This window comes from Temnothorax nylanderi, unplaced genomic scaffold (assembly GCF_030848795.1).
Source record: "Temnothorax nylanderi isolate EJ_2023f unplaced genomic scaffold, tnyl_v1.0 TNYL_tig0031_pilon, whole genome shotgun sequence".
NCBI classification, from domain to species: Eukaryota; Metazoa; Arthropoda; class Insecta; order Hymenoptera; family Formicidae; genus Temnothorax; species Temnothorax nylanderi.
The window spans coordinates 950,590-1,069,319 of NW_027249093.1; the positions used below are offsets into that span (position 1 = coordinate 950,590).

Below are 118,730 nucleotides of genomic sequence, written 5' to 3' on the forward strand. Positions count from 1 at the left end.
TATGCTTTATAAACAACAGTGGAGGGACATTTGCGTGACAAACGCAACTTAAACAATTACATAATTAAATCCTAGGAAACTTTCTCGCGGGGAGCAAAGGGCGATGCAGTTTTAAAATCGCGCAGCCGGAAGATGAATGCGACATGGAGTGCTCTTCACCCGCGCGGTTCTTTATCCGTTAATCCCTCGACAGTTCGCGGATTGGCGCGAGTAGTTGTAAAAACAGCGGGACACCGGCGTGGAAAAATGTTGTAAGCGAGATTAAGCGAGAAGATTCCGAGAGAGTTGTGCACTTCCGCCGCGAGTCGCGATCGCGCGTGTCGCGGATGTGTCTCGCAAAATTAATATTTTCCTACCCTCGCGCGGCTCATAATGCAGCGCGCAAATATTGTTCCTACGCCCCGCGCGCGCACGGGATATCCCGCGCACCCTCGCGCGCGCGCGCGCGCGTCCTCAAAGGATGCCGAATTTCAAAGGACGAGAGGGGAAAAGGGCGACGGAGACCGGGCCCGTGTCTTAATCTATCCGACCGAGTCCGGCGCGTTGTTCACGTGAGTTCCACAAAGGATTAGCGAGTAGTCGATTACGGTTCCCCGTAAATATTTGCCCGTTCCCGGATTCGGGCGAGAGCCCGACGATTTTTACGCTCCCTCTTTCACCCTTTGTAAAAAGGCCCTCGGCCCTTCCTTCGTGAGGTCCGGTAAGAACCGGTGCCACTCCGCGCGATCATTTTATAGCTGCGACTCGAGCGTTCGAGGAACGTAATCGCAACTTGTAATTACGATCTAAGGGCAAATCGCGCGAGGATTAGCACTAGGCTAATTTGTAACCTTCGGAATGACAGAATTTTTGTTCACGAAGAATTTTACGAAGAATTTCGACGCGCCTAAGCAGTCTGCGGCTTTCCGGCCGCGGAAAGATGATTTCCGCTGAGCGCGGAGAAATATTGTGCAAATTCTCTGTGCGCACGTACGAAACAACGTCCCTAATTACGTGGGATTCTGCTAGTTATTATCGAGAACGCGGACTCGAGATCGCTGCGCGATGCGTAGCGTACGTATGTACGCGCGGATACACGCGTATCTTATATACGCGCCTCATGTGCGTGATACGCGCGAGATGTATATATAGATACGCGACGAATAATTGTCCGCGCTCGTACACGCGACGATGCGCAACGATCTCAAATTTATTGGCATGCACGTTAATTACTTTAATTATTACACCGCTGTCAAAGGCTGATCGGAATACAAAGGAAGTTTATTCGACGCTGAACTATGTTCGCATCGCCCCGAGTCACCAATCGCCAATTAATTTTCCATAATTGGACGGACACGCTGCCGGAGCACGTACTCTATACTCCTTGACGCTCGTTACACGCGTGTGTATATATATTTTATATATACATATTATGTATATGTGTACATATACAATATACATGTATACGTATATATATGTATATATAAATATATATGTGTGCATGTGCGGGTGTACGCGCGTATGTGCGTACATACACCCCGGTGGACCTGGCGTCCCACGCACACGTCTCTGCTTAAAATGCGTCGCAACCAGCCGCCGGCCACACCGCCGTATTTTCAGCAGGGAACCAATTAACAGTTTTCACCTATTCCTTTTCAGGTGAAAGAGCGTACCCAACAAAAAATCGAAATAAACGCCGGGACGAGGCGGGGGGGGGGGAGAGGGACGTCGGGTGAAGGGGTGGTAGGGGGAGCGGGTGAAAAAAATAGCGCGCGGGTGGGCGGCCTGGCCGGAAAAATCAACTTCGGTTCTCGCCGAGTGCACATTTTTCGATGTCGATGCCATTAAAATTGGACTCGATACACGACACTGACAAATAGTGCGTTTTCTGACAAGCGGCGAGCGTAATTAGTCGTCGCCGTAAGGTATGTGGCTGAATTCGAAAAAAAGGGGAAAAAATGAAAAAAAAAACGCACTCGTGTAATTTCATTGGCGACATGCTGGAAAATAAACGCCGGATACAACGGGTAGATCGTAACGAAAAGTCTTATCTTTCAACATTTTTTTCTCTCTAATTAAGAGGATTCTGATTTGACACGGTTGAGTGTTCTTTTTTTTTGTGCAAAATTATGAAGATACGCGGAAGAACCGACGAGAAACGTCGCTTCGTCCGTAAAACGCGCATTATTATCGAGCTACGCGAATTACAGGGGGTACTACGGCGAGAACCAGTTCGGTCCCGTTAATGGTCGTACGGGGCTATCGGGCTAAATAAATCAGCAAGCAAACAAATAAATAAATAGGAGTGCCCGAACGTACGTGAGGCTGCCACTCGCAGCCGGGGTGGCGGAGGAGATGGGTGGGCCCTTTAAAGCCGTTTCCTGACGGATACGGATTTCGCTAAGTGATACCAATAACTCGGTGGGCTAACAACGGGCCGCACTTCTCGCGCGGGATTCGACGGGAGGATATAGACGGAGGACCGCGTGGCAATCCCGTGGGATGTTATCTAATCCCGCTGGATTTGTTGATTCTGCGTCTTGCGCCCGGCAAAGCCCGATGAGGTTTTCGTGTAGCGCGGGATTACCCCTATTTTCCGCGACCTAAACTCACCGTGCCCCTCCGCCTCCCTTTCTCGGCCCCGTCGCCCTCTCGAACGAATGCGCCACTCGCCGCGTAGCGGAAACACGACGCGTCTCGTCGGGGGGCACCGTCCCCCTTATTCGTCGCAAAACAAGCCGCGTAAAGTTAACGTAAGAGCGTTAAGACTTTCCATCGACGCGCGCATTAACTTATCACCGTAAACCGTATAATAGCATAATAATATTGTATGGCACATTATACAGCGCACAATACAACGCGATTGTACAGCGGCATAATGATTAAATCCGGAGGTGCGAGTTAATAGCCGGAATGGCTTAATTGCAGGTGATAGCGGTATTAAACGGCCGATAAAGGACAGCCTTTAATATCCTCGCTTCGGAAAATCGTTCCCGACGAGACGCGTGTTACCGTTGACATTCAAAAACATTTGGGCACGAAATTAATATGATCTTATTCGAAATAACCGCTATATGTTGCGAAATTTCATGTCTCTAAACCTTATATAAGGATGGTATTTTATTTGCTGGTTATAATTAATTGCTGCAAATTGATGAAATGTCATTTGGACAAGCTTCGACCTTTATAGGTATATGTATATAGAAATGCTCCTCTACGAAATTGTACATCAGCAATCTATTTAAAATCTATTTGGAAATTGTAAATTAACAACGAGAAATTTAAACCGGTTTTTAACTTAAAGATGAAAATGCTCTTCAAATTTGTCTACAGGCATTATCATCTTCAATTCAATCTGAAAATTGAAAATTTACAAAGAAATCTTAACCGATTTCTCTCTAACTTAAAGATAAAAATACTTTACGTAAATCTAGAGCTAGAGTAAATTAATAACGAAAAATCTGAATAGATTATCGACTTAAAGCATTACTTGCTCTTTATACCTGCTAAAATTCCTTCTCGATACGGCATTTCGTAGTCGAAGGGTTGACGGTGGTAACTATACGGACGGAGTACGGGTGAGCGATGTGGCTGGACGAGGAGAGAAGATAAAAAAGCGCGTTTTATCGCGCGATTATCATTCTTCCGCAAATTCGCGTGACAAGAGATGTTCCGGGCCCGGAAACCGATATAGCGCGCAGTAAACAAAGATGTGCGGCGGAACTTCTGTCTCGCGGCGCACATCGCTCACCCCCACGCCCACCACCCTCTCTCCTCCCAACCTCCCGTGTAACGCGCAGATTATTCTATTACACGTTGCGTAAACACCGAGGGCACAAGCGGACGACGCGGGTACCCCCAGAGCGGCGCGAGAGCTGCCTCCGCGGCCTCCGGTGAGCGATGCTGTTTGCTCTGAAAATGCGTTATTGTTTCACCGCGATAAAAAATTCAACGTTTGGATAATTACATCAGAACTGATCGATCGGCAGAACGGGATAGGTGGGGAACGGGGGGGAGATCGCCCCGGGCGAGTTTCCACTGGGTTACTGACTTACTTAGTCCGCCCATTTCTGCTGAGCGCGCGGTGCAAAAGAAAAAAAAAAGGAGAGAGAAAAAATAGAAGAAAAGAAGGGGCGGATTTTGCGGTTTAACGATCGATCGATCGTTTTGGTGGTGGAGATGTCTCGAACGTTTTCGAGCTATAATTAAACGGCTGAGTTTCGCGGACGTTTTATCGGGCAAGAAGAAACGTGAGTCGGCCTTTTTAGAAGTGAGAGAAGAAGATATTCTTCTTCCAAGGATATATCGAGTCAACATTGCGAAGGGCGTTCGCGATGTACTAATAATTTCTTTGTATCAAAGCTTTACGTTCCTCAAAATTCTCGTTTTTGCTTGAGATTTCATTGAATTTGCTATTTGATGCTTCTAAAAATTATTTATATCATATGTTTACAATATAATGGGATATATTTTCTTTGTTGAAAAAAATAATATCACTTTAATAAAAGAGGAAACGTTATAAAAGAGATAAAAGCACGTGATGTAGAATCTCAAAAATTCATAAGAAGAAAAATCGGGAGTTTTTCCCCGAGTCACTTTTACAAATTCATGTTTTTGAAAACTCGGGACGCTTTTTATATCTTACGAAGCTATAGGGGCGAAAAATAAGCTCGTAGGAGTCGCCATTCGAGAATTTATTCATATTTCTACAGATACGAATTTAAGACGCTTTAGAGGTAAGCTCCCCGATCGACGATCGTTCTCCAAAACGTCTCTCTGTCGCGATTGACGGAAACGTTTGTCCATCCGCTCGCTCTCCGTGTGGCTTCCTCTATCCACGAGAAAAAAAATACGTACCGCTCTATTCCTCGTCTCTATCCGCCCGCGCGGATCAGCGAAAACAGAAATACGATGGGCGAGCGAGAGGAATCGCTACTTTTTTTTCGGTCGGGCCAATCGGTGCGTGGCAGCTGCGATCCTTTCTCGAATCTCTTTCCTTTCGCGTGTGTTCCCTCTTTTCTTCAGACCGACAGGCCCAGGTTTTCCCCGGGTAATCCCTTCGAGGAAGAACGATGGACGAGGGGAGGGAGAGAAAACACAGAAAGAGAAAGAGAGAGAAAGAGAGAGGAGGCAGAGCGGTTCTTGCGCGCGCGGGAGCGGAAGAAACGAGGATGGCCCGCGAGAGAGGACGACCGACGATCCCGCGCTGTTTGCCTTTTATTAAACTCTTGTTAAACGCCGCCTTTCACCGCACACACAATTGAATCGGCAAAACAGCGAAGATAATGCCCCTACCGGCTCGGTATACGCCCGCAGGACCCGGAGGCTGCAACGAAAGAGGGAGAGAGAGCGGATGAGGGAGAGCAAGAGAGAGAAAAAGAGAGAGAGAGAGAGAGAGAAAGAGAGAGAGAGAGAGGGAGGGAAAGAGAAAGAGAGGAAGACTTACCGCAAACACCAGTTCCTTGTACGTCTTGAAATGGACACCGTGTAATCCGCCTCTTTATGCAGCGACTGCGGGAATCGCCCGGGATCCTTTAGCCGAGGATCCCGCTCGCGTAGGGGAGGATCCTCGGCGTGAAAGGTGGCCCTCATCGATTTCTCGTGAAAAGAAACCTCCGCGAAAATGGCGCGGTCCACCCTCCGCAAAACGGGCCCGTCTAATGAAAATATTTGGATGTTTCCAAACTCGAGATCGACACACGGTCGTCGAAAGGGCGGGGGGGGGGGGCGTTTCGGTCTCAAAGGGCTGGAAATCGAGGACCCTTCTTCCACGATTACGCGCGCAACGGAACCCTTCGCTGAAGCTGTACCTTCGCGCACGTCTTAATTCGCATAGCCGCGTGACACGCGAAAAAAGAGGATCACGTTCGTCTCGAGACCACTTTAAACGATCCATAATACAGAATAGAATTCTATTTGTACTTTCGTGTCGTGTAATACGAAAAATATATTTAAAAAGAATCAGGGTACGCAACTATGTAAAATTGTATATTAAAATGCAAAATTTTGATATGTATCAAAATACACAGTATAAAGCACATTTCAAACAATATTTATGATTCGTATAAAAATTCAGATCATAATTCTAAGTTTATGTATTGTATAAAAAATATTTAAGAGAATCAGAATACATAACGACGAGGGATGTTTCTAAAGTTTTGGGAAGCGTGCTCTAAACCTTTTACTCATTCATTCATTTTTATTAACATTGCAGTATAATCTTTCAACGTAGTTTTTATTTAACTAAACATACTTATCCTAGCGCAAAACCATTTTTCTTAAGCTTTTTTAAGGATATCTTTTATCGCGACAGAATTCCCAGAACTTTGGAAACATCTCTTGTATAAAATATATAAAATGCGCACGTATGTCAAAATAGAATTATAATGCAATATAAAATTATGATGTTCCACAATTCTACAATTTTCTCATCGCAGAGAATTCAAAATAGAATTATATGCTTTTATGCTATTTTCTATGTAATATAAAAATACATATAAAAAGAATCAAAATGTATACATTTTGTATATATTTTTTATATTGTATTCACACATACACACACACACACAAAACGTACATTAAAATATTCACCAAAATACATGACATATAAAACTACAAATAAAATTCTATCGTAGAATCTATATTATTTATAGATTATTAAAGCTGACCTTTAATCACTTTAAAACGATTATTCGAACCTTTTATTAAAACAGACGACATTCACGTTACGCTTTATTCGTATAACGTTTTACTAAAAACAATACGTATCTCAATATTATTCGATAGAGAATGGAAAGTATATATATATATATAAATGGATATTAACACTTCGTTCCAGAGCTGCGCTTGGATCGATTAGGAAACAATAAATAAAAAAAATACATAACAAAAATCCACATGTCCCCCCCCCCCGCGACCGTCTACCCGCGACGATTATTATTATCCGCGATCGCGCTCGTAACGGTTCGTTGCGTCACTGCCGCATCGCTCCACTCCATCCCGCTCCGCTTCGCTCTCGGGCACGCATCGGTGACATCGGTTTATAAAAAAAACACTTTTAATCGCTGGCTTGAGATATGTCTCAACATCAGAGGTTACGCCGTGAAAAATAACGGCGATACACAAACGGCGATATCGCGGGCCCCGGCGGTTCTATCGTTATTTATTGCCGGAGCAGAGAAATGAAATTCCTGGAAGGAGAGGGAGGGAAACGGGGCGTTTTTCTCCCGATCAAATCGCACGCAAACACACGATCGCGAATAATACCTCCGGCTGTTTTTACCTCCTGCGAGGGAGAAAAAAATTTTTTCAATTCGTAGCTCGTTACGAGCTCGTTAATCGACAATCGGTTAAGCTTCTCCCGAAAAACAGTCGACGCTCGAGAAAGGCTTAATCTATAAAATAGTATTTATCCACGTTTACCCAGCCCTAGACGATAGATTCGAAAATGCGTTTTGATTATTATCGTTATGAATTAAAGCGAAAATGTGAATAGACGAAATTCAGTTTCGGAAAAATTTAAAGCGAGTATCCAGAAAATTGGACCTTACTTTTCTTAATTCAAATAGTCGCACTTTTATTTTTTTTATTACAACCTTTATAGCTTTAAATTTGCTTCATTTAGAACTGAAATAATGATTTGATTTATTTATATTTTCAACGCTTAAATTTACCTAGTGTGTTCGCTTTTGGAATGTTGAAAGAGCCCACTTTAAATAATCTATAATTCGCATCGGATTTGAAGTAACACTATAATATAATTTTGTAGGTAGTGTATTTGATAATATATATTAATTTTATATACGCGTGTATTCGTATAACATATGTTTCTCGTGTCACAATTAGAAATAAAATTCTCTCTGTCTTGGACTCTCTATTTATAATTTTAAATGCCATATTTTGATATATGTGAGCGCTCTAATATGTATCTTATATATATTTCGATTCTTCAGGCAATTTTCGTGTCATGCGACATGTAAAATTACATAGTAAAAATTGTATTCTGAACTCCGACGACTCCAATCCAGATTGTCGAAAGCGGATCTGGGTACTCTAGGTAGCGTGGCGTGGAAAAAGATAAAGAAGAAGGCGCGGGAGTGATTTATAAACATCGTTTATTTCTGCGCTGTGTATTTCGTATAGTCGGCTCGACAATGACGGGAGCAAAACAGCTTTAATCGTTCACCCGCGCACTATCTCGCGCGATTTATTCTCGTTTCATACACACCTACAGTGGTAACGAGGTAAAAACTAAGTACTCGTACAAAACGTAGAATATCTTGTTCTCTATCTTTTTTTCTTTTCTTTTTTTAAACAAGTCGGGGAGCAGTAGAATTTTGCTTTAAGGGCACGTGTTAGGACTCTGTACGCGTGTACGCGTATATTTATACATATCTTGTTATATATACATACTCCTGGTGAAAAAATGTCAGAATTTTTCATATTATTTCATATTATTTTTCATATCAGAATTTCTATAAAAATTTTCAGATTTTTTTCAAGAATTCTCAGAATTTTTTAGATTTTTTAAATAGAAATTGGAATGTTTCTTTTTTTTTTTAGAAAAATGTAGACAAAATAATAATAAAATATTTCAGATTTTTTCCGCTAACATATCTACAAATTTGAATAAATATGAGGAAATATGTACAATTTATCAGAAAATTTCATACATACGGATATTAAAATATTCGGAAAATTCTCATCCAATTATTTCTGAAAGTATTTTCATAAGTCTCAATTTTTACAAAATTTCTAAGAAAATATAAGAAATTTTTTTACCAGGGACATACTCTTTTTTTCTCTCTCCTACGTATACTTTCAACGGAAATGACGTTATGCGGTATGGTATTTCCGATAGATGTAGACTCGACGTCGTAACAGTAATTTACATTTCGCTTTGTGCTTATATTTTCCTTATTGATTGCCGTTACGTTTCTCGCTTCGTTCTCTTCTCCCTCGTCCACCTAATCGTCAGCCTCTATCGCTCATTATCCGGCGATTATTATAATTGACTAATAAATATACAGCGGCGAAAGTACGAGATTATAGAATCTGGCCTGCGCTCGCGCAATACGCGAAGCCTCCGAGATACCGATAATTGATATTTATTATACATATATGTATATGATATATATTATATACTTAATTGCTAATCGCTCTCATTAGGTGTTACACAACGTTTGATCTTCCGACCGCTAAGCTCTTTTGCTCTATGTGCAGTTAGCGTCAATAATTACATCACTTATTGATGAATAAAACGTATTTTAATTTAGCTTGTAAACGTTCGCTTCCGAGTCGCGTCGCTGGTGGCAGATGAAAAGAACGCGCCGGCCGCTAAGCGGATTAAAGAAGTAAATAAGGGGTAGCTATGTAAGGGAAAGTAATTGCGAAATAAAACGTGACGTTACACTTTAAGAAGACGAATTTTAAAAAAGTCCGTTTTTAGAACAAAACTGCAAGAATAAAATGGCATTAAAATCTAAAATAGCCCCTTCTAAAATGTTCGAGGTAATTTTTATATTTTTAATAAATTATATTATTCGTACAATTTCATACAGTTTCACCTTTCACCCCAGGACGAATCTATCTCTATATTTGCTTATTGTAATCCGTTAAAATCGCTAAATTTCGTCACGTTTTCAAAGACGCCTCTCTATCGTGACAAATTGCGTTTTGTGCAACTAATGACGCTACTTTACTCAATGAGTTACTTTCGGAAAGTTTCTCAGTTCGAAATAAGCTCGCGCGACAAGAGACGGATACGCGTTGCCAGCTTGTACCAGTTTATAGTCAGTATTATCTGGCGGCGCGGAGAAATGCGCAACGACACATGTCTTTTAGATACGTAGGAGGCATAGATCTTAATTTAGCCATTTCTTACTTACTACCATTAATCATTATACGCACAACCAAAGCAACTATACCAGTATAACTACCGGTAACCCTATTTCGTCTCTCTTTTTTTTTACACACATCGCATATTCTTATCCTATTTAAAAAAAAAGTGTAAAATCTATCTTGAACCTCTACTTAGATTTTGCTCTTTTCTCGTTCATTCGTTTCCACAGTTTTACGCGTTCGCTATGGATTTACGTACAGAGCGCAGAATTATCATTTCTTGAAAGTGTGTTAGGGTTCTTTACTATTACGTTGATATCATTTTTGCCGTAAATTGCGTGATACGAAATACAAATTGGCACTCCATTTCTTGATAACTCGATTGCTGGATTATATAAAGAGACAGTCCAATACGGCGAACTAAATTTCTATTCTTAGACATAAACAATGATTCCGATTGCTCCGTTAGGGAGAGTTTTAATATCAAAGGATGATACGAAATTATCCATGTGTCTTTTTCACAAAACAACAATATAATCTAATGTTCTTAGTGTCACGTTTGTCCGAAAGCTAACGATTCATATTTTTAATATTCGTAGTGCAGTTGGTCATTAAAAAAAATGAGGAGGAGAAAGAGGAGAGAGAGAGAGAGAGAAGAAAGACAAATAAATTAATTAGACACTTTCAAAAACAAAACATACTTCGTAAATATTATCCTAAGACAAGTTCTTTCATTTCGTTATATCTATACTATCGATAGAAATCGTTAACGAGGTAAAACACAACTAATAAATGTAATATGCAGAATTCGAATGTTGATTGCCGAGTGTTTATCTTTTCATTGAGCGACGCGGATCTAAAACCCAAGTGTTTAAATGCTATATCTCCATGGAGAAACATGGAGAATACGTATATCATATTTCACATGATACAATTATAAATTCGGTAAGAATACATTTTACATCGAAAATATAGATATATAATATATACATCTTTCTGTTATAGAGTCAAAGTAGAAGTTTTAGTCGCGCGGAAAACATTTATCGCGATATCACGATGTACTACGTACGAGCTCGATATCTTTTTCGGATTAAGGTCTAAATACATCAATTGACATTAAAAGCTGGAGAATCAACGTAACGATTTGATTCCTCGTACCTCTTATCGTTAGTTAAGTCTCCGTGTTAGTGACTCCATTGGTGATACAATATCGTTATCACACGTCTCAGTTAGGAAGAACCGTCTTGTTTCTTTGGACTTTCCGATCGCGACAGTCTCCTCAGCGGCTATACTCGGCTATACTGGAGTTTAGGCATGGGTCTCGTTAACTTATCTTCGACTCTTTTACCTGCTCACAGCGATCCCTTCGTTACCTCTTGCTCCTCCGTCTGTGTTGGTTGACTTTACGAGTACATTATAACCCTATGATAGATATATATCGCGCCGGGTATATACCTGATGTGCTAACGAGGGAACATTTGAGCATCACCTACGATTCGAGGGGTGTTTTTGGCGGTGTGTAAGACATTTCCATCGTGACACCGCCGCTGCCCCGTCGAAACCGCGACGGGATTCCCGGGATGTCGATGCTGTTGCGGGGCTTGCGCCTGCTGAGATGCCTCTCGACCCACTTCAACATCGTCAGAACCGAATCCGTGCTGGGCAAACGTCTCTCCGCGGACGTGCGAATGATGTGCGATGACGCGACGCGGAAAGTAGCGGCCATACCTTTCAATGCCTAGACAGAAATAGATTCAAATTCTTATGATGACCGATACGCTAATGTCGTTTCTGATGGGCTAAAAGATATCCTCGCTCGAACAGGAGCGGCAGAATCGATCAACTTCGTACCTTCATCGCGTCTTCGTCCGTGACATCGTCGCCAGCGTATATAATCCTGATACGCTCGCTCCAATCCAGGCCGAATGCCGTGCGCAGGATGTAGATAGAAGCACGGCCTTTGTTCCATTCGACCGGCGGTCTCGCCTCGATGGCGCAATGAGCGGCACAGGCCTTGAATCCCGCGTTCTCGATAAGTTTTTTAGCTAGATCGACCATCTTGGGGCGACCCTCCATCGGAGTTTCACGATAGTGGAACGTGAGAAGCGCACCTTTATTTTCGACCCAGGCGCCGTCCCTGCAAAGCTTTATCAGCACGGCAGACAGGACACGTAAATACATTGTAGATTTTGTCAGGATAAATATAGAAAACGTGCGATCTGAATCTCTTAATGATTTCGCGTGATAAATATTTAATCCATTTAATATTTATTAAATGGATAGCGCCGTTAACGATTTCATAGTCATTATGGACCATCTATCATCTTCCATCAAACGAGAAGCGTTCAAAGCGATATTATGTATATTTATATCTGTATTTATATTACAAAAATCGATGGGGATCTCGCGTACCTGTTCCTGAAGAGTTTGCATCAGACTGGCAACCTGTTCCTCCAGTTCGGCAGGCATGGGATGGACGAACTTACTGCCGTCCGGGTGCAGGATCTCCAGTCCGTGATTCCCGGCGTACGTGATACCCTCTATCCCGACCATCGATTTCACGTTGTTCACGTTTCTGCCCGATATAATCGCGATGTAAACGTCCGACATGTTCGACAACCTTTGTAGGACATTCTTCGTCTCGAGCGGTAGAATCGCCAGGTCGGGATGCGTGGCGATGGGTGCCAGCGTACCGTCGTAATCCAATAGAAGCGCCAATTTATGATTATTACCGATGTACCTAGGGGACATGTGGTTGTCACTGGATCGTTATCCGGCTTTCGTCATGAGTCAGGTAACATTCGCTCGCGTGGGCCCGCCGTCATCTCGTAAAAGCGTGTTCTTGATTTCTCAATCTCGTGTATCCCGATTTACAGATCGTGGGGATGTTTGGACAGGGTATTTAGGATCAATACATCTCACATAGCAAGAGAATGCATCGTCAATCACCGTCGTTACCGCCATCGGCGACAACGTCATAAGCATAGCCAATCAATTATATAATCACGCTGCGACGTACCCAAACTCATGCTCAGCTTAAGAGTATCAGAAGCGTAGCTGGTTCACTTAATATTATTTTAATAATAATAATTGCGCGATATTCGTTACTTATGTAAATATTTGTGTATTATCACACATCTTATGGTCTATGGATATCTCCCGTTCATGCGCATGCGCTGGTCGGGCCCAGTCATGCACATCTCTTAACAGATATGATACCTACTTGCTCAAGTAATCGTCGAAATCATCCATGGTCACGGGCTGCATCACGGTAGCGCCCACGGAATCGGTCTCCTCGAGGGATCCCATTACCTGAAGGAAGGACTTCATCCAGTAATTAACGTCGTATATCCTTTCGCGCCGACGTAAGTGGTTCATTCTCAACGTGCGTTCGTCCTCGGGCATGGTGAGCGCCCTGTCAAAGCAGATTTAAATCATTTCACTTCGTTCACGGGTATCACAAAGCGCATCTTAATTAAAACTAGATTACAAGGAAAAATAAAACCTCGAATCGACAAATAGTACATAATTTATTCTATTCAGACTAGTTCCGTTATGACAAAAACGGACAGTGTACCTGTGAATCACCTCCGCGGCCTCGTCGATCTCATAAGGATTACAAATCAAGGCTTCGTGCATCATTTCGCCAGCCCCAGCAAATGGCGATACTATCAGCACTCCCGGCGGTGTGTTGATCTGACAGGCAACGAATTCCTTGGCGACCAAATTCATGCCGTCCCGGAGCGGTGTGACGAGAGCGACGGCGGCATCCCTGTAGAACGCCGCGAGCTCGTCCTGGCTCACACAGCCGTAAATGTAACGTATGGGCGACCAGTTGGGCGTTGTAAAGCGACCGTTTATGGAGCCGATCAGTTGTTCCATTTCGAGCTTCAGCTCCTGATACTCGCGAACGTCAGTGCGTGAGGGTACTGCGATTTGAAGCATCGTCACCTAACATACGCCACGTAAACGGGATTTGAATATGACCGTTTCGACAGCTCTGATACCATCGGCAAATCACTTTGCGAGGAAAGAACTCGCAAATAAGTGCATTAGATAATGACCTGTTCGCGATGCTCGGGATGTTTCTCCAACAGCATCTCGAAGGCTTTCAGTCTGTGAACGAGGCCCTTCGTGTAATCGAGCCGATCGACGCCGAGGACGATCTTCTGACTCGACTGCATGACTTTCGGTGCGGTCTCCGCCAACGAGACGAACCTATCGAATGGTATACCGATCGGCAGCGGCCTTACCCGCACTGTTCTACCGCCGTGTTCGACCAGCAAGTTCTTACGGTCCACTCTGCAGCCGAGACACCTCTGGCAGCAATCGACGAAGTTCAGGCAATAATCCTGAATGTGGAAACCCACCATGTCGCACCCTAAACGTTGCCACAAAGAGAGTCACGTTAGAAATTGGTCCAAGAAGAGAAACAATTCGCGCGATATCAGGAAGAACCACTCACCCAGCATACCCTGCAGGATCTCGTCGGCCCATGGGAACAACCTGAAGATGTCCCACGGCGGGAAGGGTATGTGAAGGAAGAAACCTAATTTAAGTCTGAGATTCTTCTCTTCAGCCGCCTGTCTGATCCAATTGGCGGCTAACATAAGATGGTAATCGTGAATCCATACCAACGGCGTGCCGTTCTGCTGTTTCTCCTGTTCGTTGTGGATTTGTTCCAAGGCGCCGACCTACGTCAGACAAATTCATCTGATATTCGGGAGAACTGAGAAATCGCTTAATTACTACGTCAGGAATACTGAATGTGTTTTTATAACATTTAGCTCTTAGTTATTGCAATTTTTTTGCATTATGAGGACAGTAAATATTATTATAACATTATTACGTTTGCATTTTACTGAAACGGAAATATTGAATTAAGGACGAATACGGGAATATTGAATTAAAGGTGAATTACGAGATGACGTTGAAGACGGGAATTAATGAGATCCAGTTGGAATAAAAGATATTCTCAAATAAAAACGCGATCGATAATCATCACAAGCATAAAATCGTACTGTCTTCGCGGCGAACTCTTCATTGACAATGGAATACGCGCGCCAATGATCCGCGATGAAGGTCGCCCGATCCGGCATAGAATGGAAGAGGGGCCAAAACGTTCCATTGCAGCATCCGTTGTAATACGAGTCAAAGACGCCGGGTTCAATGTGCACCGCGACAACCTGAAAATAAAGAAAGGAAAATTAAGATTGAGAGACTGAGGGAAATTCTTCGTCGCGGTTCTTTACGATCATTCGTACTCTTAATGCGCATTTCTGTCACTATTTCAAGAGGATTAATTCGAGTTGGAAGCATATTGCAATGCAATTAGCGTATTAGATAGCATCAGAATATAACGGAGCACCTTGGCAAACCTGCCAGTGAGTGTAATTGTATTTTTAGATGTGCCACATGTGAAATGAGTAATCTCCTACAGCCATGTATGCATATGCAGGCACATAAATATATGAAGTTGTTATTATTAATAATTAATAATAATTATTAATATTATTACATATTAATTATTATTAATTATAATTACTGTTAAATATATAATTATATATTTCATTTAAAATGACAATGTCCAATAACGTCATATATACAGAATTATGATTACGGCGGGCATTTCAAGCGTTTCCCCTCATTTATAATTCGAAAAATAAAGACTAAACGATTTAAGTTTATATATCATTATTTTTATTTTGGACTGTGGACTTATCCAGGGACACATATGTATTGATATACTGACATACAATTAAGAGTTATCTTGTATAGTACTTCGAGTTGAATCGTGTGTGTTATCAGTTATCATTTTTTAATAGACACTATAAAGTGACATAAGGATTAGTTGCATTGTTCTAACAAAAGTTTGCATAAAAGATTTAAAGGGAGTCATATCTGTATAGCAAACAAAAAAAAATTTTTTTTTAGAAGCTTCTAACTGTATAATATGTGTAAGATATGTATCGCGAGTCGAGAATCATTCAACGGAAGCGGCATCGCGAAAAATTGATAATAAGAAATGGGACAGGGGCGATAAGTATCGGATTGTGTGAAAGTGTGTAAAATCTGATTACCGGTACCTCCTCTCAGTATCTCATGCCACTCATTGTTATTTTATCCACGACACTGCCTCCTTTATTTCCAATTGCGACTGTGAAAACAGGCCGCGCGCCAAAGAGGCGCGCGGCTTGCCTGACGCAAGTGAGCAATCGCTGACAGGCGATAACGCGGGGCTTGATACTTCTGCGATAGACACAACCAACCGCGACTGTCGGTTTGTTGTTTCTCTTCGATGCGGATATCGCCGTTTTACGGGCACATTAATTAAGAGAGGTCAGGAAAAGCGACGGCGGGGGCTTCTTTCCCCCGTCGCGTATGTATGTACATGAGTCCGGCCGGATTGGGAGATCGTCATTGTTTTATCTCGAGCGAGAAAGAGAGAGAGGAGAGTCTCGTACGCGTCGGAGTTGCTTAACCGTGGAACGATAAAACGTATCAATTCACCGACGATTTCTTTAATCGTCGAGCGAAATCGGGTGGAAACAAGCGATGACCTCGATCGATTTTAATTTGAGGGATCGCGGGGTCAGAACTGTGTTAAAAGCGCGCTGTCGCTCCGAATTACGAACGTCGGCGTAAAGCATTACAAATTACAAATGCAATTATGGGGCCGTAATAGCGCATTTCACGCGGTCAGCAAGAAGTCCCTCCAATCGAATTTGTTGCACGCACACGTGTCAATTGGTCCCTTCCGATTGGAGAAATTCGCAGCCGAGAGACAGATCGCGATAACGAGTAGCGATAGCGATATTATTATCCGATAATTGCGCGGAAAATTTCAGAAATATTTCGATCGTATTATTTGCAAGGAAAAATATTTTGAAACTAGACAGCAAATAAAAAGTATACCAGTTTCGACTGGTATACCGATTGGCATACCAACGCATATATCAGTTGTGCGGCGTGATTATTTCGGCACGATGATCTCGAATCTCTGTCAGTACAAAGTTATCTTTGTTGTTTAGACGCATAGGCAGATTTTATGAAAACGTGTATCTCGCATCTCCGCTTCGCCCGACGGTCCATTTAGGAAATAATGATTATAAAGAAACCCTTTAATTGCTCGTTATCGCGTGTCTCGCAAGCGTACTCCACGTGACACGACATGATAGTCGGTTTTCCCCCCTTGCAGCATTGTTTTTCATTCTTGCCGTCTTTGTTTCCTACATGCTCGTCGTGTTATGCAAACATATTATTGAAACGTCACGGCCAGCGATAGACGGCAAAATAGAGCGGCTGAGCAAAGAACGATGTATGTGCAGCCACCGAAACGCCGATGATGAAATCGATGTAAGGCGGAAAAGTAAGTTTCAGAAAGAAACAAGAGGAAAGACTTTCATGTCACAGTAAAAATAAAAAATAATTTGTTAGTGTTGAAAGGCCTGGCGGTATCGATGAAAATCGGCAAATATTGCTTTACATTTTCAAAAAGCGAACAAAAAAGGTACGCATGCACCGGCCGATGTAAATAACTCAACATCTCGAGTACTCGCAACTCGTCGCGTCGCGTAAAAGAGTCACGGTACGGTCTCGCTTCGCGTGTACTTGGCGCGAGACACTACCGTGTCTCTTGATTCCGGTATAAATAAGGTGTCTTTCCGAATAGGGTATCTCTCTAAAAAAGGCATTACTCTAGAAAAGGAATAATCTTTTTAAATAATTTTTTAAGTCCTTTCCCTTATATTTTTATCAAGACGTATAAGCTTTTGTTTATCTTTATCATTGTCATTTTGATTAGAAATAATAATTTCTCTTTAATTTTAATTTTTCGAATATTTTGAATTGCTCGAGCGGTATCGGGAGGGTGATTTGTGCAAGAAATTAACACATTCCGGGGTCAGTCCTTTCTTTTTTTCCTTTTAGTAATCCAATGCCTGAGTAAGCCGTTGAAAATTTCCATGTAACGATAATCGTCGTGCCGGTCGCCACGCAGCCTGCGTCCGCGTCGGACTTAATCACCGCTGTTTTGTTTAACGGTGTCGTAGGCTATCGCCTGGACATCATTATCGGCGATCTTGAAAGGCGCTCTTGCGGCGATTCACGTGATCCGCCGCGACGTCCGCGCGTGGGTGTATACATGGTATCCGCTAATCCGCTAATCACCAGCGTAGCCGGTCAGCTAGCCAGAAGTCGTCATTTTACCGATAGGCTTGCAACGCCGTCATGCAGCCGATAACCCACCGATCGACCTCGTGACACGAATATCCGTGACACTGTCAGTTCATTTCGAACTCATTCACGCGCGAAATCGCGTTAGGCGACCGATAATAATAATAATAATAATTAAAATTTAAAAAGTAACAATAATAACGGACGCGCTTGGCATTGTGCTAGTTGTTACGTAATACGCGAGAGAAAATGTACCTTATCCAAGTTTGATCTCGCAGATGAAGAATTAAATCGTAGGTCGAAGATCAGTTAGTCCAGTTCAGATAAACACGGAACGTATGTACAATAATACTATTACGTTATCGACACCGTTTTTCCGAATGCGTTGGCGGTGTCTAAACGACGGAGCTTCAACATTCGTTTCTTCCTACGTCAAGGAAAAAAGGCCACCGAACGTCTCTCCGACAGTTTTCCAATAAGAGCTGTTAAAACGTCATCGTTTCATCGTGTGTTGCTTCAATCTGCGCCAACGGCAAAGTGGTTTATAACGATTATGAATATGAAATGCGCGCATTAATCGCTACAAGAGCTTTTATGCTTTACGTACCGAAAGAGAATAAAATGATCGCTTATCAGAGAGTACAGTCGCGTTGCTCTTGCCGGAAAATACGCGATATCGCCGTGAAAACAGTCTACAAATAAGCTGTTTTGAACTATCGCCGAACTTTCTGGCGCCGAGGGGAACGGCAAAGGGCATCTCCGATCGATCTGCTTCATCAATTTTCTTCCTCGACCGTGGAAGGCGATTTTCGTAACGATGCTGCCACTCGCAAACTCCTCGCAAACTCGTTACTTCGTAAATAAACTATTCTGACAATTAGCAAAATAAAGCATGGCATTATCGATCGAATAGCGCTGGTCCTAGTTGTTATAAAAGAAAGGAAAGCGTTAAATTATTGCCGACGCGCTACTTGTCGCGAAAGGTGACCATTTCGATTTGAAACATTCGACGACGTGGAATATTACAGGTCGATCGAGGTGGGGAACATGGTGACTCTTATCCCTGTCGCGCCGGAGGTTGTCAATACGCACGCTGTCAATGCCAAGGTTAGTACACTCCACGTAATTGAAGCGGTGATAATGATAAAGTGCCGCTTGGCCCACATTATGATTCATTTGAGTTACGGGTAAGTAATCCTTCTTGATTTCGTTTCAGTGAAAGTATCCAAAAGACGTGGATGTCGCAGTCCGGAATGTTTAAACATTTAAAAAAACAATACCCAAGACAATACCACTATACACGGCGATCGAGAACAAAAATCTCAACAACTGCAAGTTTCAATTTTGTAAATTGTTGGCGATTATTTTATCCATCTTGAATGACAATTTAAAAGGCAAAAAGTCGCGAGGCGCTTTAACTTTAAGAGAATGCGAGAAAATTTGATTAAATACGTGAGTCGCGACTGTTTGCTCATGTGATGCAACGATCGCATATTTACAAACGGGAAACCGGCGTTTGCGGCTCTCACGTTGCGGCAGTAAGATACATCATTAAGTACGCGATAGTAACTTATGATTTTCCTAGCGATTTAATCGGCTGTTGTTTTGGAAAATTTGCATACAAAAGAATCAAAGTGGTTTCTAAAGTGATCCGCGGGTTGAGTAATTCCGTTTTTCTTTTTTTACTGCGTATGAACGATCGTTAACGTTACAAATACAAGACCGCGATTACGTAAGACGCCACGAATTGTAGTCGTAACGAAATATCAGCGCTGCGATTGCTATCGTAATTAACGGAGGCTCACCTTTCGTGACAGCAGACCAGCCGTGGGCGTGCGATCGTTGGGATCGGATTCGGGAATCGGCTCGTTCGGGTTTTCCATGTGCATCCCTGGCCATCCGACCCAGATTCCATTTCCGCTTATGACAACGGGTGCTACCGCGGTTACCAGACCACCGGCGCTGTAAAAAGAGATAGAGAGGAGTTAATGAAAAAGTACAGATGAGCGAAAATAAACGTCACGCACGTGAACCAAGATGAGCGAGAATCTCATATTTGAAGAAATATTTTCTGTCAAAATAATTCTTGTAAGATTTTGCGAATTAGGATCAGAGAGAAGAGTGTATACAGGATATTTTATTTAAATAAGTTATGTAATTCTAAAAAAATAATTAAATGCTTTACCTACTATATAACATTATTTATTTAGGTAAAAATGTTTTCCTTTTCCTATCAGACGTAACAGTGTTTTGGAAAACATTATAATAATAAACGTTAGAGCGTTAACGGATACCTATCTGCTTTCAGATGACACAGAGTTCTAATTATATCCGATACTTAATTTGATCGTTCACGTTAATAGAGTGGCAAACAATTTGACAGTCGTGTTATGTACGACAAGCGCATTTATTGGAATTCTGCTTCCCATTTTAATTTGTCGAGCGACAAAAATATCCCGTATACATAAGAGAATATAGAAAAAAATATAAAAGCAACAGATAGAAAATTCTAACATTATTCGTTACCGAGATAGGATGGGAAGAATGGGTATAATAAAAAAGAATGTAAATAACTAGGAAAAACGTCTAAGGTCACTATCGGAACGTGCCTCGACTCTGACGAAGTCGATGGTCGATGGTGTTGCTCGTTTAACACATCCAGCATCCAGTCTCAAACAATTTTATTTTTAACGCAAATACCTCGGAGCGCCGAGAAAGAATCTTGCTGGTGAGAATTGACGTTAAAGGTCGATGTTACGCCTACTGTATTCTCGTCACTTTTACGGCCTAATTACGCTTTTAATTAATCATGTATAAATTAAAGAAACGCATTTCTTACGTGTAAAAGTATTGTGAGAGAGCGAATGCGTTTACGATACATCGTATTGATCGACCTCGAGAGTCGTTTCGCCGGAGAACGCGTTTGTCGTAATTAATTAATTAATTATACATTTAGCGCGGGCACGTTCAAGCGCGACATTGAGTATAATGACCAACTTGTTTACGTAATGCATCGGTCGGTTGTGCTCGCTTTGTCCGTGATCAGCCGAGAGATTTCCTAACGTACGTCGATCGCGCGTAAACGCGTGACGACATCGTAACATTCATTCCGGAAGTCGCACTCCGGTCGTAATTAATTTGGGTATCGCGCTGCTTTTACGATACAATTCGCTAATTAGTCAATGCGTGCCTACTTTCAGACGGATTTTGTTTACTAATATTATGTACAATTTATTTTTCTTTTCGGCGTCAAATTGATCAAAGAATACGCAGATGAAGGGAGACGTTACAGAAATCCGGGACACCCCGTGGACTATGTTGTATTTTACGCGATCACCTGCTGATCGATCTTTAAACGTCAGATAGAAAAAGGAGTCGAGTTTCCTTGTGTTAATATAATTATTAAATAATCGACATCGAGTCGTAAATCCTTCGGCATAAATGGAAACGAACGAATGTTTACGATTTATGTCGCGCTGTTCCCCGTTACGATCAATATCTTTTATCTAACAGTGCTATAATTACTGTTTGTACGACCTTTTATGTGACACTTCTATGACGTTGAAATTAGCGTCGACCTGTGTGCAACCCGTACGATCTATTTTAAAGACATCATGAGACGGAGATTTTGAGAATTATCAAGCCGGACATAACATGTCGCGATAGCGCCGTCTTAAATATGTTATCGTGATTCGCTTTCGTTCGAATTAATCCTCGATGACTTCGCATTAATCCCGCTACATTGTATAGCATTACCGATTCGGCGCAACAATATCGGGTGATGTAACGAAAAAAGGAGATAAATTTATATAAACATTATAACCCGTCACACACGAACGATTCAACGTGCGTGTGCGATAAACAGATCCGGCATTGATACCTTTGGCATTGAAAATTATCGGCCAAGTACCTAACGATAACCAGGAGCGACTGCATTCGCGTTAGTATTTTTCCACGATCCGGCGCGAGTCGCTGATCGCAGGTACCGTCAGGTACGATCGCGAGCTGCAACGGGATCGCGTGGGCGGATGTAAGAGCAAGAGCACGAAACACGCGCGGATGCGACCGGCATAGACACGCGGTAGACACGTGCGACGATATGACTCATGTATCGCAGGTGGCGTATGCGACCGCTTATCGGCCACTTTGAGAAATTTGCGGTAAATGCGCGGTAAATGTGCGGTAATCGCCAATCGGGCGACACGTACGACGATACAGGTGATTCACGCTTCGTTAGCCCGATATACTTTTCCGTGCCAAGAAAACTTCATTATGGTTTCGTAAGACTCGATCGCGTAATTATGTGCTCGCCCTGAAGAATATACCGGAAATAATGACCGACGTGTCATCCGCGAGATAGCCGAGGACTCGTATAAAAACGTGTTTTCTGAATTAAAAAAACTTGAATTATGAACAACGGACGCGGATCGCTAATTAATTGGATGTGTAATATATAAATGTCTCTGGAATAAAAAAAATTTATATATATATATATATATTTTCAAATGAATTAGAAACTTCCCTTCAAGATAAAGAATGCACGACTCAATTGGTTAAATAAGTGGAGCGTACACTCGGATTTATGGAGATCGGTTTCAAAGAATCTTCTTTCACGCACGTCGATTGCATTTGTATCAATTTCGTGACGTCGATGATACGAGTAGAAGACGATCGTAAGAATTCGCACTAATCCAGCTCCATCCGGTACAAAAATTCTGCGTGACATTTTGTAAGAGTGCCACCATTTGTATACTTGCGATTAGATTACGCTCGTCGAAAAAAGTTATTTTGAATGTGATTACAAGAGGACCATGTCGCGCACGCTCACCCCGCCAAGTCGATATATTCTTTTTATTTTATTTACTTCAATTCAATTAATCGCCCCGCGCGTGGGGCGATCTCCAATCGCTCTCGATCGCTGCAAATAGCGTCTACCACGTGCTATAAGATCGTCTTGTCAACATATTTGTCGAGCGAGAAGTCTTGTCGAGCACAGAGATTCTATCGCGTTCTCCAAGTATGAAAGTTTCAAGTTGAACTTTGTTATTCGCATTTTTGTCGCCCCCATCACCGATCTGCTGCTGACTGTATCTATGTACGCCGTATGTTTATTTTCTGATACGACGCGTCTTTTATTGAAATAATCGCTCCTTCTGTTTGTGACATATGCACGTTCGCCACACATATCTCTCCTTCCACCACCAAAATGAAACTTGCACTCAGAAACGCGTGGATTCTTACGATTTTTCACATTTCAACGCGACGTTACCAAGACGGGTTTTTTATTGGTAAATTTTATCGATTACAAATTTTTAATTTAAGATTCGAACTTGATTTCTATATAAATATTATAAAAATTCGTTACGGCTTAAACTCTTTTAATAAACTTCATCTTGGTACATATTTTTACTTTAATAACGTCGGGTTAAGTACAATCTAGAACGAGTCGGTGTATATAATAAGATACGTGCAATCATTGTTTTGCTACAGTAGTATCTCGATAGTCTGTTATAACGCTGTCTGGCAGTATCCTATGTATAGAGATAATGACAGCGGCGAGTGATGTAACTCTGAAGACGACACATAATCGCAAGTAACTTGTCGCATTCGTTATCTCGAGCCACAGTTTTTCAGTTAAGTAAATATGTGAAAAACGGAATACAAGGTGACGTGAGTGTTGAAAGCTTTGAATATTGCAACTGACATTACGATCTTAACCCTTAACCCTCTCTCGTATGAAGTTCTGGGAGGGGTCAAAATTGGTAAAAAAGAATTTGCAGTCCTTATTTATTTAAAAAATGCAATTAGAATGCTACGAAAAATTGCATATTTAAGGGATAAGAAATCGCTCGAGCAATAACTACAACAGTCTATTTGGTTAACATAAAAGAAAATGCGACACATACGGAAACGTGTGAGACACATCCTCCAGAGCTTTGATGTAAATAAAAATATAATAACAGCAGGTAGGTACCGTGCGATTAGCATGCGCGACGCCGCAAAGTTCCAGTCATTTATATATCGAGCGAAATGCAAAAAAGCGAGATGAGATTTGTTTAAAGAACATATTACGCGATCGCCGCATAACGCATGTAATCATGTCGCACTCGGCGCGACAAACGTGAAATGTGGAATGACAGCTGAGATTCTCTCTCTTTCTCTCTCTCCTCGTCGCACGCGACGCTGTCATCCGCACGGTATCCTCCTGTTTTGTTCCTTCGGCAGAAAGAGGAAAGAGAGTGTGACACTCACCTGGCTTTGCGCTCCAACTGGCCGCTCAGCTCGTTCCTCTTCAGCACGAACGGCAACCTGTTGCTCACGACGATCATGCTCCCGTTGGAGGTGAAGCTGCCCGGTTCTGTGGACCACATGATGGCGTAGTCGGTATGGGAACGTGGCAGGTTCACGCGGGAACGTGAAGGTGGGAAGCGCGTGGCGAAATCGCGTTTGGCGGCCGTGGTCTGTCGACACGGTCGTCCTTGCCCACGCGAAATGTCGTGTGTCACGTGCGTTTAACGCGTATACAGCGGCGGAAAAGATACGGCTCTTTTATTCTTTCTCTCTCTCTCTCTCTCTTTTTTTCCTCTGATAGAAATCGGCTCTCGTGCGCGATACGTGTTGCGCGGTTTACTGTCGCTCTTGACTGGGGTCCATGATTCATCGGCGTTCTATCCCTCGCCGGTTTATACAGATCGCGGGCTCGGAAGGAGAAAGAGAGAGAGAAAAGCGAAGGGGGGAAAATTTAGAGAAAAAAAAAATCGAGCGCGAAAGCGGGTAAGGTCGGGTTGCGCCGATGCGTCGCGTTGCGCGGCCGGGACGACACTAAACCGATCTCGACTAACGCCGTCGCGCTTTATCCCTCTTAAGTCGGCGCGACCGTTTGGTCCAAAGTGCGCTCCCTATAACCATATCAATGACGGAGGCCGCGACCTTTCAACCACCACCCGCGCGCGCGACCCTCTCGACCGCCGTCGCCGCCGTTGCCGTCGTCATTGCGCGATCAAACACAATTATACGCTCTCCGCGACCGAGATGCCGTGGCGTTGTGTATGCCGCTTCCATCACCGTCGGATGACATGTAAACACACCGGGGTGACACCCCCCCCCCCCCGGCGCCCCGTTCCGTGATATCGCCGAGATATCGGGGAACGCCCGCTCCGAGTCGCGATTTCGGGGAACCGGTACTCCGGATCTCGGCGACGATCGCACGAAGCGCGCTCCTGGATGCATGATCGATCACTGACCGCGAATAGCTGATCGCCCACGGTCGCGCTCTTCACCTTGCGAACGAACGAGCCTTAATTCTGTTTCGTGCGCGCGACATCCGCGTTGTGACGCAATTTTAGCGGATCGTCGACGATTCGTTCTACCGCGATTAGCTTGACTCGTGACCGGTAAGGGCGCTATTTTCCGACACGGAACTGGCGAAGCAAACAAGTATTTTTCCGTTTAGCGTGCAAACAATTGTGCTTATAAATTACCGCCGATTGTTCGATGTTCTTTATACAACATAAGATAAGATAGTCATATTTCTCTCTTTTCGTTGAACCTAGATAAGTGACTAGCGTCTTATCGATAACCGCCTCGAAAAGATCGCGAAGCGTAAGCGCCGCAATAGTGTCGACTGTCGTTCCATTAGTTAAGGATTAACATCTCAGGATGGATGAAAACGACTCTTCGAATAGCCTTCGAAGATTTCAGGATTATCGATAATTAAAGTGAAAAAATGACGTTACATTTTTCCGAGTAAATACCGTTAACCAGATGTGGAAATCGGAGTGATTATAATTGCGATAATTACATTGTACAACAAAAAATCACTTTTTTTCGAGCACAAGAACGAACCTTGCTCTACGCTAATCATCAATATCTTTTTAACCATAAGCGACACAAAAAATTTCTTTTAAGGGCTGAAAGTCCTAATAACATACTTAATTTTGATTGCGATTAAACTTCTCCGATACGTCACATATCGTAGTTTTAATATGCCAAAATATACTAAAATAGCCCATTTTTACAACTTAACTGCAAATATCTCAAAATTATGACGTGATAAAGCAATTTGGCAAACGGGATCGTTTTCTGCGTCCAAAAAACTATCGAATGCCGCAAGGTTCGTTCTTGTGCTTTTTTTTGTTGTACAGTGTTATCGGAGGCTCGATCGCTGCTTTTCGTGATTGAACCCGAGGAAGATTTGCAATGAGTCATTCGCGGCTCGTCAAAGCGCGTCTAGCCGAAAGCCGTGATGCAAATACATCTGTAAAAAAATGTTATCGTCACGTTGCGAGCGCGTGTCACCATCGTCGTCGTCTTCGTCATTGTCGAGGCGACACGCGGAAAATTGGCACGCGTCGCGCACGTGGTGCGCGCGTTTTAACCTACGCGGAAGCAAAAGATATTTACACCATCGGGTGGATTAATGACGCGCGAACGGGTTATGTGAGAAGGGAAACTACCAACAACTTGAAGAAACGTGATTTTTCTCTCGTCCTGGAAGCGACGCGATAGAGAATAATGTCGAGCTCTTATTTTTATGTTCAAGATCACCGATATATATACTCGCGGGTTTCAAATATTGATTTCATATATGTAACTTGGATTTGTAAATGTATTAAGCAAAACGTGAGACCTTCGAAATTTTCGTCGACATTTCGCACAACGACACGCGGCACGGTGTGCGAAAGCAATCTAAAGCAAATAAGTATGCGTTAATAAATGAAGTACTCGGATATTGCGCGATATTCATAACAGAAGATAAAAGAAATGGAGTATTTAAATACACACATACAAACACACGCATGCACGCATGCGTATCAGCGTTCGCTTCTCGTCGGAAGCTGCACGTACGCCGGGTTATCCGTCGATAGGCGAATCTGGAGGTATTTCATCCGCGTGCAGTTTTTATTTAAACTGCTCGATGCATTTTAAAACTATTCAAATAGTTGAGTGTTGTTCCACTCTTTTGATAGAATACGAGACTACAATATTTACTATAACAATCGAATTTTTCCAGTTTTTCCGAAATTCGTACCGTTTAAAGCTCGTTTTAGCTGTATAAATTTGCGTCAGATTTCGGGATAGAATTTTGATTACAATTCTTTATTGTATTTTGATATAAATATCTTAATATATAAATATTTTATGTCTGTGTATTTCGATTCTTTGATGTTTTTCGTGACATTACACGGTACATAAAATTATAAATAGAAGCCGATATGATTTTCTAATTCTATTCTGAATTTTAGCGCAAGTGACGGGAGAATCTAAAGTGACGCTTGAAAGAAAACTATATGAAAATATGAGAGATTAAAACAAAAAGTGAATTATTGAAATAAAAGAAATCTTTCTATTATTTATACGTATTTAAGACTAATTAATTTAAGACAGTTAATGCTCTCGCGATCTTTTTCATAATTCATAAAAATATCAATGAAAATCGTAAAGATAGAGGTTGTAAAAATAATCGATCATGTTTATATTATCGTAGATATCGCGATTGAAAAGATCGAATCGTTGTTTGTTTGTCTTTTGTCAGGATCTGAAATATAATTAAAATAATAAAGCGACGATAGCGCGCGCTAATTGGAGCTAATCAACACCACGCTGTGTATTGCAGTGATTAAGGTATTTCGCTCGGATTATAATGCGTCGATTCAACATCAATTCTCTTTCGGAACCTCCGGCTCTCGACGATTATCTAATCTGCATTTTTACATAACGCTATATATCTTCTTTTATCCGTTTTCAACTTTTATGTCTTGCAAATAAGTTTATTACGCGTCTGTTTGATAACGTCCCGGATGTGCCTGCTGATCTATTGAATAAATCTATTTCGCAGATAAACGTTGGACGTTGGAATGCACAATAGAATCAACGTGACCTCTCAACCACGATAAAGCGTCTAAAGCGTCCAGCACGTTGAACATCTCGTAGCGTTAAAATGTGAATCACGCGTAACTGTCGAAGCGCGCGATTTCTGATCTGATTACGAAAAACCGAAAGTATCTTCGAAGACGAGGCATGCAAGAAGCTGAGAAGAATTAACGCTGCAAGTTTGAATTAAATCGAATTTCCTTTGATCTCCTTAGAAATTAAAATTAATGGTTTTGCATCATTATTTGCCTGCTTTCTCGTTGAATTATTCTCTTGATTCGTTGATTTATTATTCATCGCTGTTCGATTGCCGGTTTCAATCACGTGTTCTCTTTGAAGACAGGCAATTTCGATCGATGTTCGTCGGAGGGAACATTATCGAAGACACGTAAGAAACGGATATGTGCCAAGGTAATGAAGTAATTACTAGCTTTGCCACGTGCTAAGTGCGAAGACTACCGAGTGCCATTTCAGCGTCTTTACAGTTTTGAAAACCCGGAGCATGTTAAGAATTTTTAATCAATGCAATGCTTTGTTGCCGATTGGGATGGTTGGTAACCAATTCGAAATTTCTTACCTCACCATCCTTACGATAAATGATAACAGGACTCCAACTCTGTATATGCAAAATTAACGAACATTGTCGATTGAAAAAACAGACAGGAGAGAGAATAAGATGCATTGAAAAATACATTTTATAGAGTAAATAAAAATTAATAGTTATTTCTAACTTAAATTAATTGCAAATGCAAAAATAAACGTGTATTGGAAAGTACATGTTGAGAATAGGTAAAAATAAACTTTCAGTTTTTTTCTTTAATATCTACAAACGCAGACATAGTGAAAATAACGTAAAACAGACTTTTTAAGTAATTTCGAACTTCGTCGAAAAAAAAAGAAAACGAAAGAATGAAGTATATTGAAAAATACATGTTGAAGAGTAAAAATTGGCTATCGGTTTCTTTTATTTTGAATAAATTATAAACATCAGTCACAGAAAATACATAAAGGCTGCATTCCGATATTCACTGTCAGTACTGAAAATCTATATTTTTGTATATATTACGTATACTATAGATTTTTAGTACCGACAGTTGTTGATAGTAAAATATCGGAATGCAGCCAAAGTCTAACTGTTCAAGTGCGACAACAAAAACAGATAACGAAACGTTCCTCACGTCGTTCGTGATGGGGTTCACCGAATTCGAAGGTCCACGTGCTCAGTTTGTTACGAGACGCTGGCTGGCTACCGCGTTACGTAAAATCGAAGTAGCGCACCACGTGTTCGGCCAGCTACTTCGAAACCGCGAATGTGTGGGCGCATTCCATTTTCTTGGAGTCGGTTAAATCCAGATCTTTCGTAATCGAGATCGGAAATAGCAGATAGCCGGGAAATTGCGCGAAACCCTTCGGCGAATCTCTCTACGCTCGGCATAAAGAATCGAGCGCGAAGAATCAACGCGAATCCGTCGAACGCAACCCGAGAATCGGCGATTTTTTATTCAATATCGAGCTATTCTTGCATCGCGAGTGTAATTACAATTTCTTACATAAGAAACAATACGCAAGCAATTGTTCATTTCATTCGGGTTTTGTGCGCATGTGTATGCATGCGCGCGCACTACTTTTTTGTTTTCGTCTATTTTTGTCGTTCAAATCTGTCTCTTCGAAATATCTCTTCGAAATACACTCTCTTTCTTATTCAACGACAGTTGTTCCTTTCTTTTCTGACTTCTGAGGCTCGCGTTGCGGACTTACTTCTTTCAAAGCGAAAGAAAGTGCAATCGAGAAAATCGGATCCGTTCTCCACGAGTAAAAGGCCGAGGAAGATCGAGGCTGCGATCGTCCGAGAGAGAATCAATTCGCGGACGGAATTAATTCGGTGGACGTACGCGCGAATTTATCCACTCGCGGATAATGTCGCCGACGATTCTTTCACGCGGCCCGCTCGCGAACACGTGACACCATCGGAATGACGGCATCGACGAAAGAAAAAGGCGCGCGGTAGATCGATTCGCGCGGTTCTCACTAGTCACTGGCGTACCTTTTCGCGCGGTGCGGCTTCTTCTATTTCACTTATACTTATCCCTTCCGCGCGCACGGCGCCGCGCCAAATTGAATCGCGATCAAGTTCTCGGTCCGGGCTGCGGGTAGATTTCGAAATCGCGCGGTTACTTGCCGCGGACGAAGTCAGTTTTTCCGTGAGATAGGTACGGGAAAACGAACCGCGTGTCGACTCGTCGCGAGACAACGCACGGCGAACTTGACACGTCATATTCTAGTGCTGTAGGATTGCCGTGTACATAAATATACATTATATAAATATGGCTGCGGTCCACTTGATGCTACAAATGCTTCGAAGCATTCCTCTTCTCCTTTCTTTCAATGAAGACAGAAGGAGAAGAAGAACGCTTCAAAGCATTTGTAGCGTCAAGTGGACCGCAGCCATAACCCTCGAATAACACGATTATATTGAAAATCGTGCAATTCAAGACTCCATATCCATATAGAATTTTGTTCAAAGGACTATTAAAAAAAAAAGAAAACTTCAAAAGCAGGGTTGTCATAATTTTTTACCGTGCTGTTCGAGGCTCCGTGCAATTCAGGTATCGTGATGTTATTCATCCCTATATTCTAAAAATATATTTGGCGGTACTGTGTCTCTCGATATCGAAGTGTAAAAATATATCTAATACGAGCGCTTTGACCGATAAAATTTAACGTGTACACTTCGGCTAAAAATACGATGACATTAAATTCGGTATTTTATCATTCAAGATGTTCCTGTTATCTCTTTATCATCATATAACTTCACCTACAGCGGCGGCTTTTGCCAAACTCCGATTAATTGCCTAAAGCAAAATTCTTAACTGCAGTATATAATTCGTTGTTTCCAATAATTCCAATTCTTCTTTTCTTTTCATATGTTAAATGAAAAATTAACAGGCCGGGGTGATATTTTTCGCGATAAATTCTTTGTAATGACTTAAAAAAGAATGCTTATTAGCATCAAAAGTTAAATCGATTATCGATTTAAATATGTGGATTTACTATTCCAACAGAAAGCTGTAGTATTCTACCGAAAAACAAACGGCGTGCAGTTTACCAAGTTGGAAAAAGCATACAAAATTCACACAGAAAATTTATCATTAGGCTACCAAGATTTAGTCCGAAAGTGGGCCAGAGATCTTGGCAGCCTAATAATATCTTCTCTAATAATTTGAAAAAATTAACAGTTCTGTTCATGTTAACAAAATAGCGTTAATACTTCAACCAAGTCAAGCAAGTTTAATCGGAATTTGGTGCATCTGGTGCACAGTAGAGCGAATGATCAAGACAGAGATCAGCTGGGAACTGAAACCGTGAGCCCACCGCGCCGGTTCCAATTCCCAGATTACAGAGGATACGCCTATGTGCGTTCGGAGGAGAGGGACACGTAGCGCGGACAAGTCCAACTCGCTCCGTTTCAACGTCGTCACAACGTTGTTTTCGCGCGGCTGACCTTCCGACACCTTTTTACTAACTTCCGACAGGCGCGACGAACGATAGGGAGCCGGTGAAAAAGGAAGCGTGTAAAAAGCACGATCGGCGTAAACGCGCGATGACCAACGACGTTGTTTTATCCATCGGTCGGTCGACCGACCGACCGATCGATCGACCGGACGACCGGACGATCATCATCATCAGAGGACGAAAAAACTGACAGATCGACCTGGGACACCCACCTCAACGCTCGACTGTCGTCCTTTATTTCGCGTGACAGTGCGGACGTTTATATGCGTCCTCGGATGTGCCTACACTGCCTATACTGCCTTCGAATGACGAAACTGGACGAAACTGAACCCGATGCGAGGGTACTGTGAAGAGTGTGAAGTTTACCGGCGGACGACGCGACGACGGCGACAATGGCGGCGCCGGTCAGTATCTTGAGGGGAGACGTTCTTTTGAGTAGGTAACACCGGCCGACGTCGGCTATATAACTGGTGCCCTCCTTCGCGAACATTCCAAGTGTTTCCAAGCGAGCGAAGCTGCTCGCTGCTGGAATCGATGGCGGCTCGGACGTGTGACCCGCCACCCGGGAGCGGAAAAATTCCCTAGGCTAGGTCGGTCTCGAGAATTCCATGGGGAATTCTTTCTGTCGCGAAGGCGCGAAATTTAAATTTAATATAATTCGCGTTACTTGTTGTTGATAATACATATGTAGGGTGCGATCCACTTGGCGCTTCAAACGCTCTTGAAAACATTTCATTCTTGGCTGCGTTCCATTTAGCCACTTATCGCTCACAACGCTCGCGAGCATCATTTCGTCCTTGTTTAACATTTGACAAACAACAAGGATGAAATGATTCCACGAGCGATAAGTGGAACGCACCCCTTGTCGTTCATCAAATGTTAAACAAGGACAAAATGATGATCTGAAGCGTTTGAAGCGTCAGTGGATCGCACCCAATAATATATTCGTTTAGTAACTTTAGAGATTTTTCGAGGATCTCGAAAGATGCATTTTCCAATTCTCCTTATCTCTGATAAGAAAATGTTTTTCTGATAATTTTGACGATCCGAGAACTTTGGCTGCTGACCTGTATTTCAACATAATCTTCCTTCAATATAACATACTTTAACGATTTTTCCAAGGTTTCGAGAAATATTTCAAGTATTTTGTGGGCTATTATCGAACTAATACATTCTTCCGATAACTTGTACGATTTTTCGAGAAACTTAAACGATTTGTATTCCAAAAGTTATGTCTCTACTCTGCGCCAGCCATCCCCACCACCGATGCTGCCGTGCTGCCCGGTCTTCCGAACGGCAACTCTGCCGGCGCGACGCGATTCCGCGGAGTGTTTGTCCACGTTCGTCGCGACGTCGGGGTCGCGAGTCGCGAGTCGCGAGTTCGTATTCATTGATTCATTCGTGTTCTCGATGACCATAAGTCTCGCTTCTCCATGCAGAGAGAGAGAGAGAGAAAGAGGTTGCATTCCGATATTCACTGTCAACAACTTTCAGTACTGAAAATCTATAGTATACGTGACGTAAAATATAGATTTGCAGTACTGACAGTGAATATCGGAATGCAGCCAGAGAGAGAAAAGACGGGCGGTCGCGCATGGATATTACGAGTATAAATAAACCGACCAAGTTACAAATTGGCGGTTTTCCGCGGCGTACCGTCGAGCGGGCCGCGTTGTGGCCGCGTCAGCCGCGCGTTATCCCGCCGCAGCAATTGTAGTGCTCCGCGGGCTCGACCGGGCAGCGGACGACGGGGGAGATTCGCGCGCGGCCGTAGCCGTAGCCCGTAGCCCAGGCCCCAGTGAGAAATGGCCGCCGTTTTGAGGAGACAATTCCGCGCCGTGGCGAGCGCGCTCGCCGGCAACGGGGGCTTGCCGCTGCACGTAGCCGCACGGTGAGCGCGCGTCAACTCGCGCGGAGCGAGTTGCCGCTGTTATTTTCCCTTTTCTTTAATTTCTCGAGCGATCCGTCGCGATCCGCGGACGAGGAGTCCGCGAGAGCGTGACGGCCGACGGCGACCGACGGCGACCGACGTTTCGGGTCGGATAATCGCTGTATCATTTCCGCAGGTCCTTGACGAGATCGTCGATCCGTTGCGACATCAGCGAGGGATGGCTGAGCAAGCTCCTGGTGAGGAAGATCGAGCCGACGAAGGAGTCGCACTCGCGAATGCTCTCCGACAAGGAGGTCATTTACGCGTTGAACACTCATAACATACGGCCAGACTCGATTGACAAATATTTGGCCAACTAGTGAGTCGACATCTTTGTGACCTTGCCTCCGAGTGCGTGATAGTTCACTGACCTATTAATCCGATGCAATAGGGATCGATCAGTCTTTAACGGAATTCGACGCTTTGAATTATTTATTTTTTATCGTTCACAGTTTGTTTTAGATATCGCGGGGCAATCCCTAGGATATAGTTCGAGCTTGTATTCTTTGTACATTCGTATCTTATCACATTGTTATTTTTTGTCAGCTTTGTATGTGTAACCGGTGTTAGAATGTTATTTATATACTTGTTTTGTAACGTCTGCGAGTTTATGTTATTATTTCCTTCTTGTCAAGCTGTAAACAAGTCCGTGACACTAAAGTCCGTTTTTACCAATGTAGATTAACTTTAATCTCGGTTTGACTTACCCTTTATCTTTTTCTAATTCTTAGAACTAGAAAAAGATAAAAAGTTAAACACCGAGATTAAAGCTAATCTGCATTGATAGAAATGGACAAAAATTTTTTTTATCTATGATTGATGTAATTTCTTTTTATGTCATTCCAGCGAGGAGAATGTCAACCTCATACACTCGAAAAAATCTGAATTGAATTGCGAATTAGTGGGTTCGTGGACAGTGGAGGTGGGAGACTTGGATCAGGCGTTACATTTATGGCAATATACTGGTGGATTCGAACGCATAGATCACGCGCAAAATGTGCTTTCCAAAGATGAGGTACGAAATATCTTGCTGCGTAATGTAAAAAGATGTCAGAGACATAATAGTGATCACTAATGGGAAAATAATTAATTTCCGTAGGCTTACCAGCGATTGCTCAAGGAACGAGGGAATTACCTAAGATCGCGCCATTTACAATATCTGTTGGCGTTCAGTTATTGGCCACCGCTGGTAAAGCGGACAGGTTCGAACAAATATGAGATACGCAGTTACAGTTTGAAGCCAGGCACGATGATAGAATGGGGAAACAATTGGGCGAAAGCTATTAATTATAGACGCAACAACGACGAACCGTTTGCTGGTTACTTCTCGCAAATTGGTAGACTGTACAATGTTCACCATATTTGGTGTAAGTGAAACTTGTATTGTTTATATTACGCTGCCTCTATGTACATTATATGCTCGGTCTTCACACACGTTAAATAATATCTGTGTTTACTTCCAGGTTACAAGGATCTTCAGTCACGTAAGGAGACGCGCGAAAGTGCTTGGAGATCACCCGGTTGGGACGAGTGTGTCGCTTATACCGTACCCTTGATAAGAGAAATGCATTCGCGCATATTATGTCCAACTTCGTTTTCGCCCACGAAATAAGTTTTTACGGGTGCGAACACAAATGCATTTGTATATTATACCGGTTATTTCTTATAAATGTATATGTACGGACTGTAATATTGTAAAAACATTTGTTATATGTATACACTGTGTAGATTTAAGTATGAACTATTTACGCGCATGAGAAAAGCTACAAATTTTTGTTGTATTACAACTGGCAGGATGTAGTTTGTTACCATTTGACGTTATACATTGGCAAAAGCGGCTATTCATATATATATATATATATGTATACATATATATATATATTACACATGTATATATACTTACATATGTAATGCCATGCTTTTGACAAAATGTCAGTTGAATCACAACACATGCATTATATATATGTATGTATAGAGAGAGAAAGATATAAAGGAATGGTCTTTATACTTATATGCGTTTTTTCTTCTAACTCATTCATCAGCAATTTTAAAACATTCCACAGGAAGACAATACGATATCAATATATTCTGATTTTCTCATATTTGCTATATCTTTCCATTTTTGCGTATTGTATTTGATATATATTGCGAAAATGTAGGTGGCACAGTATAACATAGAACAAAAAAGGTGTTTCTGAATTTATCATGTTAGTCAAATGTATAAATCGTCAATAAAATTTGATTTGCGCATTACTTAAAGGATCGGCGAACTGGATCAAAATGCATTTATAGATTAACATTTCTCGACTTTATTATCTTATCAATATGTATTGGATTAAACAGTTTTAGCTGTTTCCTTTAAGCCTTAATTTGCGATGGAGATAGCGCACCGTACATACGCTTTCCTCAATCGATTTAGGCTGTGGTCCACTTGACGCTACAAATGCTTCGAAGCATTCCTCTTCTCCTTTCTTTCAATGAAGAAAAAAGGGGAAGAAGAACGCTTCAAAGCATTTGTAGCGTCAAGTGGACCGCAGCCTTAGTTACAAAATGTCTGTGTATATTACTTAAATTTGAAAATAAAACTGAATGCTTGTATAATTGTTATCAAGAGCGTTCATGATTCGATTATTCGCATTACGTGTAATGCATTTCACGATTATTTATTAGGAAGCTATTGGTGTCTATCTCAATAAAATTTTACATTTTACGTTATGTTAATATAATAATAGAGATAATAATAATAATAATATAACAATAAAATAAAATTAATAAAATAATTAGAAGAATATTAGTCTATTCGTCTACGTTATTATCTCATACTACAAATGAGTTGTATGAGCATATTGACTACAAAATGTTAACTCACCCACTCAGGCAATTACACTCAATTCGATGTAAAACACCAGCATTGCCACAGAAAATTCTTGATGAAGTTATTCTCTTTAATTGCAGCTAAAGTTAACGCTCGTATAACGCTATTGCGGGAATTTGCATATTAATATTTCAATACAGAGCTGTACATATTATAAAATTGAATAAAGAATAAATATCCCAGATTTCAATAATGGCCTCATTAAAAATTGCCTTAATATGCACACTATGTATATACATCAGACATGAGTCTCATCCTACTATCAAAATATGGTACAAGGTGTTTGGTATGAGTTCTGTTCTCGTTTAAGAACAAAATGCAAGAATAAATTAAAATCTAATTACCGATGAAGCTTAGGATTGGCAAAGGAGATCAGATCTAAGTTTTGTTAAAAACAAATCATTTTCGGTCCGTTAGAAGATAGATCGAACGTAAATCTTATACAACCTCGTATATACATCTGGTTTTCACTATTTGGTTGTCTTCAAAAGATATCAATTTTCCGTTTTATAAAACATCTATGGAAAATCATTTTGTTTCGCAAAATTACAATATCCTGCATATTCATTCTTTCGGTTTAATGATCGGTTTGAAGTATTTTTTCTACTTTCCGTGATATCAATGGTATTTATTCTGCAAATACGACTAATGCCTATTCTTGCTACTCAGCGCATCTTCGCCTTGAAAGAGCAAGGCGGTTGAAAATAAAAAAAAAAGTTACGATTTGTCTTTAATTAAAGCCAGAAATTGTATTGACGTATATAGTTACATTCACTTCGGTGTTTCGTCGTGTACAAAAACAATATTCCTGTAATTGGCCGAGTGTAAAGAAGACATAATTCGTACTGGAATCGTAATTGTTACAGCAATCTCAAAAATATTGCGTTTCTATCTGACGACAATGAATTGCATTGCAATACAAACCACCAACATTACCAAATCACACCTTAAATGGAAGTAAGTGAAGAACGAGCTCGTCAAATAATCACAAGCATAATTTGATAATATGACATTTGATATGCTATGCCTATGATTAATTGTCTAGCTTACCAGTTATCACATTCCAAAGTTAACTGATAGTTAGCCACGCGCGCGTTTTTTGGAAAATTTTTATAAATCTCTCTCCTCTCTCCTCTCTCTCTCTCTCTCTCTCTCTCTCTCTCTCTCTCTCTCTCTCTCTCTCTCACTAAATACTAGATATCATAATCAAAATTCCATATCGCAATTCTATGTAAAGCGAATAAATATTTACAAAACTCTAGCAACATCGACAATTAATTTCCTAAATTGGGTATTCAGCAAGTTATAGTGATTACACAGACTATGGTCGAGAATAATCTTTTTGTTACATACATACAACTTAACTCAGAGACACAACTCGTGCTATAATTAAAAGTGCATATAAAACTTAACAATTTTTTTTATATAAAACCTCCCCAATGAAGGTAGGTTTGAAATCTAAAACTTTAATAATCGCAATTGTTTAATTAGTTACTTATAATAACAGAAAGACGTATTATATAACATATTAAATTAGTCTAAACAGTTTTCCTATACCACACATCTTATGTAATTTAGAGTCCGCGGTTTGTTAGCACGAACAATCTCTGTTAGTCTGCTGTGCTTTAAATTGATTATAGTAATTACTTTCGGACATCTCTCCCTAATAAGAACCTAAGGAAGAATTTTTATGTATCTTCATACACACATGGATGTCATCTTACTGTCTTTTCCATAATGAGTCGTTACATCTCGATTACTATGTATAGTATGCGTCTGTATTTACATATCATAATGGGGAACGTTTCAAGTTGATTGTGACAGTTTTCCGTATCGTACATCTTGGAACATATAACCATGATAACAATTGTATTGTTGTGTTTCACTACAATCACTCATATCACTATAATTGAACACGCTTTTAGATATTCGTTCGATGCATGCTAGTCGCTTATAATTTTCGCGTCAGAATTTCATGAAGGATTAAAAAAAAGACACATATTTATATGTATAATATGTATGTATAACGAAAATTGGAATGTACAATGCTATATTGCCATTGTGACACGAATGACAAAACGTTTACTATGTGAATGTCGTTTAAAGCTTTTCACTTTTGTTTAAAACGTATAAATTATTACGGAGAAGAAAGATCTATGAACTTACGAAATAAAATGCAATATTTTTGGTCATGCCCCTCAATCTGTTTTATAATTATTTACTTTTACCTCTTCTAAAACTAAATAAACATTTTTATTTTAATTTACGTGAAGAATCTCAAGCTATAAGCGTAAAATAAAATTATAGAACATTAGTTCTTTCTTTTTGTAATATACGCATTAATTAATATAATACAAGTATTTGATTGGTTTTCTCAATTATCGCTTATAAGTATTTCATGGTGACATGTTTTACTGCTCTCCATACATACATATACATATATAATATATAAATTATTTTTATATATACTATATATTGTATATATGTAAATATATAGATATATATGTATAAATATATATATACATATATATATATATATATATATATATATATAAATAATATATATTATACACATATATATTAGAACGAAATTAGATTATAATTGAATTGTAAAAATTTACATTTTTTTTACGATAACGATGAAATGGTTTATACAATAAAACTTACTGACATTCCATAATCCAAAAATAAATGGACTGTATGCATTGCTAAGTATTAACTACATAATATAGTAGCACCTGCTTAAAAGTGTTATCATTAATGGAAATACACTTTCTCAATACGCAGTTTTTGAATTTAATACGAAACGAGACGATTTGTTTTTCGTTGAGTTTACAAGAAAGTGTTAAGTTATCATACAACGGAACATTATTTAGGAGGAACAACAGTCACAATCATTTGGATACAGATTTTATATGTATAATGGTTTCGTGACATATAAAATAAAAATTTATGAAAAAAAGTGGGGGAAAAAACGAAACATGTATATTTTGATGTAAAAGTATAATATTGGGATGTGTACTGGATGAATTTTTGAATGTACTTATAGTATATGATACAATATAAATATAATGGAGCAATGGATCGAAAAGTATATTTTAAATTCTTATAAGCAGATGTGAAGGAACAAACGTTCGTTGTACGTTTGTTCAAAATTGTGAAATGCAAATAATTGATATAATTGAAACATTACAAAAAGTGAATATTTTTTGGAATTTACATACCAAATTAAAATAAAATACTATAACTATTAATATAAAAGCATAGAGCATTTAGTTAATGCATCAATAATATCAATTTGTCTTATTTAAGATGTATTTGTCTATTATTTAAGGTATCTGTATCGTAATTTTAAAATCAATCTGCACAATTATTCCTCTTCATTAAATATCATATTCAACGTATAAATACTTTTAACTCGATTGAGATTTAATGCTGTATGAATAAAGACACGGAAGTGAAAAGGAAATAATGTGAGATATTAAATAACTAGTCTTATAACTGAAAATAAGTTCGTTTAATAATGGCGCAGAAAATATTTAGAGATTAATAAAAAAAAAGTTTCGTGTTATCAAGAATTTTCCATTAGAAAGTAAATATTTAAATATTTTGTCTTTGTTTAGACAATGCATAAATTAATATATCACATAAATAATTTTTACATGTTATTAGTTTTATATGTAAACTATATATTTAGAAGATATCCAAGATACAACGTTAAAGAATCTTATAGCAGGAAACTTGAAAGGAATTGAAAAGTAAATACCAATTGTTTCTAATTCTCAACAATAATTTTATTACCAATTAAATTTGTTATATTGAGATATAAGAGATGGAAAGTAAAGAGACAATAAAAGGATAACTCGTTGTATCCTGAATCTAAATCTTTTTTTGAGAAATGCACGTTTGATTACTGATATTTATACTTATAAAAGAAAAGATAGTTCTGCTAAATTTATTAGAATATTACTTACAATTCTCCACTATAACTTTTTATTACTTTAAACGAAATATGTATATAATTAAAATCTTGAAATATACGTAAAAAATATACTAACGTGCGCGCGATGCTCAATTATCACGAAGAACTTAAGTTTTCATCATGAAAGCAACGTAAAAATCAGAACACCACACTGAGAAAGCTATCTCAGATTTATCTGAAGTTTTAGGGGAAAAAGAATAAAATATATATTAATTCGAGCATTATAATTATCGTACTGTTACTTTTATTATATTTGTAACATATTAATAAATAAATGTCTCTAAATTTTTTTTCTGTGGTATAGGGCGTGTATAAAATTCTTTATTCTCTATGCTGACATCGTCTGACCTATGTATATTAAGATTCTCTAATGGATATTAGAAATGAGATTAATGCTTTAAAGACTTTCTTTTATCTCTATCTGCATCTCAGAAATATTTGGTTACGTTTAATAAATATTACAATGTTGCAAAAAGCATCTAAATTCTTCTTCAATATGAAGCTCTCTTTCTCTTTCTTTTCTGGTAAATTGTGTTGTTATATCTGGACGATTAAAAAATACATGCTTATGACAATTTCAGTCCAATACACATTCCCAACCTTAACAAATCATTCAGGTTCGGTTCAATGCACGCAACGAGCCAACCCTTGTTATATTTGTAAGTCATTGAATTGTTATACGTCGGTAGACTCGTCATGTACTTACTACAGGCAGACACACATACATATACATATACACATACATATATATATGTATACGTATATTAATATGATTAAAATTAAAGACTATTAGGGGGGAAGGACGTGGAGCTATTACTGTGAGCCAGACTTAACATGGAGCCGCTAAGGCTTTCATCGTCCGGATAAGATTCTTTCGATGCCTCAGCTATCGCCAGAGCACTGCAATAATTTGAAAAATACTATAAAATTATGATCCACAACGTACATGACAATGATTGCGTCTGGTGAATATAACAATATTCCTTGCACAAAAAAAACTGAACAAAACTCTGTACTGTATATTATACTTTCTGCTCGTCACATACCTGAATCCTATTCTTGCACTTTCCTCATCAAATTGTTGCAGTTCCCGTTCTTGCCTTTCATGTAGCAAGCGTATACGTTCACTACGTTCACGAAGGAATTCCTGAGTTTCTAATTCCATTTTTTGTTCAAGCAAAGCTCGTCTAACAGATACACGATCTTCCAACTCACGACGTTCCCTATTCCTCTGCGCCTCGGCTTGCATCTTATTTTTTGATTGGTATGCCATTAGAATTTCTAATTCATAATTTAACCTTTCCTGTAAAATTAATTTAATATTTCATTAATATCATATAATGATAAGGCTGTACATTACAATACACAATAATATATATCTTTATCGTATCGAACCTTAAGATTGTGGCATTCTACTTCTTGTGACTCATCTAGCCGTATACTCTGCTTTTGGAGCATTTCAGCGATACTTTGCTCATATTGATCACCTAAAAGTGCCAATTTGCGTCTTTGTTCTTCCTTTAACTTCTTAATGACCGCTTTTTGCTCATCCTTAGCAGTTGATTGTAGGGTTTGAGCTTTCAATGCTTTATATTGTCGTGTTTGTATTTTACAAGTTTCTCTAAACTGTTTACGAATTTGCATTTCCTTTTGCTAAAATTATAAAATTTATTCGTCAATACAATATCAAATATACAGAGAAAACATTTATAAATCAATGTTTTACTTGAAAACATTTATACTTTCACTCTAAGAGCAAATATCAATACCTACTGCTACATATTGTTATTTACCTTGAGACTCTTCGGTTGTTGCTTAAGTTCTAACGCATGCTTTTTACGTAGATCACGTTCGGCTCTTTGCATATAATCCTGCTGATTACACAGTTCCGTTGAATGCTGTCGATGTACTTGATCCTCACGAAGTGCGTGTACCGCTCTTTGTTGTCTATATTCTAATTCTTGCGTCTTTTCATGATGTCGCAGAAGCATAGCATGTGCTTGCTCCAACTGCTGTTGCCGTTTATTCAACTCCTGTTTAATAAATATATTCAATGTAAAATTCACAGTCAATAAAAGTTAAAAATGTTTATAAGAATGAAGTTGGATCTCGGAATTAATATCAAGGAAAAAGTATAAATTACAATCAAATTATCTTTTTATATTAATTGTTGTTAAGGAATATTGACTCGTATAGTATCCAAAAATAAAGAAATGCGACGTGGAAAAGATTTTGGAGAAAATATGCAATGATTCAGTAATCAAAAAACTTTTTAATATATGCATTATGATACGAACTTCACGAAGAAGCTCCTGCTCCAAACTGTGGAAGATGAGTAACTTTTTTCTACGGAATTTTCGAATTTCAAGATCCAAGTATTCTCGTTGTCCTCTAGCAAGCCGTTGTTCTTCTTGCGCTTCCATTTGTCTCAAATTGTCTTTTTGACTTTGAAGTGTAGCATCTCGTTGCCTCTTTGGAGTTACCTCATCCTGAGAGAGTTCTTTTTTCCATCTTTCTTTATAAGCCTATATAAATAGTCGTATAAAAATATAAAATTAAATGTGTTAAAATTTTATATATCTCGATAAATTTTTTCATGCCGACACTTACTTTGTACTCTCTTTTCTGTTGAGCTTCTAGAGCTTTACGGTCAGCCTCCTGTCTACTTGTTATCTCTTTATTAAGTTTCTTCTCAGCATTTTGATTTTGTTTTAACTTGCGTTCCAGCTCTTGTAGATGTCTGAGCTGCAATTTCTCGAGATCCTTACTAAACTGTTGCAACAGAGTTTCATACTCTTTATCCAACAGCTGTTTATGTGATTCCATTTCCATCTTGCAGCGTTCCTCCAATTTCACCTGTGAAAGAAAAGGAGAAATATTATATGATGTGATGAGGTAAATATAAAATTTGAAAGTTTTATCACAATCATTAATAACTATCGTTTATAGAGATTAAAAATCTCTTTATTTAAATACAAATATTTTAAAACAATTAAATCATTTAGCGCATAAAATTTTAGTTCTTTTAAGTATACAAGTTTTAAAATGTATCATAATCAAGTTATTTCTCTGTAATATAATCTGTAATATTAAATAGAATGTTTAATTTCTTACCAAAGCACCTTGGTGCTCCCTTCTCATACGTTTATATCCACTCATTTGTTCATGCATCTCTTCTTGCATATGTTCTTTTTGTTGCTTCGTAACAATTGAAGTTGTCCTAATTGTTGCAAAATTATTGGCACCGTGTTCAAGAAGATTGGCAGTGACACCACCTGCTGAGACCTTATGCCGATTTCTGACAGATCCCGAAGAGTAGTCATTACCATCAGCATTCGGCAGCGGCAGGCTATTGGTGGAGGAACTTTGAGAGCTTGCTGAGACGCCCATCGAGTGAATTGAGTGTTCTGAGGTAATTGAATTGCTTTTGCTACTATCACCACCTGTTTGTTCATCAGGAGTATCTGTAAGTGATTGCAGTTTTCAAGATTCAGAGATATCAGTAGATAACATTTAATTAGCATACTCAAGAGAAAGATACGTAAAAATAGTAAGTTCACTAATTGTAAGTGTTGATAGATGATTGACGTTAACATACCGTCAGCGTCACCAACTGTGCTCTCAGTCTCGCATGAGTCGATCATCAAGATTTTCTTCATTTTACGATAATTCAAATTATCTAATTCCCGGACAGCAGCTTTCGTTCTCTGTATCAAATCTATCAAAACTTGAGGAGAACGTGGTCTCGTGACAAATTGATGCTGTAAAATTGAAAGCCTATAAGAGAACAACTAGGCTACTACTAACATACTACATAAACGTAATAAAAAAAAAAGAGAGAAAAGATACGGATGTAAAGTGTCGCTGATATACATAAGGACAACTCACTGATAACAGTTTCCCGGATGTTGGTCTCTCAATTGGACTCTTTGTGAGACACACCTCGACAAAATGTCGAAAAACATCAGTCCAATCTGGCGAATTTAACGTTGGAGTGTCGTTTTGTGCAATATGATACAAGGCGCTCATTGCATTCATATTAAAATAAGGTGGCTTTCTTTCCGCTATAATCAATAATATAAATAATGTAAGTTTTGTGTTTAAGCTAGAATAAATAATAATTATGATATAACTCTTTCTTTGATAAAACAGAAAAGTTAAGTTATTAATTAAATTACAGAACTTTGAAAAATTAGATTAATATCTTACAATATCTCGAATAATTATTTTGTTACTTTGTTGAACATGACACAAAATGAATTATCATAAATTCAGATTCTGAATAATTGTGCAAATTCTAACATGGTAACAGTTATTTTAAATCATTGATATACAAAAGATACTGATGCTATGCGATAGGTTTTTATACACAACATATTATATATATATATATATATTCAATAATATATGAAATATTAAATACACGTACCTAATTCGATGCAAGTTATTCCTAATGACCATACGTCAACCTTGCCATCATATTGCCCCTCGTCCATAGCCAATATAACTTCTGGTGCCATCCAGTACGGAGTCCCTACGAAGCTATTGGCTGGACATTTTATACTCGCGGACCCAAAATCAGCTAATTTAACTGTACCGTTCTCAGTAAGTAGGATATTTCCAGCTTTCACATCACGATGGATTCTCCCGAGGGAATGAAGATAGTGCAAGCCGCGCAATACACCTTCGCATATTGCAGCTATCTCCTCTTCCTTCAGTGGTCTTTTATGTACTTCGATAATATCTGATGCGGAGCCAAGACAATATTCCATCACCAACTGCAAAACGACACGCAACGGCACGGTTTTAATATCGTTTATAAAATGCTACTTTAAAAGATCTAAAATATTGACAAATTGACTGAATAGATATAAAAACTCGGTGTATCGCACATACCCAGGCAGTGTGGTCCCTGAGATAGCAACCCTTATACTCTATAGTGTTAGGATGATTAAGTTGCCTAAGAAATCGAATTTCCTTTAAAATGTCCTGCCACTTTTCCACCGTTTGCTTCCCCAGGTAAGACATTTTCTTGATGGCAACAATTTCTTTGGTAACCAGGCATCGGGCATAGTAAACAGCCCCGAAACTACCATGCCCGATCTCGCGCAGATCCTCAAATATTTTCTCCGGATCATTTTTCTCAAATAATTCGGCAATCTCTGGGTCCTTTAAACTACCAGGCCTTGCAACAGCTGGCATAGTCGAGTTGTTGATAATTAGATGCCCGAGGCCTAGTCCAGATACCTTGCCCTGTTATCTTTAGATTCCTTGCCCGAACCGTCTGTTTTTATTGAATCCTCTGTCAGTCCATTCCCAAATTTAACATTCTATCTATAAAAAAAAATATGTTTTAGATGCAGATATTTTGAGCTAGGTAAAATTTAAAGTTACAGCAATTAATGTATAATCGCACCGCTATAATTCTCATCTCAGATTTTAATAAGGAATTTACATGTTTTATTATTTGCAAATCATATTAACCAGTTACCATATACACGCAGCTAATTAAGAATGACTCTTCAGCAAAAATAAATAAACTCTTAAGTAAATAATTGACTTAAAAATTTCATTAATTTATAGCATCACCATTAATCTTTGCCTAGTTATATAAATGGTGTACGTAGTGCTGCGAATTAACCAGATCATCATTCAGTTACAAAACAATATATATTCAATTGTATCTTTTCCTAAAAATTTCCTCTCAAGAGATCTCGATAAGTCTTCCAGTTTGACTACAGTCTCACGCTAGAGATTATTTCGAAAACACAGTTTTCTTATCTACTTATGCTCGCGAATTTCGTTTCGCAATTAAATCTCCCGTGAAATTTTCAACTTTGAGCTCATCAAAGAGTCCACGTCTCTCTTCAACTTCTCGGGAGAGAGACCGCTCGTGTATCAGAAGTCGGAGGCACCTTCCTCCGAGCCGGATGCACCTCGCGCGTGCTTTACGAGCGTAAGGACGGAAGTGCACACTGAACGGCAGTACGGCGCGTCGAAAAATGCAAAAGCACAATAACAAACGTTTACGCTCGGCCCATTGTCCGAGCCCGGTCGTCGTTGTCGTCGTCGTTGTTTCCGTTTTTTATCTCGTCCGCGGGAGTGAGAATCTAAATGCGATTTTCCCCGTGGTTGCGATGGCGAGAAGGGCGAGGAGGAAAACACGTAACGGCTCAAACGACACAGAAATAGGCACGTTCTTCCCGTAGGAGCGACGAGAACGAGAACCGCCGCACTCCCGTCATTGTTGTCGCGTTAGTCACGTTACTCGCCGCGGCCTCGAGTGGCTGACACTAGTGTGTATCATCGAGGAGGGCGATCCTCGGCGGAGAGGAGGAGACTATCCGCGGTCGTCGTTTCTGTCGCGTTGGCCTATTTGGAGCAGTACTGCTTAAAGGCCATTATTCAAGAAGAAGAAGTTTCTGTCGCGCGACAGGACCGGCCGGATCAGCAACGAGAAAGAGAGAGAGAGAGAAAGAGAGAAAGGGAGGAAGGGGGAGAGGGGCTCGAGAGGCAAAATTCGGCAGGGCGCGCACGAGAGAGAGAATTATCGACGCGCGGCGCCGAGGGGGAAGTATCCTTAACCGCTAGCCACCTCCGGGCCCCGAGAGAGCACGATCCTTCGATCTCGCGAGAGATCAGTGGCGACGCGACGTCAGGAAATTCGCTCGCAAAGAGGGGAAAAGGGAAATTGCGGGCAGACCGGACGATAGCGATGACGACGACGACGACGACGACGATGACGAAGAAGACGAAGACGAAGACGACGACGGCGACGACGAGAGAATTCACAGGAGGTGGAGAAATGCGGGCGTAAGGAGGGTTGGGTCCTCGGCGCTCGTCGGCCCGATCGGGCCCCCTTCCCCACCTCTTCCCGTCGCCGTCCTCGTCCGTCTCGCGCTCCACCACACCTCCCCCCTTCCGCGTCGCGGTGCAACGCTGCACCGTCGACGTCGACGTCGACGACGACGAAAACATGCACCTCGCGTTATAGCGCGCGCGTCACGACTCACGACGGCCGGTCCCGTCCGTCCATCCGTCTGATCCGTCCATCCGCCTGTCCGAGTCCGTTCGGGTGGCGTGACATCGCGCGGTCTCACGCGCCGCGACTCCGCGGCGCGGCGGGTGGAAGTCCCCGCTGGGTTCGCCCAGGGCAGGGCCACGGTTCGGGCTAAAAAAGGGCCGAGAAAATCGTATTCACCTCCAAAATGGCGAGGGAGCGGGCGGGGAAAGCATGCGCCTCGCAGGCTCCGTGTGTGTATGCGCTCTCCTCAGGCGGAGGCGGAGGCGGCGGAGGAGGAGGAGGAGGAGCAGCACTCTTTCCTGTACCTGGCCGCCGATCCCGTGGGCATAATTAAGCGCCCAACGATCCCTCAGGCGAGCCCGTTGCTGATTCGTGAGAATCGTGCGCCGCGCCCCGGAACAATACACGCCTCCTCGTCGCCGTGCCGTCGTCGCCGTCGTCGTCGTTGCCGTATACGCACGTCACGCACGCTCCTATACACACACGTATACACACACACACACTCACACACTCTCCTCTCTTTCGCGTGAGCGCGCGCGCGCGCAAGAGAGAGAGCACTCTCGCGAGAGAGCGGACGAGGCGCGAGACAGCGAACGACGATGGGTCCACCGTACCTAGGGTCCACGGACGACCGCAGGGACCGTGCGCGAGGATTCCTCCACCTGCGACTCACGTCCGATTTCGCTCGTCCCGCTTCGTACCGTACTTGCACCGTATACACCGTACACACTACACGGCACACAGTGCACACACCAGGCGCGAGAGCGGAGAGCCGTCCGTTCGCGATGGCGGTGGCGCTCTACGCCGGTCACGTTGCGAACTAACCTCCTGGCGGTTGTGTCGCGCTGCCTTATCGCGGTGCGATTATACATCGAACGATTTTTCCCACTTATCGATCGACGAAAAGCTCGAGCAGAGAGAAGCCTGTAGTCTGTAGTACGATTCTGTAAATCGTTATGCGTCATCAGGTTTTAAGTAATATATATCCGCTAGAAACAGATCAACCTATAGAGGCCCTCCACCGCCCCCGCCGATTCCGATCGGCGGCCCTCTTTTTATTTACAATACGTTTTTTTTCACATTCCTATCATTTATTTTATTTCTCTTAGAATTACAGTTTATTTCTCTTACAATTTACTTTACAATAATGTACAACATTATAAAAGAGTTACATTACAAAATTGATTTGACAATATATACAATAAAATTATATACAATATTTCTTTTTGACATGAAATTACATTTGCAACATTCGGTATGCGTACAAAAACACGAAATTCTCACATGTAAAACATAATATATGGCTATTATCTAACATTTCTTATTAATTTTTGAATAATAAGTCCAAAGTTTATTTTACTTCATTTTAAATTTACGCGAACAATCACAAAAAGATCGTTAATAAATTTATTACCTATAATATCTGTTACTCAATCAAGGAGAATATCAATTATATGGTTATACTATTATTTTGCGAAACTCAAAGGAAATGACCAATACTGGTCATCTACTAAAGTTTTCAAGTAAAAACTATTAAATTTTTCAAGTAAATATTTACTAAACGCGTCATGATTTCCGTTTTATTATACGCATCCGATTACATTTGCATAATTATTTTAATTATTACATTATTTTAATATTTTTCATATATACGATATATAAGTACAATTTAATTACATTATATACAAAATATATACATAATATACATATATACACAATATATATATGTACATAATATTTACAATAAAATACGATGTAATACAATGTCTGTTTGATATTATTTAATATAAAAATTAGTAAAAAAAAAAATTAGTATTATTTATTAATATATACTTTTTGAGTTGTTAAAAATATAATAATAATAAATATAATTATATTTATTATTATTATATTAAAATTATTACCTACTATTATTTCGTCTACAATCTTTTTCAACTATCGAATTATATCCCCTTGTCCCCTGCCTGCCCGAATTCCTACCTACCCGAATTCCTACCTATATACCTTTTATAATATCCCTATACCTACCCGTATTCCGATCTATAGTCCCTCTTATCCATTTTTCTACCTACCCGTGTTACAATCTAATATAAATTTATTATAAATCTTTAATTAAGACCGCGACACGATTTATAAGGGATCTGATTTACTGATTAATCCATGCAGCAGGATACCTAAACGGGACATCTCAAAGTGATGATCACTTGAGATTTGGGAAATGTTGAATTGGGGATTTTAAACACGCGCGCGATTGAGATTTAATTAGGATTTCTTCAATCTCGCACATGCGAGAAAATATAGAGAAAATAGCCCTATTTCTGGCAAATAAACAAATATAATAAATTATCTTACATGTTGCCTTACTCCATCATTATGGCCAATATATATTGACCACTTATTTTTATTGTATCAAATCTTCTTTCTTCGGGCCAGATCTGACCTACCTTTGTCGATGGCCATATATAAATCTGATCGTATTTCGATCAGATCACAATGGAAGGAGAAAAATTGCTTCCATTATCGGATCATTATCATCGCCGACAAATAATGTTACGTTCGATTCGAATTACATTCAACGTGCATCGATTGTATAAAAAAATTCACGAGAAGTTAATTTACAAAAAAATATTAATTCATAAAAATTGACTGCACAAGTTTGACCAAAAATATTTCTATTATTAATTCCGTTATTTGTTTGAGAATATTGATTGTCCGTTTCTTTGTGACCCGTTCTTTTAATTTGAAATTGTAATCAAGTACAGAAAAAAAATTTACTTTGCGTTATATAAATATCTCAATTATATTCCGCGAAAAATTAAAATTTATAATGTTGACAAAATCAAAAAATAATGGAAAATTTCTCGATGTAAAAACCGACCGCGAAAATACGAAGATGCGTTCATGCAGTACGCATCTTGAAAGTGTATCAAGTAAGATATACAAAATAAATGACGTGAGATCCGAGAAAAAAAAACTTCCCACGTGATATATATTAATATTATAATTGGATATTTTATAATAATCAACAACCGCATTGCTATAATCAAATAATATAGGTACGCAAATCTTTACGTATCGACATAAATGTATCTCGTTATATTTTTCACTTTTCACCAACATTATTTTTGATATAATATAGTTATATACATTATTGCAAAATTGAATAATTGTACTATACAATTAATTTTAAAATAATTTTAAAAGTTTCAGTGTTTCTCGACAGAATATTTAGAATCTCACGTCATATATTACTTGACTGGCACAAAGCCAATTTCTCAATCAAAAATAGATGGATAGGTTACAAAAAATTAGGGTAAAATTGATGCTTTATTAAAATAAATTTTAGCAATTAATAACAATTATCAAGTTTTCTATAAAACAAATTGCATAATAAGACCAAAATATTTTTTATTCATGTATAGTTTATGCATATTGTGGCTGAAATTAAATAAATCTACTAATTTATGCATATTGCACGCTTTTCTTTATACTAATATTCTAAATATATCTATATATTGTTTCCTTGCATCAATTTATATTATATTTAATCTTGGAAAAATAAATGAAAAGGAATAGATGGGTATAAATAACACGCATATTCTAACTAATTTAAAATTTTTCTCTATCTATATTGATATTTTTTTAGTTTTGTAACACTTAACACAACTTATTTATTTTTATCCTTTTGTTCAAGAAGAATAATATATAAAAATAATTTTATAAAAAAATCTGAATAAAAATGTTACACTTTAAAAATAATTACTTTAGTTGTAATAGTATTATTTTACTTTTTGTTTCTTTGTATTTCTCTCTCTATTTATTACTCTAATTGTAAGTTATAGAATTGATCTACATAAGAGTACCATAGCATAGGTGTAACTGTGCACTTGATAAAAAATTACATGTCTGATTAATTTTCAATAATAAAAACGAAGATTTGGCGCGTTGCAATTATACTGTGAAAGAAAAAATTAAAAAAGTTCTATGCTGTTTTTTACATATGTGGAAACAAAATTTCGAAAATTTAATTTATTAGGAGTATAACTAATTGTAAGTTCCTGCCATTTTTCCGCAAAATAAAATTCTAATTCAATAAAATATGTCGTTATATATTTTATTTAAGATTTAAAATTTATTTAAAAATTATTTATATAGATTATTTATATAGAACGCGGCGCGGTTCGTCAACATAATTTAATAAACGATCGATAATTAATGAGCTCTTTGCGAGCTCGGTGCGTGCGAAATGTGCGAGTAATTCCTCAAGCACAATCGCATAATAATCAATAAACAAATAATATTACCAAGATTAAATATCTGCCCTAATCAGTTTTAGCCCATCCATTTTAAGGCAACGGATCTACGAAATGTAATATTTTCATACTATAAATTATTGTAATTCGACATGTATCGAGATATATTTTTGCTCTACATTTGATTATTCGTAGATTCGCTACCTCAATAAAAAAGTTTCTCACTGACTCACCGATCCGATGCGCAACGGGCGGAGTTAGTCGGCCGCGTAGCTACGGTGATACTGTAACATACAAACATAAGATTTAAATTAAAAAAGCGCTAAAAATTATTAACATTTGAAAAGTTAATTCTTACGCGTCTCTAATTGGTCTTTCAATAAAATATTTAGCAATACATTTATCTGTTTATCGAAAAAGATCTTTACAAGAATTGTAGATAATTTCTCTTTCTCTAATTCTTAACTTATCGAGATAAAACAAGCTAAATAAATGAGAATTACATTATGCACATAAGAAATGATACTCACCCCAAAGTTGCTCTGCCGGGGCCCGATGTCTCTCCCAGACCTCCTCCTTCTCTCAGGACGTCAGGCCTCCTCCTCCCGCCGCACAGGACACTCGCGAGAAACACTCGCGGATAATAAACTACAATCGCGCGCGGACTAATTTCAGTAAAAGTCTTTCTCGCGCGATACTGTACGGCACTCCCGTTTAAAAAAGTCTTTTTTAGTCCGATTATTTGATTACGGCACTCCCGAAGCAAACGCGACGAACCGGCTGCGGTTCGTTCATTCAATTAAATCGGCGGACGAGGGGTACGTTAGCTTCCCCGTCTTTGGATTTTTATCCAAGCAGAACAAGAGTTTTGCTTGGGTAAAATCCTCGTACTGGGTACTGGGCCTTCCCACCTCGCTAAGGTCGTACCCCAGGGGAAGGTAGTACTTAAGGAAGTACCGTGGAATATAAAAGCTGGTAATATATATATATAAAATCAAGTTATCGATTTTCTACCACAGATTTTTCGTACAAATTTGAAAGAGTCGCGACGCCGATTGCCCCGATTCGTTCCGCGTTCATCACTCTGCGTTGCGTTAATGACGACGAAATGTTGGAAGATCTTGACGCCAGATACTACGCGAATCAAGTGGACGGTTAGTAAAGACTAAAGACACGCAGTTGATTAATCAAAAACACAATCAAAATTAAATATCGCACGCACAGTACGGTATCGAGCACGTAAATCTCGCGAATGTAAAACTGTACTATTAATACTTTGCACAACTTTGATGCCTATCCCAGGCCACCACTTTCTCTCACGCTGCTCGGGGTGTCCCTCGTGTTCCCTCGATGCGAAGCTGATGCTCCTTCCTGCGTGGATATTTTCTGTAACATAAAAATAAACAAATCGATTAAATAATTGTCACGCGCATCGAACATCTTATTCGTTATTCCGATTAATGTTTTCCTAAATTACTTCTTCGAAAAAAGTCTCTACGTTAGAATCAACTTGAATCAAATTTTTTGATTTATTTCTTTTAACTAATTTATATTCCGAAACACGGTTTAATGTAGCAACTAAATAAAAACAAACGATAAAAGAGATTCTATAATATCTTTAGAAAAAATAAAAAATAACACTTACCAGAAGTGTTAGTACGCCGATGCCCGATGCCTCTCCTAGGCCTCCACCTCCTCTCAAGCTGCTCGAGATGTCCATCGTGTTCCCTCGATGCGAAGCTGATGGTCCTTCCAGCGTGGATATTTTCTGTAACATAAAAATAATCGAATCGATTAAATAATTGTCACGCGCATCGAACATCTTATTCGTTATTCAGATTAATGTTTTCCTAAATTACTTCTTCGAAAAAAGTCTCTATGGTAGAATCAACTTGAATCAAATTTTTCAAATTATTTCTTTTTACTAATTTATATTTCGAAATACGGTTTAATGTAGCAACTAAATAAGGATAAACGAAAAGAGGGATTCTATAATATCTTTAGAAAAAATAAAAAGTAACACTTACCAGAAGTGTTGGTACGCCGATGCCCGATGCCTATCCTAGGCCTCCTCCTCCTCTCAGGCTGCTCGGGATGTCAGCTTCGCAGGATTCCCTCGCTGCTCCGATGTCATCTTCTGCGTCGTTATTACGGACCGTATGAGCGAGCGAACGGTATAAATGTCCCGCGGCGCGGCGGGGGGACACGCGACGGACCGTATGGGCGAGCGAACGGTATAAATGTCCCGCGGCGCGGCGGGGGGACACGCGACGGACCGTATGGGCGAGCGAACGGTATAAATGTCCCGCGGCGCGGCGGGGGGACACGCGACGGACCGTATGGGCGAGCGAACGGTATAAATGTCCCGCGGCGCGGCGGGGGGACACGCGACGGACCGTATGGGCGAGCGAACGGTATAAATGTCCCGCGGCGCGGCGGGGGGACACGCGACGGACCGTATGGGCGAGCGAACGGTATAAATGTCCCGCGGCGCGGCGGGGGGACACGCGACGGACCGTGTGGGCGAGCGAACGGTATAAATGTCCCGCGGCGCGGCGGGGGGACACGCGACGGACCGTGTGGGCGAGCGAACGGTATAAATGTCCCGCGGCGCGGCGGGGGGACACGCGACGGACCGTGTGGGCGAGCGAACGGTATAAATGTCCCGCGGCGCGGCGGGGGGACACGCGACGGACCGTGTGGGCGAGCGAACGGTATAAATGTCCCGCGGCGCGGCGGGGGGACACGCGACGGACCGTGTGGGCGAGCGAACGGTATAAATGTCCCGCGGCGCGGCGGGGGGACACGCGACGGACCGTGTGGGCGAGCGAACGGTATAAATGTCCCGCGGCGCGGCGGGGGGACACGCGACGGACCGTGTGGGCGAGCGAACGGTATAAATGTCCCGCGGCGCGGCGGGGGGACACGCGACGGACCGTGTGGGCGAGCGAACGGTATAAATGTCCCGCGGCGCGGCGGGGGGACACGCGACGGACCGTGTGGGCGAGCGAACGGTATAAATGTCCCGCGGCGCGGCGGGGGGACACGCGACGGACCGTGTGGGCGAGCGAACGGTATAAATGTCCCGCGGCGCGGCGGGGGGACACGCGACGGACCGTGTGGGCGAGCGAACGGTATAAATGTCCCGCGGCGCGGCGGGGGGACACGCGACGGACCGTGTGGGCGAGCGAACGGTATAAATGTCCCGCGGCGCGGCGGGGGGACACGCGACGGACCGTGTGGGCGAGCGAACGGTATAAATGTCCCGCGGCGCGGCGGGGGGACACGCGACGGACCGTGTGGGCGAGCGAACGGTATAAATGTCCCGCGGCGCGGCGGGGGGACACGCGACGGACCGTGTGGGCGAGCGAACGGTATAAATGTCCCGCGGCGCGGCGGGGGGACACGCGACGGACCGTGTGGGCGAGCGAACGGTATAAATGTCCCGCGGCGCGGCGGGGGGACACGCGACGGACCGTGTGGGCGAGCGAACGGTATAAATGTCCCGCGGCGCGGCGGGGGGACACGCGACGGACCGTGTGGGCGAGCGAACGGTATAAATGTCCCGCGGCGCGGCGGGGGGACACGCGACGGACCGTGTGGGCGAGCGAACGGTATAAATGTCCCGCGGCGCGGCGGGGGGACACGCGACGGACCGTGTGGGCGAGCGAACGGTATAAATGTCCCGCGGCGCGGCGGGGGGACACGCGACGGACCGTGTGGGCGAGCGAACGGTATAAATGTCCCGCGGCGCGGCGGGGGGACACGCGACGGACCGTGTGGGCGAGCGAACGGTATAAATGTCCCGCGGCGCGGCGGGGGGACACGCGACGGACCGTGTGGGCGAGCGAACGGTATAAATGTCCCGCGGCGCGGCGGGGGGACACGCGACGGACCGTGTGGGCGAGCGAACGGTATAAATGTCCCGCGGCGCGGCGGGGGGACACGCGACGGACCGTGTGGGCGAGCGAACGGTATAAATGTCCCGCGGCGCGGCGGGGGGACACGCGACGGACCGTGTGGGCGAGCGAACGGTATAAATGTCCCGCGGCGCGGCGGGGGGACACGCGACGGACCGTGTGGGCGAGCGAACGGTATAAATGTCCCGCGGCGCGGCGGGGGGACACGCGACGGACCGTGTGGGCGAGCGAACGGTATAAATGTCCCGCGGCGCGGCGGGGGGACACGCGACGGACCGTGTGGGCGAGCGAACGGTATAAATGTCCCGCGGCGCGGCGGGGGGACACGCGACGGACCGTGTGGGCGAGCGAACGGTATAAATGTCCCGCGGCGCGGCGGGGGGACACGCGACGGACCGTGTGGGCGAGCGAACGGTATAAATGTCCCGCGGCGCGGCGGGGGGACACGCGACGGACCGTGTGGGCGAGCGAACGGTATAAATGTCCCGCGGCGCGGCGGGGGGACACGCGACGGACCGTAGTGGGCGAGCGAACGGTATAAATGTCCCGCGGCGCGGCGGGGGGACACGCGACGGACCGTAGTGGGCGAGCGAACGGTATAAATGTCCCGCGGCGCGGCGGGGGGACACGCGACGGACCGTATGGGCGAGCGAACGGTATAAATGTCCCGCGGCGCGGCGGGGGGACACGCGACGGACCGTATGGGCGAGCGAACGGTATAAATGTCCCGCGGCGCGGCGGGGGGACACGCGACGGACCGTGTGGGCGAGCGAACGGTATAAATGTCCCGCGGCGCGGCGGGGGGACACGCGACGGACCGTAGTGGGCGAGCGAACGGTATAAATGTCCCGCGGCGCGGCGGGGGGACACGCGACGGACCGTGTGGGCGAGCGAACGGTATAAATGTCCCGCGGCGCGGCGGGGGGACACGCGACGGACCGTAGTGGGCGAGCGAACGGTATAAATGTCCCGCGGCGCGGCGGGGGGACACGCGACGGACCGTATGGGCGAGCGAACGGTATAAATGTCCCGCGGCGCGGCGGGGGGACACGCGACGGACCGTAGTGGGCGAGCGAACGGTATAAATGTCCCGCGGCGCGGCGGGGGGACACGCGACGGACCGTATGGGCGAGCGAACGGTATAAATGTCCCGCGGCGCGGCGGGGGGACACGCGACGGACCGTAGTGGGCGAGCGAACGGTATAAATGTCCCGCGGCGCGGCGGGGGGACACGCGACGGACCGTATGGGCGAGCGAACGGTATAAATGTCCCGCGGCGCGGCGGGGGGACACGCGACGGACCGTATGGGCGAGCGAACGGTATAAATGTCCCGCGGCGCGGCGGGGGGACACGCGACGGACCGTATGGGCGAGCGAACGGTATAAATGTCCCGCGGCGCGGCGGGGGGACACGCGACGGACCGTATGGGCGAGCGAACGGTATAAATGTCCCGCGGCGCGGCGGGGGGACACGCGACGGACCGTATGGGCGAGCGAACGGTATAAATGTCCCGCGGCGCGGCGGGGGGACACGCGACGGACCGTATGGGCGAGCGAACGGTATAAATGTCCCGCGGCGCGGCGGGGGGACACGCGACGGACCGTATGGGCGAGCGAACGGTATAAATGTCCCGCGGCGCGGCGGGGGGACACGCGACGGACCGTATGGGCGAGCGAACGGTATAAATGTCCCGCGGCGCGGCGGGGGGACACGCGACGGACCGTATGGGCGAGCGAACGGTATAAATGTCCCGCGGCGCGGCGGGGGGACACGCGACGGACCGTATGGGCGAGCGAACGGTATAAATGTCCCGCGGCGCGGCGGGGGGACACGCGACGGACCGTATGGGCGAGCGAACGGTATAAATGTCCCGCGGCGCGGCGGGGGGACACGCGACGGACCGTATGGGCGAGCGAACGGTATAAATGTCCCGCGGCGCGGCGGGGGGACACGCGACGGACCGTATGGGCGAGCGAACGGTATAAATGTCCCGCGGCGCGGCGGGGGGACACGCGACGGACCGTATGGGCGAGCGAACGGTATAAATGTCCCGCGGCGCGGCGGGGGGACACGCGACGGACCGTATGGGCGAGCGAACGGTATAAATGTCCCGCGGCGCGGCGGGGGGACACGCGACGGACCGTATGGGCGAGCGAACGGTATAAATGTCCCGCGGCGCGGCGGGGGGACACGCGACGGACCGTATGGGCGAGCGAACGGTATAAATGTCCCGCGGCGCGGCGGGGGGACACGCGACGGACCGTATGGGCGAGCGAACGGTATAAATGTCCCGCGGCGCGGCGGGGGGACACGCGACGGACCGTATGGGCGAGCGAACGGTATAAATGTCCCGCGGCGCGGCGGGGGGACACGCGACGGACCGTATGGGCGAGCGAACGGTATAAATGTCCCGCGGCGCGGCGGGGGGACACGCGACGGACCGTATGGGCGAGCGAACGGTATAAATGTCCCGCGGCGCGGCGGGGGGACACGCGACGGACCGTATGGGCGAGCGAACGGTATAAATGTCCCGCGGCGCGGCGGGGGGACACGCGACGGACCGTACGGGCGAGCGAACGGTATAAATGTCCCGCGGCGCGGCGGGGGGACACGCGACGGACCGTACGGGCGAGCGAACGGTATAAATGTCCCGCGGCGCGGCGGGGGGACACGCGACGGACCGTACGGGCGAGCGAACGGTATAAATGTCCCGCGGCGCGGCGGGGGGACACGCGACGGACCGTACGGGCGAGCGAACGGTATAAATGTCCCGCGGCGCGGCGGGGGGACACGCGACGGACCGTACGGGCGAGCGAACGGTATAAATGTCCCGCGGCGCGGCGGGGGGACACGCGACGGACCGTACGGGCGAGCGAACGGTATAAATGTCCCGCGGCGCGGCGGGGGGACACGCGACGGACCGTACGGGCGAGCGAACGGTATAAATGTCCCGCGGCGCGGCGGGGGGACACGCGACGGACCGTACGGGCGAGCGAACGGTATAAATGTCCCGCGGCGCGGCGGGGGGACACGCGACGGACCGTACGGGCGAGCGAACGGTATAAATGTCCCGCGGCGCGGCGGGGGGACACGCGACGGACCGTACGGGCGAGCGAACGGTATAAATGTCCCGCGGCGCGGCGGGGGGACACGCGACGGACCGTACGGGCGAGCGAACGGTATAAATGTCCCGCGGCGCGGCGGGGGGACACGCGACGGACCGTACGGGCGAGCGAACGGTATAAATGTCCCGCGGCGCGGCGGGGGGACACGCGACGGACCGTACGGGCGAGCGAGCGGTATAAATGTCCCGCGGCGCGGCGGAGGGGACACGCGACGGACCGTACGGGCGAGCGAGGCGTATAAATGTCCCGCGGCGCGGCGGAGGGACACGCGACGGACCGTACGGGCGAGCGAGGCGTATAAATGTCCCGCGGCGCGGCGGGGGACACGCGACGGACCGTACGGGCGAGCGAAGGCGTATAAATGTCCCGCGGCGCGGCGGAGGGGACACGCGACGGACCGTACGGGCGAGCGAGGCGTATAAATGTCCCGCGGCGCGGCGGAGGGACACGCGACGGACCGTACGGGCGAGCGAGGCGTATAAATGTCCCGCGGCGCGGCGGAGGGACACGCGACGGACCGTACGGGCGAGCGAGGCGTATAAATGTCCCGCGGCGCGGCGGAGGGACACGCGACGGACCGTACGGGCGAGCGAGGCGTATAAATGTCCCGCGGCGCGGCGGAGGGACACGCGACGGACCGTACGGGCGAGCGAACGGTATAAATGTCCCGCGGCGCGGCGGGGGGACACGCGACGGACCGTACGGGCGAGCGAACGGTATAAATGTCCCGCGGCGCGGCGGGGGGACACGCGACGGACCGTACGGGCGAGCGAACGGTATAAATGTCCCGCGGCGCGGCGGGGGGACACGCGACGGACCGTATAAGCGAAGCGTAATGTCTCGCGGCGGCAGACAACGCGACGGGAGCGCCGGACCCCATTGTACCCTTCACTCCCAGCGAACTGGGAGGAGGGTACGGTGTGCTCGTAGACCCTGTACCTCCCCACCGGGCCCTCCCTTCGGTAAAGCCGAAGGTACTGCCCCAGTGGATCGTTGATACAGGGAGCCCTCTCACCACGGCAAGGTGGCACACCACGAGAGGGACATTTTTTACACGCTTAACTTTATCCGTTGTCCTACCTACCCGTATTACAATTTAGTATTTGTTAATCCATACCTCAAAGTGATCACTTGAGATTTGGGAAACGTAGAATTGAGAGTTATAACGTGCGCGATTGGAATTTAATTGGGGATGGGGATTTTCCAATCTCGCACATATGCGAGAAAATATAAAGAAAATAGTCCTACTTTGGGCAAATAAACTGGGCAAGAAAAATTCCTTCAATGCCGGCTGATTAACAGCGCCGGTAGACGATTATAATGTTGCGGTCGATTACGAATCGTTGCGATCGTTAATAAGCGCGCGTTAATCATATCGGAAAAAAATAAACAACCACGTTGGATCGTTAATAAAATCTTAATTAAGTGACTTAATTTTGCTTTTAATTTTACAATGATACGCGTAATTAATGTATTCGTCCAAGAATTAATACACAGCAGCAATGGAAAGTAAAACAGAATTATATTATCAAGAAATGAAAGAATTTTATGTTAATCGCGTTCTAATAAAAATCGTCGTGATTATATCTCACAATTAGTCACAAATATCTGGATTTCAATAGTACAATGTAGAAACACGAGACAACAGAAATTTAAAAATTAATCGATGACTCGATCAATCAATTATTTATTAATGAATGGACAAACAATGTTTGGTATAAGAGTATAAACCGAATCGCGAACCGAACCGCGAACCGAATCACGAATCGTTACTTAATCTCACTTTAGATATCAAGTGAGATATTCAGACTAAATGACGTGAGATCCAAAGGGATTAATAATTTCTCCATATAATTAATATCGCAATCAATATAATGAATTCATCAAGTTCTTACGCTGTAACATTTGTCTTTACAAATTCTTATATACATATTTATATAAATATTTCGTTATTATAACGCAAATTGTTATCAAATTTATATTTATAATATGACATATCAAAAATACATATATCTACGATTATATTATATATTTTAATGTCATATAATTGATATGAAAACTATCAATTTTGAGATAATTCTACATGAAAAATGATTCTGTCCCGCAATAAAATATTCACTGGATCTCACGTTATTTTATTTTGTTTTGTTTATACAAAGCCAAGCTACATATGGATAGACTATAAATATCGTCCAAGACTATAAATACGATTAACACTTTTTAGTGTGATCTATATATGTATGTACAATAAGGTTCATGTGGAATATATGCAACGTGAATCAAAATATCTTTTGGTCTTTTTCATTTGTAATGCATGCACATTGAGTTTATTAATACATTTTGCTTCTTTGCACCAATTTATGTAATATTTAATCCTGGAGGAATATTTGGAATAGGGAGAAAGAACGAGAGAGAAAAAAGAAAATGAAGAAACACATTTAAATTTTCTTATCTATATAATCAATTAATTTATTTTATTTTATTAAGCCTATCTGTACTCCATCTACAGATACTTATAGCTTTTATTATTTCCTAATTCCATAATTGTAATTAAATTATCTATTGTCTATCTATAAAAAATTAATTTCTATTTATTTCAATTGTATATAAAAAATATAAATATTTTTAAAATTTTTATTCTACACGAAAAATAAAAGTCACAAAAAACTTAAATAAAATCTTATATTCGAAAAACGTTATAAAACTTTATTTTAGTTCTTTGTCTTTTTCTGTATTTCTTAATAATTTTAAAAATAAATTTAAAAAATGTAATTAATGTAATAAATCTAAATAATTGATTTTAATATTGCACAAGAAACTAATATCTTTATATATAATAAAATATACATCACCATCATCGTTACTTATTACTCGTGTCCGAGCGTGGTGACTTCTCTTCATATACATGTGTTGCACACGTAGATTATACACATTGTATATGGGACCTACAGTTTAAGTAACGCCGATTCCGAACGGCTATGTTTTTTTCAGAGAAGTGTTCGTGGCAAGAATACTCTTCGGTGGTTTGCCATTGCCTTCCGAGAGGAGAACGAGCGAATAGAATTTTTCTAGCTCTACCGGGAATCGAACACGGGACCTTTGGCTCAATAGACCAGTGCGCTGTCTACTAGGCCATGCTCGTCCTCAATAAAATATACACAGAGAAAAAATAATGTTGTATCAACAGCATTAGTCTAATTGGAAATAATCTTGTTTTATTTTATTAAAACAAAAGCATAATGTATTGAATTAACAAGATTATTTCCAATTAGACTCAGGCTGTTGATACAACATTATTTTTTTCTCCGTGTATATTTGCCAAATTTAAATAATTGCCTATAAATTTCAGGCGACTGGTATACTTCGCATGTTCTGCGATACAAATAACATTAGATGCATTAATAAATAATGCATCGACATAATGTATGTGCTTATGGATGCATTCTCCCGTAAGCACAATAAATAATGATGATGCTCCAGGATTAATTATTTAGCCTAGTCTGATCTAGTCTATCCATTTTAGAGCAACGAATTTGTAAGAAGTCGCATTTATCTTACTATTATATGGATACAATACATAAATATATCTAATATAGGTCTCACAAATTCGTTACCCCATACTATTGTAAAAAATTCGTCACTCACCGATCCGATGCGCAACGGGCGGAGTAATTCGGCCACGTAACTACGATGATACTGTAACAAAAACGAAAGATATAAATTAAAGAGGCGCTGAAAATGATAAATGTTTCAAAAGATACACATAATTTTACGCGCATCTAAATTCGTCTTTCAATTAGATTCACTGATATAATTATCTATTTTCCGGAAAAAATATTTACAAAAATAAATTTTTATAAAATTTTGAATAATTTCTTTTTTTCTAATTAGTTTTAGCTTATCGAAATAAAACTCCGAATAAATGAGGAAAATCTATTAATTTTATGCAGATAAAAGGTGATACTTACCCCAAGGTTGCTCCGCCGGGGCCCGATGTCCCTCTCAGACCTCCTCCTCCTCTCAGGACGTCAGGCCTCCTTCTCTCACCGCACAGGACACTCGCGAGAAACACTCGCGGATAATAAACTACAATCGCGCGCGGACTAATTTTAGTAAAAGTCTTTCTCGCGCGATACTGTACGGCACTCCCGTTTAAAAAAGTCCTTTAGTCCGATTACTTGAACGGCACTCCCGAAGCAAACGCGACGAACCGGCTGCGGTTCGTTCATTCAATTAAATCGGCGGACGAGGGTACGTTAGCTTCCCCGTCTTTAGATTTTTATCCAAGCAGAACGAGAGTTTTGCTTGGGTAAAATCCTCGTACTGGGTACTGAGCCTTCCCACCTCGCCAAGGTTGTACCCATGGGAAGGAAGTACTTTACTCTGTAACATAAAAGCAGGTAATAAACAAATAAAAAGTATAAAATATTTGTATAATTTTATACATATAAAAAATTATACAAATATTTTATACTTTCTATTTGTTAATTATTAAAATCGCGCGATCCGCTTCCGGATAATACGACAACTTCGAACGGCACTCCCGAAAATGCGACGATTTTAATTGTCATATTCGAAAATTCAACGATTTCGAGCGGCACTCCCGAAATTGCGACGCAACGAACCGTTTATACAATTGGCGGCGATTGTGTTTAGTTGCCCTGTTGTTCGGTAAAAACGGAATTGCCTGTAAAAGATAAGATTACGCGTACGTTTAGGGCGGTACTCTACGTAGATAGGGATACGCGTAGTAAGTATACGCGAGAATAAAAATATGCGAGAATAATGCTATAGTTGAAAGCGGATGAAGTACGCGTCGCGTGTGATTAATTTCGAGAGTATCGTGCAAGGTATGGCAAAGCCGCACGATTATTATATTCTAGTAATTACTTGTAATCACGTTTAATTGTAATAAATATTTTGTTTGTTTTACGAAATAGATGTAAGTGCCATGAAGAAATAGCAATGCAGAAAGAAAAGAAGAACCTAAGCCGAGGAAGTGGGCAGATGTAACAGATCGCAAAGTGAGCATTTCATAATCAATTTTAATTAATTGTTACTGATGGAAATAATTATTCATTGGCGCAGTATATCGTTTTTCGATCACTGTATAGTGTAATAGTGTATTGAATGTTTAATACGTTGTCTAATAAATAAAATATTTTAGATTATATTTTAAGATTTTTTTAAATATTTAATAAATTTTTTTGTTGCCTTTTAAAATATGGATAGGTCAGGATATAGTAGTAATTTGATTTCTTGAATAATTATTATCCCTCGATTTATTGTATGTGCATACAAGGTTGCATAAAATAAAGGAAGCTGTAAAACAGAGTTCATTATAATTGATATGATATATATTATTATTCAATTTGTTCATTTATTGTACATTTATATGCAACAGAACTTCATTAAGCGATAGAATAAATTACTTATTTTAGATATGGATAAATTTCTTGATAAAAAAGTTTAATTGAAAAAGAGAAATTGTTTCAAACTTAATAAAGATTTGTTTTATATTTCTTTTCAAGCTTTGTATGCACAGATAGGATTACAAGATTTTTAGTAAATATAAGATTATTTAATTTCGAGATATGTACATGAATTTCTCGAAGTTCACAGAACAAATATAAGAAAATAACAGGAACTAATAAATAAAGCAAGCTCAATAAAAAGTAAGAACAATGATGAAATGGTTTTCGTGAGAGAAAAATTATGTTCAAAGCTTAATAAAGACGTTACCGCTATATACTTATTGTCAAGCTTTTTTAGCACACATTAAAATTTTTAGGAACTCTAATAAGAACACCATGAAAATATGATATAGAATAGTTTTAGAATATTAAAATACATCATAATTAATTAAATTTTAAAGTATTAATAAACAACGAAAAATGCGGAAAAAAGAGAAAGAGATAAAATAAAACTAAAATAAGTTTATTGATGCTTTTAGAATATACACTTTTTAAATATCTTCATGGTTTTCGTATCTTAATAGACTGGAAGACCAGATAAGAAGAAGATATTTATGTATTGTACATTGTACATATCTGTGTGAAATAAAAATGCATCAGTGTCTGTATAAATATAAAACAAGTATAGGAAATACTTATTAATGTTGCATATTAATAATTTTTTTTAATAAACTGTCAAATTATATGACATTTATAATTTAAAAGATATTAGAAGAGCAGAACATAAAGAAAAAGTTTCTTTGTGATATGCATATAATACTCAGGCTAAAGTATTATAATTATGTAATAATTAATTTGTTGTTATTAACTAACATGTCACAATATCGATTGATGATTATAATATACATTATTTAACATCTATTTGCTATGTACGAAGTCTAAGGAAAAAATTAATTAATCAAAAATTATTGTTATCTGTGTAAATATAGTATAAAAATTAGATGACAAATCGTTATGCATTTGTAATCAAGAGACACGGTAGTGTCTCGCGCCAAGTACACGCGGAGCGAGACCGACCGTGACTCTTTTACGCGACGCGACGAGTTGCGAGTACTCGAGATGTTGAGATCTCGATAATGAGTGAACGGATCAAGTTCTAAGTAGGCTTAATCGATAGCTTGGGGTCGAATTAGGGGGGGGTTTCTCTTATAATATTTCCGCTACGTGCCCTACGAGCGGAGATATTGCGACGCAAAGTCCAAATGTGAAAATTTATTTTTATTTTAAGATACTTCTACGTCGACCGTCTCTCATGCCATGGCATCATTTCATTGGCTGGATTCGCGTCCTTTTCACTTTTTCGACACTGGCGGTGCCACTATATAGTATCGCCAGTTTTTCGATGATACGTGTGTGTAAGGCTGCGGTCCACTTGACGCTACAAATGCTTTGGAGCGTTCTTCTTCTCCTTCTTTCTTCATTGAAAGAAAAGAGAAGAGGAATGGTTCGAAGCATTTGTAGCGTCAAATGGACCGCAGCCTAAACTGCGCGCAGTGCAGACCAGTGCAGACAGTGCGTTTAGCGCGCTGTCACCTGTCACAGTCAGTTATAACCTATAACACGGTATAATAGTGTCCCAAACACAGATAAGAAGGTCAAGCAACGTTGTGCTACATAACCCCGGGGCGGAGTTGAAGGCACTTACTCTCTCAACCGAGGGAACCTCCAAAAAAAAAAAAAAATAATAGTGTCCCACGTCAAGTACGCGCGGAGCGAGACCGACCGTGACTCTTTACGCGATCATGAATTACCGAGTGATAATTAATCTTTCCTCGCACATAGAATCGTTCCAAACATGAGATATTCATAAATGACACAGCATATTAATTTCTAATTTTAATCTCGATTAAATAAAACTTCTAAATAACATAGCTTAGTTACGTATGCAATCTTTGAAACATTTTAGGTATATAAAGTACATGTATACTTATGATGAATAATAATTTTTCTAACACCCACACATTATTTATATTTTCTAATAAATTAGAACGTTTCAAAGAAATAAGAGAAAATCTCCTTTCGTTATTTTGCACATGCCTTACCTCATTTTTGACAAAATTCAAATTACATATCGAGCGAAGGAAACTTGCCTATTTAAGAATGAAATTCGCACTTACGATTCTATCGCGCGATTTGATTTACGCTTTACGCTAAAGCTATTGCGAATCACGCGCCATCAACAATTGTTCGCACAACAATTGTTCACTGCTAATCAATGGCGATGCAAACGTATAGACGGCAGTGTCAGGCCGGCCCGCAAGGCTTTCAGTCTCGCAACGTTATTCGGGGAACGATCTAACGGGGAAATTTCGATTATTATGCGCATGCAGCCCAGTTGGAAACCTCGAAATATTTACAGATTACAGAGTGAGTACGAACCGGAGCATTCTGATTGCGTCGTAAATAACTTCCCCGTACTTGAAATTCCTTTTCCAACTTATAAGATCCTAACAAATAGTTCACGTGTGTAACTTCATCAATTACACATAAAATAATCTCTTGTTTAAATACTTGTCTATCTAGCCGGAAGGTATCACAATGAGGCCAGGACTTCCAGGACAAAAGGGTGAGCCGGGCGTTTCAGGAAATCCCAGGCCTAAAGGCGAGTCTGGAATACCCGGATCCAAAGGTATCAAAGGCGAACCCGGGCACAAAGGTGCCAAGGGCGATCATGGGAAAGACGGTCCTAGAGGAATTCAGGGTTTCAAGGGTGAACCTGGCGCGCCCGGTTCACCTGGGTTGCCTGGTGCACCCGGTGAAAACGGACGACCGGCGTAGAAGGGAGCTAAGGGTGACACGGGACCTGAAGGAAAACTGGGATCTCCAGGACCACCCGGTCCACCGGGTGTGGGCGGATCCGGTGGCAATGGTGGCATAAATGTGGGAGATTTAGGTGAGCAGATATAAAGGTTTTTCTTTATACACAGCAATATCGAATTTAATCCAATATTCATTCTATAATCCATTTATTTCATTATTGCTTTTTTTTCGCGCAACGTTACCTTTTATATAACAAGTAAATAGTTATCCGAAATTTTTTCATTAAGTGTTCTATTAGTCTTAACTACGAAATTACGACAAAGTCAGTCTGACATTAATAAAATATTAAATAAAATTAAGTAAATGATATTATAATTGCTTTATAAAAGCATTGGCAATTCTATTATTTATTACTTATGTTTATATTATTTTATTATTATTTCTTAATGAATGAAACGATAAGACTTAAAAAATATATAATAAAAAGCCAAGAGACAATTTCTCTCGATTTTCTTTGCTATTTTATACAATATCAGATATGATTCTCCAGCTGAAACTAAGGATTATTAAAGATGTTTTCTCACGATGAAGAAATTCAATATCTATTGCGTCAAGACGAAGGGCAACAAAATGTAACGTTTCAAATATTTAATCAAGGATTTGGCACGAAAGGGGACAAGGGCGATGGTGGAGCGCGCAGGTACAAGGGTGATAAGGGCACGAAGGTCGAGAAGGGCGATAAGGGTGACGGCGGGCCAGCTGGTATTCCCGGAATAAACGGTATTCAAGGACCTCAAGGAGATAAAGGCGAACCGGGTAAAGACGGAGTATCAGGATTAGCCGGCATACCTGGCGCTAAAGGTGAGAGAGGTGAGAGAGGTCCTCCTGGAGCCACTACCGTCGCCAATTCCGGAGACTATATCACCATCAAAGGTGAGAAAGGCGCCGAAGGAAAACGGGGCAGGAGGGGACGACCCGGTCCGCCTGGTCCTGTGGGTCCTCCCGGAAAACCAGGAACTATGGGAGAAATCGGTCTACCAGGATGGATGGTACGTACTTTGATTCATATTATCTCACTTTACGTTATAATAAAACTAATCTACTAATCAAATAGTAACTAACTAAATTAATAGCTACTAATGAAGTAATAATAATGTGAAATAATGTTAAATGACAGATAATAATGAAATAATATTAAAATAATAATAATGATATAGCAATATTATCGATAGTATTTAATATTATTCCAATTATTAATACTACGTTAACATTCAATATTACTGACAACAGCATATATCATAAATATTCTATAATAGCGTTATCTTGAGATATCTCATTTCTAAAGAACGCTATTTTTATCTTTTTCATCACAGATGTCTAGTGTAAGTCCAGTCGGGACGCTGGCTTATATAATAGACGAACAAGCTTTACTAGTCAGAGTTAACAATGGGTGGCAATACATTGCAGTCAGTATCAAACTGTATTACTATTATAAGTTCGTAGAATGCTATAATTATGTTAACACCGAATTTCTCTTATACTGTTTTTCAGCTCGGCTCACTTTTACCTATCACAACGCCAGCACCACCAACGACATCTCCACCGCCAGCAAACCCTCCTTTCGAAGCATCCAACTTAATTAATCAAATACCCGTGAAAGCCGACGGTACAGGAGTAAGTTGATTTAACTTATTTTTTGTATAAGGCACGTTTGTAAAAATTAAACGTGTTAATATCGAATTTGCATTTTTTTTTCCATGCTGTGCAGTGGTATCCGCGAATGGTGAGATTGTGCCGTATTTAATGAGATTTTTATTTGAGACTTTCCATCCGTTCGTTTACGATATAATATTTCACTTTTTTTCACATTACTGTGCGCGAATAATAAAAAAAGATGATTTTTTAATGAGAATTTTCGTAAATTTATATCTTTAATTAAAAATATATAAATGTGTTCGCTATATATTATTATAAATGTAAATATTTGTTCAATGCGAATCATGTTTTTCAGTTGCGGATGGCTGCGTTGAACGAGCCGTTCACCGGTGATATGCATGGTATACGAGGAGCAGACTACGCTTGCTATCGACAAGCAAGGCGAGAGGTACCTTCCGTGCTTGAGAGGTACCTTCCGTGCTTTCCTTAGCTCTCGAGTTCAAAACGTCGATAGCATTGTCAGATTAGGAGATCGAGATCTTCCTATCGTTAACATAAAGGTAATTGAGAGAGCAATATTTATTTATTACTATTTATTACCATGATGCTTTTTATTGAAAATTAAATATTTTACTAAGTAATAATCGGGAATATTTAGGGCGACGTGCTATTCAACTCTTGGAAAGAGATGTTCAACGGAAATGGGGCATACTTCTCTCAGAATCCCAGAATCTACAGCTTCAATGGAAAGAACATCCTTACTGACTTCGCATGGTAAGTATAATTAACTAAACGAATTCGCAAATAATATTATTACTTATTAATTTGAAAAAGTGTATAAATATGTACAAAACGATATATTTCCTATCTTCCTATTTCTATTGTATTTTTTCAATTCTATTTTTTTATTATCGTGAAATTAACATTATTCTGATTACAGGCCCGAGAAAGTCGCGTGGCACGGCTCTCACAAACTCGGCGACCGCGCGATGGACACTTACTGCGACGCCTGGCACTCGAGCAGTTCGGATCGCTACGGATTAGGCTCGCCGTTGACCGGCGGTCGACTGTTAGAACAAGTACGATACTCGTGCGACAATAAATTCGCGCTGCTCTGCATCGAGGTGACGAGCGAGCTGGTGAGGAGACGGCGGAGCGCCGACAATCGGCCAGACGACGACATCGAGATGTCGGAGAACGACTATATGGAGTACTTGGAAGAGCTCATGCAATACTGAATACTCGCACCTTCGACCATCCACCATCGCAACGCGAAAATCGAGCCGTTATGTAAATAGGAATGCAGATGCGCGCGCGCTGCGTTTCTTCGTGCGACATATATAATATATAAATTGCGAAATATATATAAATATATATATAAAAGAAAAATCTCACGTTCAAGTAATAATTCATATCGTTATACATATCGTGAAGTCATAGCGTGTGCGAGCCATCGCGAACAGCGTTACATCTCATTTTTCGCATTCCCGAAATCAGGAAAAACTATTTCCGATTCCAAAGGTATAATTACTTGTACTTTCCTAATGAAACCACTAGCCATCCGCTTCAGTCGCGTCTCAGTTCTCTCTTCTCTCGATCTATCTTAAACATAAAAAGAAGACTGATCGTCTAGATACTCGTCAGTGTTTCGTCGTATTCGCACCGGGTACTCCCCCTCCTATCAGTCGCTTTCGAGAGCTTCGATCGCTCGAGGCCTTTTGAGAAAACTCTACCGTGATTCAACGTTCGTTAAACGTTTCCCTTCATCACGATAAACGTCCAAAAATACTTATGGATCACCAAACGAGCGACACGAACCTGGACAACGAGTGCAAGATTTGCTTAAGCCCGCGTTTATGGCGCACTTTAAATGCTAAAAGCGGCTGTCTAGTTTTATCCCTTCTTCCCATCAAATATTATGTATTGGACGATGCCTACGCAGCCTACTTCTGAATTATTCAAAAGTCAGAAAATGCAGGCGATCGATTTTTGTAACTAGACTCCATATCAATAGCTTATCATCGCAAGAATAAAGGATCTGAATACAAAATCGTAGTAGTCTCAAAATAAGAAATTTTCGGAAAACAGAAGAAATCTCTCAGATTTAATCATTTTTATTTTTTACCATTTTATATTTAGTATTTTTGTAACGTAACTTATATCTCTTGATTGGAAGACTCATATTTTTCAAGATACAATATACATATATATTGTTTCAATTATGACGTTTCTTGAAAAAGATTATAATAAATGGACATAGAGTAATTTAGATTTCAGATGTGTTTGTATAGACTTATTTGATATGAAATAGAAAACTATAAATTTTTTCTTTGTCTAACATCTTTTCTGAAAAGAATTTAATTTTGATTTTCCTGGATTACTATGGTTTGAAATTCAGATCCTCAGTTATTTGCATAAATCCTCCTTGTTTCTAATGATCTAATGCAAAATAGCATGCGAATCCTCAAGTGATTAAAACCTAGGTAGTTACGTTCGACACTACAAATGCCGAAATATTGTAAGTGCGCTGCGAATGTGGGCTGTACCGTTTAGGGAAATAATTACTTAACACTGCCCTAAATAAACCTAAATGAAGTTCGTATCCGCGATCAAGTTGCATTTACATTTTAGCTGATACATATTGAGTGTGTATGTTAGACGTAAGAGGCACATCGATTAAGGAGTTTCAGACGACGAATTACTCGACTCATTGTCGAAGATTTATGCTCCGTGTATCTTATGATGAGTCATCAAGAAAAAAATTACCTGTACCTTAAATCGTACATCGATCGCTTTAAGAATAGTCAACGATCGGTTCTTCTAAATGTTTGAAAAATTGTTATTGGGATTTTCGCAGAAATTCTCGAGAATTGGAAGAAACAAGAAATTAATATATTAACAAAAAAAAATGAAAAATTAATAAAGCGTATACTTTATTATGTTAAGATTCCTTTCTGTACTTGTGTTGACTTTTTTTATTAACTTTATTTTTAAGTAACGACTTTTAATATTATCGCGTATAAAGTAGCCTTGATATATATCTTTAATTTCTGTACTTAACACGACACAATTAATTTAATATGTATGATATGCAATACTGTCAGGCCTAAATAAACACACGTGAATGAGTAACGTTTACCAAAGTTCTGCCACGAAATACATATGTATAATAATTTATACATTCTCCTACTTTCTTGCCTGTTATTTTTTGTCAGCTTACTCCGTAGGATTTATGTTTCTGGTCTTTGGATTACACCGAGCATAAATCAGATCTAAGTCAATGTCTATAACTCGAAGATATACCGTTAACATTAATATAATTTATTACAATTACGTAGAGATTAATCATGAGACCATCATATGTATATTTAGGTTGTCAGCAAGCTTGTTGGCGAATACTTCCTACGTACATACGTAAACTTTTTTAAGTATCGTCAGTAGTAATTCGTGACATATCCGTGACAAGAACATACAATCGATTATCCTTCGATATAGTTTGCACCGAAAATGTTTTGTTTCCAAATTTTATATTATTTGTACACTTTATTATTGTCTTTTTAAATAAAAGATGAAAAGAAATATTCTCGAGTTCTATCTCTTTCCTTCGCTTTTATTATATATATATATTATAGCGATATCTTTTAATGTACAAAAAAATTAGAAGCAGTGCAGATCGCGGCTAGTAAGGAAATGATCGCAATCACACTACCAATTAATATCCCGTATTTTAATTAATTTATGCACACGATTCTACAAATATAACAGTTGCAATATTAAACTATATACATCGATTTTGCGTTACTAATCTACAAAAAAAAATACGCACAGTGATCGCGTCTAATCAGAAAATGATCGCAATTACTGCTGATTACTATGCCATTAAAATTTAATCGATACACGTAATTCAGTAAATATAACAATCGCGATATTAACCACATCGATTTCACCTTTCCGATCCACAAAAAAACCTACAAGCAGTAATCACGGCTAATTAGAACGTCATCGCGATTATTTTATGACGACTCCTTATTACTAATCACTATCCATTTCAATTAACTCATACACTGTAATCTGTGAGAAATGCAAAGCTACAAATAATGCTACGATCGCACGGAGTTCATTTCATGGGAATTCTCGTATGTACGTTCACACGTCGATAAAGTCACGTCGATAAAGTAGTTCTCATTACTCCTTACGAGTCGCGACGAGGCGGTCGCGCGGAGTTCACTTGACGGAACTGTCGCGTATTCACTCTATTCACTTGCTACCGATACGATATACGGTTTATCTGATATCGATCCTCTTTCATCTGACGGATTTTCGGTTACGCACGGTAAACGCGAGTGATGACACGACGGTCCGAGTCACGAACATACCACATCTAACGGAAAGACAGCCTAGCCCTCGATTCTCTCGGTAAGACGTACGGGTCATTTTCGCGTGTCTATGGTATCGGAATTTGTACTCACCGGAGCCGGCAGCAATTTGGAGCCACGGCGCATAGTGCCGGCAGCGACTGTTACGAGCGGCGAAAGGCGAAACGACGTCAATCGCGAAGACACACGGTAATTGATACACTCACACGATCGCCCGTCACTTCCAGCGGCACTCCCGACCAAAATTCGCACCCGTTACTCACTTTCGACGGGCAAAATCCGCGATTAATCCGCGGAGCGACGTGCTCCGTGCGTTCCGAACGGTCGCGCTACCGAGAGTGTCATGGCGGCATTGGCGGCTGGCCGCTGCGCGCTGGCGGCTGGCCGTGCGCGCGCCGCCTAGTTACATTACGATACTGAGACAATTTGAAAAACGAATTATTCAAATCTGTAACGAGAATGAAACACTTTTTGGCACATTCTCGGCGAGCCACGATCATTAGCAATATTTTATTTGACACTTTTATGAGGATTCATGAGAAGATTTTATATGTACAAAATATACGAAAACGGCGAATAGATTTCTAGTTCAAATTTCGAAGTGGCGCGTAACGCGATTCGTCGCGTCGTAAAATAAGGTGACCGCTACTGCCGCGATCAAAAGAATAGTGCGATACTACGTATAGCATCATAACGTTTATAGATAAATTTTAAATTATTTTTGTGAAAAAAGAGCCATACGTACCTCCGTTTTTACATCTATATTACGTTATGTCGAATTTACGGTGGACATGCGCAAAGTCCCGAAAAAAAATGTGCCGAAATTTGAAAACTCGTATATTGTCCCGAAAAGTCAAAATCCCAAAATTTAAAAAACGTGACAATTACTACATTTACGCGAGCGTTACTTCTATAGTAACTTACGATAATTCACTCGTTTACGCGGAGTGAATTATCGTAAATTACTACAAAATCCCGTTTACGCGGAGGAATTATCATCGTAAGTTAACAGAAATAATGCTCGCGTAAACATAGTAGATGTGCCGAAAGGGCATATAATCTCGAAATCTTAGAAACGTGACAATGTGCCGAAATGTCATAATCCCGAAATCTTGGAAATGAGACAATGTCCCGCAAAGTTATACCGTTCAATCGTATTATATACTTTGACGACTGCCGTTAAATTAACCGTAACGATAAAAAGCATATAGTTTCACGATCGACACTATATAAATTGACAATGTTAAGTGGTACATTGGCGAAATTGACGACAGTGAACAAAAAATATATAAATTTACCTTATATCTTGACGAGAACATATTTATTCCTTATATAATTTTAACCAAAAATGACTCGGATTTTGCTATAGTTCCGGAGTCGGCGCGCAACAAAAATACTTAACAAAAATCCATGAAATCAGCTTAAAAAAAAAACATTATAAACGAGAAAAAAGGCTAAAACCATTTTGTAGTGTTTTTCTATCATTTTTCTATATATCATTTATAATTGCCGAAATACAACCATAAGTGTGTAATGAAAATAAAAAGTCGCTCGGCGCACGTCGAAACTGTAAAATTGCCAGTATTAATAATGACTGATTCCAATAGGGCAGATTTCAAACTAACGCCCTTTTTTTCGGGACTTTGCATATCCACCTTTTTGTGATTTTAATTTTTCGGGACATTGCATGTGTGTCTACCGAATTTACGAGTAAATATTGCTCATCCTACTTCTTTTCTTTTTTTCGGTTGTATAATTCAGCTCTCTCTCTCTCTCTCTCTCTCTCTCTCTCTCTCTCTCTCTCTCTCTCTCTCTCTCTCTCTCTCTCTCTTTCGCTGCGACATGCTTTTAAATCTAAATTGTGAAAGGTGTGACTACTAATAGAAAGTAATGAAAATCTTTGCTTTACGTCTTAATATAGCGCTATTATTTTCTCGTTCAACCTCAAATTGTAATTAAATAATTTAAATTTAATTATTAAGCCAAATAGTTGGAAGTTTAATGATTTCCTTGGCCCGTATTCTCAGCTCATCTTTATCATAAATGCGCGCACTTAGCGTATATAAGTTTACGTTACATATACTATAGAATCTCAAAAATAAATGCACGCATTTATTTCGATAAAAGTGAGCTGAGAATACGGGCCCTTGTCTCTATTAAATTTAAAACGCATGTAGTATATGATGAAAAGATTGAAAATTTTATTACAAATGATAAAATATAGTACAGTGTTGTATGTGCTTCATTGATACAATTATTTTTATTCGCTAAATTAAAGAGTACTTAAGATTTTAGCATCGCCAATGCCTCTGTGTATTTTAAACCTTCCAAAATATAAGCTAAATTCTCGACTGATGCATCTTCATCCTCTTCTGCCCATATCTCGAGCATAGTCTTACATTGTTCATACGGCGTTGTTTTGCTTTGGAAAAAAGCAATCTAAAATGCATATCATGTATTAAAATCCCATAATTACGAATAGTATTAGTGTTATAATAAGAAAAGCTTGATAATTTATATACCTCGTCATTTGTATAACCAAATTTCGTCGCCAATTTTTTCCAATCGTTTTTCAGGCTCTCTGATAATTTTGCCACCATTTCCGGTGTGACTTTATTCAACTTTCTTGTTTTCACGTCGGCGCTTTCGGCATCGACCTGTTCGCTTTCCTGTTTTAAAACGTCTTCGTTAAATTCTTGATCGGTAGATTCCGACGGCGGTGTTTCCTCGGTTTCCAATTTCACATCAGACTGAGTCTGCTATGAGACACAGTAAAAAAAAAAATTAAGAAATGTACAAAGATTAAGCATATTCACACAGAAAGATACTGAACATTAGATACTCACTGGACGATCCTTGGCAATTCTTAATCATTGTCTCAAGGTACTCAGGCAATTTATTTATAGGATAATTGCCATGAACAAAGAAGTGCGGGCTTCGTCTCGCTAACAGTCTTAACGCTCTCCAACCAAAGTTACCGTCGTTCACCTTCCTGTAAGTACAAAATTATCGCATTATTATTAATAACTATCATGAGGAATGATGCGTGTCTTTATAAGAGAGCAGTCGATATAATCGGCGGATCCCGATCTTTGTCCTATGTATTATTTCGGTTTATAAGGGGGTTGATTTTTTTGGGAAATTGAAGGTTGTGAATAAAGGAGAAGGAGAATGAGATGGTTACATAATTTATGAGATGAATTACAATCCGTTTTCCAGGAACAATAGACTAATACATTAATAATCACAACGAAAGATTTCACAAACAATAACGCTTACTTATACTTATCATCGACCATCGCAGCAGGATCCAATTCCATTATAGCATCTTCAAAATACGTTTCTAAGGATGGAAGAAAATCTCTATCCTTAGATTTGCATGCTTCGAGATTATTTGGACATAAATTCCATAATTTAGTGAGTTCTGGGCTATTAAAAAATAATAAAATTTAATTATTCGATCTTATACGTAAATATTAATTATTTTTTTCATTTGTAAAAGATATTTACTTTCCCATATGATATTTTCCAACCGCTTGCGCGTCCCTAATTACATCACCGATACGTCGTCTCGGTCTCCTCGGTTTTCGTGGCTCCTCGTCAGTAACATCCGATGCCGGTCGTTTAAACGGTGGGCAACCTTCATTTTTCCATGCATTCCAATGCTCCTCGCGTTTCAAGATGTTCTTCACGGTCTCCGCAAACGTGGGGCCATCGGGCGGTGTTTCGGTCAGTAGAGTATAAACTTGGTCAGTAGTGGTCTTCACCCATTCCACTTGATCCGGCTTGAGTTCGTGTGTCTCACTTAAAAGTAACAAACATCATAGTGATTCGATAACGTACACATCACGAGACATTTAATTTAAGGAAAGCAGACCTTGTCTCATAGCCACTGGCAAGGAAGCTTTGAAAAACAGAGGCGTTTCACTAATTGCCGAATAATTTGTTAATTCAAAGGTATGAGGCTTGTGAACTAGTAGAAGTGCAGCGAAAACAAACAGGCCTATGGTTTAAAGAAAATTAAAACTCACAGCTGAAAACACCTTCCAGTGCATTTTATTATAACACTGATTCGGATTTCTGAAGAAGTCTTGTAGAGCCCAAAACTTTCTGTACAAATTATAATCAATTGGTATCTTGTTTTCTGACTTGTCGTCGTCCTTCGTTATCTGCTCCAAGTTGTCTTCTTCTGCTTTTTCCAAGCCAAATTCCGTGTGATTTTCCAGATTGAATTCGCTAACGATATTCAAGCCGGATCTCTCGGAGAAAGGAAAGAACTTTGCGAGAAACAGTAGAATTCTGCCACAAAATACCGTTTGTTGCGAACGCGACAATCTCCTCAGTAAGTCATTGCACATTCTCAACAAGTTATTCTTGCAGGCAGTGAAAAACAGATCTTCCTTCCACACGGTGACGTTCTCCACGAAGGTAAACAACTGTTCGCATCTGTCCAGCGTCATCGAGTCGAAGATATCGCCCAGTAGCATCACTGGCATACTCGCCGTCGCGAGATCCTTCCTGCATAGCTCTATACAGAACGTGATGTACAATTCGAGGGAGCGCACGTTGCCCGAAGCGTTTTCCGTCAGTACGACCAGCAACGAGTCTCGCAGCGCCTGATAGATAGGAGAAATAAGATGCCTTGTAAATGCAGTTCCAAGCAAGAATTCATGAATAAAGTTAATGCTTATTTACTCCAAACGTTATACTTACGCTATAGTCCTTCCTCAACACTTCGAACATCGCCATGATTTTCTATAGCCGTGTTATCACAGGTTCTATTATTTTTATTGAAAATTATTTTCGGCTATCCGGTTTAGGCATTTTCGTCTTTCTTTTAAGGATCTGTGACAGCAGGGAGGTTAAGTTACGAGTTCCGGGCACGATTTTTGTGCCACAGTTCGTACTACATAGGCACGTTCATTTTCCAACTGTCGATAAAACACTATTCTGGTATAATAAAAAAATTATTAGATTTTTATAGTTAACATCTATATTTAAAAAAGAGTATGAAAAACATATATATTAAGAGTGATATTCTTGTTTCTAGTTTACTTTCCAATATATTAGTATAAGAAGCTAACTTTTGCTTAACTTTTTGTTTAAAAGGGAGAAATGTCTTAAAAAGAGAGAAATTGATATCGATATTAAATAGTTAAGAATCATTCTGTATGTGACGCGTGATGTGTTCAATCAAGCTATAACATTTTTCATGTATGAAATTACATTATTCCTACTTCATAATGATATTAAAGTTGATATTAAAATTATTATTTCTGCGAAAAGATTTTTTTTTAAATGTTACAAAAGTTTTGTTTATTCTCTGGGAAAAATGTTGGTTTGTTACTTACAATTGAATATAAGACTGAGAACAAGAATATTCTTATCTGCGAGAGAAATGTATTATCTAATTGAATTTATCTTTATATTATAAATATAATTCTTTATAATGATACCGAATGTGAAATTAAATAATTAATGAGTAAAATTGTCTAAGAAATGAATGACATGTGTCGTTGCTGTGGAATATTTAAAGGACTTATTTGTTGGATGTAATAAAAAATATTTGTTGAATGTAATGTACCTATTATTATGAATTTGACTGTACATGAGACAATACATGAAAATGCATGAGAAAATCATATTTTTATTCATGCTGTTAACACATTACATCATCATCGAGAAAATATAACACATACATCATTTGCTGAAGTGCATTTATAAAACTAATATGGCACTAATATAACGTACTAATATGCTATATATAATCTTTGTTGCATACAGCCATTTGGATAGCTACAAATTAGCTAATATAAAAATTAACATGTCTGTGCATCACGAAATCTATTTGCAGAATATTTGGAAAGTCAAAACTCGAGGTGGAGGGCCATCTCCTTGGCGAGGAAGCAGATGAAACTGATTTAGCCGTGGATTTGTCGAATTATCGTAAAAACGCGAAGAACTCTATGGACATAACTTCCGTATGAATCTTGCATAAGCAGACTGTCTGACAAGCATTTTAATTCTGTTGACTTTGCAGCAAATGAATCGAACGTTACCAATAATTTTAATATTACTTTATAATGGAGCTAACAGAAGAAATTGTATAAAAATAGTCAACTAACAACTCTATTACAATATAAAGCGATTTTCACTTGTCACATTAAAAATAAGCTGCATCGCGAAAGTAATACCAATAATTCATACAAGACTTCGTGAATCGATTTGAGTGACATTCATGTTCAAACGAATTGATTGTTATATTTTTATAAACTTTATATATTAAGATGTATAAATAATACCGATCTACCTGACTGTGAATGTTTTCATAACAGGATAGCAGTACTTCTTTTTATTGCAATTAATAGATACAAGTTTTATCAATAGTTTTATCTTATTACATGCAGATGTACTTAATTCAAATAGTAAATGGAAAAAATTATGTTTCATACATTTTTAAAAATACATGCAATATTTTATATACCTTTTATATATTATAAGACATTATGTATGTCCTTTTTTATTTTACAGATTTTAAAACAAACATAAAATACAAAACTATTTTATATAAAATGTATAAAACTAAAAATCACGAGATTTTGGAAAAATTTTAAAAATCTTTAAAGTTTATCGCACTCAATCATTTTTAAATTATACATTTTATTTTTCTGAATTGCAACGATTGAAAGTAAAAGAAACGAAAATCATGATCTGTTAAGATATATTTATTATAAATTATACATGAAATATCAGAAATCTTAAGCGCTGCAATGGTAACTTGCATTAAATAAAAAGAGATGCGAATAACGGTGTTACTTTTAAACGTAATTTAAGAAATTTTTATATTACTATTTATATTTTCTTTCAAATACTTGTGAGACACCACAATGTACGTCTAATATTTAAGATACGAGACAATGCGTATGTATATACATATACAAAATTTTTTAGCATGGATTTGTGCTTAATTTTTTTCATTTTGTAACCTCTCTTGTACAATATTATTTAAAACATATTTGTAACCAATTCCTTCTTACATATAAAATAGCGTTTAAATATTAATAAGTAAAAATTATATACAGTTATTAAAATATTCTATATAATATTGTTTATAAAAGATAATTTATAATTACTAAGATTCTTCAGGTTTTTAATATTCTCGATAACGATATATAATTTATATGTACATAAAATCACGATAGAATAGTAAAACAGTAGTAAAATTACAGATATCAATTTTCATAAAAGGAACCTTCGCATAAAAACACTTCTTTGACAGCTATCGATAGCATAATTAAGACACATAATTTGCTCGTCGCAGTTATATCTGAAACAGAACAACTCATACAGTTACAAATAGTATAGATGAAGCTTATACAAAGGTACATATGGCTAACAACTTACACAGGTACAGAGCAGTTCTGACAGAACAATTCTGTGCATTTGGCGCACACAGCCTGACAGGTGAGACACAGCTCCTGATCGCAATAATAACACGCGCTCACCGTAGATTGATCTATCAATCGGCCACATCCGCAAAGGTCTACCTGGACATCCTGGAAGAAAAAACAAATAGTCACAAAGCCGTCCAAGACGGTTCAAGTGCCAACGGCAGTCCCACAACCTACATTGACAAGTTTGTCGCTAGTTTTCAGCTGCAATTTATCGGTCAACAGCATCTGCTTCAGATTGGACCGATTGGACGTAGATCTGAATTTACAAGGTGATTGTAAATTCGACAAGGACGTTGAGGGGAAGGTAGATCTGTAGAATCCATTTGTGCGGACGTGTTCAACTTATGGGCGAGTGCCTTCGCGCCTGCCTTAAGCAAACTCAGGGTCCTATCTGGAAACGTATGCGGAGTCAGGTGTTAAGATTCAAAAGAGAGCGTACGAATTATTTTGCAAAAAGCGAGCTAAATAGGTACTCACCGTAGACATCCCTCATCCGCTGGTCGCTGGATACGCCGTTATTCATCTGTTTCTCTCCCACGTGCACTTTCAACTGCGGCAACAGGTCGCTTTCGAAGGGACAGGCACGTTTTGGCATTTTCCAAACTTGGCGTTAAATGATTAAAATAACAACATGACACTGTCACCTGTCACACACGTAAAGAGACAGGTTAATGCAGGTTGATGCAGAGTCGCTGAGAGTCGCTGCCGTCGCTGGTCGCTGTCAATCGATTGATAAATATCCATCAATAATGTTCGAGTCTCCGCTAAATCGGGTTCGAGTCTCCACTAAATCAAGTCTCCGCTATAAATTGTAAGCAGAGAGAAACCTGAAAGCGGAATATAGATATAAGAATACAATCGTCTATTTGAATGTCGCAAATGTCGCGGATATCTATTCCAGAATATTAATACGCCTAATCGTTAGAACGCGAGAAATTTCAAATTATCCGCGCGGAAGATCAAGCACCTCCGCCATATTGATGACGTCACCTTCCATTTTTCCGGAATGCGCAAACGCGACGCGACGGCGCGGCGGGCGGACACGGAGCGGATCGGTCCCCGAACGAGTGGCGCGTCGCGAGTTGTTTAATTGGTAAGAGTAAGCTTTATTTTGTCTTGCATGCATTATTTAACGCAGCACCTATCGCGTAGGATAGATTCAGCGTTCGGGTATTAACGAATTGCAAATATACGCATACGGTACTTATTCGGTCGAATGCGCGTCGCGCTGGCAATCGCGAAAGTGACGATCGCGTCGTATTTTCCAATGTCGCGAATATCGATCGCGAATATTTGTCAAAAATATTAGTACGCCTATTCGCTAGAATGCAAAAAAACGATCGTGATCATAAGCGAGCGTAATAGTATTCGGTTTTCGAAATTCGGAAAATTCGTTATCGCGAAGTTGTGAGAGCGGGGTGAGTAGCGACGCCATGGCACCCTTGGGCCTTGGCTCGGTTTGGCGCGAGAAGTTTCGCGCGCGGGGGATGACGGGTCTCCGCCATATTGATGACGTCAGACGTTCTCCTTCATTTCCAGATCGCAACGGACGCGGAAAGGACCGGCTCCGGAACGAGTGGCGTCGCGGGAGTTGTTTGATTGGTAAGAGTAAGCATTATTAATAATCCTGCATGAATTATTTAACGCAGCATCTATCGCGTATAGTATCGATTCAGCGCTCGGGTGTAACGTGTAACGATATTTCTCAAAAATAAGTATTTCGCGGTACTTGATGTTTGGTCGCAGGCGCGTCGCGCGGACAATCGCGGGCGATCGTATTTTCCATCTGTCGCGAATATCGCGGATATTTACCAAGAGCATTAATACGCTTATTCGTTAGAATGTAAATAGTGGCAATCACTAAAAGGCGAGCATGCAGTATTTGCTCAAAGTACAGAAATTGTATAATCGCGAAGTTAAAAGAGCGGGATGCGTAGTGACGCCGCGGTGAGATTTTCGGTGCGAGAAGTTGATCGCGCGGGAGACGAAGCGCCTCCGTCATGTTGCCCATGTTAATTACGCTACCCTTTCATTTCCAGATCGCGACGGGCACGAGACAGATCGGCTGCGGAACGAGTGGCGTCGCGAGAGTTGTTTAATTGGTAAGTGTCACCTTTATTAATCTATGCATGCATTATTTACTGCAGTATTTATCGAATAGTATCGATTCAGCGCTCGGGTGTAGATATTTCTAAAAAATACGTATTTCGCGATACTTGTACGGCCGAAGGCGCGTCGCGCGGATAATCGCCAAAGTGACATTGCGGCGTTTTATTAACAGGAAAATTAATATAAACAATGATAATTATTTTTAAAAAATTTCTCTGTTCTGCAACGAATAATTTATATGATCTCACATCACATTATTTTATTTTATTTGTTATAAAGCCAGTTTGTCCATATTGATTACATGGATAGACTATAAAATATTGTGTATAAATTGGCGTTTTATAGAAGTAAAAATTAGTTCAATTATATATAATATTGTATCTTATATATATAATAAATCAGATGCAATATTATATATCAGATGAATATACAGCATTATTAAAATATGTATTCCTTGTTTTTATAAGAGAGATAATGCTTCTATTTATACACACATTCAAAAAGTATTTATAAATATAAAGGAAACACACGCCTAACTCATTTAATACCTATCCTTTTCTCTATAAGAGAATAGTCTTTATTTTTATTTTACATATATAAATATATTGTACTAATTCTTTTGTAAAAAATAAATCTGTAGAAAAGCTTCATATTTTTAAAATGTCAATATTTTATTTTCAATGCAACTTTCTTTCTTATTCTTTTTTCATTTATTTCAGCAACTTTAATGTAACCAAGAATCAATTATTTCCATAATCCTTTTTTTATATCTATATAATTATTTATCTTTATTAATTGTAAGATATAACTCTAAATATAAATATTTTTTTCTATTGTCTGAGATTTATTGTCTATGAAAGAAAAACTTTACTCTTTGACATACTTTTAAGTTAAAAAATTCAATATGTTATTTTTATTAATTATTTTGAGCTCCGTTTTAATTTGTGAACCTTATATTTGTACGTTAATTACAAATAACCTAATTAAACCTTATATTTATGTTACAGAACCATCATAGCTGATAATACGTAGCTGACATTTTTACACTCCACTATCAATCGGTGAGTAACAAAAAACCTTATTTATCACCAAAATAAAACGACCAATTTTATGCAAGTAAGCAATAATGCTCACCACAAAGTTATTACAACAGCACTCGATATTTTTCCTAGGCCTCCTTAGCCTCCTCACGGGTTCTCCCATCTGAACCCTTTTTTACTCGTATCTCACAACAGAAAAGATATGTACAAGATTAATCTGTAACATAAAAAAATATTTAAATAAAAATAATTATGTCTAAAATAAATATAAATTCCTTGTTTTTATAAGAAAGGTAATGCTTCTATTTTATATACATATATTCAAAAGATGTTTATAGACACATATTGCTTGCTTGCATCAAATTATGAAATATTTAATTTTGAGCGCATATTTGGAGAACAGATTAAAAGAAACACATACCTAAAATAAAAATGGAAGAATAACTTTTGCATGCAAGTATCATTTTATTCATAATTTCAACTAATGTACGAACTACGAATAATATCTTAATAAAAATGCTTCTTTATTTAGATATCAACTTGCATAAAATTTGATAAGAAATAAAATCTAATCCTTATATAATTTAAATTATTATAAATTTTAATTATTTAGAAATATTTTATATAAAGGGTGTCCATTTTAATCGATCACCCTCAAAAACTTTTTTATTTGTAATTTAAGAAAGAAATGCTTCGGACGAAAGTTGTTTGGTTTGAAGGGAACATGATTCTTACGTAAGTTATGTTGTAGATGTCATTGTTTTCAAGAAATTTTAGAGGCGACTAATTTCTTAAATAAAACTTGATTTTTTCCTTGAGATAAAAGTTATAGATCTCGTCGAGACGTTTTCAAAACACTATAATAAAGCTGTCTTTCGTTAAAGATTTTCTGAGATATTTTAAATTTTGTCATAATGTTTTTTAATATAAAATATGAAATATCTCTTAAAGTATTCACTTTTTGATTACTTTACCTGGATACTTTTGTACATAAAATAATGAAAGCAAGCAATAAAATTAATTTTTACATTTGCAATTTTACACAATTGAATGCTTTTACACAACGAAACAAATTTTTTAAAATTATTTTTTCTGTTTTTTTTACAACAATTGGTTTTTTTTATTATTCTACGTATAAAAGTATCAAGGTAAAGTCATCGAAAAGTGAATTATTACTTTACGAGATATTTCATATATATATATTAAAAATATGACAAAATTAAAAATATCTCAGGAAATCCTTAACGAAGAAGAACTTTATTATAGTGTTTTAAAAACGTCTCGACGAGATCTATAACTATTATTTTAAGGAAAAAATTAAGTTCCATTTAAAAAATTAATCTCCTTTAAAATTTCTTGAAGATAACATGTATGGCACGACATTGGAATTATATGACCCCCTTCAAACAACTTTCGTCTAAAGCATTTCTTTCTAGAATCACAAATAAAAAAGTTTTTGGGAGCAATCGATTAAAATAGGACACCCTGTATATTTGTTAATATTAATCATGTCATAAATAATTTATTAAATATTAAAAAAATCTCAAAATATAATCTAACAAATATTTTATTTATTAGACAACGTATTAAACATTCAATACACTATTATATTATACACTATACAGTGATCTGAAAACGATATACTACGCAAATAAATAATTATTTTCATCAGATAACAATTAATAAAATAGATTATGAAATACTCACCTCGCGATCTGTTACATCTGGCCGCTTCTTCGGCTTCGACTCTTCTCTTCTTTCCGCATTGCTATTTCTTTATGGCACTCACATCTGTTTCTTAAAAAAAAAAGAAACTTTGATTACAATTAAACGTGATTACAAGTAATCACAAGAATATAATAATCGTGCGGCTTTGCCATACCTTGCACGATATTATACTCTCGAAATTAATCACACGCGACGCGTACTTCATCCGCTTTCAACTGTAGCATTATTCTCGCATATTTTTATTCTCGCGTATACTTACTACGCGTATCTCTATTTATCTCAAAGTAGAGTACCGACCTAAACGTACGCGTAATCTTATCTTTTACAGGCAATTCCGCTTTTACCGAACAACAGGGCAACTAAACACAATCGCCGCCGATTGTATAAACGGTTCGTTGCGTCGCATTTTCGGGAGTGCCAGCGAAACAACATTGTGGTAAATATTACTTTTTATTTTGTGTAAAAGTAATTTTAATTTTTGCTTATACTTGAGTTGTTTTATTTCATCATGATTTTGAAATAATAATTAGAAAAAAATAAATAATTTGAAATTTTATAAGAATTTATTTTTGTAAAGATATTTTTCTGAAAATGTATAATTATTTAAATAAAAGTGTAATTAAATGATGAATAAGAAGTTTGATGCGTAAGAATTATTTAATATCAAATCATTTATTTATATGTTACAGAAGATAACGACGCGGAAAGTGTCGCATCGAGGGAGCTGACAACCCGAGAGGACAGCCTGAGAGGAGGAGGAGGCCTGAGAGAGGCATCGGGCGCCAGCGGAACAACTTTGCGGTAAATATTATTTATTTGTGTAAAAGCAACTTTTTTCCTGTTTATTATTGAATCGCTTTATTTCACAATAATTTAGAAATAATAATTAGAAAGAAAGTGGTAATTTGAAGTTTTATAAAAGCTCATTATTGTAAAGATCATTTTAGGAAAATAATTATTTAAATAAATATCTAATTGAATGATAAATAAAAGGTTTGATACCATAGGAATTATGTTTTAAAACATTGAGTTTTTTAAACACCATTTTAATATAAATTTTATATTTATATGTTACAGAATCAACGTAGCTACGTGGCAGATATAATTCCGCTATTGCGCATCGGTGTCGGTGAGTGATGAATTAATATATTTATTGAGGTAACGGATGTATGGTAACTTATTAAATATACATACTATATATCTGGATAAACGTATGAAATTTGTCAACAATATAAAGATCTTACATATAAGTACACAGCATTCTATACATCCGTTGCCTTAAAATGGGTCAGTTACAACAGATTAGGATAAGTTTAATTCTGGACGCTTCTTTATTATTATATTTATTGTGCATTTATTAATTAATTTAGTTTGCATACGAGAATGTACTCGTATAAAAATTATACAACTAATATATTATACCAAAACCAAATATATTTCCTTCGACAACAAAAAAGTAATATTTTTCATTGTTTAATGTTAACCAAAAAAAGACAATTTTTCGGTTGACTTATATATAGTTACGTAAACACATCACTGGAAAATTATTTCAAGGAATAATCTTCTATGTATCATAGAATTGCAAAAAATTATCACATATGACAATTGTCTAATCGTACACTCTTAATAGTATTTATTTGTAAGATCAGTTCTCATTAACTTCTTTTATAATCGTAGTTACGTACGTTTGCAATATGCGGATGATATTACAAGAAAGCTCTAAACTGAGGCTGTTTTAGCTGAAAATAAAAACATAAAACAATAACTGAGAGAAAAAACCGATAATTTTGAAAGAGAACAAAATAAATGTATTACAATTAATAAACAAAATATAGTTCCTGTGATCATCCTCTAAATAAAGTAATTTCTAAGTGTTACAACTTTTAATAAGCAGCACCATCGAATGTGTTTAATTATGCCATGTTATATGAATAGAGTCACATGTTTGATAGGAATATATATATGCAATTAATATTGCAATAACGCGTACATATGCGTAAATTATCGATTACAAACTAGTTATAAATGCATCAGTGGTACAGCAATATTATTTGAATATATGCAATATATTGGATAGTAGAAAAATCGAATAGATGCTGAAATAACTTTTCAAATAATCATAAATTTCATATTAGAGATATAAATATGTAACTTTTCTATCATATCTTTTTATACCGTAATTTTACACATCTAATTATACGTGTGGTATTAATAGAACTGATTCTTATAACATATAAAGCACATATGATATCAATATAACTGTTAGTCTTTCGGAATAGCATATCATTAAATGGATAGTTAAATTGTCTTGCATATAATCTAAAAATTAGTCAATAGAAGTTTAGTAACTAAAACTATATTAATATATTATACAATATATATATATATATATATATATATATATATATATAAAGGTTTAACAATTAAAATCTTTTTAATTTACTGCTTTTATTTAAGTTTAAATGGTATTTATATCTCATGTGATCAACAAATAGAAAGTATAAAATATTTGTATAGTTTTATATGTGCAAAATGGAAAATAAAAGAATATATTAATAATAAAAAGTAATTGAAGTAAACAATATTGTAATTATAATATCGAAAAATGTTTATATAAAAAATGTAACAAATACTCAATATTTTTAATAATTTGGCAGTATCTGTAACAAATACTGTATTACTCCTATTATTCCTTTTTTCATCTATTCCTTTCCTACATATTTGTCCAGAGTTAAACTTTATATAAGTTAGTGCAAAAGAGCGATATATATTGTGTGTATATATATATATATCTCTCTCTATGGTTCGGTTATCGGTAGATGTCAGTACCATTTCGGAGACGTAGTGATACATATCGGGACATTTGTCACATATTAGGTCCGACCGGTTTAGTAAAAATATAGCATAAATATGGAAGCATGAACTTAATTTAGAAATATCAACAACGTAACGACACATATGGGGTCCAATTTCTTCGCTGTAATGACAAAAATCGAGATCAGCCAATTGAACTATTACTATTATTAAATATTACCAAGATTTATGCGTCTCATGAGCATATCTTTCTTATTATATAAATTGAAGAGTTCATTACCTATTCGTAGACTACTTAAAAATTTGAAGATAACATTTTAAAATGTTGTCTTCGCAAATTTTTATCTAACCTATGAATAGATAATGAATAGTTTAATTTATATAATGACAACGATATGCTCATGAAACGCATAAATCATGGCAACATTTAATAATAGTAATAATTTAATTGGCCGTTCCTGATTTTTGTCATTATATCGAAGAAATTGGACCCCACATGTGACGTCGTTGATGGAAATTTCTGAATTAATTTCTTACTTCGTATTTATGACGTAATTCTGATATATTACTTAAGAAATAGTATTCGTATTACACAAATATCGAGATTAAAATAACACACAGTTTTATATGTTTATTATTTCGTTATTATTTGTGAATCTTAGCATGCTCTTTCAAGCATAGATTAATCGTCTTTTAAAATGTTGTTTTCGACAATATTTTCGACAATATTAGCCTACGCGAGAAGCTAATGAACGCTTTAATTTATATAATAAAAATGGTATACCCAGAAAAAGCATGAATTTTGTTGAAAATTATCTAAAAGTAATAGTTAAACTGGCTGGTCCTGCTTTTTGTCATTACGTCGAAGGAGTCGCACTCTGTATATAACGTTACGCCATAAAAATTTTTTGCTTTTTTATTTATGCTGTACGTTTGCATATACTTTTAGATATTGTATTTGTATTATACACAGATTAAATTTAAAGTAACACAATGTACTTACTTTATTATATTTATAAATCCTAGCTTCCAAGCGTAGACAATCTTTTAAAACGCTTTCTTTGTTAATATTTATAAACAAATGTTATAAATATTTATAAATATTAGCAAAGAAAACGTTTTAAAAGATTGTCTTACACGATTGATGATGATAATCGTAAATTGGAAGCTAGGACTATTAATAAAATAAATTGTGTACACAAACAATGTGTTACTTTAACTTCAATCTGTGAATAATACAAATATTTAATACATAAAAGTATATGCAAACGTAGAGGATATATAAAGAAGAAAAAAGTTTTCATCAACAAAGTAAAGTCACATTTGTGTTTGACTCCTTCAATGTAACGACAAAAAGCTGGACCTGCCAGGTAAACTATTATACATTTCAATTTATTTTTAACAAAATTTTTGCTTTTTCTGGGCATACCAATTGTATTATATAAATTAATGCGTTTAACAGTTCCTCATAGACTAATTAAATATTACTGAAGACATAACGTTATACACAATCATCTATGCTTAGGAGCTAGGATTCATATATATAATGAAATAGTGAACATATAAAATTGTATTATTTTAATCTCAATATTTGCGTAATACGAATACTATTTCTAAAATAATATGTCAGAAATACATCATAAATACGAAACAAGAAATTAATTCAGAAATTTCCATCAATAACGTAACGTCACATACGGGGTCCAATTTCTTCAATGTAATGACAAAAATCAGGACCGGGCAATTGAATTATTGCTTTATTAAATTTGACCGAGTTTTAAGCCCCTTGCACAATGCCAGGAAATAGGCAATAGGAACAGGAAATAACCAAAAAATCGTTAATTACAACCTAAAAAATTTGAATGCTATGATTGGTTGGCAACCGGCAATAGGCACAGAATTTTCAACGTGTCGGAAACTCTGTGTCTCTATTGCCTGTGTCACTGTTTATTCTGCATTTATACATGATTTCTGATTTCTATTCCCTGTTCCTATTGCCTGTTGCCTGGCATTGTGCAAGGGGCTTTATAGGTACGTCTCATGAACATGTCGCTCTCATTGTCAAAATTGGAGCGTTTATCATCTGTTCGTAGGCTAGCTAAAAATTTTGCAGAGTCAACATTTTTCGTGCAAATTTTTAAAATCTTTTCTTCATATTTTCAACAAGCCTACGAACAGATAATAAACTCTTTAATTTATATAATGAGAACGATATGCTCACGAAACTCATAAATCTTGGTAAGATTTAATAATAGTAATAGTTTAATTGGCCGGTCCTGATTTTTGTCATTACATCGAAGAAATTGGACCCTATATGTGACGTTACGTCGTTGATGAAAATTTCTGAATTAATTTCTTGCTTCTATATGTATGATGTATTCTGACATATATTTTTAGACATAGTATTTATAGTTATTAGATATGGAGATTAAAATAACACAATGCTCATATATACATTGTTTTAATATATTTACGAATCCTTGCTTCCAAGCATAGATAATCATTTGAAACGTTGTCTTCGATATTATTTAATTAGCCTAAAAGGAGCTGATAAATGCTTTAATTAACAAACATATATTTGTGAATCCTAGCTTCTGCAAAGGTATATAGCATATGTAAAAGAAGAAAAACGTTTTTATCAATCACATAATGTCAAATATGGGGTCCGATTTCTTTGATGTAACGACAAAAAACAGATCCGGCAGATTAAACTATTATGTTTAGATAATTTTTAATAAAATTTATAAGTTTCATTGGCATATCATTTTTATTACGTAAATTAAAGCATTTATCAGCTCTTCGTAGGCTAATTAAATATTATCGAAGACAACGTTTCAAATGATTATCTATGCTTGGAAGCAAGGATTCATAAATCTATTAAAACAATAAATATATGAGAATTGTGTTATTTTAATCTCCATATCTAATGACTTCAAATACTATGTCTAAAAATATATGTCAGAAATACATCTAAATACGAAACAAGAAATTAATTCAGAATTTTCCATCAATAACGTAACGTCAAATACGCGGTCCAATTTCTTCAATGTAATGACAAAAATCGGGACCGGCCAATTTAATTATTGCTTTTATTAAATTTGACCGAGATTTCACCTACCCCGTATGTGACGTTACGTTATTGATGGAAATTTCTGAATTAATTTCTTGTTTCGTATTTATGATGTATTTCTGACATATTATTTTAGAAATAGTATTCGTATTACGCAAATATTGAGATTAAAATAATACAATTTTATATATTCACTATTTCATTATATATATGAATCCTAGCTCCTAAGCATAGATGATTGTGTATAACGTTATGTCTTCAGTAATATTTAATTAGTCTATGAGGAACTGTTAAACGCATTAATTTATATAATACAATTGGTATGCCCAGAAAAAGCAAAAATTTTGTTAAAAATAAATTGAAATGTATAATAGTTTACCTGGCAGGTCCAGCTTTTTGTCGTTACATTGAAGGAGTCAAACACAAATGTGACTTTACTTTGCTGATGAAAACTTTTTTCTTCTTTATATATGCTTTACGTTTGCATATACTTTTATGTATTAAATATTTGTATTATTCACAGATTGAAGTTAAAGTAACACATTGTTTGTGTACACAATTTATTTTATTAATAGTCCTAGCTTCCGATTTACGATTATCATCATCAATCGTATAAGACAATCTTTTAAAACGTTTTCTTTGCTAATATTTATAAATATTTATAACATTTGTTTATAAATATTAACAAAGAAAGCGTTTTAAAAGATTGTCTACGCTTGGAAGCTAGGATTTATAAATATAATAAAGTAAGTACATTGTGTTACTTTAAATTTAATCTGTGTATAATACAAATACAATATCTAAAAGTATATGCAAACGTACAGCATAAATAAAAAAGCAAAAAAATTTTCATGACGTAACGTTATATACATACAGAGTCCGACTCCTTCGACGTAATGACAAAAAGCAGGACCGGCCAGTTTAACTATTACTTTTAGATAATTTTCAACAAAATTCATGCTTTTTCTGGGTATACCATTTTTATTATATAAATTAAAGCGTTCATTAGCTTCTCGTAGGCTAATTAAATATTGTCGAAAACAACATTTTAAAAGACGATTAATCTATGCTTGAAAGCTAAGATTCACAAATAATAACAAAATAATAAACATATAAAACTGTGTGTTATTTTAATCTCGATATTTGTGTAATACGAATACTATTTCTTAAGTAATATATCAAAATTACATCATAAATACGAAGCAAGAAATTAATTCAGAAATTTCCATCAACGACGTCACATGTGGGGTCCAATTTCTTCGATATAATGACAAAAATCAGGAACGGCCAATTAAATTATTACTATTATTAAATGTTGCCATGATTTATGCGTTTCATGAGCATATCGTTGTCATTATATAAATTAAACTATTCATTATCTGGTTCATAGGTTAGATAAAAATTTGCGAAGACAACATTTTTCGTACGAACTTTTAAAATGTTATCTTCAAATTTTTAAGTAGTCTACGAATAGGTAATGAACTCTTCAATGTATATAATGAGAAAGATATGCTCATGAAACGCATAAATCTTGGTAATATTTAATAATAGTAATAGTTCAATTGGCTGATCTCGATTTTTGTCATTACAGCGAAGAAATTGGACCCCATATGTGTCGTTACGTTGTTGATATTTCTAAATTAAGTTCATGCTTCCATATTTATGCTATATTTTTACTTTTTCTTTAAAAATAATGTTTGTATTATGTATAAATTGCGATTAAAGAAGTAACAATATATTTATTAATGATATAGCTACATTTTTTATTTATATAGTATCTAATTATAAATATAATCCAATATTAACTGTCCTCATGTTAATTGTATGAAAACAAGAATAGATCATTATTAATCTGAGACAGAGATTAGTCTATTGAGAAATGTACAAATTAACAGAAATTGTATGATTTAATGCAATGGATCAAATTATATAGAGAGGACCCTTTTTCTTACAAAGCATATATTTAAAATACTGGTACCGGTCCTCCTAATGTGTAATATATAAAAAGAAATTTGGTTCTGGTTTTATACATTACATATCTTTAAACAAATTGGTACCGGTCTCGGCAAATATAAAAAATACCGGGTCGGACCCAATATGTGACAAATGTCCCGATATGTATCACTACGTTTCCGAAATGGTATTGACATCTACCGAACCATAAAGATATATATATAATATATATATCGCATAATATATTTCATTAAATTTATTGATCTAGCTTTTTCATAAAGGTACATGCTTACATTAACTATTATTACTTATTTTAACGCATTGACTTTAGCCTAAACTGTTGTAGTTTATTCATATACATATAGTGATTGATAACTGGATTTTATACCAGTTAAAGTAGTAATGTAATTGGCGTGAGATCCAATATATATGTTGTTATAAAATAGAAGATTTTTTTAGTAATAATTTTTGAGTCAATCAGTTCACATCACTTAAAATAATTGTAAAATAATATATTATACGAAAAATAATTTTAATAATTTACAAACTATATGATATTTTTATCAATTCTAATTGTGTAGGGAAATTTATTACCCTTTCCGGATCTTACGTCATTTATCTAAATTTCTCATCTCTGCATGCTTTTGAGATGAGATTCAGCAACGAATCGTTCGAATCGATGAAAATCTCTGTTGAATGGCGCGTCTAGCAATTTTCATTCATTTATTTTTAAATTAAAATTTTATTGTTCTTATTATACAGTTTATATATTTAAAAGTTTAATATACATATATTTTATAATCGCGATCGAATTAAAACATTGTGGACGTAAAAAACTTTTTCAAATTTAAATTTGTTTCCAATCAGATATTTATTTTAATTACCGGATATATATTTATAAATGCGAAATTAATTCATGTGCTAATGAAATTATTATTGTTGTTGTTAATTGTTAATTTCGTATTTAATTGATTTAATTATTGTGATGGCCTCTTCGCGGCGCGTTCGTGTTTCGCGCATCGTACAAAAGCGTAAAACCTTACGCTTAGTGCCGGCGATGATTAGCCGGCAGCAGAAGGAGTATTCCTCCTTGCGATATCTGACTGTATGAAGTCAGAATACGGCCAAGTGCTACAAAAGGTGAGCACTCTGGCCAGAAGAAAGAAGACGAAGAGGATCAAGGTAGGTTGGTGTATAACACCAATCAATTTGTAAAAGGTACATGGTAATGGTAAGGTTTTCTTGTATACGTGCGGTTGCGCGTAATCAGAGACGGAAAAATGCCGTCTAGAACTAAATCTGACTTAAATCCGAATTAATTTCGCGTAAATTAAAAATTAAACTCCCCATAAAAACTCCTAAACGGTTCTGATTTAAAACGATATTCGCGCGCACTTTTCTAATTTTCGATAATCGCGATCGTGATTATAGGAATACTAGATAAAGACACGGGTAGGTAGGAATATTATTCATGTAGGTAGGTAGAAATACTGGTAAAAACTAGATAAAAATCGGGTAGGTAAGGATATGGATAGGTAAGGATGCGGGAGGGATGATTTGACGACAAAAAGAAATTAATGTATTTTATAATTTTAAGAAATTTAAATTTATTTCTATAAAAGTGCAATAATATAAACTTAAGAATTATGTACAAAGCATTACATTTTATTGTATATAAAATTGTATAAAATGTAATTGTATACAAAATTGTAAGTCTAATTTGTGTAATCTGGGTTACACGAAATGGAAACGCGTATATAACACAAATTTTTCTAAATTAAAACGTTATTAAATATATATTTTTAAAATTTTTTATTTTATTCTTCTTTAATAGCGAAATTATCGCCAATTTTTTATAATGTACAATAAGAATTTTTTATCTAAATAAAAATACAAAGATTTGATTGAAAGATGCTAAGCTAGTGATCGAATATTAACTTTCTACTCGTGAAATTTGACATCTGCGTTTTACTGAGTCGCGAATGTATTCGAGAAAATAGTTCCGATTTAGGAGTTATATCCTCAAGAGCATTATATCGTCAGCTACGAGTCAAAAGTCGCGAAATTGCTTGTTCCTAAATTTCTTTCCGCGGTAAATATTTGTGAAAGGCTATGCGAACACCGTGTTTTTTCCACGTTCGTGATCGCGATTGCTGCCTCGGCGATGGGCCTTATCGCTGTCCCTCACGTCAGATGATTGTGATGAGTAATTTCTCGTCGGTTTTCGTGAGATCTGTCCGCGACGTCTAATTCGGCGTCTAGTTGAAAGTTGGGAGCTACCGTTGCAGGAACGAAATTAATCCCAGGTTTTCTTAGCAGTTTCCGGAACCAGTGGTTTTGGCAGTAAGTCCATAACGATTACCACATGTTTCATATATAACCGCCGAATTAATTATTATATTCTTAGAGAAGATTTTATTTTTCTCATTAAATATGTTCTCTCATTAATAGTAATACTAATATTATTTTTCTATTAATGAAACTTGTTAATAGTAAAATGTGCGTGGATACAACGATAAATTTATAGTATTTATAATTTAAGAAAATGAATTCAAATCAAGAAACAGTTTGCATGCTCTTGTCGATATATTCGAATCATGCTTAAGAATACATACATACATACATATATATATTGAAACAGGGGCGCGGCTCCTCAAAACTTCTTCTACATTGGTTATCCGTTGTTTCACGTCTTCTAACATTAAATTAGACTTTGCTTGCTTCTGTATTAATTCTTTCAGGTATTCTACAATGCAACGAATAATATATTGTATATACTATACCTAAGTAATAATATATCGTATAGATAACATGTAAATAATGCATGTTGCTACTACTTTATTAATAAAAACCATTGCACGTAAAAAAATTGTAGTCATAACCGTAAGACCGTAAGAAAATTTACCAATCACTATCTTATTTTTCGACCATAAGGAGAATACTCGATTATGATTGGTCAATCTTCTTACGGCCTTACAATTATCACTAAAATTTTGTTACATGCAATGGCCTTAACCATTGTACGTATATATTTATACATACTTATTATGTTCGAGTCCTCTTGCACCTCTTGCTTTTCAAACGATCGAATAGAGCCTATAACAATATTTACACATGTTAATATTATGTTACTATAACTAATTTTTGTTTATTTCAACAATATGTGTACCTTGCACTATAACGGGCACATCAGAAATATTATATACTTGTGTTTTCTTGGGTCCTGTATAGGTCATATCTTTTTCTACGGAAATGTATATAGTATTACAATAGTAAACATATATCATATATCGAGGCGAAGGTACGGTAATTGTGAATTGTGATCGAGTGATTTGCAGTTTCGTCATGATATTCGCGGGCGATAATCGCTCGTCCCGTCCCGGTCCGCCATATGTTTGGACTATCGAATGTGCATGGCATTCATTACCTCGAATCGTGTCGTGTTTTGAACGTGCTGTGCCGGAATTGTCGTGCGATTATATCCGATTCTTTTCGAAGAGCGGAAAGAGGGCCGAGTGACAACGTGAAATCCGCGTATCGTGATTCAAGTAAAAGTGATTCAAGTAATGGCACACTGTGATGCAACATACAACGCTCGTTCATGAATATATTTCTTATTTTCGTGACTCGTGTATTTCGTGCCGCGTAATCGCGACTCCTCGTTGTGCAAAGCATGCATTAATAGTACTCTTACACTACTTACATTCGCGAGATTTACGTGCTCGATCCCGTAAAATGTGCGTACGATATTTAATCTTAATTGTGGTTTAATCAACTGCGTGTGTCTTTACTAACTGTCCACTTGATTCGCGCAGTATCTCGCGTCAAGATCTTCGAACATTTCGTCGCCATTAACGCGACTGCAACGCAGTGATGAAACGCGGAACGAATCGGGGCAATCGGCGTCGCGACTCCTTCAAATTTGCGCGAAAAATCTATGTTACCTGCTTTTATGTTACAGAGTAAAGTACTTCCTTCCCATGGGTACAACCTTGGCGAGGTGGGAAGGCCCAGTACCCAGTACGAGGATTTTACCCAAACAAAACTCTCGTTCTGCTTGGATAAAAATCTAAAGACGGGGAAGCTAACGTACCCTCGTCCGCCGATTTAATTGAATGAACGAACCGCAGCCGGTTCGTCGCGTTTGCTTCGGGAGTGCCGTTCAAGTAATCGGACTAAAGGACTTTTTTAAACGGGAGTGCCGTACAGTATCGCGCGAGAAAGACTTTTACTAAAATTAGTCCGCGCGCGATTGTAGTTTATTATCCGCGAGTTTTTCTCGCGAGTGTCCTGTGCGGTGAAAGAAGGAGGCCTGACGTCCTGAGAGGAGGAGGAGGTCTGAGAGAGACATCGGGTCCCGGCGGAGCAACCTTGGGGTAAGTATCATCTTTTATCTGCATAAAATTAATAGTTTTTCCTCATTTATTCGGAGTTTTATTTCGATAAGCTAAAACTAATTAGAAAAAAAGAAATTATTTAAAAATTTATTTTTGTAAATATTTTTTCCGGAAAATAGATAATTATATCAGTGAATCTAATTGAAAGACGAATTTAGATGCGCGTAAAATTATGTGTATTTTTTGAAACATTTATCATTTTCAGCGCCTCTTTAATTTATATCTTTCGTTTTTGTTACAGTATCATCGTAGTTACGTGGCCGAATTACTCCGCCCGTTGCGCATCGGATCGGTGAGTGACGAATTTTTTACAATAGTATGGGGTAACAAATTTGTGAGACCTATATTAGATATATTTATGTATTGTATCCATATAATAGTACTATAGATAAATGCGACTTCTTACAAATTCGTTGCTCTAAAATGGATAGACTAGATCAGACTAGGCTAAATAATTAATCCTGGAGCATCATCATTATTTATCGATTTATTGTGCTTACGGGAGAATGCATCCATAAGCACATACGTTATGTCGATGCATTATTTATTAATGCATCTAATGTTATTTGTATCGCAGAACAGGCGAAGTATACCAGTCGCCTGAAATTTATAGGCAATTATTTAAATTTGGCAAATATACACGGAGAAAAAAATAATGTTGTATCAACAGCCTGAGTCTAATTGGAAATAATCTTGTTAATTCAATACATTATGCTTTTGTTTTAATAAAATAAAACAAGATTATTTCCAATTAGACTAATGCTGTTGATACAACATTATTTTTTCTCTGTGTATATTTTATTGAGGACGAGCATGGCCTAGTAGACAGCGCACTGGTCTATTGAGCCAAAGATCCCGGATTCGATTCCCGGTAAAGCTAGAAAAATTATATTCGCTCGTTCTCCTCTCGGAAGGCAATGGCAAACCACCGAAGAGTATTCTTGCCACGAACACTTCTCTGAAAAAAACATAGCCGTTCGGAATCGGCGTTAAACTGTAGGTCCCATATACAATGTGTATAATCTACGTGTGCAACACATGTATATGAAGAGAAGTCACCACGCTCGGACACGAGTAATAAGTAACGATGATGGTGATGTATATTTTATTATATATAAAGATATTAGTTTCTTGTGCAATATTAAAATCAATTATTTAGATTTATTACATTAATTACATTTTTTAAATTTATTTTTAAAATTATTAAGAAATACAGAAAAAGACAAAGAACTAAAATAAAGTTTTATAACGTTTTTCGAATATAAGATTTTATTTAAGTTTTTTGTGACTTTTATTTTTCGTGTAGAATAAAAATTTTAAAAATATTTATATTTTTTATATACAATTGAAATAAATAGAAAATAATTTTTTATAGATAGACAATAGATAGTTTAATTACAATTATGGAATTAAAAAATAATAAAAGCTATAAGTATCTGTAGATGGAGTACAGATAGGTTTAATAAATTAAATAAATTAATTGATTATATAGATAAGAAAATTTAAATGTGTTTCTTCATTTTCTTAATTCTCTCTCTTTCTTTCTCTCTATTCCAAATATTCCTCCAGGATTAAATATTACATAAATTGGTGCAAAGAAGCAAAATGTATTAATAAATTCAATGTGCATGCATTACAAATGAAAAAGACCAAAAGATATTTTGATTCACGTTGCATATATTCCACATGAACCTTATTGTACATACATATATAGATCACGCTAAAAAGTGTTAATCGTATTTATAGTCTTGGACGATATTTATAGTCTATCCATATGTAGCTTGGCTTTGTATAAAAAAAACAAAATAAAATAACGTGAGATCCAGTGAATATTTTATTGCGGGACAGAATCATTTTTCATGTAGAATTATCTCAGAATTGATAGTTTTCATATCTCAATTACATTACATTAAAATATATAATATAATCGTAGATATATGTATTTTTGATATGTCATATTATAAATATAAATTTGATAACAATTTGCGTTATAATAACGAAATATTTATATAAATATGTATATAAGAATTTGTAAAGACAAATGTTACAGCGTAAGAACTTGATGAATTCATTATATTGATTGCGATATTAATTATATGGAGAAATTATTAATCCCTTTGGATCTCACGTCATTTAGTCTGAATATCTCACTTGATATCTAAAGTGAGATTAAGTAACGATTCGTGATTCGGTTCGCGGTTCGGTTCGCGATTCGGTTTATACTTTTATACCAAACATTGTTTGCCCATTCATTAATAAATAATTGATTGATCGAGTCATCGATTAATTTTTAAATTTCTGTTGTCTCGTGTTTCTACATTGTACTATTGAAATCCAGATATTTGTGACTAATTGTGAGATATAATCACGACGATTTTTATTAGAACGCGATTAACATAAAATTCTTTCATTTCTTGATAATATAATTCTGTTTTACTTTCCATTGCTGCTGTGTATTAATTCTTGGACGAATACATTAATTACGCGTATCATTGTAAAATTAAAAGCAAAATTAAGTCACTTAATTAAGATTTTATTAACGATCCAACGTGGTTGTTTATTTTTTTCCGATATGATTAATGCGCGCTTATTAACGATCGCAACGATTCGTAATCGACCGCAACATTATAATCGTCTACCGGCGCTGTTAATCAGCCGGCATTGAAGGAATTTATCGCCTTCTCATTTTCTGGCTGACATAGAACCAAAATGGATTTGGCCAGTAACAACTCAATAGGTGAGTTCAATCTTGGTCAGAAGAAACGACGGAAACATCTCATAAGGTAAGGTCTATATTAATGACCAGAATTGAAGGTTTGTAAAGTAGTTAACATACAAAATAATTTGATCTGTTTATTTGCCCAAAGTAGGACTATTTTCTTTATATTTTCTCGCATATGTGCGAGATTGGAAAATCCCCATCCCCAATTAAATTCCAATCGCGCACGTTAAAACTCTCAATTCTACGTTTCCCAAATCTCAAGTGATCACTTTGAGGTATGGACTAACAAATTCTAAATTGTAATACGGGTAGGTAGGACAACGGATAAAGTTAAGCGTGTAAAAAATGTCCCTCTCGTGGTGTGCCACCTTGCCGTGGTGAGAGGGCTCCCTGTATCAACGATCCACTGGGGCAGTACCTTCGGCTTTACCGAAGGGAGGGCCCGGTGGGGAGGTACAGGGTCTACGAGCACACCGTACCCTCCTCCCAGTTCGCTGGGAGTGAAGGGTACAATGGGGTCCGGCGCTCCCGTCGCGTTGTCTGCCGCCGCGAGGCATTACGCTTCGCGTATACGGTCCGTCGCGGGTCTCTCCGCGCCGCGAGACTATGTCGTCGGCTTCCCTCCCTTATACGCGTCGTCGCGGGTCTCTCCGCGCCGCGAGACTATGTCGTCGGCTTCCCTCCCTTATACGCGTCGTCGCGGGTCTCTCCGCGCCGCGAGACTATGTCGTCGGCTTCCCTCCCTTATACGCGTCGTCGCGGGTCTCTCCGCGCCGCGAGACTATGTCGTCGGCTTCCCTCCCTTATACGCGTCGTCGCGGGTCTCTCCGCGCCGCGAGACTATGTCGTCGGCTTCCCTCCCTTATACGCGTCGTCGCGGGTCTCTCCGCGCCGCGAGACTATGTCGTCGGCTTCCCTCCCTTATACGCGTCGTCGCGGGTCTCTCCGCGCCGCGAGACTATGTCGTCGGCTTCCCTCCCTTATACGCGTCGTCGCGGGTCTCTCCGCGCCGCGAGACTATGTCGTCGGCTTCCCTCCCTTATACGCGTCGTCGCGGGTCTCTCCGCGCCGCGAGACTATGTCGTCGGCTTCCCTCCCTTATACGCGTCGTCGCGGGTCTCTCCGCGCCGCGAGACTATGTCGTCGGCTTCCCTCCCTTATACGCGTCGTCGCGGGTCTCTCCGCGCCGCGAGACTATGTCGTCGGCTTCCCTCCCTTATACGCGTCGTCGCGGGTCTCTCCGCGCCGCGAGACTATGTCGTCGGCTTCCCTCCCTTATACGCGTCGTCGCGGGTCTCTCCGCGCCGCGAGACTATGTCGTCGGCTTCCCTCCCTTATACGCGTCGTCGCGGGTCTCTCCGCGCCGCGAGACTATGTCGTCGGCTTCCCTCCCTTATACGCGTCGTCGCGGGTCTCTCCGCGCCGCGAGACTATGTCGTCGGCTTCCCTCCCTTATACGCGTCGTCGCGGGTCTCTCCGCGCCGCGAGACTATGTCGTCGGCTTCCCTCCCTTATACGCGTCGTCGCGGGTCTCTCCGCGCCGCGAGACTATGTCGTCGGCTTCCCTCCCTTATACGCGTCGTCGCGGGTCTCTCCGCGCCGCGAGACTATGTCGTCGGCTTCCCTCCCTTATACGCGTCGTCGCGGGTCTCTCCGCGCCGCGAGACTATGTCGTCGGCTTCCCTCCCTTATACGCGTCGTCGCGGGTCTCTCCGCGCCGCGAGACTATGTCGTCGGCTTCCCTCCCTTATACGCGTCGTCGCGGGTCTCTCCGCGCCGCGAGACTATGTCGTCGGCTTCCCTCCCTTATACGCGTCGTCGCGGGTCTCTCCGCGCCGCGAGACTATGTCGTCGGCTTCCCTCCCTTATACGCGTCGTCGCGGGTCTCTCCGCGCCGCGAGACTATGTCGTCGGCTTCCCTCCCTTATACGCGTCGTCGCGGGTCTCTCCGCGCCGCGAGACTATGTCGTCGGCTTCCCTCCCTTATACGCGTCGTCGCGGGTCTCTCCGCGCCGCGAGACTATGTCGTCGGCTTCCCTCCCTTATACGCGTCGTCGCGGGTCTCTCCGCGCCGCGAGACTATGTCGTCGGCTTCCCTCCCTTATACGCGTCGTCGCGGGTCTCTCCGCGCCGCGAGACTATGTCGTCGGCTTCCCTCCCTTATACGCGTCGTCGCGGGTCTCTCCGCGCCGCGAGACTATGTCGTCGGCTTCCCTCCCTTATACGCGTCGTCGCGGGTCTCTCCGCGCCGCGAGACTATGTCGTCGGCTTCCCTCCCTTATACGCGTCGTCGCGGGTCTCTCCGCGCCGCGAGACTATGTCGTCGGCTTCCCTCCCTTATACGCGTCGTCGCGGGTCTCTCCGCGCCGCGAGACTATGTCGTCGGCTTCCCTCCCTTATACGCGTCGTCGCGGGTCTCTCCGCGCCGCGAGACTATGTCGTCGGCTTCCCTCCCTTATACGCGTCGTCGCGGGTCTCTCCGCGCCGCGAGACTATGTCGTCGGCTTCCCTCCCTTATACGCGTCGTCGCGGGTCTCTCCGCGCCGCGAGACTATGTCGTCGGCTTCCCTCCCTTATACGCGTCGTCGCGGGTCTCTCCGCGCCGCGAGACTATGTCGTCGGCTTCCCTCCCTTATACGCGTCGTCGCGGGTCTCTCCGCGCCGCGAGACTATGTCGTCGGCTTCCCTCCCTTATACGCGTCGTCGCGGGTCTCTCCGCGCCGCGAGACTATGTCGTCGGCTTCCCTCCCTTATACGCGTCGTCGCGGGTCTCTCCGCGCCGCGAGACTATGTCGTCGGCTTCCCTCCCTTATACGCGTCGTCGCGGGTCTCTCCGCGCCGCGAGACTATGTCGTCGGCTTCCCTCCCTTATACGCGTCGTCGCGGGTCTCTCCGCGCCGCGAGACTATGTCGTCGGCTTCCCTCCCTTATACGCGTCGTCGCGGGTCTCTCCGCGCCGCGAGACTATGTCGTCGGCTTCCCTCCCTTATACGCGTCGTCGCGGGTCTCTCCGCGCCGCGAGACTATGTCGTCGGCTTCCCTCCCTTATACGCGTCGTCGCGGGTCTCTCCGCGCCGCGAGACTATGTCGTCGGCTTCCCTCCCTTATACGCGTCGTCGCGGGTCTCTCCGCGCCGCGAGACTATGTCGTCGGCTTCCCTCCCTTATACGCGTCGTCGCGGGTCTCTCCGCGCCGCGAGACTATGTCGTCGGCTTCCCTCCCTTATACGCGTCGTCGCGGGTCTCTCCGCGCCGCGAGACTATGTCGTCGGCTTCCCTCCCTTATACGCGTCGTCGCGGGTCTCTCCGCGCCGCGAGACTATGTCGTCGGCTTCCCTCCCTTATACGCGTCGTCGCGGGTCTCTCCGCGCCGCGAGACTATGTCGTCGGCTTCCCTCCCTTATACGCGTCGTCGCGGGTCTCTCCGCGCCGCGAGACTATGTCGTCGGCTTCCCTCCCTTATACGCGTCGTCGCGGGTCTCTCCGCGCCGCGAGACTATGTCGTCGGCTTCCCTCCCTTATACGCGTCGTCGCGGGTCTCTCCGCGCCGCGAGACTATGTCGTCGGCTTCCCTCCCTTATACGCGTCGTCGCGGGTCTCTCCGCGCCGCGAGACTATGTCGTCGGCTTCCCTCCCTTATACGCGTCGTCGCGGGTCTCTCCGCGCCGCGAGACTATGTCGTCGGCTTCCCTCCCTTATACGCGTCGTCGCGGGTCTCTCCGCGCCGCGAGACTATGTCGTCGGCTTCCCTCCCTTATACGCGTCGTCGCGGGTCTCTCCGCGCCGCGAGACTATGTCGTCGGCTTCCCTCCCTTATACGCGTCGTCGCGGGTCTCTCCGCGCCGCGAGACTATGTCGTCGGCTTCCCTCCCTTATACGCGTCGTCGCGGGTCTCTCCGCGCCGCGAGACTATGTCGTCGGCTTCCCTCCCTTATACGCGTCGTCGCGGGTCTCTCCGCGCCGCGAGACTATGTCGTCGGCTTCCCTCCCTTATACGCGTCGTCGCGGGTCTCTCCGCGCCGCGAGACTATGTCGTCGGCTTCCCTCCCTTATACGCGTCGTCGCGGGTCTCTCCGCGCCGCGAGACTATGTCGTCGGCTTCCCTCCCTTATACGCGTCGTCGCGGGTCTCTCCGCGCCGCGAGACTATGTCGTCGGCTTCCCTCCCTTATACGCGTCGTCGCGGGTCTCTCCGCGCCGCGAGACTATGTCGTCGGCTTCCCTCCCTTATACGCGTCGTCGCGGGTCTCTCCGCGCCGCGAGACTATGTCGTCGGCTTCCCTCCCTTATACGCGTCGTCGCGGGTCTCTCCGCGCCGCGAGACTATGTCGTCGGCTTCCCTCCCTTATACGCGTCGTCGCGGGTCTCTCCGCGCCGCGAGACTATGTCGTCGGCTTCCCTCCCTTATACGCGTCGTCGCGGGTCTCTCCGCGCCGCGAGACTATGTCGTCGGCTTCCCTCCCTTATACGCGTCGTCGCGGGTCTCTCCGCGCCGCGAGACTATGTCGTCGGCTTCCCTCCCTTATACGCGTCGTCGCGGGTCTCTCCGCGCCGCGAGACTATGTCGTCGGCTTCCCTCCCTTATACGCGTCGTCGCGGGTCTCTCCGCGCCGCGAGACTATGTCGTCGGCTTCCCTCCCTTATACGCGTCGTCGCGGGTCTCTCCGCGCCGCGAGACTATGTCGTCGGCTTCCCTCCCTTATACGCGTCGTCGCGGGTCTCTCCGCGCCGCGAGACTATGTCGTCGGCTTCCCTCCCTTATACGCGTCGTCGCGGGTCTCTCCGCGCCGCGAGACTATGTCGTCGGCTTCCCTCCCTTATACGCGTCGTCGCGGGTCTCTCCGCGCCGCGAGACTATGTCGTCGGCTTCCCTCCCTTATACGCGTCGTCGCGGGTCTCTCCGCGCCGCGAGACTATGTCGTCGGCTTCCCTCCCTTATACGCGTCGTCGCGGGTCTCTCCGCGCCGCGAGACTATGTCGTCGGCTTCCCTCCCTTATACGCGTCGTCGCGGGTCTCTCCGCGCCGCGAGACTATGTCGTCGGCTTCCCTCCCTTATACGCGTCGTCGCGGGTCTCTCCGCGCCGCGAGACTATGTCGTCGGCTTCCCTCCCTTATACGCGTCGTCGCGGGTCTCTCCGCGCCGCGAGACTATGTCGTCGGCTTCCCTCCCTTATACGCGTCGTCGCGGGTCTCTCCGCGCCGCGAGACTATGTCGTCGGCTTCCCTCCCTTATACGCGTCGTCGCGGGTCTCTCCGCGCCGCGAGACTATGTCGTCGGCTTCCCTCCCTTATACGCGTCGTCGCGGGTCTCTCCGCGCCGCGAGACTATGTCGTCGGCTTCCCTCCCTTATACGCGTCGTCGCGGGTCTCTCCGCGCCGCGAGACTATGTCGTCGGCTTCCCTCCCTTATACGCGTCGTCGCGGGTCTCTCCGCGCCGCGAGACTATGTCGTCGGCTTCCCTCCCTTATACGCGTCGTCGCGGGTCTCTCCGCGCCGCGAGACTATGTCGTCGGCTTCCCTCCCTTATACGCGTCGTCGCGGGTCTCTCCGCGCCGCGAGACTATATCGTCGGCTTCCCTCCGTTATACGCGTCGTCGCGGGTCTCTCCGCGCCGCGAGACTATATCGTCGGCTTCCCTCCGTTATACGCGTCGTCGCGGGTCTCTCCGCGCCGCGAGACTATATCGTCGGCTTCCCTCCGTTATACGCGTCGTCGCGGGTCTCTCCGCGCCGCGAGACTATATCGTCGGCTTCCCTCCGTTATACGCGTCGTCGCGGGTCTCTCCGCGCCGCGAGACTATATCGTCGGCTTCCCTCCGTTATACGCGTCGTCGCGGGTCTCTCCGCGCCGCGAGACTATATCGTCGGCTTCCCTCCGTTATACGCGTCGTCGCGGGTCTCTCCGCGCCGCGAGACTATATCGTCGGCTTCCCTCCGTTATACGCGTCGTCGCGGGTCTCTCCGCGCCGCGAGACTATATCGTCGGCTTCCCTCCGTTATACGCGTCGTCGCGGGTCTCTCCGCGCCGCGAGACTATTCGTCGGCTTCCCTCCGTTATACGCGTCGTCGCGGGTCTCTCCGCGCCGCGAGACTATATCGTCGGCTTCCCTCCGTTATACGCGTCGTCGCGGGTCTCTCCGCGCCGCGAGACTATATCGTCGGCTTCCCTCCGTTATACGCGTCGTCGCGGGTCTCTCCGCGCCGCGAGACTATATCGTCGGCTTCCCTCCGTTATACGCGTCGTCGCGGGTCTCTCCGCGCCGCGAGACTATATCGTCGGCTTCCCTCCGTTATACGCGTCGTCGCGGGTCTCTCCGCGCCGCGAGACTATATCGTCGGCTTCCCTCCGTTATACGCGTCGTCGCGGGTCTCTCCGCGCCGCGAGACTATATCGTCGGCTTCCCTCCGTTATACGCGTCGTCGCGGGTCTCTCCGCGCCGCGAGACTATATCGTCGGCTTCCCTCCGTTATACGCGTCGTCGCGGGTCTCTCCGCGCCGCGAGACTATATCGTCGGCTTCCCTCCGTTATACGCGTCGTCGCGGGTCTCTCCGCGCCGCGAGACTATATCGTCGGCTTCCCTCCGTTATACGCGTCGTCGCGGGTCTCTCCGCGCCGCGAGACTATATCGTCGGCTTCCCTCCGTTATACGCGTCGTCGCGGGTCTCTCCGCGCCGCGAGACTATATCGTCGGCTTCCCTCCGTTATACGCGTCGTCGCGGGTCTCTCCGCGCCGCGAGACTATATCGTCGGCTTCCCTCCGTTATACGCGTCGTCGCGGGTCTCTCCGCGCCGCGAGACTATATCGTCGGCTTCCCTCCGTTATACGCGTCGTCGCGGGTCTCTCCGCGCCGCGAGACTATATCGTCGGCTTCCCTCCGTTATACGCGTCGTCGCGGGTCTCTCCGCGCCGCGAGACTATATCGTCGGCTTCCCTCCGTTATACGCGTCGTCGCGGGTCTCTCCGCGCCGCGAGACTATATCGTCGGCTTCCCTCCGTTATACGCGTCGTCGCGGGTCTCTCCGCGCCGCGAGACTATATCGTCGGCTTCCCTCCGTTATACGCGTCGTCGCGGGTCTCTCCGCGCCGCGAGACTATATCGTCGGCTTCCCTCCGTTATACGCGTCGTCGCGGGTCTCTCCGCGCCGCGAGACATCACGCTCATAAAGTTAAGCGTATAAAAAATCTTGTCTGCAAAAGACATCATCAAGGGAATAATTTGTAATTTTTTTCAGCAATTACATTTCCATTAAGCGAGAAAAGTCAAGAAACATTTCGACTATATTGCAACAACGTCGTAAAATTAATGCAATATAGCTGAAATGGCTGCTTGATTTATCTTGCTTAATGGCAATAAAATCACACTGCATTGCCACGAGTCTCAATGTGGCTCGAGACTCCTAGCTGACCCGGAGATGGAAGTGGATTTTGTGGCCTGAAGCGCTTAAAAGAAAGTGGTGAGTGTAATTCATTTTCACGTACTATGTCACTTATGTCATAAAATTTTTTATCTCTTCTGTCTTTACTTAATCGAATCGTTCATTTGAATGTTTCAGAAAATAACGACGCAGAAGGTGACATCGGAGCAGCGAGGGAATCCTGCGTAGCTGACATTCCGAGCAGCCTGAGAGGAGGAGGAGGCCTAGGATAGGCATCGGGCATCGGCGTACCAACACTTCTGGTAAATGTTACTTTTTATTTTTTCTAAAGATATTATAGAATCTCTCTTTTCGTTTGTGCTTATTCAGTTGCTACATTAAACCGTGTTTCGGAATTTAAATTAATAAAAAGAAATATTTTAAAAAATTTGATTCAAGTTGATTATAACGTAGAGACCTTTTTCGAAGAAGTAATTTAAAATATAATATTAATCTGAATAACGAATAAGATGTTCGATGCGCGTGACACGTATTTAATCGATTCGATTATTTTTATGTTACAGAAAATATCCGCGCGGGAAGGAGCATCATCTTCGCATCGAGGGAACACGAGTGACATCCCGAGCAGCCTGAGAGGAGGTGGAGGCCTGGAAGAGGCATCAGGCGCCGGCGGAACAACATGCGGTAAATATAATTGGTTTATACATATTGTGTCTTTCGCGGAAAGTTTAACCAATCGGTTTTTCAATCGAATAGTAAAGATAGTCAGAGAGTAGAAATTAAAAAAGAGTTTAATTTTTTAAATTCTATTTTGAATTCTTGTGTTCAGTAAATAGAGTATACTTTCAAGAAATTAAACGTGTTTTTTTATTAAATTTATTTAATTAAAAGAAATATAGAATTCCGTGTTTTACCTTCGGTAATTATTTTTCGAAATAAAGACTGTCTCTTTTCTTCCCTGCTCTAATCTGGATTATATGTTTGATTGTTACAGAATCATCGTAGCGACGTTGCAGATACAGCTCCGCTGCTGCGCATCGGTGTCGGTGAGTTTTAGCGTAGGGAAGTGTGGAGAAATAAGCGTAGGTAGGGACTTAGTTAAAACGTAGGTAGGGAATAATTTTTAATTATTTTCAGTAATTACATTCCCATTAAGCGAGAAAGGTCAAGAAACATTTCGACTATATTGCAACAACGTCGTAAAATTAATGCAATATAGCCGAAATGGCTTCTTGATTTTTCTTGCTTAATGGATGAAGTCACACTGCATTGCCACAAGTTTCAATGTGGCTCGAGACTCCTATCTGACCCGGATGTGGAGGTGGATTTTGCGGCCGGAACAGCAGGAAAGAAAGTGGTGAGTGTAATTGATTTTTACGTACTATGTTACTTATGTCCAAAAATGTTCTATCTCTTCTGTCTTTACTTAATCGAATCGTTCATTTGAATATTTCAGAAAATAACGACGTAGAAGGTGACATCGGAGCAGCGAGGGAATCCTGCGCAGCTGACATCCCGAGCAGCCTGAGAGGAGGAGGAGGCCTGGGAGAGGCATCGGGCGTCAGCGGAACAACTTTGCGGTAAATATTATTTTTTATTTCGTGTAAAATTTTTCCTGTTTATTCTCGAGTTGTTTTATTTTCCCGTGATTTAGAAATAATAATTAGAAGAAAAGAAGTAATTTAATATTGTAGAAATTTATCCTTGTAAAGATCCTTTTCGTAAAATGTTTCCTTATTTAAATTAATATCTAATTGAATAATAAAAAGTTTGATCCACATAGGAATTATGTTTCAAAACATTAGGTTTTTTGAACACCATTTTAATATGAATTTTATGTTTGTATATTACAGATACAACATAGCTACGTGGCAGATGTAATTCCGCTGTTGCGCATCGGGGTCGGTGAGTAATGAATTAACATATTTTTTTAGGTAACGGGGATGTGTGGCAACCTATGAAATATATACCACGAAAAATGTATTCCACATAAATGTATACCTTAAATGTATACCATATATCTAGATAAACGTATGCAATTTGATGATAACATAAGTTTATAGCATTCCATACATCTGTTGCCTTAAAATGAATCAGTTAAAACAGATTAGGATAAGTTTAATCTTGGATGTCTTTTTATTATTATATTTATTGATTAATTTAGGATGTATACGAGAATGTACTCGTATGCATACACTGTGTATAAAGACAGAATTTTTCGGAAAATTTTGAGAATACCATGAGGACCAAATATTATTTATTAATAATTATATTAATTAATAATATTATTTGGTTAATATTTAGAATCAAATAATATAATTTTTAATTATATATATATGTACATAACATAATTTTTTTAACAAATATAAAAATAAAGAAAGTAAAGTAGAATACAAATAAAGATTTAAAAATTAAAATCTTTTTAATTTAATGCTCTTATTTAAGTTTACTCATGATATTCATATCTCGGGATCAACAAATAGAAAGAATAAAATATTTATATTGTTTCATACATGCAATAAGAAAAATGAAAAAATATAATAAAATAAAAAATACTTAAAGTAAACAATATTGTAATCATAATATTGAAAAATATTTATTACAAATATTGTATTATAAAAGTGTAATATTGTATTATTCCTTTTCTCAACTACCTCTTTCCTATTATATCCTATTAAATATTTATCCAAGATTAAACTTTATATAAGTTAGTGCAAAGGAGCGATACATATATGTATACATATCACGTAACATTTTATATAAGTTATTGATCTCGCTTTTTTATATAAAAGACATGCTACCAGTTATTAATTATTATTACCTTTTTTTATGCATTGACTTTAGCCTAATCTGTTATAGCTTATTTATATGTAGTGATTGATAACTGGATTTTATACCAGTTAAAGTAGTAAAGTGACGTGAGATCCGATATCTTTTTTATTATAAAATAAAAGATTTTTAAAATAATTATCTTATGTATAGAATCTATCAGTTTCATCTCGCTTAAAAATTATTTTGAAACAATATATTGTATAAAAAGTAATTTTAATAATTTGCAAAGTACAAAGTGATTATTATTATCAACAATAGAAATATTAATCGACTCTACTGGCCATTATAATTGCCAAGACAATACGACCACAATTTGGTTCGATTATCGTCAAGACGCTCTTTTAACCAATATAAGCTGCTCTAATCTTTGATACCTATATATAAGCATCTCATTTAAATAATTAAATTTATTGCGAAAGATATTACCTCAGCCAGGGTTCGAATCTGGTGTCGTCACCCATCACGGAATGAGGGAGGTTCCAGGTTCGAACCCTGGCTGAGGTAATATTTTTCGCAATAAATTTAATTACTTAAATGAGATGCTTATATATAAGTATCAAAGATTAGAGTAGCTTATATTGGTTAAAAGAGCGTCTTGATGATAATCGAACCAAATTGTGGTCGTATTGTCTTGGCGATTATAATGGCCAGTAGAGTCGATTAATATTCCCATTGTTGTTTATTATTTGACTGGCGAAATAAAAATTTATTTATGATTATTATTATATTAATTCTAATCGTGTGTTGTGGGAAAATTATTCTTTTCGGGTCTTACGTCATTTATCTGAATTTCTCATCTTTGCATATATGCTTCTTGATGAGATTCAGCAATATTAAATCGTTCGAATCGATGAAAATACGCATATATGGGCTTTAGATTTTATCAAATGGCGGATCTGTTTATTTTCTAATTAGTTTTATTGTTTATATTATAAAGTTTATATTTAAAATTTAATATAAATTTTATAATCGCGATTGAATCTCTTTGAATAAAAACGCTGTCGACATAGAGATTTTTTTTCCAATTTAGATTTGTTTCCAATCGGATATGTATTTTATAATTATTGAATATATTTTAATACAAATAAATAACGCGTGTAAACAATAAATGCGCAATTAATTTGTATAGATACTAATGGAGTTATTATTATTATTGTTAATTGGTTAATTCCATAATTGATTTAATTAATGTGATGGCCCCTTCGCGACGCGTTCGTGTTTCGCGCATCATACAAAAGCGTAAAATCTTTTACGCTTATTGCTGGCAGCAGGAGTATTTCTCCTTGCTGTCGATCTCTGATCGTATGAAGTCAGAATACGGCCAAGTGCAAAAGGTGAGTTCACTCTGGCCAGAAGAAAGAAGACGAAGAGGATCAAGGTAGGTTGGTGTATAACACCAATCAATTTGTAAAAGGTACATAATGGTAAGCCTAAGATTTTCTCGTATACGTGCGATTGCACGTAATCAGAGACGGACAGATGCCGTCTCGAATTAAATCTGAATTAAATCCGAATTAATTCCGCGTAAATTAAACCCCCCATATAAACTCGTAAACGGTTCCGATTTAAAACCAATGTCATGCGCATTTTTCTAATTTCGGGTGATCGCGATCATAACTATAGAAATACCAGATAAAAACACGGGTAGGTAGGAATATTATTCATGTAGGTAGGTAGGAATACGGGTAAAACCTAGATAAAAATCGGGTAAGTAGGGATGTGTGTGTGTGTGTGTGTGTGTAAAAAAAAAACAAAAAAAATATGAAGCTTATATCCCAGAAAATGAGGACCGCTGATTGGAATCGGCGGGGGTGGTGGAGGGCCTCTACAAGTTGGCCCATTTTTATTGGACAGAATTTCAGCTGAAATTAAAAGTGTAACTTAATTTTATTTAAAAAATCTAGGCCGAGTTTAGCCAAAGTACATTCAATTGCAACGATGTCCGGTAAAAACGGGTCCTCTTTTATAAGTATAAAGTTTATAAAATACACATTAATACAATTAATAATATTAATAAGTTGGTAATATATAATATAAAATAATATATATGATTAAAATAATGAGAGAGATGCCCCCGGAAAAAGGGAGGCGTCTCATTATTTTCAGCCTTTATTTTCAGCCTTTGGATTATTATTTGGATTATTTGGATTATTATTGGGTTAGGAGATACAAGATCGAAGAAAAAGTTGTAAAAAAAGGGTTAAGAAGAATTTACTGGCAAGATGACAAAGAAGAGACGACATAATAATGATAGAAGAACGAAGGCTCAAGAGATAAATAGAAATCGAACAAGAATAAGAAAAAATTTGTCGAAAAAGGTTCAAGAAAAACAGTGATAGAAGAAAGAAAAATGAACATATAAAGTAGCGTCAAGCAGCGTCAAGAAATGACTAACAGCATCGATGATGGAAATTATATAAGAAAAATTATGAAGATTTTATTGAAGAATCGAAATAAGAAGGAAAAACAACGATAGAAAAGGATGGAACGTACAAACAAGAAATAAGCAGCATCAACAAAAATCAAGCAGCATCGACGATGGACATAGAGGAAGAACAATTTTGAAGAATTATTGATATAGGGTCAAAATGAGCAGAAAGAATAAAGGGGAAGAAAGAGAATTGCATTGTCATTGCTAAAAAGGATGAACAAGAATTTTTCGGCGATACATTGCGATAAAGAAGACAACGCAGGTAGTGATAGAAGAATGAAGATCGGAGAAAAAAATGGTGGAGCAAGAAGAATTGAAGAGAAAATTAACGAAGAAGGATTAAAGAAAAAAAAACAGAAACGGCGATATAAAAAAAAAAAAAACAAAGTAAATTACATGAAAAGAAAATTACAGTTGAATAATAAAAAAATTTGTCGAGAAAGAATTAAATAAAGCAGAAAGCATAACACCAGAGGCAGAAAAATCGTAGAAAGACATGAAAAGGAATCAGGAGGAATTTGTCGGCGAAGCGTCGCGATAGAGGATACAATACAACGATAGAGGAACGAAGATCGAAGAAAGAAATGGAATAAGAAGAAAGAGAAGATTGTTGAAGGAAGATCAAGGAAGCGAAGAAGAAATCTCCATGCAAAAAGGATAAATAGAAAACTAAAATAAAAGAAGTATTGAAGATGGAAATTGCGATGGAGAAATTACGAAAAGTAATTGTTCAGGAAGAATCGAAGAGGGCAGAAAGAATATAACAAAAGAAGAAAGATCGTAGAAAGACATAAAAAGGAATCAAGAGGAATACGTCGGTGAAGCATCGTGATAGAGGAAACAACGCAACGATAGAAGAACGAAGACCGAAGAAAGGAATGGAACAAGAAGAAAGAAAAGCTTATCAAAGAAAAATCAAGAAAGGAGGACTTACGAAAAATTTCCCGAAGAAGAATTAAAAAAATAACGGCGGAGAAAGAAGATAACAGGAGGAGGACATGACCAACGAGAGCAACGAGACAATGTAAGAGGAGAAACAAAGAACCAAAGTGAAAGGAGTATTGAAGACGGAAATTGCGATGGAAACATGACAAAACATTACGTTTGTCGAGGAAAAATTAAAATAATGACGGAGAAAGAGGATTGACAAGAAGAACATTGTTAAAAAGGAATAAAGAGGAACATCTCAACGAAACATCGTGATAGGGGACACAATGCAAAGACGAACAAAGACTGAAGAAAGAAAATGACGTAAGAAGAAAAGAGAAATTTATCGAAGGAGGATCGAAGAAGAGGAAAAGGAACGTCGCATTTTCAGGATTGCCGCTCGAAATCGTTGCATTTTCGAACATTTAAAATCGTCGCATTTTCGGGAGTGCCGTTCGACGTCGTCGGCTTATCCGGAATTCCGTCGCGCGATTTTAATAATTAGCACGTAACTGCGTCAATTTCCACGTTCTCAGACGTGACGGCTGTCTCGTGCGTGGTCCTTGAGCGGAAAGGTGCCGGGATCGCATAACAAGAACTGCCCAGATCATTTGACTTCACTGTGCGTGGAAGGGTGGCTACCAGACGTGTCGGTGGCGAGGGGAGATGATCCTCATTGTAGAGAGCTCGCTTTCTACTTTTCGAGGATCTCTCTTCTCTCTGTCGAACACTATTCAACTGGCCACGCGGGGCTAAGTCCTTAATCGGGCAAATCGAGTCAGTTGTCCGGCTCTGAACGCGTCGAGATAACGCGGTTATCGCGGAAATAATCGGGCGTTAATTCGCGTTTCGGGATTGTCTCATAAAATATCGGTTATTTTAAAGAATTGAAAAAAATAACAATGGAGAAAAAGGATTACAGGACGATATCGTTAAAAAGGAATGAAAAGAAATATCGCGAGAGAAAAGAGACAATGTAATGATAGAAGAACGAAGACCAAAAAAAAAATGGAGCGAGAAGAAAGAGGTTTATCGAAAGATGATCAAGAAAGAACAGAAGAAACGGCCATGTAAAAAGAATAAACGAAGAACCAACATAAAGGAAGTATTGCAGATGGAAATTGCGGTAGAGAAATTACGAAAAGTAATTGGATTCAGGAAGAATCGAAGAGGGCAGAAAGAATATAACAAAAGAAGAGAGATCGTAGAAAGACATAAAAAGGAATCAAGAGGAATACGTCGGTGAAGCATCGCGATAGAGGAGACAACGCAACGATAGCAGAACGAAGACCGAAGAAAGAAATGGAACAAGAAGAAAGAAAAGCTTATCAAAGGAAATCAAGGACTTACGAAAAATTTCTCGAAGAAGAATTAAAAAAATAACGGCGGAGAAAGAGGATAACAGGAGGAGGACATCGTTAAAAAGGAAGACATGGAATATCTCGACGAAGCATCGCGATAGAGGAGACAACGCAACGATAGAAGAACGAAGACCGAAGAAAGGAATGGAACAAGAAGAAAGAAAAGCTTATCAAAGGAAATCAAGGAAGGAGGACTTACGAAAAATTCTCCCGAAGAAGAATTAAAAAAATAACGGCGGAGAAAGAGGATAACAGGAGGAGGACATCGTTAAAAAGGAGGACATGGAATATCTCAACGAAGCATCGCGATAGAAGGGACAATGTAATGATAGAAAAACGAGGACCGAAGAAAAAATGGACCGAGAAGGAAAGAGCGATTTATCGAAAGATGATCAAAAAAGAACAGAAGAAATGGCCATATAAAAAGGATAAACGGAGGACCAAGATAAATAAGGAAGTATTAAAGATGGAAATTGCGGTAAAGAAATTATGAGAACTTTGTCCAGGAAAAATCGAAGATGGCAGAGAGAATATATAACGATCCGGAAGAAGAAGGAAAAGACGTTAAAAAAAGAATCAAGACGAATCTTTCAGGGAGATATCGTGATAGAGAGGACAATGCAACGATTGAAGAACGAAGACCAAAGAAAGGAGTGGAATAAGAAGATAGAGAAGTTTATCCCAGGGAGATCGAGGAAAAAGAGAAGAAACGGCAATGTGAAAAGGATAAACGGAGAACCAAATTGAAAGGAATATCGACGATGGAAATTGCAGTGGAAACATTACAAAAAGTTTATCGAGGAAAAATTGAAATAACGACGGAGAAAGAGGATTATCCGAGAACATTGTTAAAAAGGAATAAAGGGAAATATCTCGACGAAACATCGCGATAGAAGAGACAATGCAGCGATAGAAGAACGAAGACTAAAGAAGGAAAATAAAGTAAAAGGGAAAGAGAAGTTTATTGAAGGAGGATCGAGGAAAAGAAAAAGAAACGTCGCATTTTCGGGAGTGCCATTCGAAGACGACAGGTTTTTAGAAATACCACCACGCGATTCTCGGAGGAGTTCTACGGAATTAACAACCAGAACAGTTTGAGAAAAAGTGGTGAGTATAATTGATTTTTATATATTATATTACATACGAAAACTTCGATTATTTCCTTTTAATCAAATCGCTTATTTAAATGTTTCAGAAAATAACGCGGAAAGCGTCAATCCAACCTCTGACTCCCGAGAACAGCCTGAGAGGAGGAGGAGGCCTAGGAGAGGCATCGGGCGCGATGAAACAACTTTGTGGTAAATATTATTTTTTAATGTATGTAAAAGTAATCTTCTTTTCTGTTTATTCTTGAATAATTGTTTTATTTTTCACCATGATTTAGATATATAATAATTAAAGAGGAAGAAGAGTAACTTAAAATTTTATAAAAATTTATTCTTGTAAAGAGCTTTTTCGGAGCACGCATAATTATTTAAATAAATATCTAATTGAGTGACAAATAAAAAGTTTGATGCGCGTAAAAATTATTTAATATCAAATTATCTATTTAAATGCTTCAGGAGATAACGACACGGAAGGTGTCGCATCGAGGGAGCTGATAATCCGAGAGGACAGCCTGAGAGGAGGAGGAGGCCTGGGAGAGGCATCGGGCGCCAGCAGAACAACTTTGTGGTAAATAAAATTTTATTTTTTATTTTGTGTAAGAGTATTTTTTTTGTTTATTCTTGAGCCTCTTTATTTCACCATTTGATTTGAAAATAATAGAAGAAAAAGAGTAATTTAATCTTATAAGGAGTAATTTAATAATATAGTTTTTATATGTATAACTTAATATTATATGTATTAAGTTGTATTATATGTATTAAGGACGTTCTCCGGTCCTTATACTAGAGAAAATCGATTTTCTTAGGATTTTCTTGAAACTGTGAATATACGTTAATTTAGGTGTGCTTTATGCGTGGTATAAATTTCAGTACCTCTTCCGGTATAAAAAATAAAGATACTGAGCCTCAAAGTTTCAACTTTTACTAATGAAAAGGTTTTCCAGGCCAAACGGTAAGAGATACGAGGTTGGCCAAGAGGACCAAAGTTGCTCCTCTCGTCGAGTTCTATAAGGAAAAAATGCCAAAACTAAAAAAAAATTAAAATTAAATTTTTTTTTTGAAACTTTGAGGCTCAGTATCTTTATTTTTTATACCGGAAGAGGTACTGAAATTTATACCACGCATAAAGCACACCTAAATTAACGTATATTCACAGTTTCAAGAAAATCCTAAGAAAATCGATTTTCTCTAGTATAAGGACCGGAGAACGTCCTTAAAAGAGCCGCTATATTACGAGCGAAGACGAGAAGTGCGTGAATAATTGTCATTTGTTTTCAGATCGCCGCGGATTGGCAAGGATTCCACTTCCGAGGACGGTCATTGTCACCCGTGAGAGAGCTGATGCGGTTAACGAGATTAACGTCGAACGTGAGTCAAACGCAACTGTAATTATTGTGGAACACGACCGATATGATATACAATCAATTAGGAAAAAAATGCCATGTTATGATAAGACGAAGAAATGTACGTAAAATTCACACGAATAATTTTATCAGGCTACCAAGATCCCGTCCTGACTGTAAAATGACGTTTTTCTCTAATTAATTGTGTAATTATTGTATTTCAATTATTTACATTATTTTGCTCGCAACATTTAAATTGCGAATTAAATTGTCGAAGTTCTCGGGAACAGATTTTGAACCAATCGTGTTCTCCTTCCGCCAATTTCAAAATTGCGAGCCAAGAGAATCAGGCATTGTGAAAAATAATTTTAGCGTTATTAATCGATGCATATGAATTTTCATCAATACTTCATCGACATCGTCGAGTAATTATAACTATATAATTATAAAGTTATAATTACTCTATATAATTATAAAGTTAATTAGTTCTAGCTAATACAGGCGAAACTTAGAGAAACTCAAAGTAACTTGTGCATTTGCATTTCAATAAGAACCGAGAAATCGACGTTAATACAAAAAATATCGGTCGAATGTGCTTTCCTTTTTCCGTCGAATGACTCGGATTTTACGTTTCCAATTTACCGTTAATTTTTTACAAATTACAATTTTCCACGCGAGAATTGCAAAATCGCCGAAACCTACTCGTTTTTGCTCGCGTTTCGAGCGTCAATCGTCCGATGCTCTTTCAAAAAATCGCACCAGGAACTCCGCAGAGAGCGCGAACGCGAGGCGCTCGGAAATTCAGACGTTACGTAAAAGACGGTTGAAGTAGAAAAACAACGTGAATCGCGCTCTGCGAGAACAAAAGGCGCAACAATGGCAGTTGCACGCTGACGCCGCTATTAACGCCCTCCCACCCCACCGTTTCTCGGAACTTCTAGCTTAATTGCGTTTTGCTGCTCCTGGCGTGTTATTCGCGCCACGAACGAAAAGGATCACGCATTGTAAACGCAAATGAGGGGGATTGCGCGGCGCCGCATCGCGCGCAACTACTTAGCCCAGATGCGCAGGAAAGCTTCAGCCGATCTCAGCCGGCTGGCTATAATCCGAAACAGACGCGGCGTTATTTTCACTCTCTTACAACGTGTTTGCTTTGACTACGTTTACACACGGCGGCTTATAATCCAACTTAATAACTAACGTGCACTATCCAATCAAAAATTTTTCTTCTTTTGGTGATAATAATGATTTAAATAGGACTTTTTTTTATACTCAAACTACAATTTCTAGTGTATATATACATATATAT

General features: G+C 39.9%; 3 protein-coding genes, 4 long non-coding RNA genes and 3 pseudogenes across 19 annotated transcripts; 4 read left to right on the plus strand and 6 right to left on the minus strand.

Annotated features, from left to right (window-relative positions):
* Window positions 1-8,076: 8,076 nt before the first annotated feature.
* Tps1 (Trehalose-6-phosphate synthase 1) lies at window positions 8,077-25,230 on the minus strand. Of its 2 annotated transcripts, XM_071702738.1 has the most exons (11): window positions 25,083-25,230; window positions 24,247-24,352; window positions 19,800-19,956; window positions 14,841-15,005; window positions 14,285-14,513; window positions 13,884-14,200; window positions 13,397-13,770; window positions 13,043-13,234; window positions 12,232-12,559; window positions 11,671-11,964; window positions 8,077-11,557 (listed from the first exon to the last, which is right to left on the minus strand). In XM_071702738.1, exons 1-11 carry the CDS (start codon window positions 25,222-25,224, stop codon window positions 11,309-11,311), a joined length of 2,553 nt encoding a protein of 850 aa, XP_071558839.1. In that variant the 5' UTR covers window positions 25,225-25,230; the 3' UTR covers window positions 8,077-11,308. The 2 variants fall into 2 exon arrangements, with proteins under 2 accessions (XP_071558839.1, XP_071558840.1); XM_071702739.1 differs by lacking the exon at window positions 25,083-25,230 and having other exon boundaries at window positions 24,247-24,843.
* Window positions 25,231-25,291: 61 nt separating this feature from the next.
* LOC139770655 (uncharacterized) lies at window positions 25,292-28,111 on the plus strand. Its single transcript, XR_011717798.1, has 2 exons — window positions 25,292-25,388; window positions 27,833-28,111. It is a non-coding gene; the product is annotated as an uncharacterized lncRNA (long non-coding RNA).
* Window positions 28,112-31,647: 3,536 nt separating this feature from the next.
* Window positions 31,648-35,321, plus strand: Nipsnap (protein nipsnap). Of its 4 annotated transcripts, none has more exons than XM_071702742.1 (6): window positions 32,680-32,839; window positions 32,912-33,271; window positions 33,447-33,629; window positions 34,157-34,325; window positions 34,410-34,677; window positions 34,774-35,321. In XM_071702742.1, exons 2-6 carry the CDS (start codon window positions 33,186-33,188, stop codon window positions 34,920-34,922), a joined length of 855 nt encoding a protein of 284 aa, XP_071558843.1. In that variant the 5' UTR covers window positions 32,680-32,839; window positions 32,912-33,185; the 3' UTR covers window positions 34,923-35,321. The 4 variants fall into 4 exon arrangements, with proteins under 4 accessions (XP_071558844.1, XP_071558841.1, XP_071558843.1 ...); XM_071702741.1 differs by having other exon boundaries at window positions 32,946-33,271; XM_071702743.1 differs by lacking the exons at window positions 32,680-32,839; window positions 32,912-33,271 and adding an exon at window positions 31,648-31,784.
* A 1,587-nt stretch (window positions 35,322-36,908) lies between these two features.
* Window positions 36,909-48,003, minus strand: Tao (Serine/threonine-protein kinase Tao). Of its 9 annotated transcripts, none has more exons than XM_071702731.1 (12): window positions 47,806-48,003; window positions 45,064-45,501; window positions 44,597-44,945; window positions 44,056-44,231; window positions 43,766-43,928; window positions 43,282-43,631; window positions 42,778-43,023; window positions 42,465-42,692; window positions 41,961-42,200; window positions 41,563-41,820; window positions 41,214-41,470; window positions 36,909-41,067 (listed from the first exon to the last, which is right to left on the minus strand). In XM_071702731.1, exons 2-12 carry the CDS (start codon window positions 45,367-45,369, stop codon window positions 40,947-40,949), a joined length of 2,694 nt encoding a protein of 897 aa, XP_071558832.1. In that variant the 5' UTR covers window positions 45,370-45,501; window positions 47,806-48,003; the 3' UTR covers window positions 36,909-40,946. The 9 variants fall into 9 exon arrangements, with proteins under 9 accessions (XP_071558832.1, XP_071558831.1, XP_071558830.1 ...); XM_071702730.1 differs by having other exon boundaries at window positions 47,497-48,003; XM_071702729.1 differs by having other exon boundaries at window positions 45,064-45,497; window positions 47,369-48,003.
* A 3,404-nt stretch (window positions 48,004-51,407) lies between these two features.
* LOC139770524 (uncharacterized) lies at window positions 51,408-53,743 on the minus strand. Its single transcript, XR_011717782.1, has 4 exons — window positions 53,472-53,743; window positions 53,090-53,212; window positions 51,975-52,830; window positions 51,408-51,728 (listed from the first exon to the last, which is right to left on the minus strand). It is a non-coding gene; the product is annotated as an uncharacterized lncRNA (long non-coding RNA).
* An 11,569-nt stretch (window positions 53,744-65,312) lies between these two features.
* Window positions 65,313-71,959, plus strand: LOC139770656 (uncharacterized; annotated as a pseudogene).
* Window positions 71,960-74,935: 2,976 nt separating this feature from the next.
* LOC139770529 (THO complex subunit 1-like) lies at window positions 74,936-77,648 on the minus strand (annotated as a pseudogene).
* Window positions 77,649-79,463: 1,815 nt separating this feature from the next.
* On the minus strand, window positions 79,464-85,585 carry LOC139770657 (apoptosis regulatory protein Siva-like; annotated as a pseudogene).
* Window positions 85,586-94,721: 9,136 nt separating this feature from the next.
* LOC139770658 (uncharacterized) lies at window positions 94,722-100,747 on the minus strand. Its single transcript, XR_011717799.1, has 4 exons — window positions 96,094-100,747; window positions 95,967-96,020; window positions 95,548-95,670; window positions 94,722-95,326 (listed from the first exon to the last, which is right to left on the minus strand). It is a non-coding gene; the product is annotated as an uncharacterized lncRNA (long non-coding RNA).
* A 10,076-nt stretch (window positions 100,748-110,823) lies between these two features.
* LOC139770660 (uncharacterized) lies at window positions 110,824-117,321 on the plus strand. Its single transcript, XR_011717800.1, has 3 exons — window positions 110,824-116,079; window positions 116,168-116,270; window positions 116,535-117,321. It is a non-coding gene; the product is annotated as an uncharacterized lncRNA (long non-coding RNA).
* Window positions 117,322-118,730: the final 1,409 nt, after the last annotated feature.

Excerpts from the sequence above, each read along its gene's own strand:
- Tps1 (XM_071702738.1), bottom strand. The coding sequence starts at position 25,224 with ATGCATCCAGGAGCGCGCTTCGTGCGATCGTCGCCGAGATCCGGAGTA. Across the intron at positions 13,235-13,396 it reads GCCGCGGAGGTGATTCACAG|GGCGCTCACCATGCCCGAGG; the intron begins GTACACTGTCCG and ends CTGCTTTGACAG. Across the intron at positions 11,558-11,670 it reads CGGACGAAGACGCGATGAAG|GCATTGAAAGGTATGGCCGC; the intron begins GTACGAAGTTGA and ends ATTTCTGTCTAG.
- Tao (XM_071702731.1), bottom strand. The coding sequence starts at position 45,369 with ATGCCAGCTGTTGCAAGGCCTGGTAGTTTAAAGGACCCAGAGATTGCC. Across the intron at positions 42,201-42,464 it reads AGCAGGAGCTTCTTCGTGAA|GAGTTGAATAAACGGCAACA; the intron begins GTTCGTATCATA and ends TTTATTAAACAG. Across the intron at positions 41,821-41,960 it reads AACAACCGAAGAGTCTCAAG|CAAAAGGAAATGCAAATTCG; the intron begins GTAAATAACAAT and ends TTATAATTTTAG.
- Nipsnap (XM_071702740.1), top strand. The coding sequence starts at position 33,186 with ATGGCCGCCGTTTTGAGGAGACAATTCCGCGCCGTGGCGAGCGCGCTC. Across the intron at positions 33,272-33,446 it reads CCGCTGCACGTAGCCGCACG|GTCCTTGACGAGATCGTCGA; the intron begins GTGAGCGCGCGT and ends TCATTTCCGCAG. Across the intron at positions 33,630-34,156 it reads GACAAATATTTGGCCAACTA|CGAGGAGAATGTCAACCTCA; the intron begins GTGAGTCGACAT and ends ATGTCATTCCAG.